This window comes from Quercus robur, chromosome 8 (genome assembly GCF_932294415.1).
Source record: "Quercus robur chromosome 8, dhQueRobu3.1, whole genome shotgun sequence".
NCBI lineage: Eukaryota > Viridiplantae > Streptophyta > Magnoliopsida > Fagales > Fagaceae > Quercus > Quercus robur.
In genome coordinates this window covers 60,089,847-60,207,634 of record NC_065541.1, presented here as the reverse complement: position 1 = coordinate 60,207,634, position 117,788 = coordinate 60,089,847, and the positions used below count along the sequence as shown (strand labels likewise).

At 35.4% G+C, this 117,788-nt stretch overlaps 6 protein-coding genes and 1 non-coding gene across 8 annotated transcripts; 6 read left to right on the top strand and 1 right to left on the bottom strand.

The window, feature by feature from the left end:
- Positions 1-15,232: 15,232 nt before the first annotated feature.
- Positions 15,233-18,468, bottom strand: LOC126696559 (uncharacterized). Its single transcript, XM_050393277.1, has 5 exons — positions 18,434-18,468; positions 17,573-18,043; positions 17,332-17,440; positions 16,304-17,223; positions 15,233-16,207 (listed from the first exon to the last, which is right to left on the bottom strand). The coding sequence occupies exons 2-5, from the start codon at positions 18,041-18,043 to the stop codon at positions 15,233-15,235; spliced, it is 2,475 nt and encodes an 824-aa protein (XP_050249234.1). The 5' UTR covers positions 18,434-18,468.
- A 15,847-nt stretch (positions 18,469-34,315) lies between these two features.
- Positions 34,316-38,227, top strand: LOC126697394 (metal tolerance protein 11). The gene is made up of 6 exons (XM_050394377.1): positions 34,316-34,649; positions 35,661-35,770; positions 35,870-36,115; positions 36,646-36,726; positions 36,871-37,104; positions 37,626-38,227. The coding sequence occupies exons 1-6, from the start codon at positions 34,478-34,480 to the stop codon at positions 37,971-37,973; spliced, it is 1,191 nt and encodes a 396-aa protein (XP_050250334.1). The 5' UTR covers positions 34,316-34,477; the 3' UTR covers positions 37,974-38,227.
- A 3,699-nt stretch (positions 38,228-41,926) lies between these two features.
- On the top strand, positions 41,927-57,743 carry LOC126697393 (sulfate transporter 4.1, chloroplastic-like). 2 transcript variants are annotated; one of them, XM_050394374.1, is made up of 17 exons: positions 41,927-42,449; positions 43,487-43,535; positions 44,342-44,543; positions 45,060-45,228; positions 47,005-47,070; positions 47,155-47,262; positions 52,143-52,250; positions 52,349-52,414; positions 53,727-53,787; positions 53,955-54,082; positions 54,709-54,750; positions 54,959-55,075; positions 55,264-55,315; positions 55,831-55,969; positions 56,132-56,220; positions 56,936-57,012; positions 57,105-57,743. In XM_050394374.1, exons 1-17 carry the CDS (start codon positions 42,108-42,110, stop codon positions 57,420-57,422), a joined length of 2,133 nt encoding a protein of 710 aa, XP_050250331.1. In that variant the 5' UTR covers positions 41,927-42,107; the 3' UTR covers positions 57,423-57,743. The 2 variants fall into 2 exon arrangements, with proteins under 2 accessions (XP_050250331.1, XP_050250333.1); XM_050394376.1 differs by having other exon boundaries at positions 42,307-42,449; positions 44,338-44,543; positions 57,105-57,676.
- Positions 57,744-69,575: 11,832 nt separating this feature from the next.
- LOC126697392 (uncharacterized) lies at positions 69,576-76,468 on the top strand. The gene is made up of 3 exons (XM_050394373.1): positions 69,576-69,608; positions 69,801-69,906; positions 76,260-76,468. The coding sequence occupies exons 1-3, from the start codon at positions 69,576-69,578 to the stop codon at positions 76,409-76,411; spliced, it is 291 nt and encodes a 96-aa protein (XP_050250330.1). The 3' UTR covers positions 76,412-76,468.
- A 184-nt stretch (positions 76,469-76,652) lies between these two features.
- On the top strand, positions 76,653-80,297 carry LOC126696558 (uncharacterized). The gene is made up of 2 exons (XM_050393276.1): positions 76,653-77,000; positions 77,844-80,297. The coding sequence occupies exon 2, from the start codon at positions 77,847-77,849 to the stop codon at positions 80,295-80,297; it is 2,451 nt and encodes an 816-aa protein (XP_050249233.1). The 5' UTR covers positions 76,653-77,000; positions 77,844-77,846.
- A 15,512-nt stretch (positions 80,298-95,809) lies between these two features.
- On the top strand, positions 95,810-95,961 carry LOC126697995 (U12 minor spliceosomal RNA). The gene has a single exon (XR_007646360.1). It is a non-coding gene; the product is annotated as a U12 minor spliceosomal RNA (small nuclear RNA).
- Positions 95,962-105,418: 9,457 nt separating this feature from the next.
- LOC126697391 (uncharacterized) lies at positions 105,419-107,263 on the top strand. Its single transcript, XM_050394372.1, has 3 exons — positions 105,419-105,568; positions 105,712-105,817; positions 106,747-107,263. Exons 1-3 carry the CDS (start codon positions 105,533-105,535, stop codon positions 106,890-106,892), a joined length of 288 nt encoding a protein of 95 aa, XP_050250329.1. The 5' UTR covers positions 105,419-105,532; the 3' UTR covers positions 106,893-107,263.
- The last annotated feature ends 10,525 nt before the right edge of the window (positions 107,264-117,788 follow it).

Below are 117,788 nucleotides of genomic sequence, written 5' to 3'. Positions count from 1 at the left end.
GTGCTAGACAAAACCAAGGTCTTACATGGTCCTTGGATTCAAACCTATGGGGAAACTAGTTACTTCAAAGAGGAATTTAAGTGCTAGACAGAACCAAGGTCTTGCATGGTCCTCAGACTCAAACCTATGGGGAAACTAGTTACTCCAAAGAAGAATCTAAGTGCTAGACAGAACTAAGGTCTTGCATGGTTCTCGGACTTAAACTTATGGGGAAACTAGTTACTCCAAAGAAGAATCTAAGTGCTAGACAGAATCAAGGTCTTGCATGGTCCTCGGACTCAAACCTATGGGGAAACTAGTTACTTCAAAGAATAATCTAAGTGCTAGACAGAACCAAGGTCTTACATGGTTCTCGGACTCAAACCTATGGGGAAACTAGTTACTTCAAAGACGAATTTGAGTCCTAGACAGAACCAAGGTCTTGCATGGTCCTCAGACCTCTTGCTTTGTGGAAACCAACACGCACTAGCAACTTTCTAAGTGTTTAAGTTAAATTCAATCATGCCTTGGTCCTCGGACCAGACGCCTAAAGTAAGTTAAAGCTATAAACATCATTGTAAACGTTGAAAAGAGCCTTAGTACCCGGTGATCCCCTCGAACTGTTTACTTTAAATTACACGTCCTTAGACGGTTGCACTATTCGCAATGTAGAGCATGCGGTTGTTTTCCTGATTAGTCCTATATAATTAACTTATTTAAAGTTAACGGTCGCGTCCCCGTCAGTTTTGACAAATTCGAGGTGACAACTCTTTACCATCAGCAGCATCAATTCTAAATGCTATTCGAAAGAAAAGATACCAACACACCCATTCATGAAACAATTATTGTAGAAAAGGAAAGGTTTGCAAAGTAAAATAAAGTCATATTTTTATTAGATAAAGAAGAAGTACATTATACATAAAAGGGCTTAGATAAGCCTATTTCAAAAGCTAACTATAAAAAGCAGTCCACGGGAACGATAAATCATCAATCTTGTTCTAGCAACAATCGAGCAAGTATGGATGGTACCAGCGATGGGAGAGAAGAAGAAGCAGAGATGCCAGATCCACAATCTTGCTACAGCAGCAATCGAGCAAGTATGGATGGTACCAGTGATGGGAGAGAAGAAGAAGCAGAAATGCCAAATCCACATACTTGCTCTAGCAGTAATCAAGCAAGTATGGATGGTACCGGCGATGAGAGATCCAAATCTGCACACGCATGACACACGGCACCGGATGAAATCCAAATTTTGTCGCACCAAAAATCTGATGCGACCTACACCTGCTTCGGATTTTGGCTGAAGGAAGAGAGACTTCTTTCTTGTCCAGTCGAAGGGGATAAATATCTTCGACCTCTGCCCCCCTTGCCTTAACTGTGTCATTTTGAATCTCGGTGACGCCCGTGGCTTCTAAAGAGGGCTTGGTTCCTTCACCCTCACCCTTATCCTTGACCATTTCACTCCCTAAATCTTAATCACTATCTTGGTGGGGCCCTTAGGAACATTTGAAGAGTTAAGAGCCTGAAACTCCCACAAAGCTCAAGGATCTGCGAATAAAGAAGAACGACCCCCCCCCCATGTGTCTTATATAGGAGGCAAACCTGGTGGCAATCAATTCGCTCAAATTTCCAAGAAAGAGTTACAAGCGAGATAAATTTTGCTCAATTTCCAAAACAGTTTTCAGCCGTTGGATTTGCGTCACCTAGTAAAAAGACCTTAATGAAAGCGCGTCTCGTGTACCGAAACGGCAGGAACGCAACTTGGATAAACTAAAAGAATGTCTCACAACCAGAAATAGTGCAAAATGGGCGCGAAAGGGCGATCATCACATCGAGATCCTCCTTTCCTCCCATGGGGAAGAAAAGAAGAATCTCGAGGGGCTATTGTGGGGGGTAAAAAACCGGGAAGCCCATGTCAGTATCTACATTGGGCCAAGGGCCCAGTCCAAGGAAGAACCCCTCCTTGGCCATGGGAAGAACCCTCCTTGGCCATGGATGTAGCCGAGGATAAAGGGAGCAGCCTATTACTGGTAGTGACACTTCAGGTCATTCCACGGAATAGGGAAAGTACTAAGACAGAAAAGGACAACGGGAAGAATGGAAATATCTAAGGGAAAGCTGCCATTATTACGGTGCTCCGTACCTGACATAGCCATGCCTCTCTGCCTTTACAACCACTCCCAACAACTTTGGGTATGAGCGGATGGGACAAGTAGCAGCGCTATGAATTTAGAAAGGTAGAGGAGGGAAAGTGGGTATAAAAAGGATAGAATGGGAGGCAAATGGGGGGAAACCCTCCGAAAATCTCTACCACCGAACGCGAACTAAAAAGGGCTCCTCGGATTGTGCCGAGGACCAATCTTCCTTGATAAACTCAATTCATCTCAGCTTGATCGTGATGAACACCATATTAACTATTATACATGCACTAAAGCCTGGCTTTTCGACCCACTCTCTACAAATTTATTGTACTGGGTTCACTGGTCCAAGATCCCATACATCTTGGGCTTGGGCTGAAAAACGTGACCCTACAGCTATTATTCATTTTTCCTAACCCTACTTCACAATACTATTTAAACAAGTAAAAACTATGTCTTAATTTGACCTACTATAGTATTTTTTCTGTAATCATTAATTAGTGTTCCTCAATAAAATTATACATGTTATAAGTTTATGACCAAAACCTTGTATCGAACGGAATTTCAACTAGTTCATTTTAGAATAATGTGGCCTAACATGATATTTTATTATCAATAATTGATTATTCAAAATTTCTTGTGAAATTTTGCAATATTTTTAACATGTAAAATATTGGAATATTGAAACATGTCTACTTGATATTGTAGACTAAGATTATGAATCATTTCATTATAGTCATTGACTTGACCATATCCATCACAATGTAACGTATTCTGATAGATACATTGTTGGACCATGGTGGAAAAAATGTACAAGTTAAAATTGCTCAGACTATGGAAGACAATAAGGGCTAGTCTTTCGATGGTTAATGCATAATAATCTCGTAAGTCCTTCCATAATAAGATTCATGCACGTTGAGTGTTGGCCTTAATAAATCTATCACGTCATTGCCAGTAACTTGGCCTCCTATAAGAGGTGCTGTCATTATAATGATTTTGGATATGAACAATAGATGAATCCATGTGTTAGTGTGGAGTTACAAAAGTAATAACACATTGATGAACTTATTCATTAATGAATCTAATTAATGAAGTTGTTTATTAATGAATGTAACATATTTGTTTCATGAATTGTTATTACAATAAAAAAGATTTTATAGCTAGTCATATCCTTTTTGAATATTATATATATTGTCAAGGCCACACTTGCAAGGGGTGTGAGAAGAGGAAAGAAAACTCTTATTAATCCTGACCAACTAGTGAAAGCATCCTAATTGCTTATGAGGTCCATGAATAATATAATTTAGTATGTAAATTTCTCACATCTTGTTGTTGATTTTTATTACATATGCACATGATATAATTGTTAATTGATAGATATATTATATTTGTTTCTCTTGAATTATAAATTATTACTGTAGGGTCACGGTTCGGGGTCCAGGCCCAACAGTTACGAGGTTCTGGCCTAAGGAGCCCTAGACAATGAATTTGTAGAGAGTAGGTTACAGAACTAGGCCCTAACGAAGTACGTGCTAGTTAACTTTGGGCCATATAACAATCGAAAATAAGAAAATCTCCTTCATGTTCATTAGATATACGGTCCGAGGAGACGTATGGGGTGTATCTCTGTCTCTGATCAAAGGCTATGGTTCTTCTCTTCTTCTTCTGTTCTAAGTTCCTCCTTTTTCCGGTCCCCTTCTTCATGGGGACTCCCCTCTCTTATATAGCCCCCTGGAAGTCATCAGAACCTTACACTTGTTGATCATCTAGACCTTCACTTGAGAGCCCGTCCCATCGGACATCTCCCCCATCTTTCTGTGAGTTGCAGTAGTCAAGGTAACACTGTTTGCAAGTCCTCTCCACATTAATGCGGCCAGAAAAATAGCTGTCATGCATTTAATGTGGCAGCTGTAGTCTCTCCATCAACATCCTACACTTTCTTCCCTCTTACGGGCTTGTGGGACTCATTCTTGCTACTAATACTCGTTGGAGTGAATCTTTATTGCTGGCAGAGTGCATGTTTGAGCCATATTTGGTACGTCCGAGGAGACATTCCTCCTCGGACCCCCCTTTCAACAATTTTGGGCCCATAAGAATTGGGCCGGGAGCCCTTTTGGTGCCCACACCTTCTCCTCGGACGTGGTCGAATTCTATATAGGGCCCAAGGCCCATTGTATGATCTGGGGACTTTACCCCTACAATTACTTTTTAAGTATAATTCCTACCGTTCAATAGTATAATACAAAGCACAAACTAATAACTTTAAAAGAGGTGTTAAACTAATCCAATGCAGAGGAATTGTTTCCTTTCAAACCTCTTACAACTTCCCAAGCAAACAAATCCACCTGCAACTTGTAATGTTTTTATGAAAAGGTGACTCATTCCTTGTTTATACACTCGTATAGTTGTCCAACAATCTTAAAAATAATAATAGCAATAATAATAATATTGAAAAAATAAAAAATAGAAGCCCTCGTATTATTGATTTACATAATTTCTATATTACTTTTCTTTTAACATATTTATTTCCTTAGTTTTTTTTTTTTTTGTGTGTGTGTGTGTGTTTTCTTATTGAGCCCTTTTAATCGCTTCTAGTCTCAAGGCTATCCTTGTTATGAACTAATATGGGCATAGGGCACCCATCTACTAAGCAAACAAAGATTAATGCTCCATTTGTTTCAATATAAAATATTTTCAAGAAAAATATTTTCCAATTTTATAGTGTTTATTATGCAGTAAAATATTTGGTTAAAAATAAAATATTTTCAGTCAACCAAATCAACTTACGCAAATTTATGTAAAATATTTTACACTTAAAATTTTGGTAAAACATTTTACATTTGCTCTCTCCCTCACACCTCGATACTTATCACTCCCTCACTCCCAGAGTCACTTTCACGCTTAAACTCTCCCTCTCAGATTTCTTTCCAAAAAACCCATCCACCTCCAATCCCTCTCTCCCACCCATCACCGGCTCCAAGGTCAGAGACACCACCAACAAACTCCACTCTCTGCCGGCACCTCCCATCATCGGCGAAACCTAGGTACTTTTCTATCTTTTTAGATTAGATTTCTCATTTTCTTTTCCTTTTTCTTCATCTCTAACCCTTCTCTAGTTTTTCTTAGGTTCGATTTCTACTCCTTGTTGGAAAAACAGCTCAAAATTTCATGTTTTTATTTTTGATGAATCATAATTTTTATACATGTTTGATTTCTTATCATTTTTCATATGGGTTTTTTGATGTTGATTTGGTTGTGTGAGATTTATTTATTTCTTTGATGATTTTGACATTAATTGTTTGATATGAGTTAGGGTTTATGATTTTCAGACCTGTTTTTTTTTTTTTTTTTTAGGGGGGTGGGGGGGGGGGGGGGTTTATTTATGTGTGGCATTATGATGTTTGTGTGATGAAATTATTATATACTAGTTTAGATATATGTTTCAGATCCAAGATTCCTTGTTAGAATTTGAAGTAGTAGCTCTGATATGGAATTATAAATAAGTTTTATTTTATGTGATTTTATGTCTCTAATCTCTATTCAATATTCAATAGCATATTGATTAAAAAAATTCAATAGTATAATACAATGCCCAAACTAATCACTTTAAAATAGTTGTTAAGCTAAGCCAATGCAGAACAATTGTTTCCTTTCAAACCTCTTACAACATCCCAAGTAAATAAATTCACCCGAAAGTAAAATACATTGAGGCACACAATGTGCATGGGGATTTAAATCTACTACTATTAGTATTTAAATTCCTCTTAAAAAATTGTCATTCATACACCCATTAATAGTAACATATACAATTTTATATGCATTTCTCAATATTTGTCATAATTTTTAATTTTTTTTAGAGAATTTCAACCTATGACGTCCAGTCCTAATGATAACTCTTTATCAGCAGACCAAGACAGCAATCAATTTTTGGTATAGGCGAGGATTGAACCCCAGATCTCTTGTTCAACTATCAGAAACTTTACTAGTTGAGCTAATTGGAACCCACGAATATTTGTCATAATTAATCATGCACACAAAGAAAGTCTTTTATGTTAGTCATTTGATGCAAATACTATTTGACTAAGAATAATACTTTTTTTATTTTCAGTAATATTTGCTCCTGAATTTACTAAAACATCTTTATACGTCCACAATATGTATATCTATTTGTTTGCAACCAATACATTTTTATACATATTAATTAATACATGTTTGTACATATATATTAGAATATGTTTATAAATAATTTGTTTATTTAGTCGTAGAATTCTACACTTTAAAAAAAAAAAAAGTTTTACATCTTCATTATTTGCTACAAATATAGACTTGCAGATACAAGTGAACGAAAGACAGAAGAATTTCATGTGTATTACCCTGGCCACATTGGCATGTAATTAATATATAGTTTTCAAAATTTGATATTATCATATCAAATAATAAATTATTTTACAAGCCATTCATATCGGTAAAAAATCTTCTAATTTTTGCGAAATGGAAAGCATCATTCATATTGATAACAGATCCTCTAAATTATAGAAGGGTCAAAAAACCATTCATATTTATAAGATATCTCCTAAAATTTGGGAAGTTGCATAGGTGAAATAAAGTAACCAAATAAATTATTGCATATTAATCGACATCTTATTACAATAGGAAAGTCATTACATCTGTGCTAATGTGGTAATCAATCCGATTTATGCTAATTAGCGACCCTCATATATATATATATATATATATATATATTCGTGGAAAGTAGCTAATTAGACATCTAATCTATTTTCAAATGATTCTACAAATGAATATGAATTGTTTGAAACTTGAAACATATGGATATATATTAGAGTAGTTGAGTTTTTTCTCTAAGTTTTCTCTCTGGGGAACCTCACGATGTGAAAATAGGATCCCGCCAAGCCAGTTTTATTTTGAAAATTCCAAGGGGTGAAGGTGAAAGATGGTAGTAGTTCTTAACGGACCGTGTTTTTCCTTTGGTGGAAGTTTTTATTTTTCCGGTTTGTTTTTTGGTTTTCTTTTTTGCGGTTCTTTTTTTTTTTTTTTTTTTTTTTGTGTGGTTCTTTCTCTTGCCTTCTTCATCCATAAAAAAATTAGACCGACCATGGTAGGAGGCGAACTAATTAAATGCAACCAAAATGCCTTCTATATAGAATGCACTTTAATTAACATACATATGCTTTAATATTAGGACCAAAATATTGAAATTTTCCTTCCAAGCAATCATTCATTCATCCATCCACTAATAGCCTGTTTGGATGTTTAAAACAGGAGGGAGAGTAGAGTAGAGGGAGGGAAAGTAATTCAATTACCTTGTTTGGAAGTTTTTTAAGGGAGAGGGGTTTGGAGGGGTTTCAACTACCTAGCTCTAACCCCTCATTTTTAATTCCCCCAAATTGGAAAGATTTGGAGTGAGAGTAGAGTAGATAAATTATTGACCAAATGAATTTCCTAATTTATCATTTCTAAATTAACAAAATTACAAACCGATTATATAAATAATTTTTGTTTGTTTCCTGAGAAAATTTAAGATGAATGAAAAAAAAAATTGAATCTCACACTGAAGCTAAACAACCTCCCTTTTTTATTGTACTTTTTTTTTGTGGTGTCCTTTGACTCGGTCAGAACAACTCTGAAGCTCATCTCATTGTTCTTGTTGCTCACAAAAGCTGGGATAGACCGATTAGCGAGTTGTACGGAGCTGGTGGAAAAAGTTGTGAGAGTGAACGGGTCGTAGAAAAACACGATGTGGGAGTTGGGATTTTTGGAAGTAAGCGTGAGGTTGAATAACGAGTTCAGGTGGGAGGCTAAGGGGGAAGAGTCCGACATGGCAAAGATGAGGTTGTGCTTGGCAATGCAAAGAGAGGTGATGGAGAAGTGCGGCTTTTGTGGGTGGTAGAGGACATAGAGAGCAGAGCTAGCTATGGCTAAGAGTAGAGCTAATGCGAGCAAAACAAGAAGTGACCAAAAGCAGCAACAACAGCAGTTGATTCTGCGGTGGCGGCTGGGGCGGCGGTGGTGATTGTCGTACTGGGGTTGTGGGCAGTAAGGGTAGCAGGGCTGCTGCTGTTGGTGTTTAGTGGTGGCAGCGGTGGCCATTGTGGTGGTTGTGGGAATTGGGGTGGTGGTGTTGTTGTTGTTGTTGTTGGTGGTGATGGGCTTGGAAGAAGGGTAAACTCTGTCAGTCATTTTGTCAAACAACAAATGAGCAAACAGATAGAAGTAAGAATATATCTTTCTGTGTCTGTGGGCTTATCACAGTCACACGTTGCAGTAGTTCTTCTTCTCTTCTCTTACACACTTGCGTGTGTCTGACTTGTATGTGAAGCAGTGAAGGAAGGTTGTTTTTTCCTTTTTATTTTTGTTATAATTTTTTTGAGGTAACAAAATTATTTTATAATAGTTAATAGTAGTTTTATATTTTTATTAGTGGTATTTGATGGAATGAGAATGTTGATTAAATAATTATTTAATCTGACAAATTAATCATAGGTTAATGTTGCAAGTTCATTTTCAAATAGGAGTAAATTTGTCTATTTAAATCATTTCCTCTCCTCTCCCTCTTAATTTTTAAAACATCCAAACAAAAGGAAGGGCTAATTACTCCTTTCCCTTTTACTAATTTTAAAAACATCCAAACAAGGTGGAGAATAACCATTATTCTCTACTCTCCTCCCCACTACTCTTCTCCTCTCTACTCCCCTCTACTCTCCTCCCTCTCTAAACTTCCAAACAGGCCATAATAGACATTCCAATGATTACTCATGTACATCTAAACATCATATTAATTACTATTTGTCATCATTAATTAATCACACATTTAATAACTTTGGAAACAAATTGCACGATTTTTTAATCAATTTTTTTGCAATACAATTTGTCCATCAATTATAAATAAAATATTTTGTCATTACATAATTTCGTTTAATATTATATGCTTAGGAATTTATTAAATACAAATTAATACACTCTCAATGTGTTTCAATTTTTTTTTTTTTTTGAGTAAACGTTTTAATTTGTTTTCAAATTAATATATTTGTGTACATATATTTTTAGACATATATTATGTTTTTAGCTGTGGAATCTTATAATTAAATATTATAAAATCACAATTTTAAATTTTTATTTATTATACTGTTGGCTGCGCATGTAATACACAAGCTTTTTTTTTTTTTTTTTTTTTTTGAGAAACAATACACATGCTTGGTTAATGATAAAAGTTGTTATATTAGAATAAAAATACACTAATTTATAGTATGACATTTAATAAAGATTAATTGTAATCAATAACAATGATAAAAAAAAGTTAATCACACGGTCACTTAATTGGTATTCCAAGACAAATTTTATGCTCTCATAGTCTCATAGGTAAGAACCAAGCCCGAAAGGATGTGCACTTTCTTAACCTATGAAGCTCCATAAACCACTCCAAAAACTAATAAAGTCATGAGAAAATAAGAGAATTAAGAATTACAAGGCAACGATAAGTATACAAATTCGAAATAAAAAGGGATTTCTTAAAAATTAACTTAAAAATATGCAATTTAAAATCGTATAGCCAATTTAATAAAATTGTTGTAGATATCTCACGTTATTATGATACTTGTCAAGTGGGTTGATGCTTATGAATGAGAAAATTGGACTTCACACAAGGCAGCTTGAGTTTCAATCTCAATTCCCTGATTTTTATATAATTAGTAAAAGGGTGATGAAGGAATACTCCCTATGCTATAGTGCCAATGGTCTCATTAGAGACTCTCACGGATCTTGGATTAGAATCTTCACCATAAATATTGGGTTTACACATTCTATATATAGCAGCAAAATTAATTATGGAGTCTTTAAGGATGGCCTTGCCCTTGCAAAAGTCTTAAACATCTAGAGATCAATGCATGTGATGTTTTTAATATTATCATATCTCATATCTCTCTTCTTGATGCATCTCACCCAGCAGTGCTTTGATTATTTCCTATATATAGTTATAAGTCCTTCCTCTAGCATTTTGAGAAAGCTTATATTAGTCACACCCACCACAAAAGAGAATCATCGTGCATATCTTCTGGCCAAGGAAAATTTCTCCTTCTATTTCTTTTATTTTGCATTCTCATTCTCCTTCCTTTGTTTTGAACAAGCTTCTAGCCGACACTTGCAGTGTTGTATATCCTAGGCTATTAGTTTTTTTTTTTTTTTTTTAAAGGTAACTTATTTCTAAGAAATATCTATGATATACACGCAGGATTTCTGATATCACATGCAAATCTGGTTTATTAAAATTTAGGATTTGAATATAGAATACATAAAATGAAAAGTTGATACACAACTTTTTGAAACCAAACAGGCCCTTAAGTATTTTAATGAGTCTAGTTTTGGGATTTTTTTTTTTTTTTTTTAAGAACATTTTAAGAGTTTAAATGAGTGTTTTTAAAATCTGAAACTCTACCTCATAGTTTTTTATAAACCTTATTTTAAGCTCAAAACATAGTTTTCCAACCATTTATACAAACGCACCTTTAGTGGTTTCAGTTAATTTAACTAATAAAATCTCTTATAGTCGATTAAGAGGAAAAATAAATTTTGGGGTTTGGTCTCCGCTTACATTAAAAAAAATTAATTGATATCTTACTCTGATAATAAAGAACAATCATCCGAAGTGGATTTCATAAGTTAAATTTACCTCTTCAAAAATTTGTAAGTTATTTAGTACACACCCTTATCAAGGATTGCAAAAATGCTAAAACTTAACTTTTAGCATCTGAAACCCAAAAAACTCACTCCATCAAAATTTGCATATGCTAAAAGATTTGCCATCTTGCTAGAGTGCACTCTCATTTTTGAGAGCGCATTGTAGCAAGATGTTATAATTTTTTAATACTTTTAGGTTTTGTTTGGGAGGAGGGAATGGAATGGAATGGAAATGAATGAAAAAAATCATTTTAGAATATTCTTCTTTTCCCTTGTTTGGGAGTTTTAATGAAGGGAATGAAAATTTCATTCTCTTGTTTAGAAGTTTAAGTAGGAGGGAATGGAATGGGTAGGAGGGAACACTCATTCCTCTCTATTTCCTTAAAACCTCATATTTTCATTCCCCCCGAAATTAGGAGGAATGGGAGGGAATGAAATTAAATTTAGCGATTTTTTTACTAAAACTCCCAAAATACTCCTGTATATTCAATTCTTTATTTTAAAATAGGGGTCTAATAGTAATATTATCATAAAATGATTTCATTCCATTCCCTCCATGTTGCTCCCAAACAATATTACTTACATTCCATTCATTTATTTTAAAACATCCAATCAAGGTTACTTAATTCCATTTTATTCCATTATTTTCCATTCATTTCCCTTACTTAAATACATTCCATTCCATTTCATTCCATTCCCTTCCCTTATGAACTCCTAAACGAAGTCTTAATTATCTCTCTCCTCAGACTCGGACTCAGACTCCTTTCTCACTCTCACTCTCTCTATCTTTTCTCTCTTTCTCTTTGCTTCTCAATGAGCTAGAATCTGAGACTCCAGTGAGAAATTTATTCAAATATGGGTTTGTGATTTGATTTGATTTTGGGTGAAAATTTTCTTCAAATATGCTCTTTTTGATTTTGTGTTTGTGATTTCTAACATGGGTTTGTGATTTCTAAACATTCTCCTCTTCCTCCTCCTTTCTCAAAATCTTAAACTAGTCCAAGAAGTTGAAGCCACGGCAAAGCGAAGCATCCACATAACAGACGATCTTGACAATGTCATTGACGAGAAGGAGGACAAGGCCTAGAAGGAGTAGGGCAAGAAATCCACACCCTCTGGTGACTCCGATCTCCGGCCTTCCGATTTGTTGAAGATGTCGGAGGCGGTCCAGGCCGAGATAATGAAGCGACATTCCGAGCTATCAATGGGTTTTGTTAAGCTCTGGCTCGGTGTTCACCAAACTCCGATAATCAATCTGGATTTTGTTTCTTTTTGTTATTTCTTTGTTGGATTATTATGGAGATGGTGAGACTTTGTTGGATTACTATGGAGAAGGTAATGAATTTGGGTTTGGTGGCATTGATGTTCAGACGTATCTAGGTTTTGTTTCTTTTTGTTATTTCTTTGTTGGATTACTATGGAGATGGTGTGACTTTGTTGGATTATTGTGGAAAGGGTAATCAATTTGGGTTTGGTGGCGTTGATGTTCGAACGGAGCTTGGTGGTTAGCCATGGAGCACGAGTTTGAGAGCAGAAGATCAGAAAGATGGAAAAGGTTCTAGATCTATTAGGTTGAGAAAGAGAGAGACAGAGGGAGAGAGAGAAAGAATAAAAATTAACTAAATAATAATAAAGAAATTATATTTAAATGAAATGGTAAAAAAATAGAAGTTTTGATGTAGGTTGTATTGCAAAGTGATGTGTTAAATGTTATAAAATTGATTTTTTAAATACTAATAGCATGTTTGGATCCAACTTATTCACGGCTGCGTTTTCTACTCTGCGTTTTTGTTCTTTTTTTTTTTTTTTTTTTTTGGTTTTCACGCGTTTTTGGAGTATTGCAGTTACTGTTCATTGAACAGTAACCGCAAGTGTTGACTTCCTGCAGTGAACAGTGCACATGTGCACTGTTCACGGACCCACAAATTTCATTTTTTATCAATTTTTTCATTAAAAATGGGTCCCACAGCACTATTCACACATTTAAAAATTATTTTGCTACAGTGTTTTCAGTTTTCAGTTTCAGCAAAATAAGTTCTATCCAAACACACACTAAATGCTAAAATTTTTACAACCTTTGATGAGAATGCTCTAAAATAGAGCAATGGATTTGCAAAGAAGTATATGGTGTTTTTGTCATATGCATAATAAGTGGGAGGAACCACACAATGTTAGATGTGATGTTGCATCATGCATGCAACAAATGCATAATAGTATAATGGGATAATTACACATAACCCACCTGTGGTTTGGGCGAAAATCACTTTGCCTACCCGTGGTTTGAAAAGTATCACTTAACCCACCTGAGGTATGTTTCCGTCACTCTCCGTAACCCACCTCGGTCTCTGCCGTTACAAAAACACCTTGTAACCCCAAAACAGAACATAACGCGAATCAAAACCCCCAAAACTCAAACACGTTTCGAGAGAGACACCCAAGGTGCAATCAGGCTTGTTCTTCGCGGTTTGGAGCGTGTGGAGAGGGAGAAAGCACTTCTTTTGCATCATCGAACTTGGGCAAGGTATGTGTGATGTTTTTTCATCTGCATTTGGGTCTGTTCCTGATTTAGGGTTTCAGATTTTGTTCAAGTGTGAACTTACTGTGTGAAAGTCTAAATCCAGGAATCGTGGTATGTTGAGATGTCTTCATCAAGTGGTAATTTCTCGGGTTCATGTGGACATATGTGCAATGAGCAGACTTGTGTTTTGAGAACAAGTTTGAGTTTGCACAATTTTGGGAGGAGGTTCTTGGGTTGTAGCCGTTATAAGGTTGGTCCTAAGTGTCCTTTCTTTGTTTGGATTGATAACCCAACCTGTCCTCGTGGGAATGAAGCTGCACCTTTGGCTCTAGAGAAGATGTCTAGGCTTCAGACTGCTCTCCAACTTGCAAATGAGAGGGAAAGGACAGCTCTGGAAACGGCAGAAGAAGCTAGGCAAATGGCAGAAAAGGCTCTTGAAGAGGAAGCCAAAGCCAAGGAGAGGGAGAGAAAGGCTCGAGCTGTCTGTGCAAAAGCTAAGGAAAAAGCCATTCTTGCTGAAGAGAAGCAAAGAATGTGGAAGTCTGCATGCATTTTGTCATGGATCTTTTTTGTTATTGTTATGTTGTTGTGTTTTGGCTCAATTGAGTTCTCTGGAGTGAAGAGACCTAGATTGTTGCCCCTGAAGTAGTTACTTGGTTAGTAGAGATAGTTATGGCAATGGTGTTAATGAATTTGTATTGTAATAGCACTAGCCTACTGATGTAATGTTTTGATGTGTCAATGAATGAAGAATTGGTCAATTCTGAGTATTTTGTGCATATCCTAACAACCATTCAATGGAAGAAGTAATGGTCAATTATCAATTTGGCTGTGCATACCATAACAACCATTCCACAATAAAAACTTTCATACACTATATTAGAAAAGTATACTTGGACATAATTTGTAGTAGCAATAAATAAACTTCCATATAATTTGGCTGTGCATACCATAACAACCATTCCACAATAAAAACTTCTCATACACTCTATTAGAAAAATATACTTGGACACAATTTGTAGTAGCAATAAATAAACTTTCATATAATTTGGTTGTGCATACCATTCCACAATAAAAATAATATACTTGGACACAATTTGTAGTAGCAAGAAATAAACTTCCATATAATCTAGTTTGGACAAATATTGTTCCATACAAACTGTAATATCACAACTTCCATATTGTACCTTAATTACAAAAAAGCACATTCCAAGGCCAGCAGTGATTGTTTTTTACACTAATTAGTAATTACAAAAAGGCACATTCCAAGGCCAGCAGTGACTGTTTTTTACACTAATTGATAATTACAAAAGGCCAACAGTGGTCTTCACAAAAAAAAAAAAACCAAAAAGGCCCACATGTTCCCACTAGGTTTACTTCCAATGCTGGCATGCGTACCCACTAGCTTCATTCATTTCTTGCCTTTACTCTTTCCTCTTTCCACCCACTGGATTCATTTTTGGTGGCCTTTGTGCAGCAAGCTGTCCTCTAGTCCTCACACCACCAGTGCTCCCACTTGCATGTGAAGGCTACAAAATAAAAAATAGATCCACTTGTTAAAAAATATCCCAAGCTACACAACCATCCAGGACTAAGTTACCTGTGAAGAACTTGGTAAGGTATCCCAGGTCTCCCTAGGTGTGTGAAACTCTGGTTGCGAGGAAGAGAACCATCCTGCTCTCTTGTGAGATGGCCTAGGTTGATTTCCTTGCTGTGAGGATGAAGGCTGAGTGGCAGACATCATGTTGTAGGTCTGTGTAGGCTGCTGGGATGGTGGCTGAGGTGCAGGCTGAGGTGCAGGCACCCCTTCCCTTGCCTGCAACAAAACCCAGTTTCAATACAGTGTCTATTGTAAGTTTAAAAACAAGTTTTTTTTTTTTTTTGTTTTTTGCCATTTAAATCCTAATTACTTACAGCTTTTTTCTCTTTGAAGTCTCTGTCTCCTCTGCCATGGTGTCTCCCCAGTGATGCCAGCCTTGCACCCTCTTGAGTTATGCCCTTCCTTTTTGCATTTCCCACATCTTACAGGTCTATTCTGTCTACTTGCTTTGTAAGGGTTCCTAGGCTCATCAGAAGCCCTCTTTCTTTGCTTGGGTGGTCTGCCTGGTGGTTTGTATATGTGAGGTGCCAGGGGAGCAGGCTGTCCAGTCTCAGCCCATTCTGACTGGCCAGGCATGGGAGGAAGTACCTCCTTGTATATCTCCATGTAAGTTTCTTTGAAGTAGCATGGGTGGGTATAGTCTTCTGGTGTCTCAATGTTTGTATAAATGACTGTTATGGCATGTTTGCAGGGAATGCCATTTAAATCCCAAGACCTACAGCTACATGTCTTCTTCACCAAATCAACTACATGCCTCTCATACTGACTGCCTACCTCATAAAGGAAACTACCAGCTGGGGTAACACTAAATGCCTTACTTTCAACCTTCAATTTCTCCAACCTATCTTGTATGCTTGGACACAACTTTCCAGCATACTTCTGTATCCCTTCCCTTTTTGTGTAAAGCCTAGTCATAAGTCTAACCCTAATCCACTCCAACATTGCCAAGATAGGCTTGTCCCTAGACTTCAATATCATTGCATTAAAAGACTCACTCAAATTATTTACCAAACAATCTGTTAAGGCCCTATGAGTGAAGTGTGACCTTGTCCACTGTGCAGGTGCAATGTTTGCAAGATACTCATATGCCTTTTCATCCAAATCCCTTATGTACTGCATGCATCTCTCAAACTCCCTTACTGTTGTGGCAGCAACACACCTCCACAATGCATCCTTCAGCTCCAATCCCTTGTGATCAACTTTGAAATTGTTGTAGATGTGTTTCACACAGTATCTATGCTCCACGGTAGGGAATAGTGTCTCTATTGCAGGTATAAGCCCCTGTAAATAAGCAAGCAAACAAACAAACAAAACAAGTTAGTTCAGCAAAAAAAGTCAACTATTCAAGTGTAACTGAACAAAACAAAACTTGCATACCTTTTGCCTATCAGAAATGAAGACCAACTGAAGCTCCTCTGGCCTCCCTATATCATCAGCAAAAATTTCCAAAAACCATATCCAAGACTCCCTGGTTTCTTGTTCCACAACAGCCATGGCTACTGGAAAAATGTTGTCATTTGCATCCTTGGCAGTGGCAGATAAGATTTTCCCACCAAATCTGTGCTTTATGTGACAACCATCTAAACCTATAAATGGCCTGCATCCACCTAAAAATCCTACCTTCTGAGCATTGAACCTAACATACATCCTTTTAAATTTTGGCTGGGAAGTCTCCTTAGCCATTTCTGTCTGCAATATAACCCTACTCCCCTTGTCTACAGTGGTTATCATTTGTGCATAGTCCCTAAGGACACCATATTGCAGTTGCTCATCTCCATTTATCAAATCCTTTGCCTTTCTCTTTGACCTATACACTTGGTTTACACTTAGGTCAACAGATAAATTTTGCATCACATGGTTGTGTACACCACTCACCTCCCAATTTGGATTTTTGCTAAAATCCTCAATGAACCTCTTAGCAACATAAGCTGATGTTGCTTGGCTGTTTTTGAAAGACTTGGGACAAGTACAGTCATCAGTCAAGGTCTTAATTTGAAATGTTAGCTCTCCACTTATTTGAGATGCATAACATCTCCACCCACACCCATTCTTGCAGTGAACTGATATCTTGGTCTTCTCATTAAGCTTGAATTTGATGTCAACAGGTTTTTTGATTGCATACTCCCTCAAAGCAGCTCTGAACACCTTTGCATTAGGGAACTTCATCTCCTTCTTCAGTACAACATTTCTCATGTCACTCTTAGCATTAAACTCCACTTGCTCAGGTTCCTGCTCATCATCAGACCCATCCATGCTTACCAGGTCATCCTCAAGGGCTGGCTCAGCCCACTCAGGGTCTGTGTGGGGTGCATTGCTTGATTCTGGGGCTGTGTGGGGTGCATTGCTTGATTCTGGGGCTGTGTGGGGTGCATTGCTTGATTCTGGGTTTGTATTGGGAGCAGAACCCTGTGGAGCTGATTTTTGAGCAGCAAATACATCATCACCAAAGCCATCCCCCTCTAGGCCTTCATTTAGCCAATCATCATCATCATCATCATCATCTCCTTCAACATTCTGTTCTTCATCTCTTGCATCAATGTCAACATCCTCAACATCTTCTTCATCATCACTCTCATCATCATTCTCATCATCTTCATCATCATCACTATCCAATTCTATTTCAACCCTTGCTGCATCACCACTTACATCACCACCTGCATGACCACCTACACCATCTGCCACTCCCCCTGCATCACCACCTACACCACCTGCCACTCCCCCTGCCACTCCCCCTGCATCACCACCTACGCCACCATCTGCCACTCCCCCTGCATCAGGATACTCAACTGCCAATGGCTCCACATCTATGTCAGTATAGATTATGATTTTTTCAGCATACCATGCCTTATGAAGGTTAGTCATGTTTACAACATCTGTATCTGTTTCTATGTCTCTTAAATCATGCTGTAGATCACCATCAGGAATTAAATACTTATATCTACTGTGTTCCTTAGGAGCACCAACTAGATGGCATAAATCCCTAATTTCAAAGTAACTCAACTTGTCAGGGTCAATCTCTGTCAGTAAACGTACAGACCCACCCACATATTGTATGGTTGGCTCCTCCACAAAACATCCCCCAACATGAATTTCAAGGTCAAATGTGACATCATCCATCTGCAATTAAAATAAGTCTCAATGTTTACACACACTGACATGCAGAAAGTGAGAATAAGCCAAAAGAGACAACAAGGCAACAAATTGACAACAACACACGGACAAAGGACCACATAAAGCACATGCAAAACCAGACTCCCAACAAATTCATAGGGACCACACTACCCACACTTCACAAACAAGTGCAATCATTGACAAAATGCATTATAGAAACAACAATAGCAAAATGCATATCCTAAGCGATTCTACACATAAATAGCAAAATGCTAATTTAACATACAAAAAAAATTTTACTGTGCAGATGAACAGCAAAACCTAACTACGTGGGTGGGTCACCATAAAAAAATGACATCAAGAAGCCAAATGCAGATGAAAAAACATCACACATACCTTGCCCAGGTTCGATGATGCAAAAGAAGTGTTTTCTCCCTCTCCACACGCTCCAAACCGCGAAGAACAAGCCTGATTGCACCTTGGGTGTCTCTCTCGAAAAGTGTTTGAGTTTTGGGGGTTTTGATTCGCGTTATGTTCTGTTTTGGGGTTACAAGGTGTTTTTGTAACGGCAGAGACCGAGGTGGGTTACGGAGAGTGACGGAAACATACCTCAGGTGGGTTAAGTGATACTTTTCAAACCACGGGTAGGCAAAGTGATTTTCGCCCAAACCACATGTGGGTTATGTGTAATTATCCCTAGTATAATTTAAAGTAGGTGGGAGGGTCCGTGAGTTTTACATAAACATACATGCCATTTTAGATAAATTTTTTTTTTCAATTTTCTATGAATCATGTTAACATATGTTTTGGGACAATTTTTAAATCATTTTATGAAAGTTTTAACACCACATTTATGAAAAATATTAATGTAGGGACACGATCCTCGAACAGCCCAACGATGAGGTTGGGCTCGTGCGTGATGGATCCCGCACAATAAAAATTTGTAGAGAGTGGGCTTGAAAGGCTAACGTTGGGTCACGGGGCGTTAGTACAGGCCGGACTTTAGGTGAACCAGGACAAGGAAAAGGCTTTAGTCTGGATATTCAGGCCTTACACCTTTGTGACTTGAGGGATTTGGCTCCTCGGATCATGTCCGAGGAGCACTAATGTTTTCTCCGGTTACCCGACGGTGGGTTTTTCGGGGCCACGCGCATATATTATCCGGGAATTCTCCTTCCTGAGGTTTTTCTCCGGGCGTGAGATAGGAGAGAGACCCCTTACTTTGTTACCTTACGTTTTCTTTTATACTAGCCTACGCTCGTTGTCCCTCGTCCACGTGTAGGGTCGATCTTTCCGGGACAGATATTTGTCCCATCAATCTAATCCCGAAACTGTTGGAGATGGTCAATAAAGCCTAGGAATCCGGCTTTGTTAGGTGCATTGTCATATCAGTGAAGGGTATTAAGGACAACTTCCCCCAAGATATTTTCTGATCTTTCAAGTTAACTTGTATTCCACTCTAATCCATGAGACTTTGGGTCTGCCGAGGACTAAGCTGTCCTTGGCGGTATCTTCGGGCCACTTTGGGCTTCCTATTTTTGGACTTGGGCCCTGGCCTCCTTTAGTTTGGGGCCTGTGGACTCCCCATAAGCGAGCGAGCCGGGCTCCTAAACTATTGGGCCCCACATTAGCCCCTCAAAACCCTGCTGTCCAACGTCATGGTTGGAAAGGTGGGTTTTGATAATATCAAGCCTTCATTGCAGTTCATTTAGTTCAGCCCTTGATCAACGTTAGCGACTCTTCACCTCCCCGAGGAATGTGCCGGTCTATGAGCCGTTTTCCTGAATTTGCGTACGTTGCCATTATGACGTTTGGTTATCTACAGCGTGTCTTTAATATCTTCCCATTTACGAGACCTCCCAGATCTAACGGTTACTGATGGCGTGGAGGAACGAAACGGCGCATTCTTCTCTGCAGATTTCCCTGGGGATCTGAACGCGTTATATACCCTTTTCTTCGCCCCCTATATAAAGAAGGAAGACAGAAGGTGATTTTCTCATATCTGAATCCCTTAGGCTCTTCTCAGAGTTCATTTCTTCAATCGGATTATTCCCTATCCGATAATACATCCCCCATAGTAATCAGCCATGACCAAAACCTTCCTTTCCCAGAAACACCATGTCCTAACAAAACTTGAAATGGCTCGGTCGGGGCAAGGATGGCGGAGACTCAAGATTTGCCTCCCCATTCTTTTAGCCAAAATCCGAAGCAGGGACTCGTCACACCCCACTTCCGGTGTGACTGAGTTGAAAACTTCCCTTGTCATCTCCATCTGCTCTCTCATGAGCATATCTAATATGGCTCCAGTGTGCTAAGAGTTAGGATTGAGGCAGGGACTAAATGCCCTTGCTTCTTCCTCTCTTTGTTCATTGGCGCCATCCTTTGATTCCCCTTCTCCCTCTTTTGCTCCTTTCTATTTTCTTCATCTCTTCCCTCTTCTTCTCCTCCTTCCTGCTCATGTCCTCCATCTTCTTTTTCCTTTGCACTCCTCAGCGACAAGAGCTTGCTAAAGTGCTTCCATGTGTTCCAATTCTTCTTCCTTCTCCTTCATCTTTTCTATATAAGGTTCTTTTCCTGATATGAGCAATACTAAGGCAGAGATTTTAGAGAGACTTTGAAGACGAGTTTAAAGGACACCAGGCGGTTTACCTATCTGTATTACGGATGTTATTACTGCTTCGGCAGTTCATTTTTTGTATAGGCTTGCTTAAGCCCTTCTTTGTACATTGTAATAATTTTTTATATTAATAAAAGTTACTGTTATTCTATTTCGCATGTTCTGTTTATATGTTTTAATAAATTTGCAAGTTCTGCTCGGCACAGTAGTATAGCATTTGAACCAATGACAACTAAGGCCAAGATACTTGCTAATAAAAAGACGCCATAATAACTTTAACAAAATTATTATTCGACATAACAATCCGACCAGTGAGGAACGAGATTTACCTTAAAATTAGTCGAGATGGGGACTAAGTGTTCGATAAGGTGTAAGAAGTAGTTATCCGAGGACATGTCACCTTCCCAATGAACAATTTCCTTAGGCTAACGATCATCAGTTCGTTTCGCCATCTTCTTAACACACTGGCCTTAACTTTTTCCGTATTTGAGCCGAGAAACTTCTCCATCCGAGCAGTTGATTTCCCAAAAGGCCTGAGTCCGAGGACTTTGCAAAGCCTGGGTTTTATTTTAGACTTATGCTTTTTCTTTTATGTACTTGGTTTTTCCCATAGACTTGAGTCCGAGGACCGTGCAAGTCCTAGGTTCTGTCCAAGACTTATGCTTTTTCTTTTATGTACTTGGCTTCCCCATAGACTTGAGTCCGAGGACCATGCAAGCCCTAGGTTCTGTCCAAGACTTTTATGTCTTTGGTTTCCCCATAGGCTTGAGTCCGAGGATCATGCAAGCCCTAGGTTCTGTCCAAGACTTTTATGTCTTTGGTTTCCCCATAGACTTGAGTCCGAGGACCATGCAAGTCCCAGGTTCTGTCCAAGACTTTTTTGTCTTTGGTTTCCCCATAGGCTTGAGTCCGAGGACCATGCAGGTCCTAGGTTCTGTCCAAAACTCTTCGAGTTCAGATTCTCCCTTTCATCAGGCATTTCATAAGGCGCCGAGCATGGGTTGTCCTCGGCAACGGCTATTGCTCGGCGTGGGCCACAGTACCTGGGCCCTCACGCAAAGCGGGCCTGGGCCGCGAATCCACCCAGCCCATGAATTAAGAGATATTTCTGCAACCTCTGGCCACGCGGTACTCTCTGATGTCACAATGACCGAGGTGCGCCTTTACGAGGCTCTTTAATCTTGTGGTTGCAGTTGATGTTGGAAGTTGAGCCAGAACTATTTTGTCTGTAGCGTACCTTGGGATGCTGCGTGAGTTGACTGCCACCCCCTTATCTTTTCAAATAAGCAGGAGGGGGAGAAAGTTGATTTATATACGCACAACTCCTTCAGTTTTCTCCCATATCACAACTCCCACTTCCGGAGCTATCCTCCCTTAACATAACATGTCTAAGGCAGGGGTTGGGAAGAAAGAACTCTCTCCGCTGCAGAAGCACCGTGTCCTCATGAGACTCAAAGTAGTAAGGTACGGGCACAAGAAGCATAAGTTCAGGAGAACACTCCATTTCGATCGAGGGGGAAGGGGATCTTTCCCTCTTTTAGTCAAAATCCGAAGCAGGTTCTGTCCATGCCAGAATTTTGGTGTGGCAGAAGAAAGATTTTCCGCCATCAGCGCCTCTGCTTTGCGGCAGGGATATATTTAGAGAAAGCCCCTCAACCTCCAACTCCCTGCACCTTTCCTTCAACGGTGTCAGGCTCAAGTTGGGTATCTTTTGCTGTTTGAGTTGCGGGCATGTGAAAGCCTTGAGGAAGAACAAGGTCTTGGGGCTGTAGCCAACCTCTCCTCTGACCTACTTTCTCAGCTTCATTTTTTTTTTCTCTTGTACCTTCCTTTCTTTTCGGTTATGTAATGAGCTTTGACGCAAACTGATTCCAGCTTTTCATTGTACGCTGTACTATTGCTTTGTTTTAGTGATAATGGAAATTTCTTTACTTGTTTTGGATACTGTTCCTTTGACTATACTACTTTGTGAGTGAGTGTGCCCCATGCGTATGTTTCTTTCAGAATATTTAGAGCAAAATAGCTTGAGACATAATCTAACTAACTCCAATTTATCAATACTACCAGGCATTATATCGATAATTCATAGTAAATCAAACTTCGGAAACTAACCGAGATAACAGTTGAATATTCTGTGATAAGCGCGTGAACACCGTCCAAGTCTGATAATCTCTAAATAATCCATCCGAGCAATCGACTGGGAAGTGGGGAACTCCGATGGTGCTTTCGTGTACTTGGTTTCCCCATAGGCTTGAGTCCGAGGACCATACAAGGCCTAGGTTCCGTCCAAAACTTACGGTTTTTATTTTGTGTACTTGGTTTCCCATAGGCTTGGATCCGAGGACCATGCAATGCCTTGGTTCTGTCCAAAACTTGTAAGATCTCGTGTTTGTACTTGGTTTCCCCAGAGGCTTGGGTCCGAGGACCATGCAAGGCCTTGGTTCTGTCCAAAACTTGTAAGATTTCTTGTTTGTACTTGGTTTCCCCAGAGGCTTGGGTCCGAGGACCATGCAAGGCCTTGGTTCTGTCCAAAACTTGTAAGATCTCCTGTTTGTACTTGGTTTCCCCATAGGCTTGGGTCCGAGGACCATGCAAGGCCTTGGTTCTGTCCAAAACTTGTAAGATTTCTTGTTTGTACTTGGTTTCCCCAGAGGCTTGGGTCCGAGGACCATGCAAGGCCTTGGTTCTGTCCAAAACTTGTAAGATTTCTTGTTTGTACTTGGTTTCCCCAGAGGCTTGGGTCCGAGGACCATGCAAGGCCTTGGTTCTGTCCAAAACTTGTAAGATTTCTTGTTTGTACTTGGTTTCCCCAGAGGCTTGGGTCCGAGGACCATGCAAGGCCTTGGTTCTGTCCAAAACTTGTAAGATCTCCTGTTTGTACTTGGTTTCCCCATAGGCTTGGGTCCGAGGACCATGCAAGGCCTTGGTTCTGTCCAAAACTTGTAAGATTTCTTGTTTGTACTTGGTTTCCCCAGAGGCTTGGGTCCGAGGACCATGCAAGGCCTTGGTTCTGTCCAAAACTTGTAAGATTTCTTGTTTGTACTTGGTTTCCCCAGAGGCTTGAGTCCGAGGACCATGCAAGGCCTTGGTTCTGTCCAAAACTTGTAAGATTTCTTGTTTGTACTTGGTTTCCCCATAGGCTTGGGTCCGAGGACCATGCAAGGCCTTGGTTCTGTCCAAAACTTGTAAGATTTCTTGTTTGTACTTGGTTTCCCCAGAGGCTTGGGTCCGAGGACCATGCAAGGTCTTGGTTCTGTCCAAAACTTGTAAGATTTCTTGTTTGTACTTGGTTTCCCCATAGGCTTGGGTCCGAGGACCATGCAAGGCCTTGGTTCTGTCCAAAACTTGTAAGATTTCTTGTTTGTACTTGGTTTCCCCAGAGGCTTGGGTCCGAGGACCATGCAAGGCCTTGGTTCTGTCCAAAACTTGTAAGATTTCTTGTTTGTACTTGGTTTCCCCAGAGGCTTGGGTCCGAGGACCATGCAAGGCCTTGGTTCTGTCCAAAACTTGTAAGATTTCTTGTTTGTACTTGGTTTCCCCAGAGGCTTGGGTCCGAGGACCATGCAAGGCCTTGGTTCTGTCCAAAACTTGTAAGATTTCTTGTTTGTACTTGGTTTCCCCAGAGGCTTGGGTCCGAGGACCATGCAAAGCCTTGGTTCTGTCCAAAACTTGTAAGATTTCTTGTTTGTACTTGGTTTCCCCAGAGGCTTGGGTCCGAGGACCATGCAAGGCCTTGGTTCTGTCCAAAACTTGTAAGATTTCTTGTTTGTACTTGGTTTCCCCAGAGGCTTGGGTCCGAGGACCATGCAAGGCCTTGGTTCTGTCCAAAACTTGTAAGATTTCTTGTTTGTACTTGGTTTCCCCAGAGGCTTGGGTCCGAGGACCATGCAAGGCCTTCGTTCTGTCCAAAACTTGTAAGATTTCTTGTTTGTACTTGGTTTCCCCAGAGGCTTGGGTCCGAGGACCATGCAAGGCCTTGGTTCTGTCCAAAACTTGTAAGATTTCTTGTTTGTACTTGGTTTCCCCGTAGGCTTGGGTCCGGGGACCATGCAAGGCCTAGGTTCCGTCCAAAAACTTACGGTTTTTATTTTGTGTACTTGGTTTCCCCATAGGCTTGGGTCCGAGGACCATGCAATGCCTTGGTTCTGTCCAAAACTTGTAAGATCTCGTGTTTGTACTTGGTTTCCCCAGAGGCTTGGGTCCGAGGACCATGCAAGGCCTTGGTTCTGTCCAAAACTTGCAAGATTTCTTGTTTGTACTTGGTTTCCCCAGAGGCTTGGGTCCGAGGACCATGCAAGGCCTTGGTTCTGTCCAAAACTTGCAAGATTTCTTGTTTGTACTTGGTTTCCCCAGAGGCTTGGGTCCGAGGACCATGCAAGGCCTTGGTTCTGTCCAAAACTTGCAAGATTTCTTGATTGTACTTGGTTTCCCCAGAGGCTTGGGTCCGAGGACCATGCAAGGCCTTGGTTCTGTCCAAAACTTGCAAGATTTCTTGTTTGTACTTGGTTTCCCCAGAGGCTTGGGTCCGAGGACCATGCAAGGCCTTGGTTCTGTCCAAAACTTGTAAGATCTCGTGTTTGTACTTGGTTTCCCCATAGGCTTGGGTCCGAGGACCATGCAATGCCTTGGTTCTGTCCAAAACTTGCAAGATTTCTTGATTGTACTTGGTTTCCCCAGAGGCTTGGGTCCGAGGACCATGCAAGGACTTGGTTCTGTCCAAAACTTGCAAGATTTCTTGTTTGTACTTGGTTTCCCCAGAGGCTTGGGTCCGAGGACCATGCAAGGCCTTGGTTCTGTCCAAAACTTGTAAGATTTCTTGTTTGTACTTGGTTTCCCCAGAGGCTTGGGTCCGGGGACCATGCAAGGCCTTGGTTCTGTCCAAAACTTGCAAGATTTCTTGTTTGTACTTGGTTTCCCCAGAGGCTTGGGTCCGAGGACCATGCAAGACCTTGGTTCTGTCCAAAACTTGTAAGATCTCCTTTTTGAGTAGTCTTTTCTCTATACTTATTTATTTTTCGAAGGTTAGCCCCTAGGCCAGGGAGGGGAGAGTTGGCCTGAGGCCGGAAGCCCCTAGAGCTGCCCGCGCCGTTAGCGGTGCAAGGCGTAGCCCCTAGCGGAAACTTATGGCGGAGCAACAACTGCACGTCGCCGGAGATGGGAAAAACTCGTGAATCTCTGCTTGCTAGAGAGCTGACTCATGCGCCACCCGTGCCAACACGCAAGCTTTCCCACAGACGGCGCCAATTGTAGGGACACGATCCTCGAACAGCCCAACGATGAGGTTGGGCTCGTGCGTGATGGATCCCGCACAATAAAAATTTGTAGAGAGTGGGCTTGAAAGGCTAACGTTGGGTCACGGGGCGTTAGTACAGGCCGGACTTTAGGTGAACCAGGACAAGGAAAAGGCTTTAGTCTGGATATTCAGGCCTTACACCTTTGTGACTTGAGGGATTTGGCTCCTCGGATCATGTCCGAGGAGCACTAATGTTTTCTCCGGTTACCCGACGGTGGATTTTTCGGGGCCACGCGCATATATTATCCGGGAATTCTCCTTCCTGAGGTTTTTCTCCGGGCGTGAGATAGGAGAGAGACCCCTTACTTTGTTACCTTACGTTTTCTTTTATACTAGCCTACGCTCGTTGTCCCTCGTCCACGTGTAGGGTCGATCTTTCCGGGACAGATATTTGTCCCATCAATCTAATCCCGAAACTGTTGGAGATGGTCAATAAAGCCTAGGAATTCGGCTTTGTTAGGTGCATTGTCATATCAGTGAAGGGTATTAAGTACAACTTCCCCCAAGATATTTTATGATCTTTCAAGTTAGCTTGTATTCCACTCTAATCCATGAGACTTTGGGTCTGCCGAGGACTAAGCTGTCCTCGGCGGTATCTTCGGGCCACTTTGGGCTTCCTATTTTTGGACTTGGGCCCTGGCCTCCTTTAGTTTGGGGCCTGTGGACTCCCCATAAGCGAGCGAGCCGGGCCCCTAAACTATTGGGCCCCACAATTAAAAAGTTGTAAAAAAAATTGATTATTTTTCTCTTTTTCTATAAAAAATTCCTAAAATTATTTCTTAAACCAATGTTCTTAAGATATCCGTTAACTTTTTCATTTTTTCTATAGGGTACTTAGTTTCGACTTTCGAACAATTCTTGATATTGTTCCACTATATCTTCTATGTTTTTGTGTTGAGGATTTTCCGTATATGTACTCCTCTAAAAGAGTGAATACTAAGGTTATATTTGGTAACAGTTTTTGTTTTCTACATTCAAAAACTTTTTTTGGGAATATAAAGAAGAAAAAAACAATTTTCTTGTATTTTTGAAATCAAAAACATGTTTAGTTAGTTTAAATTAAAAAGATAGTTTTTTGAAGAAAAAATAGAAAATATTAAAATATGTTGTTACTAAGATTTGAACTCTAATGCTAACTCATTAAATGAGATAGGTTCATTAAATTAAATGCATTTTTTCATTAACTTTTTAAAAATTAGAAACTAAAAAGAGCCTATAGCATGTTTATAGTTTCCTTCACAAATTGAGTTTTGAGAATAGTTTTTGTTTTTTGTCTATTTTGAGTTGCCAAACAAGTTTTTTAGTCTCAAAAATAGAAAATTATTTTTAAAAACAGAATACAAGGAAAAAAAATAAACAGTTACTAAATGTACCCTAAGTTTTTAATTTTTAATTTTTTTTATTGACTACGAGTGAATACTAAGTTTGTCCCTTATCTTTCAGACATGCTCATTCGTTTTCATGAGTAAGCATCCTTTAGCAGCTAGCACCAGTCTACTTTTACACTCCACTTGGGGTTAAAGTAAAAATATTAGTGTAATTTTAATCATAATTTGTACAATAGTAGGGTGTGATAGATGTTGATATTAATTTGATGCTTATACATTAATTAATATAAACATCAGTCTACTTTTACACTCCACTTGGGGTTAAAGTAAAAATATTAGTGCAATTTTAATCATAATTTGTACAATAGTAGGGTGTGATAGATGTTGATATTAATTTGATGCTTATACATTAATTAATATAAACATCTTAACATTTTTTTTTTTGACGAAAAAAATAAGAATATCTTAGTATGTTAAGTGTTGATATTAATTTGACACTTTGAAATACAAGCACTTCATTATAGTTAAATAAAAATGACATTATGCTAGTATGTTATAGTTATTATTCATTGTTCCTGACCCTACTTCACTTTAATTGTTATTTACAAATATAAAAGTCTTAATATGGGGTATAGCAATTCTTTATAATTATTAATTAGTGTTTCACAATAAAATTATACCTAGTTTATGATCAAAACTGTAAGGCACGTCATTTCAAACTGTTTAAACCTCCTGTTTTTCTTCAGTTGGCGAGTGGCACCAATGCAACCTTTATTTAGCTTTTATTTTTCAAAGAACATTCATTACTAATAAATTTTTTTATCACTTTTTATTTTCCTAATTATCCTTGTCATTGTATTCTTTTGATGTTTCCCTTTTCTTACCAGAGAACTAAAATGATGTAATATTAACAGTCAATTCGCCTAATTCATTGCATGCTCTAATTGGTGGCATAGCCTATGACTGCTATGCAATGAAGGTTGGCCACACTTGTATATTCGCAGTGAATCCATTTTTTAAGTTCTGTTTCAGTTCATTCTCAAAAAAAAAAAAAAAAAAAAAAAAAAAAAAAGTTCTGTTTCAGTTGAAATAAAATAAAATATTATTTTTTTTGGGTATATTACAAATAAGACCAAGTTTAGCTATATAAAATTAGTTATAGGCTAAGGTTACAATCTTACTCAACATCTTTTTATTGAAGGTGAATTTTGACAAATCTACCATTAGATTACATTTTCTTCTTATATCCTCCAATCTTGCAAAATTTTTAGAAAATTAAAGATCAATAGTTATACCATCAACAAATTGTTTAAATTGCAAGTTTTTGTAGTTTAAAATTATGCATAAAATATAAGTTTATAGATAATATAGTAAATAATATCTTATTGACAGAAAATTTGACATGTGTATTAAGAAAATAAAAAACATGCAATTTAACGGTTAGATTTTTAAAATATATAGTAATGTTTATTTTATTGAGTAAGTTTGTAGCGTTAGGCTACAACCAATTTTGTAACTAAACTTTGTTCTCACAAATAAATGAATTTTCTTGTATATTCTATTTTGCCTACATAGTAAGCTTTGTGTGGCAGTGCAAAACTTAATTAAATTGTTATAAAAAATAAATAAAAAATATGTATCTATTTGTTTTCAAGTTAATATATATATATTGTAGGGACACGATTATTCAGCGACCCAAGAATGACATTGGGCTCGTATGTAAATGGCCCGAATAATATAATTTATAGAGAGTGGGCTAGAAAGGCTGGACATTGGTCGTTGGATGGCGGTTTAGTCGTGGTTTACATGGAAGCTTATACGAAGGTAGGATTGGCCTGAATAGCTGACTCACATCGGTGTAGCTCGGGGGGTTTGAGTCCTCGGACTTAGTCCGAGGAGCATCATATCCTTCTCATTTCTCTTTTTGTTGGATCTTCTTTCTCCCCCCTTCTTTCCCTTGGCTCTCTTCCCCTTTTATACCGGTGTTTTCTTCCTGTTTTCCGTCTACGTGTCAGTTTTGCCTTTTTGGGGTATTGACTCGTCCTATCAATCCATACGTCAGAGTGGTTGGGGGTGGTTGGGAAAAGTTAAATAGCATGGTCTAGAGTATGGGTTTGTCAGACGCAGGGCTCCACACTACGGTGTTGGCAGCTTTCTGCCTTGTACTGCTCTTGTACTGAGTTTGTCCTTTTCTTCAGGCGTTTTGCGAGGTGTTGAGCGTGAGATCGTCCTCGGCCACATTCTTGGGCCTTTGAGGGGCTTTCATCATACGTCTTCAGCAGTAGGGCTCCTTGGCCTGGGTTTTGGGCCCTGAATACAAAGTGGGTTGGGATCTCAGATTTCGGGCCCCACATATATATATATATATATATACATTACAAATAATATATGTTTATACATATAAAATACAACATGTTTAGACATATATATACAATGTTTTCAGCCGTAGAATCTTATAATTAAATATTATATTCCCAAATTTACATTTTTATTTTTTATGATGTTGGTGGCACATGCAACACATCGTGCTTGGTTAATGATAAAAGTTGCTTTATATATATATATATATATATATTGATAAGAAAAGTTGTTATATTAGAATAACTTTATAAGAGTTCGATACCATGGCTTGGGGAAACTGAGAAAGTGAACGATGTTGATCGGAATGATTCATAAACTAAGATTAAACTAAGATAACTATCAATCAAAATTTGAGAGATATTATGTGGACCCCAATTCATTTGTTTTGCTTGATGAGTTCCAGTGGCGGCGCCACATTGAGCCTAGGTGTTGCCAAGAACACCCTAAACTGAAAAAAAAAATATATATATATATAATAATTAAATTTTTTTTATTTGTTTACCTTTAAAAAAAAATTAGGAACACCCTCAAATAAAAAATAAAAAAATTATTTTTTCTACTTTTAAGAAAAAAAAAAAATTTTGAACTCAAATCTGGAAAAAAAAAAAAAGTTGTAACTGAGCAAGCCCACCAGGAAAAAAAGCCCAACATCAATCAGTAAAGCAAACCCAATCTAAAGAAAAAAAACAAGGTAAAGCAAACCCAACAAATTACAGTAGCAAACCCATGGATTCTCAAAAAAAAAAAAAAAAAAAAAAAAAAAAAAAAAACCAAACAAACCAAAACCCAATATATTGAATTCAGAAACCAAACCTAAAGTCTAAAGAAAAAAACCTAACCCATAAACCCAACATACTAAGCTCCAAAACACTAGAACCAACGGATCGCCAAATCGGAGAAGGAGATCACCAGATTGAGCCTCAAACTCGAGCTCCATAACGGCAGAACACATCGGATCGGAGATCGGATGGTCTTCCTTGCCTCGATGTGCTGCCCGAGTCTCGTCGTCACCGCCCCTTAGCCTCAGGCCTCCCTGCTCCCTCAACCTCAAGGTATTTTATCTTTGTCTCATTCTCTTTTTATCTGAAGAATGAAACTATGAAAGTGAAAACTGAAATGAAATTATGAAATGAGAGAGTATGATTGTATGAGACTCTCCTCTCTCCACTTAATCTGATTCTCTATCAGATAATCACTCTCTCACTTTATCTGTTGCTTTTGGCCTTTTGCTTAGCTTTATTTATAACTTTATTAATATTTGCCTTGTTTTTGGCTTTATTCAGTGTTGGTGAGATTATTAATTGTCTTTTAGTGTTGGTGTTGGTATCTTTTGGTGAGATATAATGAATTGGCTTTATCTGATTGAATCTAGTCTTGTGATTGGGGGCCATGGGGCATTGGGGCTTGTTTGTTGAATTGGGGGGTGGATGGGGGCATGGGGCTGGGGTAGTGCAAGTGTGTTGTGTGCTAGTGCAAGTGCAAGTGTGCAACTAATAATTAATAAATATGGTTGTGTGCTGTGTGCTAGTTGATTAGTTCAACTAATGGTCATAAAATATGTAATAAATCACTCTTTTTTAGATGTGGACTTAACCTATATGGCCTATATATTTTTGTGTTGCACAATTTATTGACTTTTCTTTTTTTTATAAAGTAATAGTGTGATATTCCAAGTATCAAATAACCATAGTAATTAGTTTAACTAATTAATTTGTTTGTTTGGGATATTAATTAACCAATAATTAATTGGAGAAAGCAACTAATAAACAATAATTAATAATTTAATTAACCAATACATTATAAAAGACAAACAAATTAAATTATTTTAGGCTAAACAACAATTAATAATTTTATAATTAATGAAACAACAATATAACAAATTATAGTTTATAAAAGACAAACAAATTAATGAAACAATTAAATAACAATAATTAATAATTTTATTAATATTTCAAATGAACTTTTTAGGAACACCATGAGAAAAATTCCTGGAGCCACCATTGCTTGCCCTTGCAAAAGTCATAAACATTTATAGCCTGTTTGGATAAATGGGGGAAAGAGGGGAGTAGAGTAGTGTTGGCTAAAAATAAGTTAATTTTGTGCTAAATCTACGCTACTTCTCCTCCATCCCTTTATCCAAACGTACTATTAGAAATTAATGCATATGATGTTGTTAATATTATCATATAGCATATCTCTCTTCTTGATGCATCTCACCCATCACAAAAGAGAATCATTATGCATATCTTCTGGCCAAGGAAAATTTCTTCTTCTGCTTCTTTTATTTTGCATTTTCAGCATGCGTCTGGATTGGGCATTTTGCCCAATTCGTGTATTCTGCATTTTTTAGTGGATCTTATGGATACTATTCACGAATCCATTAAAGTCAACAAAACACAGATTTCTAAGTAAATTTAGGTCCCATATCATTATTCTCACATTTAAAAATTATTTTACTATAATACTTTTAACAATAAATTTTCAATTTTTAGCAAATAAGTGGTATCTAAACACGCCCCCTCTTTCTCCTTAATTTATTTTGTACAAGCTTTTAGCTAACACTTAGGGTGTTGTATATTCTAGACTACTCATTTTTTTAATTATAAAAAAACCAAAAATATGTAAGTTATTTCTAAGAAATATATATGATAGACACGCAGGATTAATTGATATCACATGCAAAATCTGGCTATGTTATTGGTCAAAAAATTTGGTAAACATCGTGATTCGTGCTCACATGCGATGCATGATGGATCCCACGTTAATTTTCTCTCACGTATCCCAATCCAAAAACCGGTCCCCACATGAGCTTTTATCCCAATCCTGTGGCTCAGATTATTCCCTCCACGATTCTTTGGTTTCTTAACTCAGTTCACCGTGGACCCCCCTACTTTGTTTCTTCCTCCATCCACGTCATTTATTTTCACGCAATCTCCATCGTCGACGTGTCCCAATTATTTTCAGTCTCAGTCTCACGTCTCACACTGTCCCATCAGTATCGCCGCCATCAAGACCCACAAATGAATTGTGAAGTCTGAATTCTCCCAAAACTCGAAAACAACAACAACCATCCCTCCACGCGCCACACTAGCTAGTGAGAGCCTGCGCACTAGCTTACTTAAAATAACATATGCCCCCAAATAAAGTCGATAAAATTCAAAAATCAAACGTATTATAAATGAGTTTTACTACCGTTTGTACTTAGACTATACATTAATATATTATTTTAAATTTTTTTTATGGAAAAATAAAAAAATTAAATGTTTTAACAGTTTTTACAATTTCTTGACTTTATTATGAAATAGGATTTTGTTACACCTCTCTCTCTCTCTCTCTAAATATATATTATGAAGAGTAAAAAAGAGAATATATGATAATTGTTGTGTAAAAAGTGAGAAACGATTAAAAAAAATTATATTTTAGTAAAATAGATATGACAAAATTTAGCTATAAAATTACAATTTTAGTCTTTTTTTTTATTGGATGTGAAATTTGAGAAATTCACAATTGGATTATATTTTCTTCTTATATCCTTTATATTTGCAAAATTTTTTAGAAAGTTAAAGATCAATAGCTATATCATCAATAAATTGTTTAAATCACAAGTTTTTGTAGTTTAAAATTATGCATAAAATATAAACTGATATATCATATAATAAATAATATCTGATTAGTACAAAATTTAATATGTATATTAAGAGCGTGAAGAATATACAATTCAATGATTAAATTTTCAAAATATATAGTATTGTTAATTTTTTTAAAGTAAGTTTTAGCCCTAACCTATAACCAATTTTGTAGTTAAATTTTGTCAAAATATATATTACTATATTAGATAAATCAAACATGGATGTTTCAAAAAACTGTTATATAAAATTGAAAAAATAGATTTTTATTTTAAAAGAGACAAAAAAATTTTGCATGTATATTGCTTGTGGGTCCCACACTACATTTTATTTCAGTTTTATTTCAAATAATTTGTGTTCATATGAGAATGCTTATTCTAAGTAGTTTATTTGCATAATGTTAAGCAAAAAACTAAAAATTAGCTTAGTTTTAAAAAAGCTGACAATGAAATTGTTTGAAATAATTTTGAGACAAAAAAGTAGCATAGGATCCACAAATTATACATTAAATAAACAAAAAGTCAAATTATAATTATTTTTCAAATTCACACAAATTTCAATATTTAGAAAAAAGCTAATTTTTATCTTTTTGTGTCAAATCATGTTAAATAAACTACAAAAAAAGAAGAAGTAATTTCTATAGAAAATTCTCAGATATTTTCGGAATATAGTGAAATTATGCTCCATTTTCTTATATTTATGATAGATGTCATTATAAATTTAATAAGTGGACCTTACTATAAATGTGAGAGCAATTATCATTCTTCGTGCTCTGAGAGTGTTTAAAAATTATCCAGTTTCTATAAATAAATAAAGGAAAATGTTAACCAATAGTCTAAATATATTAGTTTAAAAACTATTTTAGAAACATTTTAAAAGAAAAATGATAAAAAAATTAATTTTATTGACAATTTTCTATATTCTCCATACATACAGTATCAAAATTTGCATAAAATGAAATGAATGCCACCAAACTTTCCAATTTAAACAAGCGCGTGTATGTCAACCCCCTCTCCGTTCTCTACGTTTTCAAAAAAACCAAATCCATTTTCTGATTTTTCTCTCTGTGGTTGGTATCGAAAATATAGCAGCCAGCCACCACAATAGTATCTCTTATCACACAGTCTTACATTACACACTTTCTCAGAAAACTCCTCCTATTCTCATTGAATTTACGACCTCTACCCTCCTCTTCACAGCTCGAGTGACCTGAAAATGACTGAGCCGGTGGCGTTCGACAACGACGAGGAGCGCTCGCTGTTGTCGGAGCCCAACATTACTGTTGACCGGCCGTGGCGGTTGAACTTCGATGGGTTTCAGGTATCCACTGACCACCAGGACAAAAAGCCTCCTCGTGGACTCCATGACTGCTGTCTTGGGGTTTTAGGTAATTCCCCAAAACAATCTCATTTTTCTGTTCCTCGTAATTATCAAATTTATTTTGGTTGGTGAACTGAACTCCTTTGATGGTGTTCTTTATTGTAGCTCTGTACATTTATTTATTTGGTCTGAAATGACTAATGTTCTATTCTGAATTGTTAGTCTTTGGGAATTTTACTTGTTTTGGTATTATTTGTTTCTTAATTATTATTTTATCTTGCTTTGCTTTTGCTTTTAATTTGTTTTTATTTTTAAGTTTAGTGGGAATTTTTGTTGATTCCTTAGATGTATGTGGGATTGGATTAGTGGTTGTTCTGTACCCAACTCTTGGCTTTTTATATATACAGTGTTGGTGTTAAGATGATGGGTTAGTATTAATTGAAAATTTGTGGGGTTTGCTCTGGAAAATGACCACAATAACAGGTATAATTGAAAGTAGCTCTTATTTGATTGAAGAAGATTTTAGGTAAGTGGCTCTCCTTTGATTGAAGAAGATTTGGGATTTTTTTTTTTTTTTTTTTTTTTAATTATAAATTTGGGTCTTCTTTAGCTATTCAGTTGGTTGCTTGGTGGTCTCACTTTCTTTCAAGATGGTTTAGATTGTAAGTTCTTGTTGCATCACTTATGTTTGTGTTTATGTGTGTTTAGACATGTTTGATGATTTGTTGTTGTTCTTGTTGCATCACTCATGTTTGTGTTTATGGTGGTTTAACAGTTAAACATGATAGAATTTGAACGATAGTTTCTCTTAAATCCTTTTACATTGAGAACTCACTAATTTTCTGGTAAGTCACTAATTTTAAAGTAAAAAGTTTGAAATCACAAATTTGCATAGCCTATATGTGTCACTGGTTAGTGGTTACTTTTATAATATTAGTATAAGAGTTAGACACTATGACTTGGGGAAACTGCGAAAGTGATGTTGATCGGAATGATTCATCAACTAAGATAACTATGAATCAAATTTTGAGAGATATTATGTGGACCCCAATTCATTTGTTTTGCTTGATGGGTTCAGGTCCTGAAGATAATGTGGCTGAGTACTATCAGCAGCAGGCAGAAATGCTCGAGAGCTTTAATGAAATGGATAAGTTAACAGAACATGGTTCTCTTCCTAGGATGTCAAAGGTTCATAAGATCATTTTCATTGCCAAATGCTTATAATTTTCTCTTTTTATTATTGTCTGCAGACTCAAAACTGAAATGGTGCTATTTTTATGGTATTAGGAAGAGAAGGACAAGTTGGCTAGAAGTGAAACGTTTGCTATTAGGATATCAAATATTGCAAACATGTTTCTCTTTGCGGCTAAAGTCTATGCATCTGTCCGAAGTGGTTCCTTAGCCATCATTGCATCCACATTGGACTCACTTCTTGATCTTCTGTCTGGCTTCATCCTGTGGTTTACAGCATTCTCCATGAAAACACCAAATCCATATCAATATCCTATTGGGAAGAGACGTATGCAGCCATTGGTGAGCCATCCTCCAATTATTCTTTGTGAAGTCAAATATTTATGGTCAAGTTTACAGGTGACAATCTTTTCAAAAAATAAAGAAAAAGTTTACAGACGACGAGTTTGGTGATAATGCAACTTGAATCTATGCAATAAATGATTATTATGGTTCTGGACGCATGTCTAATGTTGCCTGCTCAATACATGTTGTCACCTTTGGTTTTACATCACTGTTCTTTACTTTCTGATTCTGCATGACCAGGAATCAATTATTTTGTACTTGCCCTCTTACAAGCGTTGGTTAATCCTAGCATGTGGGCCTATTTCTACTAGCAAGAGCTTTTCAACCTTGTCCTAAACTTATTTTCCAATTCCATAGCCAATTTTGTATAAGAATGTGGACTGGACTCAGACCAGCACTTTATCCTAGTTTGATATTATTAATCCATTCTCTCCAATTGTATAATCCCTTATAACCAATGATATTAAAAGACTTGAATAATATTACTACGTACGTAGAATTTGATACATCTTGGCAACAACTTGCAGGGGATCCTTGTATTTGCCTCTGTCATGGCAACCCTTGGACTGCAGATAATCTTGGAGTCAATACGCACACTGTTATCTGATGTAAGGGGCTGCTAGTTAAATTCTTAATGTGTTAAACTTCCATTTTCTATCAATTTGTTTTACCATGGTTTTTAGGAATTACTGGATACACTTGTGAGCATAAACTGACTTTAATGTTTTTTCTCAATATTTATGTGCTTTCAGGAGAGTGATTTCTCATTGACCAAAGAGCAAGAGGAATGGGTTGTTGGTATTATGCTCTCTGTGACTTTGGTAAAACTCGGTCTGGTTCTTTATTGCCGTTCTTTCACTAATGAGATTGTCAAAGCTTATGCCCAGGACCACTTTTTTGATGTTATCACCAACGTTATTGGACTCATTGCTGCTCTCCTTGCTAATTATATTGATGATTGGATGGACCCTGTTGGAGCTATCATTGTAAGTTTCTCTTTGTCAAAATTATTTTCTTTCTTATACTCTATGCATGGAGTTAAAAGCTGAAGGAAATGTTTATCTAATTTCTTTTTTCATGGGACCGCAATTAGAGCTTGCCATATGTTAGTTCTATTTTGGAGTTTGAATCATATTCAACTTAAATAAATCATGGGACTTAAGAGAATAGATAAAAGGCTGTCATACCTGTAGTCTTTGGAAATTAAGATCTTCCAAGTATATCTACCTTGGCAATTCCACATCCTTTTGTGCCTATAACAGTTTTCTTTTTCTCTGATCAAACTGTCTATTCCTTTTAAACAATCATGTTTATTGATATGCTGATAATCTTTTGATTATACGTCAAATTGTTAATTGACACCATGAAGATTATCAAATGCTGATATAGTTTGTCGTGATGTGGATCTGGCATTTCATTCCTCTTTCTCTAACTTAAGAGTTATGGACTCTCATGGGATATTTCTTTTATTCCCTTGCACTTACATGTTACCTTGGGCTTACTGCAGCTGGCTGTGTATACCATCCGTACATGGTCAATGACAGTGTTGGAAAATGTGAACTCCCTCGTGGGAAGATCAGCTGCTCCAGAGTATCTACAGAAACTGACATACCTCTGTTGGAACCACGACAAGGCCATAAAACATATCGATACAGTCCGGGCATACACCTTTGGCTCTCACTACTTTGTGGAGGTTGACATAGTCTTGCCAGCAGACATGCCCTTGCAAAAGGCTCACGACATTGGGGAATCCTTGCAGGAGAAGCTTGAGCACCTGCCTGAGATCGAGCGTGCCTTTGTACATCTCGATTATGAGTACTCGCACAAACCTGAGCATGCTCAGTCACACCACTAGGAATAAGAAGTAAATCTAATATTAAATCTGTTAAAAGTTTTGTTTCTTGCTCTTTTTTACACTCAGCTACAGGTTCTTGACTTCAATCTGAAGCTGTAAGAATCATGTAGAAAATTGATTACAAGTGTACATTCAGTGAAATTGTCTAATACTTTGGTGGAACATTTGTTAGCTGGGGAGCTAACTTGCCCTGGGCATCTGCTTAGGGCTATTGGCCTTTTGCAACTTTAAAGGTAACCCATTACCCAAGCCAACCATTTCTTATTGTTATGTTAACATGCAGATTGAAATATGGGCCTAACCTCAACTAGCACAAGAAAGTTCTTAAATGTCAATTTAACGTTCTTAAATCTGTGGACCAAGCTTGCTTTTTGGAGGCCTTAGTTGGGGGAGTTTGTTTGGAACAATTGGAGCTTGGAAAATGCTTGTCCGTGTTTGGGCCTTTTCTTTCTGTATTTGGGTCGAGAATTTTGGTCTTGTCTTGGTTCGTCTTAAATAAATACATTGCTCGGATTGGGTGCCACAAAATTGATACTGACATTTTGAGATTAGATTCCCATTATTAAATAAGAATTAAAAATGACATATGTCTGGTGAAATAAATATAAAATGAAGTAAGAGGAACCCAAGCGATCGAGGGTTTCCTTTTACAAATAAATAAAAAATCATCATGATTCATGATGACTTTAACATATATTATAAAATCTAGGTAAATCACAAATATTATAAGTTTATCTTATTGGACTCATATGGTCCTAACATGCCAAAACATCTGTAACCCATAGTCTAATAAATTTAACACTAGTATTGATGTGGCAATTGATGGTATGCTTCACTTGGATAACGGACCACCTACAAAAGATTAAATTAAAAAACGAAATCGGTGTGGTGCCAACTATAGTGTCTTTAATGCTCAAACTAGTGTATTTTATATTTGGGAAAGAAATGTAAAGAGATTTTAGCATTCAATGTGCTATCTTGGGTCTTTCTCAAAAAAAGAAAAAGAAAAAAAAAGTGCCATCTTGATTGTGACATGAAATTTGGTTTATATTAGATATTGGTGCACACAATTAAAGACAATTACTTGACTTTGCTGTCGTAGTAATTGTAGAGATAAAGGTATTGTAGATGAGGATTGCAAAGGGCCAAAGGCAAATCGTTGCTTCTCATGTTTGTTCGAACTTAATACAAAAAAGAAGAAGAAAGAAACATAAATATTTTTACAATCCATTTTATTATTCAATTTTAATAATCTTTTTAATATATATATTTTTAATTTACCTACATTTCTTCTTATTTTATCAATTTTAATTATATTATTTAAATTTAAAATTTAAAAAATAATTATCAAAATTTTGTTTTGAGAGATAAATATAATTATCAATTAAATTGTACATTGTATGACAAAGATATAACACTTTTTTATTTTTTATGGGGACAAAGATATAATACTAATTTATACTTTCGTCGGTAGGAGAAATGATTGGCCTGCACAGCCCACTAGCAAATTGGATCCAAATCCTTAACTAATGTTAGGTTTCCCTTTCCTGGTATCTGATCCAACCAAAAACAAAGCACGTGGCTTTAATTTATTCGGTAAGCACTGTTCAAGAGTGACTTGATCCTCTGTCCTATGAAACATTCATAATTGATTTTCGTTGCTGTTTTGTACGTGTCTTGCTGGCAACAGTAGGTGGATTTGAATAGTTTAGTCAAACAAAAGATTATTACGTGCACGTATATATATAGTAGCATTTTAATTTTTATCAATAATTTTCTCTCCTTGTTATAAAAAAAAAAAAACTTCTCTCCTTTGAATCTGGCCAAATTACATCCACATACGTTAATGAACTTTTAACCATGCATTTTAAACCTAACCTCTCTTCAAATTTATCTCTACTTATTTAGGAGGATAAGGTAAATGATTCTCAAAAAAAAAGAAAAGGAGGATAAAGTAAACAGATACCCTTTAGATAATTATTATTAATAAATCATTCTAAGAAAATTTTGATATCACTTCTATCATCTATCTATTTATTCTATTCTATTTATCTTCTATAGAATCTATACTATTCTTACTATACTATTTATAACCAGATTCCATTCTTTAGACGGGAGTTAGAATTTGAATTCCTTCTGATCATCCCACGTTTATAATTTTCTCCTTTTTTTTTTTTTTTTTTTTTTTTTTTGAATTGGCCACAAGTTTTTCTTTTTATAATAGTTATCCATTTCATTTAAAGAAAAAAAAAAAAAACCACCCACATTTCATTGCCTTTCCATCCACTTTTTACTACTTATCAATTTTTTTATGAGATAATTTTTCTTTTCGTGATAACAGGTTTAAAAAAAAAAATTAATATACATTATCTCTTAATTAGATATATCTCACCAATTTCTATAAAAAAAAAAGGATATATCCTATTCACTTACTACAATAAATACAATAAATGTGTAAAATTGTGTTCCATTTTAAAATCCCACTAACTCACATTTCTTATCCACTTATTTTTTTAGCGTTAAAAAAAAAAAACAAATTACTTATTAGTTATCATGTACGAGGTTGGAAAAAATAGAAGTGTCTTCAAGCATTCAACATGCGCATGAGTACGTGCCTAGAGACTAGTGAAAAATATAAAAAGCTGTCAAAAAAATTAATTATTTTTTCTTTTTTCATAAAATATTTTTAAAATTTATATTCTAAACCAATGCCTTTAAGCCTTTGAATATAGTTAACTTTTTCCTATTAACAAATACCTACCCCTTTACTACTTTAGGTAATATTTTTGTTAGATTACTACTACCATAAACGAAAATCATATTGATCATTTGTGGTGGTAGCTTGATTCTAAAAAAAAAAAAAAATCACAAGTAGCTTTTTTTTTTTTTTTTGGGAATCAGTTCACATGTAGCTTTGTTGTCAGTTGTCACGATTTGGGATGTAATTTTGGGAAAGTGGTACTACTAAGGTTTATGGGGTTTTCTCAAAAAAAAAAAAAAAAAAAAGGTTTATGGGGTGGAGTTTCTTGTCACATTCACTGTCCCCATCATCACCACATAAATGATAGAAGCCGATATTATTAGAAAATTATTGCCTTGGAAACTTCCCACGAGACAAAAGATAAATTGACAAATCGAAACTTTGAAATAAGGGAATTACAAGATATATATATATATATATATATATATATAAAAGTAATGTTATCACAAGTGGTTTACTAAATACAAAAATATAATATTACATTGATTAGAAAGTGACGAGATTAAGATGATATAATATATATTTTATAATTTTAAATTACGGTAATGTGAGAAAAAATAAAATAAACAAAAAATATTAATGTCATATCATTGTAACGTACATCATATTAAGGACATATCACAGTAAACCAAATATCCCTTAAGACATTACAGTCTTTACTTTAATAACAAATACATATAATTGTAATAAAAAATTTAAGATTTTCACAATATGTTTATAACATATTTATAACAAATTATAGGTGGTAGATTGTTATTGGTTCTAATTTGAACTCACTACTTGAATTACTTTTTTGCCCATCAATAATAACCAGTAATTACATGTCACTTAAGATTTGTTGTAAAAAATATTATAAATATAGTATTAAAAACAAAATACGGTTAATATACTATTTTTAAAAAATTTTGACCCTATTTTTGTTGGAAATAAAAGAAATATCCGTTAAAACAATTAATTATTTTATTTTCAATAAAATATTTTTCTGAGGTCTAGATTAAATTGGCAAAGAGCCACTGTACAATATATATATTAGCCATTGCAAAGAGAAGCAAACATGTCTAAATGCCAATTGATTTGCCGGTAAAACTAAAACTAAAACTAAAGTAACCTTTAGCAAAAAAAAAAAAAAAAAAAAAACTAAAGTAACCAAAAGTCTGGTTGTTGTAATAAACTTGTCGTGTACATCATAAACGCAAAAAGACCGGGTCCATTCTCGCTCACCCAAAAATCCCAGACTCTCAAAAAGACGCAGCGAAGCGAGCCAACCACAGAGATATTTTTCGCATTAATAGATACAACACAAACTCAACACGGTCACACACACACTCTATCATATACAGTTACTAACTTACTATTATGCGCCGGTGGTGCGCATGGAGATAACGTACGCATCGCCCAGCGCTCCGAACCTCGCGGATTCCGGCGACTCGAATTCCAACAGTTCGATGGCGACGACGTTGACCCGACCCGTCAAGATCATTCCCTTGCTGCACCCGAACACGGCGAGTTCGAGTTCGGGTTCGGGCTCGGGTTCGGGTTCTTTTCTTAGCGCGCTTTTCTCGAAGTGGAAGACGAAGGTTCGGCGAATGAGTTGGCACAATTGGATCGAGCTCTTCCTCCCTTGTTACCGTTGGATTCGGACTTACAAATGGAGAGAGTACTTGCAAGTCGATCTCATGTCCGGTACCACCGTCGGCGTCATGCTCGTCCCGCAGGTGATCCTTCTCTCTCTCTCTCTCTCTCTCTTGTTCTTCTGAAATACTTTTTAGTTTCTGTTTGGATGATGAGAAAATCGAGGAAAAAGACAGGAGAGAGAGTTTCGTATTCAATTTCAACTAAGCTGGACTCTTGCTTTATGATCATTTTTTTTTTCTTTCCTGTGATTTCTCGGGAACCAAACGGAGTGTTTTATGATTTTCATCGTTCTGAACATGTTTGTTGTTGATTTGGTTGGTAGAGTTAAGCACTAAGATTTGTGTATTTTTTTTTTCCTGTTTGGTTGATGAGAAAATTGAAGGAAAAAGACAGAGGAGAGAATTTCGTATTGAATTTATTTTGTTCGGTCTCAGCTTAATTAAAGCTGGATTGTTCTTTATAATCCTTTTTTATTTATTGAGAATAATGAAATTACTGGAAATTATATTGCTGTTTTTTTTTTTCTCGGAATCCAAACGGAGTAGTATATGATTTTCATCGTTTTTGAGCACTTTAACTGTTGATGATTAGACAGATTTCTTCGATTCAAGTCGGCGATTTTGTCCAAAGTCATATTCCACTTGTCATAATTGACGTTGAAATAAGTGAAAAGTTCATATGTTGGAAAATCAGAATTATTTATTTATTTATTTTTATTTTTTGGGTTTGATATGATATATGATATGGTTTAGGCTAATTTTCATAGGTATGGATGATTTTTCATAATTTATTTTTGCTTTTTTAAAATTAAGTTTTGATTACTGTTTATTCACTATTACAGACCCGTGTCAAAAGATTATGATGATGACTGTAATTTCTTTGTTTTTTTGAACGAAATGATGACTGTAATTTTTAAACTAATTACGGTTTAGAAAAGTTGGCACTGCTTTGACTTGAGATTTGGTTGTGATGTGTTAAGCACTTGGATTATTGTTGATTGGTTAGGCAAACCCGTGAAGCATCTTTATTTTTTTATTTTAAACTAATTTACTCACATATTTTAATTACATGTATTGGGTGCAAGTTCAATTTTTTGACTGTTTCTTGTGAATGACAGGCAATGTCTTATGCAAAATTAGCTGGGCTTGATCCAATATATGGACTTTGTAAGTGCATAACCAAATCTCATGTAACTAAAATTTATGAGTTTCTTTTTTATTGAGAGTATTGAGAAATATTGTCTTGAATTTTCTTTTCGTAAGTTACACACGTAAGCAATGGGTTTTGAATTTGGGACCTTACCCTCCACTTATTCTTATAAGAGGGAGAAATGCCATTTTAGCTATTACTCATTTGCAAGAAATATTGTCTTTATCCATTTTGGCAATTATATTCAGATGGTTTCAAGTTGGGGAGGTGAAAGAGTTAAAAGCATGAGTAGAAAGATTATAATTTTTAAAGATGCAGCCAAGAGCTTTATAGCTCAGTGGCATTATTTGGTCTCTTTATGAGAAGAACCAAGGTTCAAATTCCCTCTCCCCCATTTGTTGTAACAGTTGAATTATCAATTTTTTTAAGATGTAAGAGGTGAGAGACATTAAAATTGAAAGGGTGAATGGTAAAAATAAGATCCATGTATCTGGCCTTGTTCAGTTTGAGTTGAGTTTATTAGAATGGAAAATACTTTCTGGTAAAATTGTTAAGTTTTGAACTTTGATATTTGATTTGGCTCTACTGTACTTCTACTTGATGATGCACTGACAGTTTTGCATATTTGGCATACATTAATTATGATTAAATTTTCATACAGAAAATTGTTATTTTATTATCTTTATTTTTTATTATACCTCATTACTTTACATCTATAAAAAAAATACCTTAGTACTTCACATAAATATCTGAATTGTGTCCTTATATCTATATCATATCTGCTTATTTAATTTTGGGATTGTGACTTGATTTTGTAAGGCAGACTCTGGTTTTGTGCCTTTATTTGTGTACGCCATCTTTGGGTCATCTCGTCAGCTTGCAGTTGGTCCTGTGGCCCTGGTTTCTCTCCTGGTCTCCAATGTCTTAGGTGGAATTGTTGATTCATCTGATGAGTTATACACAGAACTTGCAATATTATTGGCGCTTATGGTTGGGATACTGGAATGCATAATGGGGCTCTTAAGGTTCTGCTTATCATTCTCTTCATGGAATAAGTTACAGCATTAAATTTGTGCTGAATTTGTTGACTATTTTGTTCATATATAACAATATATCTTATACACCAATTTTGATTCTTTGCTTGTGTGGGTCATGATATTACTAAACATAATTCTTAAGCTGTATAATGACCTTTTTTATCTCATGAGGAGGAACATTTGGAGTTTAGAGAATCTTTGTTAGATAGATGGCATTTTCTAAATTTGTTTGTATTATATTATTACATAAACTGACCACTAAGCATCCAGCTTGTCTTTTCTTTTTTTAACAGTGAGGCAGGGGTTGAGGATTTGCATGGTTCCTAACCTTTGTTATTTGAGATTTAGTTTTTATTTTTTTGATAAACACATTTAGTTTTTCTTAAGAACAAATAGTTGTTATAATAACAGATATTCTCCAATTTTCTGATTTATTTTAATAAATATACACTCTGATATTTTGATGCCTTCTATAACTAATGCATCTATTCTTTGAACTTTCAGGCTGGGGTGGCTTATTCGTTTCATCAGCCACTCTGTAATTTCTGGCTTTACAAGTGCTTCAGCTGTTGTAATTGCCCTATCTCAAGCAAAATACTTTCTGGGCTATGATATAGTACGGAGTAGCAAGATTGTGCCATTGATTGAGAGTATCATAGCTGGAGCAGATGGGGTATGCTTTGGATGCGGTGGTATACCCTTTGCATATTAGTTTATTCATATCTCTGCATCTTCAGTAGAAATGTTGATTTTGCCCTTTTCTTTGATTAAATACTTTATGAGTTGGTTTATACTAACTACTAACAAGTTGATACCAGACTTCAAATAGAAAGGTTAAAGTTGCATGTTCTATTGAGTGAAATCGTATATTTCTATTTGTAAGATTTATTTAACACAAACAATTTAAAAATTTCAGTACCTTTTCTGTACATATTTGCTCTTTTGTAGAAGAATGTACTAGATTAGAGACAATGTATGATTGAAGAAAACCATCGCAGTCAGTGGTTTGTAAACCAATAGAAGGCCGTCAAAAATTTGAGATTATATATATAGATAGGTTCAAATTACACCTGGTGTAAGATCTAGCGGTAAAAAAAAAAAAAAAAAAAAACTCATTAGTGCTGATTACCACCTCATTTATTATCTCCCTATTTACATTTCCATACCTGTCTCTACTCTCAAAATGTGCTTACATTGTCTCTCTAGCCTCATCTGCTCTCTCCTCTTATGCACCCTTTCATGGCCCAAATTTGAATCTTTCTCCTTCACCGCTCCCGACGCAAATTCCACCTCCACGGCCATAGGATGGGTCACCGATAGTGAAAAAAGCTGCTGCTGCCCAACATTAATAATAGACATTGTTAAATTTTTTATGGGACTCAAAAGCTTTCAATTTTTATTATTGTTACCACACATACACTTCTTAAAAAGATCTAAAGCTCTTTTTTGGTTGTGACAAGTGACAATTTAACAATGTCTAAGATGGAAACAACAAAGGCAGAAAGTCCATAGAGAGCTACAAAATGTGGAAGGCTAGAACCTCAAACCTTTTACAAATTAAATTGCTACGTGGAACACCAAAACAAGAATGCACAACCAGAAAAGAGCTTTAGATCTTTTTAAGAAGTGTATGTGTGGTAACAATAATGAAAATTGAAAGCTTTTATGTCCCATAAAAAATTTAACAATGTCTATTAGCCTTTTCAGTATCAAGAAAGGAAAACCCACAAACCTCATAGAAGGTAATATTGGTGTCTGGTGGTTGCGGCTTTTTTTGCCATCGGTAATGCACCCTATGGCCATGGAGGTGGAATTTGTGTTGGGGGCAGTGGAGGAGAAAGATTCAGATTTGGGCCATGAGAGGGTACATAGGAGGAGAGAGCAGATGATGCTAGAGAGAGAATGTGAGAATGTTTTGGGAGTAGAGCCAGGTATGGAAATTCATAAATAAGGGATAATAAATGAGGCGGTAACCAGCATTAATGAGTTACGTTTTTTGACCATTAGATCTACTTAAATCTAATGGTGTAGAAAAGGTGCAACTCTAACCCATCTCATTTATATATATATATATATATATATATATATTTTGCCTAAGATGAGATGTGGAGGCTTTCAGGAAAAGCTTGGATGTAAGGCAAATCAGGTCAAACCTAGTTTTTGACTTTAAAAGTTGCAGTAGAAGTTGGTTTGAAATATGAAATTACAAAATAGGAAGCTAAACTGAGTTGAAAAAAGGGAAAATGGGTGTAATTTACTTTATGGTTAGTTTCCATCAGTACCTTGGCAACTTCACTCTGCAATATTATCTAACTAACCATGGTAGCCATTCAATATGCATAACTGAATATTTCCCATGCTAAGGTATTCATTTGACAGTCATCTATGTTGCCTGTTATATTCACTTATCAATTCCTTTTTTAACTACAACAGGTTTTTCCTTTTGTAGTTTTCATGGCCCCCTTTTGTAATGGGATCCATCATTCTTGCGATACTTGTGATCATGAAGCACCTGGTATGAGTTTATTATTGTCTTTGTTTTGAAGGAAGATTAGTCTTCAACAGGAATTTACTTATGATTTTGGTATTTCATGTGTAGGGAAAATCAAGGAAGTACTTGCGATTCCTTAGAGCTGCAGGTCCCCTCACAGCAGTCGTTTTGGGCACAACTTTTGTGAAAATATTTCATCCAGCTTCCATATCTTTGGTGAGAATGGCATATATTAGACTCACTTTTAATCTTTAGGTATTGAATCTAATATGGTCATGGATCTAGAATAATGAACTAAAGACTACATATTATGTTTGCTCACGTAATGTCAACCAGAAATTAGCATTCACGAATCCACCATCAAAAAATAATCTGCTAAACATCTATGAAATTTTCATCTACATAATTTGGATCAAATCTTAATTGACTAGATAATTAGAAGTTCAGATTCCTTTTTTCCTACAGAAACATATCTTTCACTTCTTTTCCAACATGATGAAATTGTATTTTCTAGAGCTTAATTTTAGGGATAATGTCTAACACGCTACAACATTTCACTTGTAATTATTGGTTATCAAAAAATGAAAATAAATAAAATAAATTTTTCCTGGGAACCAAGCACAGATTAATATCGAAGACCGATTTTTAAGGAGCTCTAGCTCAAATGTTACTTTCTCCTTCCATAAAGAAGAGATTACAGTGAGGTCATGGTTCAAAACCTATTGAGTGATTTGTAATTAGCAATTACCAATGAAATATTGAAGAGTCAATTGTAGAAATTATCTTTTCATTGATTAGCTTTTGGAATTGAAAAATTGGAAATTACGACTATTTGATGGGTTTATTAAATTGATTCTTGAAACTATAATTTTAGTCCACTAGACCCGTAAAAGTGGGAGCTTTGTGTACTGAGTACCTCCTTGTTTTTAGTGATGTTAAATAACTTTGTATGGTGATTAAACCACATCTAATAGCAAATGTGTTTTATGAAGAATATGATGAATGGTTGTATTTTTTATTTAGAAACTTACATTGTTGCATCTATTACATTGTTTTTGTGAATTTATCAAACTATCACTTGATTCCAAAAGCTTAAATTGTTAGTAAATGGTAAATTAATTATTTAACTATTATTTGAACACACCCTTTGACTAGCCCTTATAAGTGTGGCTCAAGACATGAGATTTTTAACTTTTTATATGGGAAATAGAGTGGAGATAGTTCCAACTTAGGACTACTTCTGATACTATGATAAATTATCACTTATCCTAAAAGTTTAAGCTGGTAGGAAAGAGTTAAGTTAATCATTTAACCGTTATTCTAACAATATCATTATACAGGGAATTGAAAAGGCTTGGAAAAGAAGAACAATTTTGGGTCTCTAGTTTCATCACAGTGTGTTGATTAGATAAACTAGATGTCAAAAGTTATAATTAAACGAATTTTATTACATCGGCACTAGAACTTTAATGAGCTATATAAAGATGTGTCTCAAAGGGTACTCCCTCGTGTTGTTTCTGACCATTGCCCTCTTTTGGTGGTGGCCGGTAGTGTTAATAAAGGTCGTAGTGCCTTTAAGTTTGAGAATATGTGGTTGAAAGAAGAAGGTTTTGTAGAGAGGGTTCGGCAATGGTGGAATGGGTATTGCTTTGTGGGTTCTCCAAGCTTTATTTTGGCTTGTAAATTAAAAGCTCTAAAAGAAGATTTGAAAAAGTGGAATAAGGAGGAATTTGGGGATCTGTCCTTTAGGAAGAAATGTCTTTTATCTGAATTATTGGGTTTGGATGCTAGGGAGGACTTGTTAGGCCTTTCTCAGGAGGATCAAACTAGGCGATGTCAGATTAAAAGTGAGGTTGCCCATCTTGCCTCTCTGGAGGAGATCTCTTGGAGACAAAAATCCCAGATATTATTTGTGAAGGAGGGGGACAATAATACTCGTTTTTTTCATCGGGTTGCTAACTCCCATAGAAGAACTAACCATATTCGAGGTATAGAGGTGGATGGTGTTCTCTATGAGGATGAGGAAGTGGTGCGGTCTAAGGTGGTTCAGTTTTATCAGAGTTTGTATACTGAGTCAGACACTTGGCGCCCTTCAATGGATGGTTTAGAGTTTGCTTGTATTGAGGAGGATGAGCGACTTGTTCTAGAGAGGGATTTTCCTAAGGAGGAAGTAGTTAAGGTTCTTCAAGAGATGGAGGGTGATAAAGCCCCAGGTCCTGATGGTTTTACTATGGCATTTTTTCAAAAATGCTAGAATGTAGTGGAATCAGATGTTATGGCATTTTTTGATCATTTCCATAGGAGCTCAAAGTTTGAACGGTCTCTGAATGCTTCTTTTCTTTCTTTGATTCCCAAGAAGAATAATGCTTTGAATATCAAAGATTTTCGGTCGATCAGTTTAGTGGGTAGTGTGTATAAGCTATTGTCTAAAGTTTTGGCTAACAGATTGAGGTTGGTGTTAGATAAACTCATTTTGGAGTCACAGAATTCTTTTGTTGGTGGCAGGCAGATTTTGGACTCAGTGCTTATTGCTAATGAATGTTTAGACAGTAGACTGAAGTGTCGTGCTCCAGGGGTGGTGTGTAAGTTAGACATCGAGAAAGCTTATGATCATGTTAATTGGGACTCTTTGTTTTATCTGTTGGAGATGATGAGTTTTGGGGGTAGATGGAGGAGTTCGCTGAAGACTTGCGTCACTATCGTTCGTTTCTCAGTTTTGGTTAATGGATCTCCTACTGGTTTTTTTGGTAGCTCTAGAGGTCTAAGACAAGGTGACCCATTGTCTCCCCTCCTATTCCTTTTGATCATGGAGGTTTTAAGTCGTATCCTGAAGAAAACTGAGGAAGGTGGTCTCATTCAAGGTTTTCATGTGGGTCCTAATAATCATACTGGTATTCCTATTTCTCACCTATTATTTGTTGATGATACTATTCTTTTTTGCAATGCTTCTAGAGAGCAGTTCTTTTCCATTAGGTTGGTTTTGACCTGTTTTCAAGCTTTTACTGGTTTAAAGGTGAATGTGGGGAAAAGTGAGATTGTCCCTATTGGGGAGGTGAGCAATAACCACTCTTTGGCTAATATTCTTTAGTGCAGGGTGGGCAGTTTGCCTATGATATACTTGGGTATGCCACTGGGTTCTTTGTATAAAACAACCACTATTTGGAATCCGATTCTTGAGAGGTTGGAAAAGAAGCTTTCAGGTTGGAAGCGGCTTTATTTGTCAAAGGGTGGTAGACTCACTTTGTTGAAAAGTACCCTTTCAAGCCTTCCAACTTATTATCTTTCCCTTTTTACCATCCCTAAAGCTGTGGCGACTAGATTGGAATGTATTTAGAGGAATTTTTTGTGGGGTTCTTCAGTTGAGTGTTTTAAATATCCATTGGTGGCTTAGGAAAAGGTTTGTTTATCGCGCGAGTTGGGTGGTTTGGGAATTCGGAATTTGGCCTTTTTTAATTTGGCCCTATTAGGGAAATGGCTTTGGAGGTTTGGCCATGAAATCACTCATCTATGGCGGAGGGTCATAGCCATAAAATATGGGGAGGGGAAAGGGGGTTGGTGCTCTAGAGTTTGCAGAAGGGCTTATGGTTGTGGTTTTTGGCAGAGTATTAGTGAAGGGTGGGAAAGTTTTACTAAGCATTTATCTTTTGTTGTGGGGGATGACTCTCGTATTCTTTTTTGGCATGACAAATGGACTGGGGATGTCCCTCTTAAAATTCTTTATCCCTAGTTATTTTTGTGTTTTGCCAATAAAGAAGCCTACGTTTCTGAAGTGTTAAGTCCTGCAATGGGTGATAACGACAGAGTGTGGAGTTTAAGCTGTTTTAGGGATTTCAATGATTGGGAGTTAGCGGCTTCTTATTCCCTTCTTCATTTCATCCAAACCCGGATTCGTAGGGGTTATGGGGGTGACAGGCTTCGTTGGGGTCTTAATGGAAGTGGGAAGTTTGACATTCGGTCTTTTTATCATAAGATTCGAAATGCAGCTCCTCCCACTTTCTCTTGGAAGGGCATTTGGAAAGTCAAGGTTCCTAAAAGGGTGGCTTTTTTCATGTGGACAGCAGCTCATGGTCAGATTCTAACCTTGGATAACCTTATGCTTCGTGGTCGCCCTTTGGCGAATCGTTGTTGTATGTGCTGTTGTAATGAAGAATCTGTGGATCACCTGTTACTTTTTTGTCCGATAGCTCATTCTTTGTGGACTTATATGCTTCGGTTGTTTGGGATCGATTGGGTCATGCCAGGTTCAGTAGCGGACTTATTATTTTGTTGGTACCATTGGCTTGGGAAGCATAGTTCTGATATTTGGAATTTGGTTCTAGGCTGTTTAATGTGGACTATTTGGACTGAACGAGATCGGCGTTTTTTTGAGGATAAGGGGAAACTGTGGTTCAGTTATTAGATTTGTGCCAACGGACCCTCTTTGATTGGTCTCGGTGTTGGGGTTTTTCGGATTGTTTTACCCTTATGGAATTCCTTTAGTCTATTAGTTTTTCTTAGTGGCTGCTTGTGTCTTTTTGTTCACTACCGTGAATCTTTTGTATTCTCATGTCTTTTCCCTTATTAATAATATTTTCTTCTTATCAAAAAAAAAATGTCATTATGATACTTTCCGAGATAATAGTATGCATGTACAAGTGTGCTGGAGATAGGGAGATAACAGAACCCCAAACTTCTGCTTATAAACATGCATTTGCTTTCACTTTAGTATTAAAACAAGTAATAATTTTTTCCTCTGATCATTCAAAGCTTCTATTGTATCCTCTACAAGTTGTGGAGAAAAATTAACTAAAATATAATTTTGGCAAAGAATGCATTGAGTATGAGAAGCACCTACGTCGATATGCAATCTGTTCACAGAGGTTTGAGATGGAAAATGGATGTTTTTGGAGAGAAGAAGTGGAGGGATTGGAATCCAAACCAATAACGTAAACTTGTGGAAAACAGAAATCTTAAGTTAAAATTGCTTGTCAATTATTCATATATGTTTTGTATGTTCCATTTAGTTGTCTTTATGTTCTTTCATGAAAGATGTATCCTATATAACTTAGGCTTATATTTTTAACATGACTGATAAAAGATTCTTGGTGCTGTTTTAGGTAGGAGATATACCTCAGGGCCTTCCAAAATTTTCTATACCTAAAAGTTTTGGGTATGCATTGTCTTTGATTCCTACTGCAGCTCTCATCACTGGTGTAGCTATACTGGTAAGACAAGTTATGTTAATTATTACTCCTGTAATATTTTAGTTTTATTACTACTGTATTTACAAATATATATATACATATATTTTTTTGAAATCTAGGAATCTGTGGGGATTGCAAAAGCATTAGCAGCAAAGAATGGGTATGAGTTGGATTCAAATCAAGAGGTAATGCTTCTAAAAAAAAAATGAAAATGGAAATGTTGTGTGCCTGTGTCTTTGGTGCATGACCTTTTTTTCAAAATATTTGCTGGCTTAAGCATGAAGGTCTGCACACTGTGTGGGTGTGCATGTGTGTGTCTTTGGTGCATGACTTTTTTTTTTCCCTAAATATTTGCCAGCTTAAGCATGAAGGTCTGCACATTATGTGGGTGTGCATTTGTATGTGTTTGTGCGTGCACCCAACTTGGATAATGTTAAATATTGCATGACATTCTTTTCAAAATAATTTGTTGGCTTAATCATGAAGTCATTACTGTGAAGCATATACAAACAAACTTATTCCTTCCAAAGAAAAAAAGAAAAAAACAGAAACATGCTCGTGTTCTGCTTTTTATAGCAGTATAATATCTAATTTTTCCATGGGGTTTTCAAACATTTGTTGCATGAACCATTTGGAACAATTGGGGCTCAAATCTTAACTTTTGAAAGCATGCTTTTATTTAATCTTCATGTTAAATTTTTGTTTTTGAAGCATGTCCTTGCTATGTTTCATGTGGTTGAATAATTTTATTGGTTAATAGGAATGAAGTTTTAACTACAAATATGTAAGTAGATGCTCATATTACAAGAATGATGTCAACATTGTGTTCTATTTTTCTACTACTTGGGTAATGAGCTAAAAAGGGGTGACAACATTGAATTGGGGACTGAAGTTTCAGCATTAGATAAATTTTTCATCAGTGGGATTAACGGACTGAATACCTGGTCTCTTTGTTATGACAATGAACTTCTCTTTCTCATAAAAAGTACTATTTTTTTTTTCTCTGCATCTTTTACTACAGATCTCCCATTTTGTTTGTTTGTTTGTTTTGTTTTTTTTTCCCCACTTTTGCCCCAATAAATTAAAATGGGAAGTTTCAAATAAGAATAGTTGTGGATGCACTGAAATTGGTATCATGAACTTGTTTATCATATGGTGCTTTGGATATCAATGTGCTACATATTAACCATTTTTAATTCATAGGAATGCATTACTCAACATAATAAAAGATGATAAAGATATGAACTTTGTATTTGCATTGGTTATGGAAGTTTGCATACTAAACATTATTATTTATTTTAAAAATGAATGCTGTATTGTGTGCGCATGGGCACATGCCCAGGGGAGAAAAAGGGGGGAGGGGGTGGCCGTGGAGGGAAGAACTGGGTTGTGAAAGGTCTTTTATGATAGTAATTAGTATTTTTAGTAATAGGACATTATGTAATCATTATTTTGAGCAAAGAAATTTCTAATAAATCTTCTATCTGTTTGAAACAGTTGTTTGGTCTTGGAGTAGCCAACGTTATTGGTTCATTCTTTTCATCATACCCCACCACAGGTGATACTTCTGTGAGGTTCTAAGAGCTGCAAACATGAGTCCGAGATTAAAAATTAACTGAGTGTTGACAGAAATTATCCATTTCATTTTTTTTGTAATTCTTTTATAACAGATTTTTTGATATAATGTCCTGTTTATAAAAGTATGTTCATGTATTTTGAATGCAGGTTCCTTTTCCAGGTCTGCTGTGAATCATGAAAGTGGAGCAAAAACTGGCTTAGCTGGAATTGTTACAGCAATCATAATGGGCTGTGCCCTTTTATTTTTGACTCCATTGTTTGAATATATACCCCAGGTTTGTTTCTACTATAATACATTTCTTTTCTCAGTTAGGATTGTAAGTTGTAAATTCCACTTGATAGCATATTCCACCATATCTTCTCCTATAATGGAACAGAATAGTTTGCTTATTAAATTATCAGTGGATTGTTATAGGATCCAAAAAGATGAGGGAGAGTCGCTTGAGATGGTTTGGTAATGTTCAAAGGAGTGCGAGTAATGAACCGGTAAGAGAGTGAGTTGATCCAAGTTGAGGGAACGAAAAAAGGTAGAGGAAGGCCAAAAATAACATTAGTAGAAGTAACTAAAATGACATGTCAACTAGGGGAGTAACAAAAAGCATGACTTTAAATAGGATAGAATGGAGAAAAAGAATTCATATGGCCTACCAAATCTACTTTGTCAAGGATCCATAGCCGACCCCAAATTTTGGTACTAAGGCTTATTGTTGTTATTCTATTGTTATAGAATCTGTGGCCTAGTGAAGTATTTTATAAAACATGAGATCATACCTTCACTGCTGGTTTCTGGGTTTTTATGTATTTATCTATTTATTTTATAAATCTACTCTTACTTTCAAACTTTTAAGGAGTGCTTTATTTGGAATGTTAACTGTGGGATCTGTGTTCTCTGTGATCTCAGTGTGTTCTCGCTGCCATTGTGATCTCTGCTGTAATGGGTCTGGTGAGTATTCTATAATTCCATGCTAAGGATGTTTATTGATGAGGGTGTTTACATCATCAGTTTCCTTTTTTTTTTTTTTTTTTTGTTAGACATTGAATGTAGTGTTTTGCAGTATGTGTTGACATTCTTCAAGACTAGAACTGGTTACCACCAGTTACCATGTTCAGATCACAACTCTTTACTTTTTTGTTTGGATGTATTATTCCAGGTGGATTATAATGAGGCTATTTTTTTATGGCGAGTAGATAAGAAAGATTTTCTTCTTTGGACCATTACTTGCATTACAACATTGTTCCTTGGTATTGAGATTGGTGTCCTTGTTGGGGTGAGTACTTGAAGCAGTTTGCTATGTTAGTTTGTAACAATCTGGCGATATTTGAATTAGTGTAACCTAGAGAAGGCTGGTAAATATACCTTATATAAAAGCGGGTTTGTATTGCACGATTGTCTCTATGAACCTGGAAGAAATACATCTTTAGTCTTAACGATTTTAAAATGTTTTTGAAACTGTAGGTTGGTGCTTCGCTTGCTTTTGTTATCCATGAATCAGCAAATCCACATATTGGTAAGTGGCTTTATTTTATCATGGGTCTATGCGTATTTTACACGAGCCATGGTGCTCCTTTTATTAGAGCATATTATGCATATGCTTGCTTTGTGTTTTTAATATGTGGTATAGTCAGTATTCATTATTGTTGTTGTCTTTTTATTTCTATAAATTTAATTTTTGATATTTTTGTTGATCAAGCCTTCTACTCTTTGGTATCAACTGCAGCAATCTTATTTCTCATTTCTTGTTAGCAGCTTCTTAAATTTTCATCCTCACGTTTTTAATAAACATTGTTAAGTCAGATTTCTTAAACCACTTCCTTCTCTGTCCAAAAGACATAATTCCTTAGGGGCCTCTGGTTCTGGAAAGTTTGTTTCCCTAGTTTGTGTGTTTGGTATATAAATAAAGCTGGAGCTCAATGCTGGCATAGTTTCTGTTTGCAATTGTATTTAGCTTCAATTTTGAATACTCTGAACTCAGGTATACTGATACCTGAAATCTTCTAAGTTTTATTTTGGGGTGCATTGCAGCTGTCTTGGGCCGTCTTCCTGGCACCACTGTTTATAGAAACAGTAAACAGTATCCTGAAGCATATACATACAATGGAATTGTGATTGTTCGGATTGATGCTCCTATATATTTTGCAAATATTAGTTACATAAAAGACAGGTAAAGAATCATGCTTTCTTATATTGATCAAATTCGATAACACTGGCTTTCCCATTGTACTTGTGTTAATTCATATTTGCTTATATCACAGTTGAGTAGTGGTTGCCAATTTCTCTAGGTTAAAAAAATTAGTATTTAAGCCAATCATATGTTCTCTGTCAGGCTACGGGAATATGAAGTTGATGTTGATAGATCTACCAGTCGTGGGCCAGAAGTTGAAAGAATTTATTTTGTCATTATAGAGTTGGCACGTAAGTCTTTACTCATCGGCTTTACGTTCTATTAGATTTTAGTCATATCCACTGTAAAGATGTTAGATGTATTCTGTATTTTCCCTTTTTTTTTTGGTAAGAATATTTCATATTATGCTAAAAAAATAAGTGTTTATATTTTTCAACTCTTTATTGAAGCCAAAAAAGAAGAAGAAACTCTTTATTGAAGCAAGAAATATTCGCTGTTGAAGTAAAGAGTTGAAAATGGTTTATATAAACTATACAATTTTTTGATTTAATTGCTTCCATCTGAAGTTCTGTTTTACATGTGATCCTCTAAATCTTTTAATTGCTTCCTCTAAAGCTTTTATTTGTTGGGTGGTTTCCTATACTGCAAAATTCACAAGATCTTTTTACGTCATGAAGTTAATTAGTTCCTCAATAAAAACCGCATGCTAGTAATGTGGTTCATATGAAGTTTACAGTACCAGCATAGTCTCAGATGCTTAATGCTTGGAAATTTTTAATGATGTGACTAGATATTAATTATTATGAGTTGTTAACATAAATAATTTTCTATTACGAATACCTTGGATTGTCCTCCCTCATTGATTGCCAGTTCAAAGTGAGTTATGGACAGTATAAACTCTTTTATCTTCCTTAGTCTCCACTATGCCTACCAAATTTGCTCACATAATTCATCAAAATTAGGTTCCTATATTTACATTCCAAATTTTTCTTATTGTTATTGCAGCTGTGACATATATAGACTCCAGTGCTGTTCAGGCTTTGAAGGACTTGTATCAGGAGTACAAATTACGGGACATCCAGGTTCAGTGCCCCTCTTGTTGAACTTTATAAATGTTTTCTTTTGGAATCTCTTGATACCATAATGTCATTGGCTGCATCTTGGATCTTTGCAGATTGCCATTTCCAATCCAAACCGCGAAGTTCTGCTCACCTTATCTAGATCTGGTGTTGTAGACCTGATTGGTAAAGAGTGGTACTTCGTGAGAGTGCATGATGCTGTTCAAGTATGCCTTCAGCATGTTCAGAGCTTAAAAGAAACGTCTAAGACACCAGGTCCTTTACTTGATGATAAGCCGACCTTGTTTCAGAGGTTATTGAGACAGAGAGGGGAGGATGTGTCAGTTTCTGTTTTGGAGTCGGGCAGCCAAAATCCTTTAACTTCGAAGGACAGTGACCCTCAATTGGAGCCATTGTTATCTCGGAAGTCATGAGAATTGCTTGATTAATCAAATATAAATAATGCCAATATTTTTGCAAGGCAGTGCTTGTAATTGGTATGATCAGATTTTTAAATTGTTTCTTGTAATTAGGCTCTTTTGTTGTAAAGTATAATACAAACAACTGTGTATGAACTTCAACTCTTAGATATAGAGAGGGATTGGGGAAGGTGAGGCTACCATAGTGTGTAGCTCTTTAGAATTCTTGTATGTAATTCACATTTATCTAGGTTGCATTGCTCCTCTCCCATCTGTATGTGCTTTTATGACTGCAAGGTTTGTATTTCACATTCAAAATAAGCCTCATTTACGAAATCTTTGAGCACAACTATGTTCAAAAATTTCAAATCTACAGTCTTTTTTTTTTTTTGCCCCAACATTCTCTTGTTTCATTTTATCTTTGTTTCAGGCCAATTGAGATCTTATTGCTTGGTGGATTACAGGCAATCGAGGAACTACGGCATTGCTTTCCCCGGATTCATGCCATACCAAGATTTTATACTAGCATTTTAGAGTGGATAATGATTGACAACTTAAAAAGAAACGGTTGTCAAGGTTATTGGAAGTATGCTCAAATCAAAGAGGTTAATTTGGATGTGGAAGCGTATTTGTGTTTCAGTTTCTAAACATTTGATTTGACTTTGGAGAAAATGAAAAATGAACTGTTTTGATGATTTGGCCTTACACTAGACCGAAAATTTTTATAATTAAAAAAAAAAAATAGCACATATTTTTTATTTTGTTGCAATTGAGACATATTTGCTCTTAGGTATCTCGGATGATTTGATTGTAACCTGATGATTTGATTGCTTTTCTGCTGTTTTATTGTTACCAGCAAAGTAGAGTGGACATCCACAAGCCCAATCTATTTTGAACTTCTATATAGACATCAAAATTCAAATCATTGGGTGCATTTAATATTAATCACGGCTGAGATTGACGACAATAAGCACACCCTTCATCAAACCTTTCTCACGCTGCGCATGACTATAAGCTGAAAATCTAAAGACAGAATGTCAAGTATTGGCCCTACGTAAAGTATAAACATCAATCTTAACGTAATGTCTTGATATAGTCCTATAAGCTAGAACGTATATATATGGAGAGACTCTATTTGCATGTTTTCATAGATTATATAAGTAAAAATACATAAAAAGATAAGATTCGAAAGGAAAAAATCTACTTAAAAATAGGGGATAATCCTATTGATGAAAAAATGAGAAAGAGTTGTTTGAAGTAGTTTGGTCATGCTCGAAGTTGAGGGAACAAAAAAAGGTAGAGGAAGACAAAAATAACATAAGTAAATTAATAAAAAAAGACATCAATTAAAGAAGTGATAAAGAGTATAACTTTAAGTAGAAAAGAATAAGTCCCTCAAAAAAAAAGAAAAAAAAATGTAGAATAGAATGCCTTTCTCAAAAAAGAAAAAAAAAAAAGTAGAAAAGAATGAAGAGAAAAATTATACATGGCCGATCCTAACCAATTAGTTGAGGATCCATAGTTCACCCTAAAGTGTTTAATCCTTGACGTTGTATAGATTTAATTGAGCAAATGGGTGTTCTGTTATAGCTGTTGAGTGCTAATAGAGCCATAGCATTACTTTACAGATCTCGCTTGTGTAGGCCTTCCAATTTTCCAATTGCCCATCCCTATACACAAGCTCGAAGTGTTTATTCTTCTATTGTAGAAGAAATTCTATAAATCCTAATAAAAATTAATAATGAAAAAGAGAAAGAATCAAAGAAATGCTATAAGTGGTCCTTGATATATTTTTTATTTTTTATTTTTGAGAAAAAAAACATACACACATACATGCAAGGAAGAGAAAATGAGATTCTAGCTAGCACACCACAATGATAGCTTTTAAAGGAGGGTGTGCTAGTGTGGTAGGTTATACTATACACAACATACTTTTTTAAGCAATGTGTAGGGGTGTGTAGCCAACCCTCTAACCTGCCAAAGTTGAGCCTATCCAACCCAACCCGCCAGGTTGGGTCGGTTTTTAGGAGTTGGTGGATTGGGTCGGGTTGTGAATTTTTTATTTTATTTATTTATTGTGGGTTAGGTTGGTTTTGGGTCATAAGATTCACAAATCCACCTAAACCACTTATATTTGGTATATATTTAAAAATATATTATACAATTTTGTTATTTGCTTTTTCCCCCCTCTTTGTAAATAAAACTTAAACTCTAAGTTTTCCTCATTTCAAACTCCTTCTTATCTCATGTTACTCTCTTTGTCTCCACTCCTACTCCTATTCTGAGCCCTAAATAAAATTCAAACCCTAAGTTCTCCTTATATAATTTGTGTTGGTTTGGTATTATGCTTAAGATTATTTGGTTATAAATTTTCTCTTATTTGTGGTGGTGTTTTTCTAATGCTAAATTTAATAATAATAATAATAATCAGCCATCCAATCCATGGGTCCAACTCAATCAATGTAGGTCAGGTTGGATTTATTTATTTTTTTAACTCACCATGGTGAGTTGGGTTGAAAAGACTCATCAACCTGGCCCAACCTCATCTATGCACACTCCTAGCAATGTGAGACAACTACTCTTTAAAAAAAAAAAAAATTATATAAATAAATACCCGAACACAAAAAGGATAGAGAATGAAATTATAACACAAATCACACCACAAACTCCACTAAAAAATTATGGTAGCTAAAACTGAAACTGAAAGTATAATTGGTCCTTGATAATTGAAATTGAACATATCATATTCAAAGTACAATAATTGTAGCTAATTGGTCCTTGATAATTGAAATTGAACGTATCATATTCAAAGTACAATAATTGTAGCTGAAATTATTCTAAAAAAAAAAAGTTGCTAAACTGATAGTAATAATCATAGTATTTTAGGATAATAGTTGTAAGTGATGTCTGTGAGTACCGTGGTAGTTTTGCCCCGCCCTGCTTGACTTGCCCCTTCCCACTTCGCCTTGTGCTGGTTTTCCCCGCCTCGTAGAGGTGATGGGGCAAGGATGAGGTGAGATTTTAGCCCCGTACCACGGGGCAGGGCAGTGATGGGTTTAAACTTTTTAGACCCACCTTGCCCCGCTCCGCTCCCCCACCCCATGTTGATAAATGTTATAATTGTAAAATTTTCATACTTTAAAACCCTACTATTCGAACAAACATATAAATTTAGCTTATTTTATTCTACCCAACGTGCCTCTCTATCTATATTTTGTTATGTGTTATACTATGAGATTTTCTATTGTTGTGATATTATCTTTTTAAATACTTGCATAATATTATTCAGTTTTTGCTAAAAATTAGTTTGATTTGATGAGATACATTTAGTTGTAATTTCAAGTATATTTTTATTAATGAAACATGTTTTATATATATTTTTTAAAAATGTAATAATTGTGAGGCAAATTAACAAGAAATAGAATTTTATGAGGTGGGGCAAGGCTTCGTGGGGCCCCAAGGGTCGGGGATGTGGAAAGAAAATTTTTCTCGTTATGCTAGGCAGGGTGGGGATGGGGCAAGAAAAAACTATATGGGGTAAGGGTGAAGACCCCATCCTTTGGCCTTGCCCCGCCTCATTGCCATCCCTTTGATCTAAACTTGATCAAAACAAAAAATGGTAAGTGCGAATATAGAACCAAAAAAAAAAAGAAAAAAAAAAAGATACATCCATACGTGCCATAATTTTGTCATAATTCTAATATGATATATTGTGAATTGTGGAAAAAAAGGGTGAGTACACGTTAAAGTGACAAACAACTTTAATTATTCATTTTTGGAAACATATTATGGAAAATTGAAAAAACTATCAAAAAAGTTGATAATTTTTTCATTTTTCAATAAAAAATTTCTTAAAATAGTTTATTAAGAGCATGCATTAGTAAAATCCTAAAATAATTATGAAAAAAAAGTGTGGCTGTAGAATTACTTTGGCAACTAGTCCTTGAAGGTTGACAACATCATTGAACAACAAATGTTGGTGGTCCTTGATAGTAGATTATGAGTTCCTAGTAAGGACACAAATTTTGAGGTCATAGTAAGTCTTAAATGTTCGAAGGTGACTTGTGAAGTTGAAAAGGTCGTATGATTTTGAGGTCCTAGTTGGTTATTGTGGAATTTTTAGCGTTTCTTTATTTTGGGATAAAATTTTCTCTCATTTTATTTTTCTTTTTTGATACATCGATAGTTGAGAGTGAGAAAATTTGAATCCTGGAATGTGCCAACCAATTAAATTACATGACTCTAATTTTTAGTTAAAAGTAAAATACGTGGGACATAAAGCATATATGAGATAAGATCAATTTACACGTAGGGTAACTTTTAAGTAGTATTACACCACTTACTCACTCTATATTGAATTAATATTTTGAAAATCCTATTGTTGGATTACATGTTCTCTATGTTCTTATCATGCATTCCAAATTTCATGCCAATTGAATATTATTTACTAAAATTTCCTTTTATGTATACTTTTGAAATACATAACCCTATTTAAAAAAAATATTTGATAGGTGACATAGTTATTGATCTTTGATCATTTTGAAATTTTGCAAACACGTAATATATAAGAAAAAAATGAAATCCAATAATAGATTAATTTGTCAATATATTGGTTACTCTCTCTCTCTCTCTGATTATATGCTTGTTTACTGAAGGGCTTAGGATTTTCACAATTTTATGAATATCAGATGTCAAATCCAACTTTAATAATTTTCGTCATCATTGGACATGGACAAACCTAAACTACTTTGTTGACGGTTAACCATTTTGCATGTAACTATGCTACATGCAATTTTTTTTTGCAATTTGTTGAGGTGATGGATTGTAGTTGGTTCAATACTTTTACATAGGATTACTATTGAAATCTTTTTTATTGTGCATCACTCATAATCTGTCATTTCAACAATTGTGAAAATAGTTGTGAAATTTGTTATGTTCTTAGACTTATTGTTTATCATGAACTTCAATGAAAGATATCCTAGTATTTGGTGTATTTCATATTAGCCAAAAATGTGATTAAGGACAATAAGCAAACCCCGCATCAAAGTTGTGACTCACTAGTGTGAATGAGATATGCTTGTATAGATCCATCCAATAATATATAAACTAAGATTCTAAAGACAAAATGTGAATTTTCGATCCACATAACAAACCCATCAAGTGGTTCAGGTCTGGTTTGGGTTGAGTTCATTGGGATACAAATCATATCGGGTTCAAGTCAGAAATGGGTTGTCCTAAAAGAGTTGCGAGCGAATTGGGTTGATCGGGTCACATGTTAACCCATATTTTTTCACATGCAGACAAATATAAAGCAATAACAACAGCTAATATGATTATATAATTTATATTATTTTTTTCTTCTTTTCAAAACAAAGATAAGTAAACATATAACAAATTAGTAAAAATAAAAAATAAAATGTTAAATAATACATAAGTTCTTTTTTTTTTTTAGGGGAAAAACGACAAGCTTTATTAAGAAAACCCAGCAATTTAAGAAAACATTAATTCTTATGTTTACACAATCCAATAAATCTATTAGTTCACCATTACCATAAAAGAATAAGGAAAAAAAACTAAATGTTGTGGACCATTTTTTTTATATGCTATATTATCACCATAAATACTAAATATGCATGTTAAAATGTTAAGAATGAATATATTGTAATGTCTCGTTTGAATTTGTTATGCGGAGGGGGATCAGTTTAAAAACGATTTGGATCGGATTGGGTCACATGTTGACCCAATCCAAAGTTAAGTAGGTTGGTTGCGGATTGACTCGTTTTTTACTCTGAGTCCCAAGTTAAATCGGGTATTTTTCTTTGAGTTCGGATCGAGTCATCGGTTTCAAATCCAATTTTTCTTAGCCTACCTTTTTTGTCCAAATAAAGCCACGATTGGTTAACATCAGACACACTGCCATAAAATCATGAGTAAGGAAAACAAAGCTGTCGATTGGAAACCCCTCCATTACAAGATTTTATGGAGGGTCAGTAGCCTATTTTGCAAAACTAGCTAGCTTATTGTGTTGTTGCCCAATGATTGGAGAATAAGCTTGTGCTGTCGCCCTATCATTGGTGAATAAATGGTCCTTCAAATCATCTATGATGAATAACTTGTGTTGTCGCCCTGTCATTGGAGAATAAAAGGTCCCTCAAATCCTCTTGATAGAAGACAAGGATCTCAATTACTAAGGGGGTGTTTGGATCATCAATTTCCATAACTCATAACTCATAACTCAAAAATGATGGGATCCTTAGCGAGAAGTCCGTTTGAGAGCACCATAACTCTGTTTCCAATTTTTTGTTTTCATCACTCAATTTTCTGATTTTTGAGTTATGAGTTATGGAAACTAAAAACATATTTTAGGTGTTTTCAATTTCCATAACTCATAACTCAATGACATTTTTGTAATTAAACACACATGGGGACCCACTAGTCATAACTCAGCCGTACCTTTTGACCAATCTACCTTTTTTTTTTTTTTTCTAGGTTCGGTCTCGAGCGTTCTTCCTTTTTTTTTTTTTTTTTTCATTGGGTTCGGGTTTCTGGGTTTTTTTTTTCTTCTTCTTCTTCTTTCACTGGGTTCGATGATCTGGGTTTCTCTTTTTTTTTTTTTTTTCATTGGGTTCGGGTTTTTGGGTTTTTTTTCATCTTCTTCTTCTTCTTCTTCTTTCACTGGGTTTCTCTTTCTCTTTTTTTTTTTTTTTTTTTTTTTTTTTCACTGGGTTCGGGTTTCTGGGTACTGGGGGAAAAAAAAAACTGTATCGAGTGACAGGTATGGGGCCCACAAATAGTGTGAAAAATATTAAGTGATGGCAAGTAAGTGATGGTGCCAAACGGGTGTGGTATTTTAAAGTGATGAGTGATGAGTAATAAGTGATGAGTGATGAGTGATGAGTGACGGAAATTGAGTGACGGAAATTGAGTGATGAAAAAAAACCATCCAAACAGCCCCTAATTCATTCTAACTTTTGTAGAAAGTTTTGAATGTGGACATTGGAGAGAACGAAGGGTGAGGGGACCTCCCTTAGAGATCATATATATATATATATATCAGCCAATTTTCTTTTTCAAAAAGGATTTGAAGTGAAATGTTTGATTGCATTTTCAAACGATGTTACATGTGTTTTGGATGGATACTACCATAAATATTTACTAATACCTTCTTTATTTACTAATATTAACAAGACTTTTGGCATTCCTCCTAAAATTTTATTAGGTTTATATTAACTTACACATATACTATTTGTCAAACTTTTAGGAATTTTGCCTCTTGAAAAAACATGAAAAAAAAAAGTCTTTTAAGGAACTTACAAAATAAGCTTTTAAAAAATAGTAGTAACCGTTTATGAGAGTAAGATTACAAATATATTATACAAATTTTATAAAAGGTCTACTCAAATTGATTATTTTTATAAAATTTAATAACATATGACAATTCTTTTGGGTACTTACACACTTTTATATAGGACATTTAAGACGGAGAAGTTTTGGTGTCACATATTAGTACACAATTTTGTCCACAATTTGCCCATGTGGCGAGTTGTAATTTGTGAAGGGATGTCCCCACATAGACTCACCAACACCCCTCCACCAACCATAATTCGTCGTATGGGTGAATTGTGGGCAAAATTATGCATTAGGGTGTAGTACCAGAAATTTTCTTTTAAGACGTGGCTAAAGAAAAATCAACCAGAATCTGATCTCTACATCAATAATAACTATCAAACTAATACACGCAACTTAAACCATCACCAACCATTCTGGGTGGGCCCATATGATACAAAATCATTAAGATTTAAGATGCCCTACATTATTGAAGCCTTGTCGCACACTGGTGCATGCATCCTCTCCATCAACTTGGGTCTTCATCCAAGAATTGTGGAAATTGCTTACCTTCAAAACATTGGGCAACACAATTAATTACCTAATTAATTAAAGAGATCATCCAGTTCAAATTATACAGACGTAGGTTCCTTCTTCAAAGTCAGGCTTTTCTTGGTGTGAAACTGATCCGTGTTGGAATAATAGTAATGACATTCAAGGCGGCTTAACAAAATTGGAGGTTTAAGACGATATAATTAAATAGGGGCATTTTTGTTATCACTTAAATAATATTTAACTAGTATTTAATATCATAATTTTTTTTTATAATAAAAATCTATTCTTTTCATTTTGTAATATGCTTTTTTTTGGGGGGAAAAATGCTAAAACTATAACAAATTTACTAAAAAAACTCTCTCAAACAAAAAAAAAATACTAAAAAAACTTTCAAACAATGTAGAAATGAATGCGATTAATGACATCTCAAGAAGATAATAAATAAGCATTTGAATGAATGATGTTAGGGATATTATAAATTTTATAACATGAAGCTTACAAAGATGTATCACTAATCACAAAAATAATTTAAAAATGCATTTAATAGGTTATTGATGCCCACATATCATATTAATTGTCACATCAATTTGTAAAGTTTTCAAGTAAAATTAATAATATTTCTAACATGCCAAAGATCTTGTAGCTGAATTGGCACTTCCCCATGCACAAAGTGCTTGAGAGTCCAAGGGGGAAAGGGTTCGAGCTGCGAGGTTAGTAGCATATTGTAATTATCTCTCAAAAAAATAATGTATCTAACATTTTCCTATCTGAATTATTTCTTGTGATTAGTGAAACGTATATTTGTAAGGGAAAATGTTAGAGATACAAATTCTTTTACAAAACCTTTTACAAACCGATGATGTGTTAAATGATTATAGATAAATAAAAAAGTGATGTTATCGGTGGGTCTAGATGAGAACCAGTAAAAAGTTGGCTATAACAACAATTTGTAAAAATGTTGTAAAATAGTTTGTAATTGTAGCATTACTCTATTTGTAAGACCCATGTATTTAAAGTTGTATTATTTATAGTATTACTCAATCTTTTGGGACTTCTTAAAAGTAGAGGAAAAATATAAAACTACATTTTTTTTTTCTATATCTCCATTTTTTTTAAATATATCAATTGTTCCCCCAAAATTTGGGGCCTTCCTCTAGTAGGGAGCCCTAGGCGGTGGCCTAAGTGGCCTAGGCCTAGGGCCAGCATGACAAAAACCATCCATTAGGCAATGAAAGAAATTGTAAACGAAAGTTTGCTTTGTCCCAAATATAAAATTGTGTGGCTTAAACGTTCAAATCAAGAGTGCAAGGGAGATATTTGAAAAAATTCCTAATTTGGCATCGCCCAAATGTCTCAATGAGAAGAATATAGGTTCAAATTCTCCTTTTCTCACTTTTTGTAAAAATAAAAAATAAAAAAATTTGCTCAGGACCCCCCATAATTTGAATGCAAGATGAGCCTGTAGGAGAGCCAATAAACCGAGCCATCAGGTTTGAGAATAAGGTGGGATCCCTTGATGTAGAGGCCGGTGAATCACTGATCATAAAAACAATCATCAAACTCAAACTTTTTAGCATGTGCACCATCTAATGAATCACTTTCTTGTAGAATTTAATAGCAGTTTCTTGTTGAACTAAGGCCGAAGCACCATTTGTTGTTGGCATCGATACTTCTATTAAAAATTTTGGTGAGTCCATAGTATTGGCTTGAATTTGTAAAGTACTGCCTTCAAAGTCGTTGGTTGTTCTTTTGACAGATAGCAAGGATTCAATTTGGATGCCCAGTCGATCTACTACTGCAAATGGATACCCAAACATGATGCGGCAATTTTTTTTTGGAGGGGGGGTGGGGGTTATGAGGAAGGCGATAGTCTTTTGGTACCATTTAGAGGGTGGATTTTCTGTGGTTTGCTGGAATGAGAAAGGTAGCAAAGTTTTTTATTTTATTTTATAACTAGTTGGATTTGTTGGCTTTGATATCAAATGTTGTAAACTCAGAAATAAATTGATAGTGTAGTCAATTTGAGATGACCAATCTTCTGAACTTTTTTTTTTTGAGAAACACCAATCTCTTGAACTTGAGAGAGGAAATAAACACTTTTTGTTAATTTTTTGCTTAATTCTCATTTATGCATTTTATGTACATAAATAACCAATGATGAGATAAACTCATCAATAAATCCTAAAACATAGGAAGTAATCCTATTCTAAAACATAGGAATTAAATTAAATACAAATAAATAACAATACTAACCTATCTAGGAAGATTTATTCTATCACTAAACTAAAGTTAAATAATTTATCCAACACTTGAGTGATAACAATAAGTTGGAGAGATTCTTTATTGATCTAGTGGCTAGTGAATCACCAATTAAAGAGCAACAACCACTAGGTTTAATGATTTGGTGGGACTCCTAGATGTATTGGCTGGTGAACCGCTAGCTACTTCTTCTTCCAAGAAAATTCAAACAAAATCAAGCGTGGATGGAATTGAACAAGATTTTGCAAATCAATACAAAGGCAAAAGGCTTTGTTAATGAGAAAGATTCTAACGACAACACACAACTCTCAAAATTCAGTAAAGCCCAAATTTCTCTATCTATATGAGAGTTACACCTTGTTCTTAAACCTATATATTAATCTTTGTGCCATCTTATGTCAAAATCATTGGTAAAGGCTCAAATTTCACAAAATTAATTTTTGTAATGCTTTCTTTGAAAATTTGAAATTTCAGAGTAACTAATTTCAAAAAAGAAAACTTCGTTGAATATTTTTTTAGAATTATAAAGACGTGGAGAAAAGATCTTTGCACATTGAAGGGAGAACGCTCTTTATAAGTACATCCTCATGTACTTCTTCAATCGATATGGGACTTTAGGATTGCTTCTCCCACTAATCCTTTACAGTTGGAGTACTGGAGCTGTTACATTAATTAACCCAAATGTTTTAAGTGTACCTTTGGATTGAGGGAGAATGGAGGGGAGTAAAGTATAATTAGTAGGAAATTAGCCAAAATTTTGGCAAATTCTACTCCACTCCCCCACAATCAAAATGGACCATAAATCTTTCACGAGATGTCACTTACATGTGTATGCTCCACTATTTTATATTCTACAAATTGCAATATATCATTCATATGATTTTTTTTTTTCAATTTATTCTTTTTTATCACTCTATATGAAAATAATAAGAGATATGGTCAAGCTGTGATTGATGAAGAGTAAATAAAAACATTTAACATGTGACAAATAATTTTTATTTAATTAACACATGAATTTTTTTTAATTAATAGTTAAATGATAAAGTTTAATTATAAAATTTGTTGTAGTCTAAGGGTATAACCTTATTTAATAAAATAAATATTATTACATATTTTGAAAATGTAATTGTTGAATTACATGTTCTTTACGCTCTTAATACACATGTCAAATTTTGTGTAAATTGGATATTATTTACTATATCATCTATAAACTTATATTTTATGCATAATTTTAAACCATAAAAACTTTCAATTTAAATAATTTATTGATGACATAGTTATTGATCTTTAATTTTCTAAAAATTTTGCAAGTATAGAGGATATAAAAAGAAGATATAATCCAATGGTGGTTTTGTCAAAATTTATCTCTAATAAAAAGATATTAAGTAATGTTATAACCTAAAACTACAACCAATTGTAGCTAAACTTTGTCCATAATTAAGTTACTTCAATGAGAACTTTTTTTTTTAATTATTATTTAATATTAGATAGGTAAATAGTGGGAGCGAGGCGAGAGTGAGAGGGAGTTAATTAAACTATGGGTTTTACTAACATATATCCTAAGGGCATACAATAGTAAAAAGTGATTAACTATTTTAATGACTTTTTTAATTTTCTATAAAAACTTTCTTAAAATAAATAATTAATGTATAACTTCAAAACATATATTAACCGGATCATTAAAATATATAGACATGAGACATTATTACCATAGAGATGTCGTTGCCATTGGGTCGTCACTTTGAACCGACCAAACGTGGGGTTTGGGTTTGTTTGATTGGAGAATTTCTGGACGGGTAACATGTGTCAAGGAACGCTGCCAAATAACATCGTACGAAACAAAAAAAAAATCATCTCTCTAAGCTCATTACAACCAGTTATTATCTATCCTAGCTCCCACATGTGATACCTAGCTCCACTCTACTGATTCCTGTGAACCCTTCCACCTTGTCATAGTACCAGATATACAGTTCTGCACATCAGCAGAAATACTCATCTTCTTGCACGAATAATTCTCTCACTCGCTACATGGGAGACTCTTCTGCCTCATACATACACCTGGTACGTACTGAGATCGATAGAGCTTGTTTTTTCTTTTCTTACTAAGATACATATATATACACATGGAACTACGTACGTACGTACATCTTATAGGATATCATTGGGGGACTCTTCTCTGCCTCTCTCATACGTATGCTAGTTTAGTTTTGTTTTTGCATTTGGTTAATGATCGGAGCTACTTTTTATATATAGGTACATCACCTGATAGAGACTTGTCTGACTTTCCACATGACTAAAGAAGAGTGCATGGAAGCCCTTTCAAAACATGCAAATATCGACCCTGTCATCACCTCCACTGGTTTGTTTCCCTTAACTCTCTCTTAATGATTTCTTGCTCGTATAGAAGACGTATGGTCATCGCAAGCTCGCAAATAACACATGCAAACTTACACATAGACACATACACACACAAAAGAGAGAGATCTGCAAAAGGAAAAACCTTATTAGTTGAGTAATAAATGCTTGAGGATGGCTTGTGTTAATGTATATTATGTTATGGGCTTTAGGCTCAATTAGGTTACTTGTATAGCACACTTGTACTTGTACTACATTCTACTTGTACTGCACACATATGCCTCCTATATAAAGGCAGTAATGTATATTCTTTTATTTATGAAATACAATACAATTATTCTGTATTTCTAACATGGTATCAGAGCCATTGCTCTGATCCTTTGGTGTGCCGCTCTTAAGCAGTCTTGTCTTCTTGGGTGTCCTCTGTAGCCGTTTTTGTGAACAGCACCGCTGCCTTCACCGCGACTCCAGTACATCAAAGACCACTGCCTTGCCGCCACCACTGCTTCCGCTTCTCCGATCAGACCACAGACAGCATCATTCGAAAGTAGTCTCTCCGATCTGCCGTTCTGTGAAATTTTGTCTTCATCGGACGTCCCACGCGCCCCCACGCGCCGCCAGAATTCTCGGCGTCACAGCCATGCGCCTCCACACGCAGCCACGCGCCTCCACGCGCGGCCTGTCTCTGTCACGCGCTTCCACGCGCCGGATCTGTCCGCTGACGTCATCACCTGTGCCATGTCAGCCCTAGCTGCGTCAGCATCCACTGATCTGCTGACGTCATCGCCACGTCATCCTGTGACGTCATCTGCTGACCGTTGACCGTTGACTTTCGCCAGGTTGACCGTTGACTTTGACCGTTGACTTTTGACCAGAGTTGACTTTTTGCAGTCCGGGTCCTCCTTACCCAGTTTTTCGCGTAGATTTCATTTTTGCGCTCCATTTTTGCATATTTTGCTTCAAAATGAAGAATAAGGACAAGTCTTCTACCTCTTGCAACAATCGTCGCCGACAATCCAACAAACGTTTTTGCAATTTTTGCAAACGTTTTGGCCATAATATTGAGACTTGCTATCAACGCAACAAATCAGCTGTTTCCATTTCTGCTGCTACTGTTGTTAACACTGAGAGTGTCCAACCTATGGCTCCCGTCTCTGCAAAGTCTCAGTCTTTTGGATCCACTTTCACCATTTCCAGAGATGACCTTATAAATATCATCGCCAATGTCATTCGTACGGTTGGTAATGCATCTTATTCCTCTTCTCTCTCAGCTTTATCTGGTATGTCTCCTACCTCTTGGCTTATGGATTCTGCTTGTTGCAATTACATGACACCTCACTTGTCCTTATTTTCTGACCTTAAACCTGCACCGCACCCTCTTAATATTCGCACAGCAAATGGTTCCACAATGTCTGGTCATAATATAGGTTCCGTTATGACCTCCAATCTCTCGGTTCCTGGAGTCTTTAATATTCCTGACCTTTCTTATAATTTATTTTCTGTTGGACAATTAGCTGAGTTGGGTTATCGCATTATCTTTGATTATTCTGGGTGTATTGTGCAGGATCCGAGGACGGGACAGGAGCTTGGGACTGGTCCCAGAGTTGGGCGTATGTTTCCCGTGGACAACCTTCGTCTTCCACTTGTTGCTCCTGTTTCTGTTGCTGCAGCTGCTACAGCTTCTTCAATTCCTTCCCTTGCACTTTGGCATGCTCGACTTGGTCATGCATCCTCCTCTCGGGTACAACAATTAGCTTCTAGAGGTTTGTTAGGTTCAGTGTCTACAAAAAATTTTGATTGTGTTTCGTGCCAATTAGGAAAACAACCAGCTTTGCCCTTCAATACTAGTGAATCAATATTCACTGATATCTTTGACCTTATTCATTCTGATGTTTGGGGCCCTTCTTCTGTCTCTAGTATTGGTGGGTCTCGATATTTTGTTGTCTTTGTTGATGATTACTCTCGCTATAGCTGGATTTTTAATATGAAACATCGTTCTGAATTATTGCAAGTATATTCTAATTTTGCAAAAATGGTTGAAACTCAATTTTCCAAACGCATCAAAATTTTTCGATCTGATAATGCTCTTGAATATACTCAATATGCTTTCCAAGCTGTTTTGCATTCCTATGGCACTGTTCATCAACTAACTTGTCCAGGTACCTCTCAGCAAAATGGTAGAGCCGAACGGAAACTTCGTCATATTCTTGACACTGTTCGTGCTCTTCTTCTCTCTGCCAAAGTTCCTGCTCCTTTTTGGGGCGAAGCTGCTCTTCATGCTGTTCATACTATTAATCGCATTCCGAGTCCGGTTATCCAAAATCAAACTCCATATGAGCGCCTTTTTGGGTCATCTCCAGACTATCACCACCTTCGCTCCTTTGGTTCTGCTTGTTTCGTTCTTCTTCAGCCACATGAGCATAACAAACTTGAGCCTCGGTCAAGGTTTTGTTGTTTTCTTGGCTATGGCGAAACTCAAAAGGGGTATCGGTGTTATGACCCTGTCTCTCATCGTCTTCGTGTTTCCCGCAATGTTGTCTTTTGGGAACATCGCCTCTTTGTCGAGCTCTCTCACTTTCGTGCCTCCCTATCTTCCTCCTCTGTTTTAGATCTTTTTCCAGATGAGGCACATATTCCTTCTGTAGCTGCTCCTGATCCTCCTGTAGTTGCTCCTGATTCTCTTGTAGACTTCTCTGTCCAACCACCAGATATCACTGATCCCTTTCCTAGTTCACCCTTTAATGAACAGGTGGAAGATGAACAGGTTGAAGACGAGCTACCCAACCCCAACCCTGAGCTTGGGTCCCCTGCTCCTGCTCCGCCTGAAGATCTTGCACAAGACATTCCACCTCGTCACTCAACTCGAGTAAGATCTATTCCTACACATTTACTTGACTATCATTGTTACACTGCTCTTGCTACATTACATGAGCCTCACACCTATTGTGAGGCTTCCACTGACCCTTTATGGCAGATTGCAATGAAAGAGGAACTTGATGCATTATCTAAAAACCATACTTGGGATTTGGTGACACTCCCTCCCGGGAAATTTGTGGTTGGTTGTAAGTGGATCTACAAGATTAAGACTCGCTCTGATGGGTCCATTGAGCGGTACAAAGCTCGTCTTGTTGCAAAAGGTTTTACACAGGAGTATGGGATTGATTATGAAGAGACCTTTGCTCCGGTTGCTCGTATCTCATCTGTCCGTGCCCTCTTAGCTGTTGCTGCTGCCCGTAAATGAGATCTTTTTCAGATGGATGTCAAAAATGCATTCCTTAATGGGGATTTACATGAAGAAGTTTATATGCAACCTCCTCCTGGTCTCTCTGTTGACTCAAATAAGGTTTGTTACCTTCGACTTGCACTTTATGGCCTTAAACAAGCTCCACGAGCTTGGTTTGCCAAATTCAGCTCCACCATCTCTCATTTGGGTTACATGGCCAGTCATTATGATTCTGCCTTATTTCTTCGTCGCACTGACAAAGGCACTATTTTACTTCTCCTGTATGTGGATGATATGATCATAACTGGTGATGACCTCAGTGACATTCAAGAACTCAAGAATTTTCTCAGTCAGCAATTTGAGATGAAAGATCTTGGACATCTCAGCTACTTCTTGGGTCTTGAAATCACTCATTCTACTGATGGACTTTATCTTACTCAAGCTAAATATGCTTCTGAACTCTTGTCTCGAGCTGGACTCACTGATAGCAAGACTGTTGACACTCCAGTTGAGCTTAATGCGCATCTGACTCCCTCAGGGGGGAAACCATTGTCTAATCCCTCTCTTTACAGACGATTGGTTGGCAGCCTAGTTTATCTCACAGTTACTCGTCCAGACATCTCCTATGCTGTTCATCAGGTGAGCCAGTATCTGTCTGCTCCACGATCAACTCACTATGCTGCTGTTCTGCGCATTCTTCGATACTTGAAGGGCACCCTCTTTCATGGCCTTTTCTACTCAGCTCAGTCTCCTCTTGTACTCCGTGCATTCTCTGATGCTGATTGGGCAGGAGATCCTACTGATCGCAGGTCTACTACAGGTTACTGTTTTCTCCTTGGTTCTTCTTTGATTTCTTGGCGAAGTAAGAAACAAATTTTTGTGGCCCGCTCCAGTACTGAAGCAGAGTATCGTGCTCTTGCTGATACCACATCTAAGCTCCTTTGGTTACGATGGCTCCTTAAGGATTTGGGTGTGTCCACCTCCTCTGCTACTCCCCTCTATTGTGACAACCAGAGTGCCATTCATATTGCTCATAATGATGTCTTTCATGAACGGACTAAACACATCGAGATTGATTGTCATTTTATCCCTTATCATCTTGTCCATGGTGCTCTTAAGCTTTTCTCCGTCTCCTCCAAAGATCAACTTGCAGATATCTTCACCAAGTCACTTCCTAAGGGACGCACTTGTGATTTGGTTGACAACCTCAAGTTGGTCTCACATCCACCTTGAGTTTGAGGGGGGCTGTTAATGTATATTATGTTATGGGCTTTAGGCCCAATTAGGTTACTTGTATAAAACACAATAACACACGAGGGTTATGTGGTTCAGCCTAACGGCCTACATCCACGGAGGAAACCCTAAAGGGCTACATCAATAATATATTATAGTGTAATACAAATCCCGTGTTACAATGAATTATAACATGTGTATATATAGTAGACTAAACCCTAGACTAATAGACTTCTAGTACAAGTAGGAGACTTGACTTGCACACAAAGTAGAATTAGGCTTGGGCCTATACTAATGGGCTAATATATCTCTAACACCCCCTCTCAAACTCAAGATGGAAGCTTGATGAAATCTTGAGATTTGATAATGTTGAGAAGATCCCTTGAATGAAGTTTGGCTCTGATACCATGTTTAAATATTAGCATTGATACACCATGTTGAATATGCTAGTATAGATGCGGAAGTGAAAGCATAAAGTATAAAACACAATAACACACGAGGGTTATGTGGTTCAGCCTAACGGCCTACATCCACGGAGGAAACCCTAAAGGGCTACATCAATAATATATTATAGTGTAATACAAATCCCGTGTTACAATGAATTATAACATGTGTATATATAGTAGACTAAACCCTAGACTAATAGACTTCTAGTACAAGTAGGAGACTTGACTTGCACACAAAGTAGAATTAGGCTTGGGCCTATACTAATAGGCTAATATATCTCTAACAGCTTGAAACTTTGACAAGATTCTCAAACAGGATGCACTATACCCGTAGATATATAGCATTTTCCTCTGGTTTGGTTATATAAAGAATAATGCTATATATATATATATATATATATATATAAATAAGCATAAACTATTTTACAAACTATTGATGTAACAAATTTTTATTAATTTTCATTTGAGTTTAATCTACCACTAATATTACATTTTTACTTACCAATAATTATCTAATATATCAGTAATTTGTAAAATAGCATTTGGCTTCAGCTTTATCTTTTGTAAAATAGCCTGTGGCTTTGGCTTGATTAAGCTTATTATCTCATAAATAGACCAGGATAGCTTAGTTTGTTTGTTACAGACTAATTATGTACTAATAGATAGTGGTGGAGCTTGAAAAGTTTTTAGGAGGCCAAGCTAAATATTAAAAAAAATAAATAAATTAAATCTAAAGAATAACACACATGTGTGTATGCGCGCACACACATATATATTTATTTATAGCTTATATATAAAATGTTTGTAATTTTGATTTAACATATGATATTTTTTTATGTAAACAAAAATATTTACATCAAATAAGTGTTTATGTCTTTGCAACCAAAAAAATATTAAGTCTTGATATGTCTAAAAAATACAATTCAATATAATAAAAATAAAATATAATTATATTACATGTGATGTACATTAATATACTTTAATTTAATGAGCTATATATGACAAGAGAGTAATTTTAAAGAATCAAAAATTCACTAATCAAGTATATAAATGCATTACGTGTCTTTAGGTTACGTTTGAGATAAGTTTATATTAGACAACTTCTTTTACAATTTTGCTTATTTTTGGTATTATTTATAGGTTTCATTGCACTTTTTGATACTATTTATAGGTCATATTATTATTTCAGCTAACTTTTAGCTTTATTTACAGTACTTTCAGCAAAAAATTTTCAGATTCAGCTAAATAAGTTATTCTCAAACGGATCTTTAGTAAAAATTTAGGGGGCCATTATAGAAATTTATGTCCAATTTAAAAAAAAAAAAAAAAAAAATACAAGAGGGAAGAGATTTTCGAAACACACTTTAAGAAAAAAAAATAGTTTCACACACAGAAAGGGAGGATTATTGTACGAGAACAATGATAACGTTAAGCCATGCATAAATTTAATTGCAGTGTGGAATGAACTGGAGAAAGAAAACAAGGAATTCTTTGAGACCTATGCTCAATCTCAGAGGCAGAGCAAAGCTGACCTTATGTCCGAGGAAGAGACTAGCCGATTGATCCAGAAGATAATATCTGATTCGTCAAAAGATTCCGATGACTAACATGACATCCCAAAACGATGGTATCTGGTTGGGAGATGATCACCTCAAAATTCTTTACATCCAACCAAAAACAAAATTATATATATGTGATAGAGTGGCATCCTATTAATAAAGTGCCTCAGCCACACCCAGGGACGGACCTACAGTAGGGCAGGGGGGGGCCATTGCCCCCCCCCCCCCCCAAAAAAAAAAAAAAGCTATTACCCCCCCCCCCCCAAAAAAAAAAAAAGAAGCTAATATACTAAATTTTCGTCCTAATAGCCCCCCCCAATTAAAAAAAAAAAAAAACTGGCATGAATAAATCTGAAAAAATCACCGACAAATTCTCATAAAAATAAAAAATAAATAACCGACAAAATAAAAAATAAATATGGAATGAAATCTGAAAACCTAAATTACAATTCTCAAATTTTTACCCTAACCTCACTCTTCCTCCACTCAACCTCATCAAGTATCAACGCCTCCTCCACCTCCAGGCTCCATCACTGCTGCTAAGTGCTCCTGCTGTTCTTTTCCTCAGATCAGATCCGGATTGTTGGTCTATTACTGCTGCTGCTCCTCCTTAGATGCTTGATCACAGTCACACACGGTAAATCTAAGAAATTTCTCTCCTCTCTCAAGTTTAGATTTTTGTTTTTTTGTCTTGCCGGGTTAGCCCTCTGCCCTCTGCGTTTTTTGATGAACTGTGTTGACTGTATTTCAGTATTTGTGAATTGTGGCTTACTGGCTTTTATTGGACTGGTGTGTTTACTGTGTTGTGTCTTGTCTGTGTGGACCGTAGACTTAGTTGGTGACTTGGTGTTTGTGGCTTTGGATTGAGACTTGGGTATTGACTAATGTGTAAAGTGTAATTGTTTATTTGATTGTTGCTTTTTACTTTTTTGATTGTGTGGACGTAGGACCAATTTCAAACTTTGTTTGTAACTTTTTTTTTTTTGGTTTTAACTATAAAGAAATAAAGTGGGACCAAGATACAGTGGAATGTGAGTATGTGATAGTGAATATTTTATTTGTGAGAGTAGTATTTGGTAGTATTTTTTTTGTCACTTGTGAGTCTGTGAAGATTAGTTTTTGGTAAGTCATAAGTGACTTTTTTGTGAGACCAATCACCAATTGATCAAGTCTTTGGTCAATTGTTTTGGTTTTATCAAAAATTATCTTTGTCACTTTGTGTGATGTGGCTAATATAGTAATATTATATGTATATATATGATAATATGAACTTATGAACTTTGTTTTTATCACTCTATGTGACGTGGCTAATATTAGTAATATATATAAACTTGTACTTATCTGTTTGTGATTATTTTGGTTTTAGATTTTTTTTTTTTTGGTTGAGAAGTTCCTTTTTTTTAGTTGGTGTATAGAAGTAATAGAACTACGAATTATGGAAATAATGAGAAACTTTTTTTTTTTTTTTTTTAATTTGTAGATCATGAGTAAGTCCACTACAATATTAAATTTTTTCAAAAGAAAAAATCTAAATAATTCCGAAGTCATAGCTGATGATGCAAGATTGCCAACCCCTAGCGTTGAATCCGTTGATGTCCCAGTTTCTGAAAATCTCCAAACTGAAGTTCCAAATGTCACCATTGACGAAAGTACAGGTTTTGTGCGTGATCCTGGAATGCGTAAGCAAATATGGGAATATGATGCTAATGAACGAGATGAAATTCGAAGAGCTTACATTAATCTTGGTCCATACCAACCTAAACTAGAAGAGTACAAGAAAACTAAATTCGGAAGGCATTCTCGTAAATTTAAACATTCATGGTTTGCAATTGAGGAATTTAGTCCATGGCTTGAATATTCACCTAGTAAAGATGCTGCTTTTTGTCTACCGTGCTTTCTCTTTGACAAGCCAACTGGGAATTCTGGGAGTCATGTATTCACTAAAGATGGATTTCGGAATTGGAAGAAAGTTAATGATGGAAATAATTGTTCCTTTTTGAATCATATGGGGAAAGAACCTAACTCTTTTCATAGAGCTTCCGAGCAAGCGATGACAGATTTGATGAACCAGTCTCAACACATACAAAAGGTACTTGAAAATTTCAATTCTGATCAAATTGCAAGCAATCGATTGCGGTTAAAGGCCTCAATTGATGTTGTCAAAGTGCTTGCATTTCAAGGACTTGCTTTTAGAGGACGAGATGAAAGTTCTGATTCAATTAATCGTGGGAATTTTCTTGAAATATTGGATTTGGTGGTATCATATAATGAATATGTTGCAGAAGCGATAGAGAAAGCTCCTAAAAATGCCTCTTACAAATCACCAAAAATCCAAAAGGAAATTTTACATGTATTTTCAAACAAGGTGAAGAAGGCAATTCGTGAAGAAATTGGTGATGCAAAGTTTTGCCTAATTGTTGATGAAGCTCGTGATGAGTCAATGAAGGAGCAAATGGCTATTGTTATAAGATTTGTAGACAAAGATGGTTTTGTTCGAGAACGTTTTTTTGGGGTGGTTCATATCCCCGATACTACGGCATTAACCCTAAAAGATGAAATATATTCTATCTTGTCACATCATAGTCTAGATATTCAAGATATTCGAGGGCAAGGATATGATGGTGCAAGCAATATGCGAGGTGAGTGGAATGGATTAAAAGCTTTGGTTTCAAATGATTGTCCATATGCTTACTACATTCATTGTTTTGCACATCGTTTGCAATTAGCATTAGTAGCAGCATCAAAAGAAGTTATTCTTGTTCAAAGTTTTTTTAATAGATTATCATCTATTGTCAATGTTGTTGGTGCTTCATGCAAGCGTACTGAGCAACTAAAAAAAGCTTATGCTGATCAAATTGCATATTTTGTTGAAATTGGTGAGCTTGAAACTGGAAGAGGACTTAATCAAATTAGCACATTACAACGGGCTGGAGATACTCGTTGGGGTTCTCACTTGAGATCGATTTCTAGCTTGGTAAATATATTTAGTCCAACATGTGAAATTTTACTTAAGATCATCAAGGAAGGAAATACTACTTCCCAACGAGAAGCAGCATACTCATGTTATCATGCTATGATTTCTTTTGAATTTGTGTTCATTTTGCATCTCATGAAAGAAATTATGAAGATCACTGATGCACTTTGTCAAGCTTTGCAGTGTCAGTCTCAAGACATTTTAAATGCGATGAATTTTGTTTCATCCACTAAAGCACTTATTCAAAAATTCAGAGATGAAGAGTGGGATAATTTACTTACCACTGTGAAATCATTTTGTGAGGCACGTGACATAGATGTCCCAGATATGAATGCTCGTTATGTTGAGAGAGGAGGTCTAGCTCGTTATCAACAAGATGACTTCACAATTGAGCATCATTATCGGGTAGATATTTTTTATGCTGCAATAGATTCTATACTACAAGAATTAAATCATCGGTTTAGTAAGCATGCGGTGGAATTGCTTAATCTTAGTTCAGCTCTTGATCCTAAAGAGGCACGTGAGTCCTTTAGAAGTATAGACATTTTGTTGTTAGTAAGCAAGTTTTATCCGAAAGACTTCACAAATCAAGAAATGACACTTTTAAAGGCAGAAGTTGATCATTATGAGCACAATGTAGTTCGACATCCAGACTTCAAGAAGCTATCAAGTATTTCTAAGTTGTGCCAATGGTTGGTAAAAACCCGAAAATCATTATTTTACCCATATATTTATAGATTGATTACACTTGTGCTTACTCTTCCAGTTTCTACTGCAACTACAGAGCGAGCATTTTCAGCCATGAATATTATCAAGAATAGGCTTCGCAACAAGATGGAAGATGATTTTCTAATGGACTCTATGATTTTGTACATTGAGAAGGAGATTGCTGCAAAATTTGGTACAGAATCAATTATAGACGACTTTCGAGACTTAAAAGAGCGTCGAGTTCCATTTTGATAAATGTGTTGAAATGTTTAAAAAACACTTATTTTGTATGTTATACTTTGTCGACATTTTTATAATATCAAATGTTTAAGAAACAATTATTTTATATGTAGTATTTTGTTGAATATGAAATAAGTGTTAGTTTTTTTATTTTCATTAAAAAAAAAATTGTTTTAAGCTTTGGCCCCCCCCAGATTCAAATCCTGGTTCCGTCCCTGGCCACACCATTTTTATGTACAATAATAAAAACTATGATGGAGTGATGCTCTAATAGAGTTCCTTCTTTCTTTTCTTCTTTTTATTTTTAATTTTCTGGAGTAAACTCTAAAATTGATGGATGCACACCTATTGTAACTATGGATTTTTTTTTTATTTTTTATAAGTATATATTAAGAAAGAAAAATATGCAAAGTTTGTGTGTTTTTCATTTTCACTAAAATGAATACACCTTCTTGTCCTTTTCTTTTTAAGTGAAAATGAATATAGTAGCACTTTTGTAATATTAAAAAAAAACTCAAAGTTTGTGTTGATTTTTTACTTGAAAAGTGGAAAAAAGAAAAAAAAGAAAAAAAAAAGAAGACAAGAAAATTTGTGCCAAACATAAAATGAGTTAGAAACAGAAAATAAGTACAAAATTTGAGAAGTAGAAAATAAGTACAAAAAAATAAAAAGTTGAAAATGAATATACATTCAATATGAACCAAACAGCACCTTAAATTCCCACGTCCTTCTCACTCTTGGAAGATTGCATTTATCACAGAGTCTTTCAGATACTTTTTGAGGAAGTGCAATATTGAAGATGAGATTGTCACAAAGAGTCATTCAGATCCTTTATGAGAAAGTGCAACTGAAGAAGAGATGGTCACAAAGAGTTTTCCACTCCTTTATGAGAAAGTGTAACTATGGAATTTATCGACATCAACAAAAATCATATATATATATACTGATTTATATATTATGATAGAGTGTCAACCTATTAAAGTTGATGGAGCCACACTTAAAAAAAAAAATATATATATATATATATATATATATATTGTAGGGACACGATTTTTAACGACCCAAGGATGACGTTGGGCTCGTGTGTAAAGGGTCCGAACAATATGATTTGTAGAGAGTGGGTTTGGAAAGGCCTGCCTTTGGGGCGCTGGGTTTCGGTCTGATCCTGGTTTCATGAGCGATCATACAAAGATGAGTTTGGACTGTATAGCTGAGCCTTGCATCAATGTAGTTTGAAAGGTTTGACTCCTCGGAATTAGTCCGAGGAGCATTACATTCTCACCATTCCTCCTTTTCTTCCTTCTTTCTCCGGGGGCCTCCTCCCTCCCCTCTCTTTCTCCTCCTTTTTTCCCCTTTATACTAGTATTCGATTTCCCTTCTTCATCTACGTGTCAGTTTCTCATTGTTTGGGGCAATTACTCGTCCTATCAATCTTCACGTCAGAGTGGTTGGGAAAAGCTGGATAGCATGGTATGGGGTATGGGCTTGTCAGATGCTGGGCTCCACGTTATGGTGTTGGCAGCTTTCTAGCTTGTACTGCTCTAGTACTGAGTTTGTCCTTTTCTTCAGGCGTTTTGTGAGGCGTTGAGCGTGAGGTTGTCCTTGGCTATATTATTGGGCCATCAAGGGGTTCTTTTCATACCTCCTCGGCAGTAGGGCCCCTCGGCTTGGTCTTTGGGCCCTTAATGTGAAGTGGGCTGGGATTCCAAATTTCAGGCCCCACAATAGCCCCTCGAAATCCTGCTTCCCGACTTTTTAGTTGGGAAGGAGGGTTTTGGTGATGCTGAGCCCACCTCGTGACTTGTTCAAGTTCCGTACCTTACTGCTACTTGTATTCTTCCATTTGCATGGGAGATGTGCCGAATTAAGAGGCATTACTTTATTCTTCATCCGTGCATTGCCCTTTGTCATTTCAGTATTCGAGGCGCGCCTTCACGAGGACCTTTAAATCTTGTGGTGGCGGATAGCGTTGGAAATTGTGCCAGATCTGCCTTGTCTGCAGCGTTTCTTGGGAATCTGCTCAAATTAAATTAAATGACACTTCCTTACCCTTTATATAAGTAGGACAGGTGGTTGTTCTCCTGACATATAAACCCTTCTGCTCTTTTCAGAATCATAACCCTTTGTCCATAACCAGTTTCCACCTCCAGTGTCGTCTTCCCTTAGTGCCATATGTTTGAGGCTGGGGTGAAGGAGAAAGAACCTTACCCGCCACAAAGGCACCGGATCCTTCCAAGGCTTAAGGTGGTATGGTCTGGGCAGGGGAGGCACAGATTTAAGGTGTCCTCCCGCTTGTATATGGTGGGAACGGTACCCTCCCCTCTTTCAGTCAAAATCCGAAGCAGGTTCTGGTTACACCAGATTTTTGGTGTGTCAGAAGAAAGGTTTTCCGCCATCAGCGCCGTCTGCGATACCACAGGCGTGGTTCCGTGGAGGCCCATCAACTTCCGGCTGCCTGCACCGTTTCTTCCACGGTGCTGGCCTCAAGTTGGGTTCTTTAGCTGCCTGAGTTATAGGCATGTAAAAGTGTTGAGGAATGACTTTCCTTGAACGTCTTGAAACAGCAGCCAACCTCTCCTCTGTACTACTTCCTCGGCTTTCTCTTTATTCTCTTGTATCTTTCTTTTCGATTATGTAGTTAGCTTTAATATAAGCTTATTCCAGCTTTTCATTGTACGCTGTACTATTTCTTTGTCTTAATAAAAGAGGAATTTATTTACTTGTTTTGAATATTTTTCTTTTTTGCAACAACTACTTTGTGAATGGGTGTGCTCCATGTGTGTTTTTCTTCAATGATACTTAGAGCAGGAAACCTTGAAACATAATCCGACTAATTCTAATTTACCGACATTACCAGGCATAATAACGATAATTCACAGTAAATTAAACTCAGGAAACTAACCGAGATAACAGCTGAATATTCCGTAATACGTGCGAGGAGACCATCCGAGAACGATAAACTCTAAATAATTCATCCGAGGGGGTAACTGAGCAGTAAGGGACTCTAACTGCGTTCTGACAACGTATGGCACTATATTGCAGTCGCACCAATTCCTCTGGTACCGAGGATCCGAGGGTAGGCTGGGGAATCCATGCAGCCTTGGGATTAGCCCACTTATCAATGGGGAACTCTTTCGCGGGGTAGATTCTAAGGGTCATATAACGTCCAGGTTGTGTCCAATCCCCGTATTGTCGCTTCTAAGTACTTGGTTTCCCCATTGGCTTGAGTCAGAGGACTATGCAAGGCCTTGGTTCTGTCCAAAACTTGTAGTTTTTTCTTTGTACTTGGTTTCCCCATAGGCTTGAGTCCGAGGACCATGCAAGGCCTTGGTTCTGTCCAAAACTTGTAGTTTTTTCTTTGTACTTGGTTTCCCCATAGGCTTGAGTCCGAGGACCATGCAAGGCCGTGATTCTGTCCAAAACTTGTAGTTTTTTCTTTGTACTTGGTTTCCCCATAGGCTTGAGTCCGAGGACCATGCAAGGCCTTGGTTCTATCCAAAACTTGTAGTTTTTTCTTTGTACTTGGTTTCCCCATAGGCTTGAGTCCGAGGACCATGCAAGACCTTGGTTCTATCCAAAACTTGTAATTTTTCTTTTGAGTACTTGGTTTCCCCATAGGCTTGAGTCCGAGGACCATGCAAGGCCTTGCATGGTTCTGTCCAAAACTTGTAGTTTTTCTTTTGAGTACTTGGTTTCCCCATAGGCTTGAGTCCGAGGACCATGCAAGGCCTTGGTTCTATCCAAAACTTGTAGTTTTTCTTTTGAGTACTTGGTTTCCCCATAGGCTTGAGTCCGAGGACCATGCAAGGCCTTGGTTCTGTCCAAAACTTGTAGTTTTTCTTTTGAGTACTTGGTTTCCCCATAGGCTTGAGTCCGAGGACCATGCAAGGCCTTGGTTCTGTCCAAAACTTGTAGTTTTTCTTTTGAGTACTTGGTTTCCCCATAGGCTTGAGTCCGAGGACCATGCAAGGCATTGGTTCTGTCCAAACTTGTAAGTTTTCTTTTGAGTACTTGGTTTCCCCATAGGCTTGAGTCCGAGGACCATGCAAGGCCTTGGTTCTGTTCAAAACTTGTAATTTTTCTTTTGAGTACTTGGTTTCCCCATAGGCTTGAGTCCGAGGACCATGCAAGGCCTTGGTTCTGTCCAAAACTTGTAGTTTTCCTTTTGAGTACTTGGTTTCCCTATAGGCTTGAGTCCGAGGACCATGCAAGGCCTTAGTTCTGTCCAAAACTTGTAGTTTTTCTTTTGAGTACTTGGTTTCCCCATAGGCTTGAGTCCGAGGACCATGCAAGGCCTTGGTTCTGTCCAAAACTTGTAATTTTTCTTTTGAGTAGTTTTTTTCTCTGTATTTATTTGTTTTTCGAAGGTCAGCCCCTAGACCATGGCGGGGAGAGTTGGCTTGAGGCCGGAAGCCCCTAGAGCTACCCGCGCCGTTGGCACTGCAGGGCATAGCCCCTGGCAGAAGTTTATGTCGGAGCAACAACTGCATGTCGCCGGAGATGGAGGAAACCTCGCGAACCTCTACTTGCTAGAGAGTTGACTCCACCGCCACCTGGGTCAATGCGCAAGCCTTCCCACAGACGGCGCCAATTGTAGGGACACGATTTTTAACGACCCAAGGATGACGTTGGGCTCGTGTGTAAAGGGCCCGAACAATATGATTTGTAGAGAGTGGGTTTGGAAAGGCCTGCCTTTGGGGCGCTGGGTTTCGGCCTGGTCCTGGTTTCATGAGCGATCATACAAAAATGGGTTTGGATTGTATAGCTGAGCCTTGCATCAATGTAATTTGAAAGGTTTGACTCCTCGAAATTAGTCCAAGGAGCATTACATTCTCACCATTCCTTCTTTTTCTTCCTTCTTTCTCCGGGGGCCTCCTCCCTCCCCTCTCTTTCTCCTCATTTTTTCCCTTTTATACTAGTATTCGATTTCCCTTCTTTATCTACGTGTCAGTTTCTCCTTGTTTGGGGCAATTACTCGTCCTATCAATCTTCACGTCAGAGTGGTTGGGAAAAGTTGGATAGCATGGTATGGGGTATGGGCTTGTCAGGTGTTGGGCTCCACGTTATGGTGTTGGCAGCTTTCTAGCTTGTACTGCTCTAGTACTGAGTTTGTCCTTTTCTTCAGGCGTTTTGTGAGGCGTTGAGCGTGAGGTTGTCCTCGGCTATATTATTGGGCCATCAAGGGGTTCTCCTCATACCTCCTCGGCAGTAGGGCCCCTCGGCTTGATCTTTGGGCCCTTAATGTGAAGTGGGCCGGGATTCCAAATTTCAGGCCCCACAATAGCCCCATATATATATATATATATAATAGTTTTTTTATTATTCTTAGATTTAAACTGTTGAAACAAATCTATATAAAGCATGCATGGTAGATAAATTTCAATTTTTCCCTGATTTATATCTTTATTTAGATTGTAGATAAATTTCAATTTTTACGTACGTGATTTATATCTTTATTTAGATTAAATGACATAATGAATATTAAAAATTTTACTACGTAAGTCTTAAAAATGAATGTGTCAACTTTTGAATACAAAACAAAAATAATTAAGAAATTTATATTATGTTATTGATATAACACCAATCTTGGTTGTCACAATATACTTTATAAGTTTTTTTTTAAAAAAAAAAAAAAAAAAACTATTTTATAAGTTTTTTGTTGTAAAATTAGTAGTAACTTCATTATTTTCATATATATGAAAATTTATATTGCATATATTAACAAAAGGTTTAATTAGTTATATGACTCTTGTAAGGATCAAATTTGAAATCCTAGCCCAAGGTATGAATGGACTTAGGCCTAAAAAACCCAAAACAATGAATTTGTAGAGAATGAGCTAGAAAACTAGGTTTTAGTTAACCAAACAACAAGTCAGGTAGGTTGGATGACAAAAGAATAAAAATATACAAGTGTAAACTGAAGAAAAAACGTTATCGACGAAGTCCAAGGATACTGGTTCTTATTTAATACTCTTAGGCAAGGTTACAAGCCTGGCTTTAGATTGCTATAGTGTTTCTTTCTTGATTTTTTCAATCCCCTCTTCTCACTCACCCCTTCTTCTTTTATATTGTCTTTCCTTTTCATCTCCATCTTCCACGTGCATGCCAGACGGTCGGTGTGGATATTTGTCCCATCAGCACTCCACATAAGTCCTTATGTAGTAGCTGTAAAGCTAAAATCCACTATTTAGGCATCACTTCCACATTAATGCAGCCAGAGAGTTAGCTGCAGTGCATTTAATGCGGAGGCAACAGCTTTCTCAGAAGATATTTTAAGACTTCTCCCTATCTGATGTCTCTGCATTGCTTATCCGCTCCAATTGAATTTCCGGGATCGTCACCCTTATTGGTAGGCCATCTCTTAAGGCCTCGACTTTGTCTAGCTGAGGACGTATTCATCCTCGGCCCACTGTATTGAGTCATTATGACCAAAACTCACCTTTTTATTCATCAACACATTATCTTCTGACAAAGACTTCTCCTCTTCAGACAGATCCTTGTCCTCGGCTTGGGCCACAGGCCCAATATACAGGTAGATAATGAACTCCTGAGCCCAAGAGCCCTACAACTCTGATGTATAAAAAATGGTTAATATATTAAATGGTTTGAATTGCAACATAACCTTAGTATTATGCATGTTAGTTTTTAGACTCTTAAACACACCGTGTTAATTTAACCTAATTATTACCAAGTTGATACTTAAGTCAATTATGTAGGTATTAGGTTAAACATTCATCATTTATATAATGCAGTGAAAAAGTAAATAAGACACAAATATGATGACTTAGGAAAACCAATGAAATAAACCAATTTCAAGGTAAAAAAAAACTTGGAGGGAAATATTCCAAGAAGAACAATCTACTATATCAAATAGAAGTTTACAATAAAAAATATTGAATTTGTAATAAACTTAACTATGATTATCAAACCTAATTTTGAAACCCTCAAACTTCTTTGAGGTGGACCTACATAAACCTCTAGATCACACTTTACTTTTCAATACACTTGATACTAATGCTTTGAATCACATAGACCTCCAGTCTATGACTCCAACACCACCCTTGAAGGTTTAGATTTCTAGCACCCTTGTTGACTAGAATGTGACAGCAACTTTTACAACATCAGATCTTGAGTTTCTTTTAAGAATATTGCTAGTACAAGATTTGAGAGAGTTTTGAGTACAGAAACCTTAGATCTACAATAGGAGGCATAAGAAGCACTCTTCTCTCTCTCTAAAAACCCTACCTAGGGTTAGCTTATAATGTCCTATAAATATTGTAACAAATAGATCATGATCTGGGCTTGAAACGGACAAGTTATGAGCTTTTTTATATTTACTGATTTTTGTTGATTTGCGACTCTTGATCAACCGTGAGGAATCGAACATCAATCAAACATGGCATATTTCATCTTTCTTTATTCTAAACTTAAGTCTTTGTCTTGGACTTGAAAGTGCACATTCTAACTCAACGAGACTTACTTTTTGTTATGGTTTGCCAACACTACAAACTCAAATCCTAACAATGCAAAAAAAAAAAAAAAAAAAAAAAGAAGAAGAAGTTTTCTATCCTACCTCCTATCACATATATAGAAAGAAGGATTATGTGAGAGTATATGTACAGCATAAGGGCCCTCAGGCCCACTTGGGCCACAAACTTCAATCCTACAGTGTGGCCCATGGTTCCAATCCCTTTGTCCGAAGATGGCCCCTTAGCCTACTAAGGCCATGGGCCCGGGATCCATGCCACTGTGCTTGACCCAAGGCCCGCTGGGCATGCGATCTTGAACTGTACACTTCACGGTTCACAACCAGAGACTTGTCCAGCTAGCACATCCTAGCCGGGAATGTGATTGCTCGGGGATACTATGTCTCAGCTGCCTGGTATTGCCCTGGGGAATATCGTTGCCGAACGTCCCTCTTGAGGTGGGAACCAGTTCCAAAGCCATTACTCCCACTCCCACTCCCAACTAAACATTCACTTAAAGGCAATGGAATTGGACCTCCATACCCACTAATAACCAAGAATAATCATAACCCCTCCACTAATCTTGAACTATAAATAGGAGATGAGAATGAGGAAGGAGGAGGTTGGCAATTTTGGAGAGAACATTGAGAGAAAAGAGCAGTTACTCTGAGAGAAAAAGTGACTCTGTGAGGTAGAGAGAAGGGTCTGAGTAATAGGAGTGTACTTAGGCTGCCGAGTATAGGACCACCCACAGTAGTGTTAGGACATATGTGATTCACTTGTTAGGAACATATATCACTATTTTATGTAATTGGCTAATCCTTTGACAAAACACATTTTACTTGTATTTGAGTAGATCTAAGATGTGTTTAATACTTCAAGAAACCTTGTTTCAAGTTCAAGTGTTAAACCCATGCAAGTCTGTTCAAGAATCAAGTGAGAAAGTACTGAATGTTAAAGCTCGATAGCTCTCGACACCTGACTTATCTGTCAAGCTCTTTAGTTGCTTCTTATCGCAATCTCGACACCTCTCAATAGCTAGGTCGATCGATCGAGCAAATTTCTGTCCCTTCAACACCTGCTCGACACCTCCTCGATCGATTGAGAATTACGAAATTCAGATTTCCAGATCTGATTTTTGGCCTATGCTGACATGTATGTGTAGGGTTTCTTTTCTCACAACCCTAGACATATATAAGGCTTATTTCAGAGGCCGTCACATAAGAGAATACAAGGAGAACATATGCAAAAGGTGACCAATGCCTTATTCTCTCTAAAAGAAGCTACTGTATTTTTGCGCCTTAGGGTTTTGTAACCAAGTTCTTCTTGATCTTCATTGTTGATGAAGTGAAGAACTTTGCAGCCAACATCTTATTCTAGTTGGTGTGTTAGCCACGTACTGGGAGCCGTGCATCATTGGTTTGTCACATACTGGGATCCGTGCAAAAAGGGTGACGTTCATATATTGAAGAGTTTAGAGGTTCTGAAGCGGTAGAAGGTTTCTGCTTTGAGTTCATCTACAGGGATTGTAGAGTCTAGAGACAAAGATTTTGTACTAGATCTGAAACTTCTCTTTACTATAGTGAATTGCTTTTCGGGAAGGTTTCCCCCCAGGTTTTTTACTATGAAACTAGTTTGTTTCATTGGTTTTCTTGGGTCATCATATCTTGTCTTATTTATTTTTCCGCTGCATGATTTTGACATGATATTGATGTTTGTTTGTTTTAACAAGTTTTATTCATAATAAATCTAATTACCAACTTGGGTATAAAACTTGTTAATTCTATCAACCGGTGTCTAAATTTCCCAATAAGTAGGAAACCCAAAAGTCCACAAAACAAATAGGTTGTGGTGGAGCTTGCTAAATTAGCCTGAAGTACATGAAAAACTTGCTAAATCAGCCTTAAGTACATGATAAACTTGTGGTGGAGCTTCCTCCATCCCTACTAAAAAGTCTTGAATGTTAAGTGCATGTTTGGCCAAACTATGAGAGACATTATTACAATCTCGTTACATGAGAGTACAGTAATTTTTCAAACGTACTAGAGTAGTACTTAGCATCATTGATCAACGGTCCTATGTGAGACATGAAGCTCTTGGATTCTGTCAAAGCTTTCATCACCAACAATGAATACAAGATTATTGGTAGAATTATGACTATTATAGAATGTCCACATATACAAATTGGTAACAATATGATTTTGTGAACAAAAATATTATCTTTTTTTTTTGGTCAAGGTAATTAATTTGTTTTAGGTTTTCTAAAAAAAAAAAATTGTTTTAGGTAAACGATAGAATACTTTATTGACGGAGAACCAAAAACAAAAACCCATTTACATGTCTTTTCATATGTCATCCATTAAGCTTAAAGTTAATTAAAGATATTGCTTAAGAGAGTGTGTTGTGTGTAGTATAACTTATCTCACCCTCCCTTAAAAGTTATCATGATTTTTAAGTGGACTTGTGGTGTGCCTTTGTGTTAAAATCCATTTCCCTTTCTCTTGTGTGTATGTTTGTTTCTAAAAAAAAAAAAAGTTAATTAAAGATTAATTAATATATTTTTTTGATGGAAACATTAATTAATATTGTAATGCGTTACAATAATTGAATGCATACTGTTTACATGAGGTCGTGTAGATTCTCTTTGCCTTCTCTTTTATTGTGTTGCATGAGTTGTTATTAAGCATCAGGGTTTTTATTTTTTTAAAATTTTATTTTTATTTAAAAAATAATTTGGCAAAAGAGGGTTCAATCATCATGAATGAAGCAGACAATATTGTGGGGACGAGTCTACTTGGTTTTTTTTTTTTATGATAATGGGTCCCATCTACTTAAAAGTCTTTGTGTCCCATCTCACGGCACTCTTCCACTTGACGAGAGAGCAATGTTAGCGGTTTTGTGTGAGAGGGACATAAAGTCTATCACCACCTTCTTTCCAACAATTTGTTGATAGAGAACGCAGGAGAAAAATTGATCAACTTGTGTGAAATAATCGTGTATAAAATTTAAGGGAATTTCGTGGCCTTTGTGATTGGTTATTGTTATGAAATAACGAGGAAATTTAAATGTGAAGTGAGGTGGTGACAATAACATCATGACATGAGCTTGTATTTGGGACATTTTGCTTTGATATCATATTAAGTTATTGATTCTCCAAAAAAATTAAGTTGTTAAGAGATGATGAATTTATTCATTTAATCTAACATTCTCCATTCCAGGGACTCCACCCCCTAGCATTCCAGAAGAAGTAAGATGTGTTTGTCCATGCGGTCTTTCTAGTCTAGAAGTGAAGTGAGCATCTTCTTGCTTCAGTTTTAGAATCCTAGAAATAATTATCTTATACAGTTTCAACCTATGATATCTGCTCCTGATGATTACTCTTTATTATTAAACCAAAACACTTTGGTGTAGGCGAAAATCGAACCTTAGATCTCTTATTCGATGACAAGAGACTTTACCCGAGTTCTAGAGAAAGCAACAGAGTAAGGCCCCATGATTGTCTGCGTATAGTCGGTCATGTTTGGGCAACACCAATTTTCCTTGTCATGGGTTGTAGCCAAGCACCTTGTTGCCTCACTCGTCAAATGCTCTAAAAGATTTCCCCCATCTTGTTTGTATTTAATCATATGCAGGTGATGGCCTTGTTGTTTTAAATAATATTTTTTTTTTTTATTTGTGTTCAAATGCTTGTGTACTTATTATGTAGTTTTTTTATGATGTTTAGCATGCTAGAATAAAATGTTGTTCATTACGCTCTTCATTCGTTCATATGCTGTTCATGAATTAATTTTATGTTTGATTTGAAATTGTTGCCTATCACATGCAATAACATGTTTGCCTCTCAATTCCTTTGCCATGCTAGATTCACATGCAATAACATGTTTGCCTTTCAAGTACTTTGCCATGCTAGATTCAATGCAATGACATGTTTGTTTTTAATTTCTTAATCATGATGAGTTCAATGTGATAACATTTTTGTTTCAATATGTTTGTTCTCTTTCAATTTCTTCCTCACGTTCATCAATTCCACAAATTCACATTTTCCCGTGCTCTTTCTCTCTCCTTTATGGCAAATTTGAAATTTCACATTTATGTTTTGATCCATGCTTTGTGTTGAATGATATTGCTTTATTGCTTGTGACATATTAAATGCTTGTATATGATGAAATATGTCTATTGAGTATTGACCATCATAATTTAGAAGACTGATTTTACAAGACAAAGTGATACTTAATACATTTTCACCTTGTAACTTAGGGGCCGTTTGGATTGAGTTTTTTGATAACTCAATTCTCTGTTTCCATAACTCATAACTCAAAAATGGTGGGACCCATAGTAAAAAGGTTGTTTGGCCAAACGATAACTCTGTTTCCATAACTCTGTTTCCATCACTCAATTCTCTGATTTTTGAGTTATGAGTTATGGAAACTGAAAACAACAAAAGACTGTTTTCAGTTTCCATAACTCATAACTCAATGGCATTTCCGTAAATAAACACACATGAGGGACCCACAGCCGCAACTTTTGACCACCTTTTGACTTTTTTTTTTTTTTTTTTTTCTGGGTTGGCGTTGGCTGTTTTTTTTTTTTTCTTTTTCTTTTCCTGGGTTGGCCGTTCAGTTTTTTTTTTTTTTTTTTTTTTTTTTTTTTTTTTTTTTTTTCTGGGTTGGCGTTGTTCTTTTTTTTTTTTTTTTTTTCTTTTCTGGGTTGGCGTTGTCCTTTTTTTTATTTTTTTTTATTTTTCTTTTTCTTTTCCTGGGTTGGCTGTTCGGTTTTTTTTTTTTTTTTTTTTTTTTTTAAGCTTCGGTGAGTTGGGTATTAATAAATAAATAAAAAAAAAAAAAAAAAAACTACTGTACTGGCTGACAGGTGTGGGACCCATGAATAGTGTGAAAAAATTGAGTGATGAAAATAAAAGTGATGTTGCCAAATGAGTGTGAAAAAATGAGTGATGAGTGATGAGTGATGAGTTATGAGTTATGAGTGATGAGTGATGAGTGATGGAAATTGAGTGACGAAAATTCCTTACCCAAACAGGCCCTTAGCCTCCAAACTTAGATCAATGATTCTAAATAGTGTTTTATCCATCTACTTTTATATTTTGTAGAATATAACTAAGACCAACACCATGTACTTTTCTCTTACATTGATTTTTCTACTTATGTAAATTCAATTACTCAATGAAATACATTTTGTTATTTGCTGTTCTTATGTTTTCCAATAAAATAAGTGGTGACTAAATGTAAAAACTCTTTATTTAAGTATGATTTTGAAACTCAAACCATATTGTACGGTCCCACCGATTTAATCGAAAACCGTTCACCAACAAGTTTTTTAAACCCCAAGAATCAGCCTATGCAAGAAAGTCAGTAAACCATAAACGGTTCTCACATGTCTGACCATTAGAGGTTTTATTTATTTATTTTTAATTTTTACGAGGTTGTTTCTGCATTTTTGCCTTTGGAGTCTTCTTCTTTGCTGCTTGCTCTGTCAACCACTAATACTTACTTTACCGTCAACCAACAATGCTTGCTGTCAAGCACTTCTTCTTGGGTCTTGTTCTTTATTTAATTTTAACCCATTTTTAAATGGGCAGATATCTTCTAGCTTTTTATTTTTTTATTTTTTTTTTAAAAAGAATCATAAATGTTGGACAGTGGACCATTCAAATGGGCTTGGGCATAAAAATAATGATTGGATTGTCAAATGGGCAGACAAACCAATTTCTCTCTTAAAAATTTTATTGGGTCTCATAAAATAAAAATTATTGGGTACTCAAATGTGATTTGTCATGACTTAAGTTAATTTAGACATAGACTTGCATTAAAAAATTGAATATTGAGCTCTCTCTCTCTCTCCATATATATATATATATATATATAGATACACACACGGTAATCCCAAAACGGTACATAGATATTGACAAGTTTAAAACTACTTTCGAAATAGTATTGACTCTATTGATTGAGAAACTCAATATCTATTTATGTTTGCTTAGAATTTAAGTAATAATTTTTATTTGTATTATGAAAGTTGTGATATAAAAAATACATTTGAAAGATAGATATCTATATTTATTTTGGACTATTTTAGTCAAATTATCAATTTTTACTAATTTAATATATTTATATTTTAAATAATTATTAAATTAATTATGATATCATCACGGTTTGATCTCGGTTTGACCCCGGTCCAACCTCAAAAACCTTAAACATCTCGTTTTAATGATTCATTGAACAATTTGGGTTTTCAAACCATGGATTTGAGAATGAAAATAATTTCAGTCGAATCACCACCTTGAGGGACACTAACACGAAATCACCAATTCATGTGGGTTTGGCTTGATAAGTTAGAAACATGGCCAACTAAGGTCTTGGTCTCTCACAAAAATAAGTTTGTAAGTTCTATGTAGTTAAATTTGTAGTATCCCTAACATAACTCATTCAATATCTCATACTTATATCATATGATTTTATACTAGCATTCAGAATTGATAATGATTAACAACTTAAAAAGAAATAGTTACAAAGATTATCGGGAGTGTATTCAAATCAGAGAGGTTAAATTTGTATGTGTTTATGATCACTGGACATCCACAAGTCTAATCTACTTAGTTGACATTTATTATGAGCTGCTATATATTCATCACATTATTGGGTGAGTTGTGGCTAATCTTTATGCCTAAAGGATCCCAATTGGTTTCCATTGAAGGAGGAATTGGTAATTTGTATTCAATAACAATTTCACAGAGGTCAAGGTGGTAGATCTGATAGATCAGAGCACTTGGACTTGGAAGACGGAATGCAGATTTGGTTACTCATTTCTTCAAGGATGATGAAAGACAAATCCTTTACACAGTTATGCCGAAAGAGCCTATTCTAGATTAAATTAGTTTTTGGCCTTCTTCAAAACCTGGAGAGTTTTTAGTTAAGAAATGCTCTCACTTACTACAGATTTAAAGATGGTAATTTAGGAAACATCTCAAATGCTGGGTTCAATTGTTGGAAATGGTCTAAACTTTGGCTTCCACCTCTCGCATTCCAAGTTCTTTTGTTTCTTTGGAAACTTAAAGTGGTTGCACCTCCTAACGAAGTAAATGAAAATAATTAACATTGCTAATTGTATGTTTTTCAAGAGTCATTGGCAAGAGCAGTCTGGATTGGTTTAAAATTTGGGATTGAAATCAGATATGCTAAGGCCAGTTTCAATTCATTTTTAGTTGAAGCATTCGTTAAAAGAATTTAAATCTAATCCAAAATTTCAAAATTTCATGTTAATTCACTCTTCAGCACTTACAAAATTTCATGAAGCATTTTGAAGGGTGCACAGTTAAGACAGAAATTACTGAAGGCAAGTAATTTTAGAGAGTGTATGGGATGCCAGGTGTTGATTCTGATAGGAGGGAAGGTGAAGAAGAAGGGCAAATGGAGTTGATCAGCTTTATTTGTAAAAATTAGGAAAGGAAGATGGCAGTTTTTCGAAGTGCAGAATGAAGGCTATTTGTTTGGCAACTCGAGACTCAAGAGGCTCTAGTGGCTGGAGTAAATTTATCTTGCTGGTGGCAAATACAGGAGTAGTTTGAATGATGCCAGAAATGAAAACTGCATATTGGAGATTATGGTCTATTTCATAAGATATTCTGCATTTTTTTTTTTTTTTGATAATTTAATTGTTATAATAAGTAGGGGAGGGAGAATTCGAACGTTATTTCTCTTCATCAAGGTGACCAAGTAATGCCACTATGTTACAAAGCTATTGGCGACATTCCACATTTGAAGGAAGATTTTTAAAAATGGTAGTGGTAGAAGATTAAACTAATCTGGACCTTGGAATGTAAGTAATATGAAACATCTATTAACATCTATTATGTTGTAGTTAGTTACCTGATGGATACATAATAAACAGGGAGAAAAACTGTTTGCAGTTCTGCGCATACCACAATCTTTATGGTGTGTAAATTTAATTGAGCATGAGTTTGATATAGTCCCACATCGATTAGAGCTTACGACTTGAGCCGACTGAAGCCTTATAAATTGAGCTTCGCTAGCTCCTAACAAACTGCCTTAAACTAATGAGTAAGGAAAACAAAGCGAGTGGTGGGAGCCGCTCGCCGCGCCGACCAAAACGTGCGCAAGAATTTATGGAGGGGTGATAGGCTGGCCAAGTGTTGACGCTGCTTACTTTGCAGAACTCACTTGCGCGGGCCTCCCATTTGCCCATCCCCAAACATAAAGCCTAATTTGCCGAATTTGCTCAACTCGTCGGGTCTGATCTTTTGTCAGCTCATTAACATAAATACTCAACTCTTAATTTGGGCCTTATGTTAAGCCCATATTATTTATATTTGTCAAGAATTTACTCTTTACCATTTTTAGATTTAACTTTCATTCTCCGTTTTGTTTGTTTGTTTTCTATTTCAAAATATGATATTAATTTACTAATGTTCTTATAATACTTCTACTATATTTCAAAATTATTTGAAAAAAAAATTAACAAATATTTTAAAAAATCAATCTAATTGGAACACTTTTTTAGTTGTCTCATTAAGAATAATTTTTTTAAAAAAAGAGCTCATAAATTTATTCAGGGGTAGTTTTGTAGGGTAGTTTTGTAAACTTATACATTTTTATAAGGTAGACAAGACAATAAATGATGTTTCTTTAAAAAATTTGACTTTTATATACTTTTCAAAGAAAACATTTAGATTAACTTCTTTATAAAAAAAAAAATTATCTATTTTATATTACATTTTATAAAAATACCATTTTTTTAATTTTTTAAAGGAAAATTACAATTTATTGGCCGAATTTAAGTGTGGTTAGTTCTGTTAGATTTTCTTAACCCATATATAAAAACATGGCTAAATATATGATTTGCTTCACTTTTATGTTTTTCTCCTCCAAAAACATAAAAATACAAGATCAAATAAGATAAAAAAGAATCCAACGGAACCCTTGCATCATAGGATTTCAAACCACATGAAGACAACTTAAATTTCGGTTAAACCTCAGGTGGGTAAAGTGTTAAAGACGCTCTCCAAATTCATCTCTCTTCCTCAACCAAAAACTACATCTCTCTCAAATCACTATTTGTTCTTCCTTTCCAAACCCAAGACACTCTCTCTCCTCCAAAACCAAATCCACCCATCCTATCTTGCAATCGCAGATCAAACACGACCAAATCCACACAAACCTAAAACTTGATCCACCAACATGTCCAATCGACGACCTTAGTCAACAATTCTAGGTTCCCCCAATACATCAACGAGCCCGTGTCATCACTGTTTTTAGTCATGGTGGCCTAATTAGCGTCCTATCCCACCATCATAAATCACCCCAAACCTTTTTACAATAGGCCTAACCAGTGACCATAGTTGACGATTCTAGGTTCCTACACAAGCCCACATCATCATCGTTCTCACTTGGTGGTCAAGAAGTGTATTGGTGGGACAAGGAAGAGAGAGAGAGAGAAGAATAAAATAATAAAATGCAAAGCTACTTGTGTAATTACACACAGTTACTATAGCAAAATTGTAAATATGCACTTTTATACACCCACTAATATGGGTAGTTTTTGGGCAAAAATGTATAAATTTGACACTTTTTTCTATTATATATACCCATTAATGTGAGTGCTCTAAGGCCAACAATAATGCTATTCATATTCACAGTGATCTTGAATGGTGGACACAAAACTTAACAATAGTGAAATTTGTTGTGAAAGCAAAATTTAATTGTAAATAATTCTAGTACCACACACTGTTGTCACAATTGTCCTATGTAGCTGATTGTGAGTAAAAGAAAAAAAAAAAGGGCAAATTACAATTTACTCACCTATGGTTTGGCTGAAATTTAAATTGCCTACCTGTGGTTGGAAATTTGACACTTTACCCACCTGAGGTTAGCTAAGTTAGATTTCTATAACTCACACCTATTAAAAATAGAGCTAAATATGTAATTTTGCTTTACTTTTATGTCTCTCTCTTCCAAAAACATAAAAATACAAGATCAAAAACTATTCATTGGATTACTTGCATAATGAAATATCAAATCACAGGTAGACAACTTAAATTTCAACTAAACCACAAGTAAGTTGTAATTTACCAAAAAAAAGATGATAAGTTTATTTAAAAGTAATAAACAACCAATCAAAGCCAGTTATATAATACAAAATTGGAAAGAGATGTATTGTTTGTTACTAGAATTATTCAATAATATATAGTCCTTTTTTTTTTTTTTTTTTGTTGAATCAATAATATATGGTCCTTGGTGGGCACAAACTTAAAAGTTGAAATGTACTGTGAAAACAGTTATGTTCCTAATGCCAAAGCTTCTTCATAGCCATGAACTTTAGTGTACGATATAGCACAGAACCTCAATAATTGTCCTTGACCACTTGATGTTTTGTAATCTTGCCTGCATACTCACTACAAAAAAAAAGGTTCTATGGTCGCGTTTTTAAAACGTGACTATATGTCAAAAAAACGTGGCTATAGCCTATAGCCGCGTTTTTTTAGGCCACGCTTTCTAGTGTGGCCTAAAACCTGTGACTATAGGACTCACGGTCCTATGGCCACACTTTTTAACCGCAGTCCAAGACCAGGTCCTATAGCCGCGTTTAAAACGCGGCCTAAGGTTGTGGTCTTGGGCCGCATTTTAAATGCGGCCTAAGGTTGTGGTCTTGGGCTGCGTTTTTAAAATGCGGCCACAGTTAAGGAAAAGAAAAAAAAAATTTGCCAAAAAATAAAACACGGAGGTCCTTAGGCCGCGTTTTTAGCTCAAATAAACGCGGCCTAAGAACCCGTCTATGGCCACACTTAAAAAACGCGGCCTAAGATCCCGTCTATGGCCCCGTTTTTAAAATGCGGCCACAGTTAAGGAAAAGAAAAAAAAAATTGCCAAAAAATGAAATACGGAGGTCCTTAGGCCGCGTTTTTAACTCAAAAAAACGCAGCCTAAGAACCCGTCTATGGCCACGCTTAAAAAACGCGGCCTAAGAACCCGTCTATGGCCCCGTTTTTAAAATGCGGCCACAGTTAAGGAAAAGAAAAAAAAAAATTTGCCAAAAAATAAAACACGGAGGTCCTTAGGCCGCGTTTTTAGCTCAAATAAACGCGGCCTAAGAACCCATCTATGGCCCCGCTTAAAAAACGTGGCCTAAGAGCCTGTCTATGGCCCCGTTTTTATGAAACGCGGCTTCAGTCTATCGTGGGCCGCGTTTTTTATAGCCGTGGCTATACAAAACGCGGCCCAAGGCCCCCGCGTTTTGTAGTGGGTGATCTATCATAAAGATTAATAGACCTTATGATCATTCAAGATAAATAACTCCACTAAATTAAAACCAAAATAAGAAGTCTAAAATACTCACAGAACATATTTTTTAACATGCCAATTGTATTGTGAATCAACTTTTTTTTTTATACTTTTTATGTCATATATCATACCATATCATGTATTATATGATACATGAACACTATATAAAATTTATAAACATATATAAGGTGTATTTGTTACAAACTTGAAAAATATTCAGTGAATAATTTATTTATGAAATATTATTTAATAAATCTAACTAAATATGTTAATTAGAGAACATAATTATAATATTTGAAATTGATATATTAAAAAGTAATGGTTCGATTGTGCTACTATAGTCTCATTACTCCCATCAATAAAAATCAGGAAAAAGAAGAAGGAAAAAAAATTTGAAAAGGAGATAGTAAAAAAAATATATATATATATATTTTTTTAGGGAGAGAGAGAGAGAGAGCAAACAAAAAGAAAAAAAAAAGTTGGAAACATGTAAGCATATTCTCCTAAAAACCCAACAAGAAAAAAAGAATAATAGATATAATTAACTTTTTAAGTTGTTGAGCTTAACAAGATTTGACTCAGTTTTATTGTATGATGCATGAGCATCCTTGATACACCATACATTAATACTCATTTCTTCCGGTTTGACATTCCATACTAACAATTATGTGCAAATCAGTTTTTAATCATCAGTTGCTTTCATAAGATTAATACAACTTATAATAATTAGGATATTTGATGCTTTATCAATTATTATGCTATTAATTAATCAATTAATCTATTTAATTGTTTAGGGAAAAGGAAAAAGGAAAAGGAAGGACCCGTACAAAGTAAAATATAGAGGGTAGATATATTAAGTCAAATAAAAACACTTGCATAAACTAACAACCACTCTAAATTGTGTATATTGATTCTCAAAAAAAAAAAATTCGTGTATATAGGATATATATACGCACAATGAATGACCAATAGGGGCATTGATTATGCTTGGATCAAGTATAAATGACATGCCTTAATTCATGGCATAATAAGAAGCTATGACTAATATATGTATAATATAATATTATAAAATAATAATAATAATAAAAAGATAAAGAAACACATAAAAACAAGTAGTACAAAGTCATAAAGAATATGTGCAAATATTAACCATTTAAATTCTAAAATTACACATTCTCAAAAAATAAAAATTTCTAAAATTACATTATGATATCAAAACAAACAGAGGACAAAGAGTAACATCCAAATTTTGTCAGTGTACTATATAAGATAAAGAGTGTCAAGTATTCATAATGTCGTAAATATGGCCAATATTTAAAGATGAATGCTCATCAGAGTATCACCAATTAGATACCCTGCTTGAAGGACAGGACAAGTGCCTTGATGATGTTGGATTGACTTGTATTAGTAAGGATCATTAGTACTTAGTAGTAGTAGTCGTTTGAAATTATTAGGTAAAAGTTTATTAGTGAGAGATAGAGAAGGCAAATATTGATGGTCATTTGATTAGACAAATCATGTAGGAATTTGTTGAATGTGGGAAAGTACCACCGTAAAGCACTTTACTTTTCCTTACAACCATTCTTTGGAGAAATAAAGAAAATGGTTTCCAAAGCTGTAGCGTGTTCTCTTTCCTGGAACATAATTAGGACATTTAAGAAGTATGAAAAGGTTCATCCAAAAAAAAAAAAGATGTTTGGGAAGGTCAGAAGGATGTGATTCATGGTGCATAATTTTCGCAGTATGCAAATAGATTGGTACCAAATCATAAGCATTCCCAATGAAATCTGTTTAATTAGAAATATATATATATATATATTTATATTTGTGGGATTTAAGTGGTTCTTTTAGCTAAAAACCTGTACGTTGATTGGTTATCAAAGCTAAATTGTAAGTTGCAAATGACTCTTGGGTTGCAACAATTTTTAGCGAGACAAACGTGGTCATGAATTTGTTAAAATTTAATGCATGCTATAGTTTCCAATGTATTTATAACTTACATACTTTTTATCAGTTTCTTGCATATTACTACCATGTAGTTGGATGTGTGTTTTCCTCAAAAAAATTAAGTTTGGTGTGTGTTAAACAAGTGAGGCTGTGATTTATGCTTGAGAAGATATCTTTATGTATTTGGAGAAGTCTATAATCACATAAAAAGGACGAAAGAGAAAGATCATTGCTCCTTTCTCTCAGTTTTGTCCTGAAAAAATAGTTACTATACCCCCTTTAGAAAAAGTTCATCATTAACAGAAAAATCTGAGGAAAAATCTTCAGAGTTATTGTGCCCCACAACATACTTTGATAGAGCTATTTCGATATTGAATAATTGTTGTGCATGTTTACATGCATGCAATGTGTTAGCTATTTCCTTAAAGCCACACATGCACAGTGCACGAAATGTCAGAATCTGCTCTTATTAAATTATTTAGGGGTACAATTATTTAGGGGTACAATTTAATACTAGTGTTTTCAAAGTTATTTAACTTTCAGAATTAATGTTTTTCTGTTTTTTCATTTGATTTGAGCTATACCGCATATGATAGCTACCACATCAAGTTATCCAACCGTACTGGTAATTCTATGATGTTGATTGAGCCCACATACAGCTGTCTGATAAAAAGCGTGCTTCACAAATAGAGCTCATTTCTTGTCCACAGCCATAGGAGCAGTTCATATGTGCATTATATATCTTCCTGCACTATATAGTAGTTTGTCTGACAAAAAAAAAAAAAAAAAAAAAACAATGTTTTTCCCTTTGATTGGTAAGCATTTAGTGGATGTTTTAAATCAATAATCTTACCCTCCATTCCATTCTTATGGGGGCGAAGCAATTAAGTTTCATTATTCACTCTTATGGAAGTTGAAGGAAGTTTCAACTTCTTAGCTAGCAGCGAGAGATGGAGAAAACTGATAAGAGAGTACAGAACATTATCTTTCTGACTTTGTGATGGTAGACCAATCCACATCTGACACGTCACCTAGCTCAATCTAAAATGATATCTAACCATGCCTAACGGTGTATTGACATGGCAAAATAAGATGAACTTGCGGCACCATTCATTATATACAGTATATGATATATGCACTGTGCACACTGTCAATTCACATTTTGGAACTATCTGCAAATTAAGTGCAAACCAACTTGACAGAATATATGACGTTCCGCAGAAGAACTATCTGCATTTGCTTGCGTATTCAAGAATTCATTGCTTGTGTATTTTTTTTTTCCCTTTTTGGAGAAGAAAAAAAAAATTTGGGAAGAAAACCTCGGAACTTTATTGAAAAAAAGAACTCAGCTATAATCCGCTAGAAGTACATAACAAATATGTAGAGGAATATTTTCCATTCACACCACTAAACCACTAGCATGTCTTTTGGAAAAGAAATTTGGTTTGATTAAGTGTTAGTCATTATTATTAATAAATGTGAGGGCAGGGGTTAGCATGTGTATGTGAGCTCAGTTCATTTTTTTTTATTATTATTATTTTTTTTATTAATTGATATAGTGTATAGATTCTAACTCATTGTACACAACATTAATTGCATTATCTAATTTTGTTATTATATTGAATTATTTGTAAGGGCATGAGTGCGGAAAAAATGGGTATCATTGTACTTCTTTATTATCTTGATTACTTTTGTTTTAATTTTAGATATGTTTTTACCATTTTATTGTTGTTAGTTGTTACATACTTATTTTTAAAATCTAATATAAACATAAATTATATCTAAAATATATAAATATATTTAAAAATAAATATTAATTAATTAATTGACATATTCTTTACGTTTTGTGTCCTAATTTTTCAAGAAATGTAGTGTATCATGTCTCGTGTTATGTCGGTGTCAATTCTTATGTTCATGTATTTAATATTTCTTTTTGTTTAAAAATATCTACGGGGAAGCAAACAATTCATTTTCTGGATGCATAGTCCAGTATTGGCTGGCCTATTGTGCCGCCATGGCCACTAGAGCCTAATTGTTCTTTGTTCTCTCTGATCTTCTTCTTCCTCTTTTTTTTAAATATTTTTGAAGTGGGAAATTTTGATGTTGCAGCTTAATGAACTAAAAGAAAAAGAAAAAAAAGACAAAACTGTCATTGATTCTACTTTCAGTTTTAAAGTGACTTTTCTAAAGAAAACAAATATAATATATTACTCCTTGTGGGTCTCAAACCTGTGACCTTCATTTTATTAGCGTGACAACTGGAAGTCTAATCAAGTAATTGGGCCTATTGTTTTCAATCTTAGTCGAACTTAATTACTCATTCTATTTTCAATCTTCATGCATCCCTAAGTGATAAATATACCAAAGAATATTGGTATAAATCGAACTATTACTAGCTAGCTAGCTGAAATTATCAAAGGGAAAGGTTATCAAATCACATAGAAGATAGCTATCGAAATTAGCAGAGTTAAGATCCTAAACTAATAAATGGTCGGTGATCCCCATTTATAAAGTTTTGTGACTTATGTTCTGTTCCCCCTTGTAAAACTAGACAAGACAGTGAAGTAATTACAAGTTCAATGTGTGCGTTGAGGACCTGAGGTAAATGAAATAAATCTTATAGTCTGCTCTTTTATTCTTTCCCCTCCTAATCGGTAGCCTCTATTATCTTAGATAATAGAACTTTATTACATTCTGTTTCCTTTTCATTTGTAAACCACGTTGTGAGAGAAGCAAACTTTAATTTTGGCACATGATATTGCTTGATGGGAATCTGTCTCTTTGTGCTTGAGAAGGATTTCCCATCTTCTTATGGTTGTCCTTGTTTTTGGATGGTAAGGTAGATTGTTCTCTTTGTGTTTGCTTTTTGTTAAAAAAAAAAAAAAAATCAGTAAACACATAAAATAAAAAAAGAAGAAGTTGATGAGTTTGAAATGGCATAAGGGCATTAATATTTCAAGTTTGATGATGTGGCTAAGTGTGCCTTGATGAGGTGGTCAAATGAAGGCATTCCACAAGGGCAAGCCATCCAAGTAAAACTATCTTTTAGAACGTGTGCTCAAATATTTTAGGCATGTACGTAATTCATTTAGAAGTTAGTTAAACATATGCTTAATGAGAAATGCTATGCTTTTTTTTTTTTTTGACTGAGAGAAATGCTATGCTTAATTGACTTAGACATGCGGGAATTAGCTTAAGTGGTAATTATTTTAGCATGTGACAAATTTGGTGACATATGTATATGTCACACGCTAAAATAATTAGTTAGTTAGTTATGAATTATAATGTCATCATTATTTGAACTTTTTACATTTCTGTTGGAAGTAGCAAAGGGTGCAGTCGGGTTCAAAAAATCTTGACATAGAAAGTACAGTCATGTTATAGCTTTATAAAAAAAACATTTTTAATAATTGAATGAGAAATTAGTCATTGTGACTTGCGTTTGAGGTGAGAAAATAAACGTGGAACCCACATATCCTTTGAAGCAGATTCAAGTTGGGACGTGTTCTCCTCTCTATGAAGATTAATGTCATGTCGTAATTTGCCCAAAATTATTAAGGAGTAAATAAGAAATTAACTTCTAGGGGATTTACTTAAACATGGTTTAAAGTGGAAGGAGAATGACCTATCCAATAGACTTTCTACCTCAAACGTATAAGTCAGGTTAAGTTGGCTAAGTCTTATATCACGCGTCCCTCCTAGAGTGAAGATTGTTACTGTTAATAAAATCAGGAGAGTAAATTATTTGTGTAATACTTCCAATATCCTTTCCACCCACCGAATCAATGTCTCACTCTATCATTGAATAATTGAATTAAGCTTTGATGTTACTGCACTATGGTTGGTATATATCAAGTGTAACAAAGTTGACCAATCCCTGCATGCCATCACATGCTATATATGGGCCAAATTCCTATTCTTACAAACTAAGAAAATAGGCATAGGAATTGATTTATCATGGTGATGAAAACTGAGAAATTAAGCTTGGAAGTGATTTATCATGGTGATGAAAACTGAGAAATTAAGCTTGGAATTGATTTATCATGGTGATGGAAAGAAGAAAAACATTCTCGTGTATATGAAACAAAAGTGTGGTGCTTTATGTGGCTAACCAAAGGAGAGGGTCATTACGGCTACTATATGAGAGGATGCCATGTGGGTACTGTGGGTTTTGTCTGTTTGGAGGATTTCTTTGTTGAATTGGCCCACTTATCACGTGGAACGATTCCGCCTTATAGGCTTATAGTAATCTAAAAGACAAAGAAATGGTCATTTACAATCTCCTCTAATCTCTTCCCAACCAATTATCATCCATCTCCCACGTGGGATCTTGGTCCCACACCACCCCCACCCCCACCCCTTTCTTTCTTTTTCTTTTTTTTAGTACTATATATCTGATAGTTTTGCAACATGGTATACTACATCATATTGCACCATTTTTCTTTCACTAGTTAATTAAATAACCATTTCCTTTTTGATCTTCTTTGAGTTTACATATACAGAGATCAGAGATCATAGGATCATGGGGGACTCTTCTTCTGCCTCATACATACACTTGGTACTGATCATATATCAGTTAGAACTTTTTTTGTTTGATCTTTCTGTTTGATTTCATTACTCATATTTTCAAAGGATATTAATTTATATTTTTTTTGTTGATGGTGGTGTTGATTATGATCGGAATCTACTTATTATGTGTAGGTGCAGCACCTGATAGAGAAGTGCCTGATTTTCCGCATGACTAAAGAAGAGTGCATGGAAGCCCTTTCAAAACATGCAAACATCAAGCCTGTCATCACCTCCACTGGTTTGTTTACTGCCTGTGTATATATTGTTAATCATCACATGCAAACTCACACACAGATGCATATTTGTACATCGATACACAAACACACATATGAGAGAGAGAGAGAGAGAGAGAGAGAGAGCTGCAAAAGAACAAAGCTGAGTTGAGTAAAACATGCTTCAGCCTGGCTTGGAAATTTGACAACATCTCAAGTAGGATTAGCCTTGGCATATTAAACTCTCTAGTCTATAGAATGATCTTGACCTAATACATATATATAATTGACATGATCGCAAACTGTGCTCAAGTATTTTGGTGAACTAGAATTCTAACGAGCCTGATCAAGCCTGCAGACGGCGTTTTGATTTAGTTAGGTTTGTAAAATATATATTGGGAAAATTTGAACACTAAACATTTTTATTAGAAACATCATAAGATGCTATATGAGCTAAAAAGCTCTTAGTGGAGCCCATTACTATTGGAAACACCACTTTCAGTGATGGTGAGAAATCCTCATTTTAATCATGTTCGAGTTCATGAGTTATTTTACATGAAATTAAAAAAAAAAAAAAAACAAAAAAAAAAACAAAAACAAAAAAAAGGAAAGGAGTAAAAAACAAACCAACCGAATACGGTTCAGTTTGGTTTATACTAAATATTATTATAAATTTAAATGTGTATTCAATATTTAATTGACATGATGATAGTCTGTTTATATAATTAGATTCAATAAATTATATCTTAAGATTCTTAACCCTTCCGGTGAAATGGCCAGGATGTTATTCAATTTGTTACCATCTTAATCACAAGTGCACACTTTTTTACTTATATTTAAGTTATGCATACACAGCCAAGAGTTTAGTAGTTAAATTAACATATTTTGGTGTATCTTGAGGATTATTTTATTATGATAACTTTACAGCAAAGCCATGCATCAAATTTTTTTGCAGTGTGGAATGAACTGGAGAAAGAAAACAAGGAATTCTTTGAGGCTTATGCTGAATCAAAGAGCAAAGAAGACCGAATGTCCGAGGAAGAGACAAGCCAAATGATCCAGAAGATGATATCGGATTCGTCCAAAGACTCCGACGATTAACATGCCATCTGAAAACGATATTACTTTTGGGTTCTGGTTGGTAGTTGATCAGTACCTCAAAAATTCTTAACATCCAGCCAAACACAAAAGTATTTAAGACAATTCTAGTGTCACAGTGGTCCCAAAATCCCCCATGGCCTATATATATAATATATGCATATATGTAATTTAAATGTTATGGAATTATGTGGGAGATCAGTACGGACATTTTGCAAGAATCTTCAAGCAGTAACCATCACAACCATGCCACATTACCTTATTACTGCCAATATTGTCTAGCTAGCTAGCTAGGTACGTATATACAAATGTATTTTTTGCTTTACATTAAGCTGAATATATATTTGTACGATGTGTGTTGGGGGATTTGTAAATTCATGTGGCATCAGAATTATATATATATATATATATATATATATATGTGTGTGTGTGTAAAACTAAAATTTGTTTGTGGTGAGCTTCATGAATGAAGCAAATAATGTGGGGGCTACAATAGTAGCATCGTCGCAGTCAAGAACTTTTTCTTGTTGAGTGAGGGCGATGTTAGACTGTTAGCGGTTTTGTATGAGCCTTGGAAATATATAATGTGAAACTTTTAACTATTACGGTGAAATATGTTGCTTTTGAAATGATGGGAAGGTTCCAAATGGGTACAAAACTCAATACATGGTAGCTTCTGACCTATATGAACTTGGGTTGGCCGGGTTGATGGCTAGCCTAATAAACTGAGGCACGATTAGTTTTTTTTTTAAACTTTCATCGTTCAAGAGTGAAAGCCGAAACCCCAACAAAAAAAAAAAGTTGATGTAACGCATCACCCATATGAAAGAAATGATAGGTGGAAGTATATATGGAACTTTCTATGATTGAATAAAAAGTAAAATCGTAGAAATTATTGTTCAAGGATTGAGTGGACACGAGAGTTTCAATGGAAGTAATTACTAGCAAGGTACTTTACGGAATACATGATCGACATGATATATATATTTTTTTGAAAGGTGATTGACATGATATTTCAAACCAGAAAAAGACAGCTTACGTGATACAATAAAGTATGATATATATAAACTTAAAATGATTTTATCATGTAAAAAAAAAGGTTAGATTTTTGTCAATTATGCTCAAGGATTGATCAGTATATTGGCGATACATTGAATAGAGAATTATTTTTTTTGGTTTGAGAGAGTTTCAATTTATGGCGTTATTATCAGACCAAGATATTAATCAGTTTTTGGTGTAAGGATTGATCAGTATATTGGCGTCAGACTAAGACATCAATCAGATTTTGGTGTAGGCGGGGATTAAACCCCAGATTTTTTATACAACCATCAGAAACTTTACCAGTTGAGCTAATTGGAACCCACATTGAATAGAGAAATCGAAATTACTGTTTCTATGATTTGGGACCGTAATTTTATTTTTAGGGGGACTCTACTGATTTGTTTATCTATAGCTTTTTAAAGCATCATTTTTTTCTTATACAGTACAACTACATTTTTGTTCTTTTTATTTATTTAAGAATAAACCATTGAAAGTAGGCTGCACCAAACGGTCCAAACCAATCCATCAATATTTTTCTATATGTATGACAGCCTTTAACCTCATATAACTTAAAATATAGAGCTTTAATGTTCAAAAATAGATTAAAGTATACATTTGACTTTTATAATTCGGAGTTGTTTTCATTTTCACCTTTTACATTTAATAATTTTTGTTTTAACTCTTTATGTTTGATTGAGTTTTCTAATTGGCCTTTTATGAAAATGAAAATTTTGAAATGTAAGAAGTTAATATGAAAAGGGAATAAAACATAAAGTATTAAAACAAAATTTTTGAAATGTTAAGACCTAAAAAGAAAATAACCCCATATGTACTTTAAAGGCCAAAACTTAAAAGTGTACCTTAGTAAAAAAATGTAAGAGAGTAACTATAAAGATAATATAGCTCTTTACGCAATTTGTGCCATGGATGTACTGCATGTGTGTTCTTGACTTTTCTTCCTCTCTTCAATTTACTATGTCTTTTTGATTTTTTCTCTAAATCTAACTATACTTTGTTGGTCCAAGCCTACACATAAATGCATCTAAAAATAAACATAAATTTGATATACCCCTCTAAATATTTTCACACCAGTTTTCTTAAGAAGCCTTTTATCTATAAAAAAAAGAAAAAGAAAAAAAAGAAGAAGAAGGAATTGATTTGAGGGCCTTTTATCTCTCAATAAAAAATTTTAAATTTAAGTAGTGGAATTTTTTTTTTTGGGTGGGGGTGGGGGTGGGGGTGGGGAGGGGCAGTACAATTGAATTTGAAATACAAGAAAATTAGAAGTGTGTGATAGATTCGATACAATAATTGAGCCATCTGTCTCCTCTCTTCTTGGCTTTTTTTCCCCGTTTTGGACCTTTGGTTGGATTTTTATTCTTAAATAGTAATGTCAATCATATACTAACTATTTAGTAACAAAACATGAGTGGTAACAGTGTTTTGTGCGAAACTTAGAGCTTGTTTGGATAGTCTAAAAACTGAGTGATATCACTCAGTTTTCATAATCCATCTTCTAAAACTTATGGGTCTCATGAATGATGTAGTGTTTGGCTTGATTTTGGATGTTTGTTTCCATCACTCAAAATCTCAAAATTTTGAGTTTGGATGATGGAAACTGAAACCACAATTTTGGTATTTTCAGATTATGGATAATGAGTGATAGTGGCAAAATGGTAACAAAATCAAATTTGTGGGACCCATTCTCCTGACTTGTCACTATCAAGTAACAGTGTCATATCACTTTTTTATCTTTTCCTTTTTCTTTCTTCTTCTCCTAAGTTCCACTGGCTTCCTCTTTGTCTTTTTTTTTTTTTTTTTTTTTTTTTTTTTTTCTCTACTCCCTTCTTTCTTCTTCATACCCACTCCACCACCAACAACTTTTTTTTCTTCTTCTTCTTCATTCTTTCTTTCTTCTTCTACTGCGTTCCACCAGCTTCCTCTTCTTCTTCTTCCTTTTCTTCTTCTTCTTCTTCTTTTTTTTTTTTTTTTTCTTTTTTGCTTCTTCCTTCTTTCTTCTTCATACCCACTCAACATTTTTTTTCTTCTTCTTCTTCATCAGACCCCCTCCACCACCAACGGTTTTTTTTTTTTCTTTTCTCTTTTCTCCTCTTATTCCTGGTTTTGTCTTTCTTTCTTTCTTCTTCAGAACCACTCACCATGTTCATCCACACATAAATATATACCCAGAAACAGAAACCCACTCCTCATTTTCATGATTTTGGTCTTCGATCTAAGGATTCCTAGGTTTGGATTTGGGTTTTCTGTGTTTGTGGGTTTGGGTTGGCAATTTTGGATCATCGATTTGAAGATTTTTTATTGGTGTGTTTAGGTTTTCTGTGTTTGTAGTTGTGGTTTGAAACTTGGGCTGTGATGGAGGTGGGTTTGTGTGGTTGGTGGTGGTATTGATGATTGGAAAAATTTTCTTTTTTTGGGTGTAGTTGATGGTTGGATTTTCTTTTGGTTGAGATTTTTTTCCCCGTTTTGTGGCCGTTGGGTGTTGATAGTGGTGGGTTTTGAGTTTGCCATTGATGGTGGTGATGGACTTAGGAGAATATGAAAGTGGGGAAAAGAAAATTGACACGGGTAGCAACCATAACTCTTGTGTAGTGTCAGTGGGGTGGGTTCCACCATCTTGTCAAAAAGTGGACTTAAAAGTTGAGATATGTGACTGAATTTTGTAACCAAACAACAATTTTGGAGTTTTTGAGTGATAGTGGGGTTTGGGTTATGAGTGATGAGATTTGAGTTAGAGTTATGAGTTATGAGTATTGAGTTATGAAAACTGAGTCATGTCAAAACCAAACGGGCCCTTATTGACTTGTAGATTATGATTAATCCTTGTGACTTTATATGTTTGTGGCTTGTAGGAATGTGAAGAAGATTGATTGCAACCAATGCTGGCTCTATAGTAGATGCAGTTGATGCGGTCGCCTAAGACCCCAAGTAGAAAAAAGGCCCCCAAATTTTAACCAATAGGGTTATTTTTTTTTAATTAATTAAGCCCAAATATCAACTAACAAAAAAAATAATTTTTTTTTTATCAAATGAAAGACAGGAAAAAAAGAGAGAGAAATACTACGTCCACAACATTTTTACAGAAAATCCTAAATAGCAAGTTGTTACAGGTCATTATTAATGGTAAAAATATAATTCTAGTAAAGGTTTAAATTAGAATTTGTAAAAATTTAACACTTAGGATTTATTGGGAAAAATATTGTAAATGTAGCATTTCTCAAAAAATAAAAAGTTCACAACATTTTTCACAATAATTGAGTTGACAAACTTTTACTAGTTCTCACTTAGGTCAACCGCTAACATTATTATTTTACTTACCACTATTATTTTACGTAGTTCATGTTAATTAGTAATAATTTTGCATATAAAACAAGATAATAGAGTTTAAGTAATATTCAATTTTTCAAAGTCATATTATATATATATATATATATATATATATATATATAAGGCCTCAATGTTAGTTTTCACCTTAGGCCTCCAAATGCATTGAGCCATCCCTAATTGCAACTGTCTATTCAAGTTAGAGAAAATGAAAGAAATTCAATTGCAACTGAGTGAATTTCTTGCAAAAATATGAGTTATGAGTAGGACTACAAATGAATCATGTTATTTATGAAATTTTTCATAAAAATAAATAAATAAATAAATAAAATATATTTATTTATTTATCAAATGAATGAAACCCAAGCTTAGATTTAAGCTTAACCATTAAACAAGCCAAACTTAATATGAAAATATCTTTGTGAAAAAATTTGTAAGTATAAGGTTCAATTTAAGTATATTTAATATAATGAATATGTTTATATGTATACATGAATATAAATATATTTACATGAACTTGAGACTAGAATATTATGTAACTTTATAATTCTCCAACCCAAAGAATCTCATGAGACAAGTCATTACAATCATAAATAAAATAAGTTCATAAAATATTGAATTGTTATTTGTAATTTATTGATATTACCTCATTTTTACAAGTTCATAAACAAACTAAAATCGTTCATTCTAATTTACTCAAATGATATAACTTTAAGTACAATTTAGTTATTAATTATTAAAAATAGATTATAAAGGGTAAAAAAAAAATTTAGCCATAGTGTTTAGTACTACTATATATAGAAAAAAAAAATGTTTTTCAAGCAGCATTTGAAACAAGTTTTCAAACTTGTTCAACAAGAAAAAAATTAACCAATATTGAACATATAATCTAGCTAAGTGATGAAATTAAGTTTGGTTTGTGTTCGAAATATAATTAAATGAATTAATCTTAATCTTTTAATATATATGTGGCTCATTTTAAAGCCCTAATGCCAATTGAAATATCTCTTCTTATGAGTTGTGAATGGTGGAAGGATAAAGTTGATGAAGACAAAAGCTTGAAGATGTTACGGGAATAAGGTGAAAAAGCATGTAGCTTGTAGGCCAACCTCTCAAGCATCCACTACAATCATTGTAGATTTCTCTACTTAGCTTCAGCTTCTTTCCTAGCTAGCTTATGATTCAACCTTTGATTATCTAAGGCCTATAGCTAGAGTCATACAAGTCCAAGTCTTGGCTTATAAACATATTTGTGTAACCTATTCTGTTAAGGACATATTTTATATAATTGGCTAATCCTTTGATAAAATGCACTTTACTTGTAATTGGGTAGATTTATGATGAATTTAGTACTTCAAGAAATAAGAGTTCAAGTCAAGTATTAAAGTCATGAAGATTTGACCAATAAATAAGTGAAGAAAATTTGTTCATTAAATCTCGACAGATACCTCGATAGAAACTGTATCCATCGAGATTTAAGAACGAAGCTTGACAGAAGCTGAATCTGTCGAGATCTACGAAATCAGAATTTTCAAATCTGATTTTTGGCCCTAGCTGACATGTATGTGTAGGGTTTCTTTTCTCATAGCCTCAGACATATATAAGACTTATTTTAAAAAGAAGTTATACATGGAGAACACACGTAAAAAGTGACCTAGGGTCTGTTTGGATAGAACTTATTTTGCTGAAACTGAAAACTGAAAACACTGTAGCAAAATAATTTTTAAATGTGTGAATAGTACCGTGAGACCCATTTTTAATGAAAAAGTTGCTGAAAAGTGTAATTTGTGGGTCCATAAATAGTGCACGTATACACTGTTCACTGTGGAAAGTCAACATTTGCTGTTACTGTTCAATGAACAGTGACCACACTACTCCAAAACGCGTGAAAACAAAAAAAAAAAAAAAAAAAATGAAAACGCAGCTTCAAATCGCAGACGCAGCTTCAGTGGAATCCAAACAGTCACCTAGTGCCTTATTCTCTCTATAAGAAGTTACTGCGTCTTTTGCGCCTTAAGGTTTTGTAACCAAGTACTTCTTGATCTTTATTGTTAATGAAGTGAAAAACTTTGTAACCAACAACATCTTCAAGTTACTGGAGTTAGTCACGTACTAGGATCCGTGCAAAAGGGTGGCATTCATATATTGAAGAGTTCAGAGATTCTGAAGTGGTAGAAGGTTTCTGCTGTAAATTCATCTGCGGGGATTATAGAGTCTAGGGACAAATGTTTTGTACTAAATCTGAAACTTCTCTTTACTATAGTGAATTGTTTTTCAGGAAATTTTCTCCCCAGGTTTTTTTACTGTGAAACTAGTTTGTTTCATTAGTTTTCATGGGTTATCATATCTTCTCTTATTTACTATTCCGTTGTGCATGATATTAACATAATATTGATGTTTGTTTGTTTTAACAAGGTTTATTTATAATAAATCTAATTAATAACTTTGGTTTAAAACTTGTTAATTCTATCAACTTTGGTCTAAATTTCCCAACAAGTGGTATCAGAGTGGATTCACTCTGAGTAGATTAATTTCCTGAGTGTGATCCTTGACCCCTGTTGTCATGGACTGTGGACAATTTCTTTTGATTTCTCCTTTGTTTAACGATACTAACTATGTGTACTGGAAAGTTCGTATGAAACCTTTTTTGCAAGCTCTTGATGAAAAAGTATGGCAAGCTGTTGAAATCGGATGGGTTAAGCTAAAGGAGGCACCGGTGGATTGGGATGAAGCAAAGATCAAAGCGGCAAATTTCAACAGTAGAGCCTTAAATGCTTTGTTTAGTGGGGTGACCAATGAGGAATTCAAGAAAATATCATCCACGGAAGTTGCCAAGAAAGCATGGACCATTTTTGAGACCACCTATGAAGGTACCGAGGCAATAAAGACTATGAAGCTTTAAAGACTCACTAGTAGTTTTGAAGAAATAAGGATGGAGGAGGATGATACTTTTGATAAGTTCTATGCTAAACTCAAGGATATTGTGAATTCTACCTTCAACCTTGGTGAATCTATAACAGAATCCAAAATTTTTAGGAAATTCCTTAGGTCCTTACCTAAAAGATTTCGTGCCAAGATCACTGCCATTAAAGAAACGAAGGACATTGATCAAATTCCTTCGATTGTGCTTGTAGGGAGCCTTCAAACCTATGAGATGAGATTAGGTAAAATGGGAAAAGGTGGAAAGAGTAGGAACATGGCTATTAAAGGTATAGAAGAAGAGAATGATGACTCTGAAGATGAAGACGAAGATGAGGATAAGGATGAGAACTTAACCTTCATAGCTAATGAGATTATCAAACTTCTCCAATATAGGAAAAATGATAAGAACAAAGCCCCTAGGAAATCTGAATCCTCTAGGAAGGGCAAGAATGAGAAACCCCTGATCCAGTGCCATGAGTGCAAAAGTTTTGGTCATATGAGGATAGAGTGTCCAAACTATCTTATGAAGGAAAAGACTAAGAATTAAAAAGGTAAGGTGTTGGTTGCTACCTTGAGTGATTCTGAGAGTGATCTTTCTGATGAGTATGAGGATGAATGTGGTCATTATATGGCTTTTACTTCCACAACCAATAAGGTGATTGTGGAGAGTGCTAGTGACAGTGAGGATTCTTCTGATGATGAAGTGCCCAAGAAGACCATTCAGGAAGCCTATGATAAGCTATGCACTGAATTTATAAAATCTGAAAAGACTTCTCATCTTTGTAGAAAAGAGTTTAATGAGGTAAAAACTAAAAAAGTTGAACTATTAGTCAAACTAGATAAGACTACAAGGTTAGTTGAGACTCTTGTTGAGGAGAACACCTCATTAGAAGAGAATATCAAAAATCTCGAGATTGAGCTTAGTCAAGCTAGAACTCAAATAGAGAGCTTATCTAGTGCAAAGTTTGATGAAGTATTTAGTGCTCTAAAGCCTAGTTCTGATAAGACTGGCTTAAGATATGCTATTTCCTCTGGCCCCTCCTCTTTCACAGCTTCTGGATCAAAGACAATCTTTATGCCCTAATCTGAAAAAGGTGATAAAGGTATGAAATCCAAAAATGATTTGGCTAATTCTAAATCCTTTGTTAGACCCCACTCTAGGAAGTCTAGTAGTTCAAAAACTACTCATGTTTGTCACCATTGTGGTGTTTCTGAACACATTCGACCTAATTGTTTCAAGTTGTATTCTCATAAGCAAGTGTCCAAATGGTTACAAGTTCCCTCTCAAGGTTTAACACCTTTGTTTGGAGAGTTATTAAAAGCTTTGAGCTTTTTAACTCAATTTCAGGAGAATTCTAATTCTTCTATGTCCTTTAGTAGATATAGTAGGACACATGTCTTTTCATCTTCATGGCCAAAGACTTGTGTTGTGTGAGTGAGAAAGGAGCCTAAGACTTAATTATCTTTTCTATCTATCCTCTACTTTATTTCTTTCTATCTAAATTAGGACTCTCTTGCTTGATTTCTTATCTATTTTAGGAATCATGCTTTTATGCATCTGCATCTATCTTTATGCTTTCTTGTTGTTTGTCTGTTTTTGTTTGGTTGTTTAGGCGTTTTTTTTTTCTCAAAAAAATAAAAAGGAAAAAAAAATGAAAATAGTGTGTTTGTATTTGTTGGTACTTGTGTACCTTAGATGGCCATTGAAATAAAGTTTTCTTAACTTTGCATCTCTTATAGCTTAGATGGGCATCTCTATGCACAACTAAGCAAGTGAGCTTCGTGGCTCGTGTTTGTGATGAATACGATTAAGATTGTTTCTTATATCTACTCATATCACTCTTTTTTATGGGAATGACTAGAAAATCCTAAGAGAAATGCATAAATAACCATCTCACCACTAAAGCCCACTAATCATGTATAACATCTGTGTGCTTCAACATAGCAAAATTATGATGTTTTGGTTTACATAATTAGGTATTTCTTTTCTCTCATATATGCCCATGCATGATATGTTTAAAAAGAAAATATGCAAAGAATATAAAAGCGAAAAGAATCAAAATGTTTTTAAAATGATTGTAAGCGTGTTTCAGGTTATGTAAGAGTTATATGATGTACCTCAAAGGTGATAATCCCCATCAAATAGTTATGATTGTGTGTGAGTGTATTTGATTTTCTCATGTCTCAAATCTTCATAATATGAGACACGTGTGCACTCTTGCTTTGTTTCACACACAACATGCAAATTCTTTGCTACTTTTGATACATGTGCAGGTACAATGTGATTTAGCAATCACAAGGAATACATGTATTGATAAATGCTCACTAAACTATCTTAACTTGTTTTTGAAATATAAATTGTTTAGTATGTGTGTGTGTGTGTGTTTTTTTGTTCTAGGAACGCTTTACATCTAGAGTTTGAGGTGGGTTTGAGTGTGTGTGAGTTCTTTTTTTTTTTTTGGAAAGTACCCAAGTCCATTGATGACAAGGGATCTTGGGCCTCCAAGGATAGATGGTTGGACTGGGTCTGGTTCTTCGTGGCCTATTGGGGTCGTTATATGAACCGGTTTATGCGCAAGTCACATAAAACTCCTCAAGGTAAAAATGCGATTCCTCCTAAGTAATAAAATACACCATTATAAGTGTTTTAGTGTCATAAAATGATCTTTTATTCTTACGAAATAAGTAAAATAATCATTCATAATATTCACAATGAGAAGGAGATTGAAATAGAAGGTTTAGGGCTTATATTTTATTGTGTGAACATTTAAAAGAGTTCCTTCACTTGGTTCCCTGAGCGTAATATCGTGGTACCCCGGACGTGACGTCGTGGTATCTCGAACATTATGTTGTGGCTCCTAGGTGTACTAGGTCAGTAATCCGTGGAACCTAGAATCTCTAGTTCCTTGAATTTTAGGACCTTTCTCCATGCTTATTATGCAATGGAGTTTCGTCCTTTCCCTTTACCCCTATAGGTTATGCATAAGAACACACTATACAATACACATATCTTCAAATAATTGTTAGTTTCCTAGATGAGAATATACATTTTAATACATATACATATATGTAAATAAATTTTATGAGAATGAGTCAGCCACAGGGATCCTGTCCCCAATTCTCACAGACTTAGTGCTTTTGCACAAGATTTGTAGGATTTAGAACTCAAGTCCAAGTAGCTTTACTTGGGCATTGCCTCTCAAGATAGTTAAGTGAGGAGGATTTTATGGCAGAGAGTGATATCTGATGTGTGTATGTTTTGACACATGTTTCTTTGGAGGCTAAGAGATACTTTGAATGATCTCAAGGATATGGGACGAATTCCTCCACCTTGGCTCTCTCATTTTGTTCATTTTTCTCTCCCTTGTTGGGCTATTTAAGCTCTAAGAGTTATCCTTTTGAACCTTTGAACTCTCCTTTTTTCCCTCCATCTGAATCCCTTCTTTTCTCCCCCTTTCTGCTATGCTTTAGTGTTCCTTTTATAGTGGACATAGTCTGGTACCCCGGGTGAGGATGTCCTTGGTCTACTGGGTAAAACCGTGTCCTCTGGAACTTGAAAAAGTGCATTGGGCAAAGGTTAAGTTTAATTAGACA

What these genes read in the sequence shown, in the direction of transcription:
- LOC126696559 (XM_050393277.1), bottom strand. Translation starts at nt 18,043, where the DNA reads ATGGATGATGTCACATTTGACCTTGAAATTCATGTTGGGGGATGTTTT. An exon ending in GTGGTCATGCAGGTGGTGAT is followed by an intron (nt 17,441 to 17,572) that starts GTAAGTGGTGAT and finishes GATGAAGAACAG; the next exon opens with AATGTTGAAGGAGATGATGA. An exon ending in TCAAAAATCAGCTCCACAGG is followed by an intron (nt 17,224 to 17,331) that starts GTTCTGCTCCCA and finishes CACCCCACACAG; the next exon opens with ACCCTGAGTGGGCTGAGCCA.
- LOC126697394 (XM_050394377.1), top strand. Translation starts at nt 34,478, where the DNA reads ATGACTGAGCCGGTGGCGTTCGACAACGACGAGGAGCGCTCGCTGTTG. An exon ending in AGAGACGTATGCAGCCATTG is followed by an intron (nt 36,116 to 36,645) that starts GTGAGCCATCCT and finishes AACAACTTGCAG; the next exon opens with GGGATCCTTGTATTTGCCTC. An exon ending in ACCCTGTTGGAGCTATCATT is followed by an intron (nt 37,105 to 37,625) that starts GTAAGTTTCTCT and finishes GGCTTACTGCAG; the next exon opens with CTGGCTGTGTATACCATCCG.
- LOC126697393 (XM_050394374.1), top strand. Translation starts at nt 42,108, where the DNA reads ATGGAGATAACGTACGCATCGCCCAGCGCTCCGAACCTCGCGGATTCC. An exon ending in ATCAGCAAATCCACATATTG is followed by an intron (nt 55,316 to 55,830) that starts GTAAGTGGCTTT and finishes GGTGCATTGCAG; the next exon opens with CTGTCTTGGGCCGTCTTCCT. An exon ending in ATTAGTTACATAAAAGACAG is followed by an intron (nt 55,970 to 56,131) that starts GTAAAGAATCAT and finishes GTTCTCTGTCAG; the next exon opens with GCTACGGGAATATGAAGTTG.
- LOC126697392 (XM_050394373.1), top strand. Translation starts at nt 69,576, where the DNA reads ATGGGAGACTCTTCTGCCTCATACATACACCTG. An exon ending in CTGCCTCATACATACACCTG is followed by an intron (nt 69,609 to 69,800) that starts GTACGTACTGAG and finishes TTTTATATATAG; the next exon opens with GTACATCACCTGATAGAGAC. An exon ending in CCCTGTCATCACCTCCACTG is followed by an intron (nt 69,907 to 76,259) that starts GTTTGTTTCCCT and finishes ATTTAATTGCAG; the next exon opens with TGTGGAATGAACTGGAGAAA.
- LOC126696558 (XM_050393276.1), top strand. Translation starts at nt 77,847, where the DNA reads ATGAGTAAGTCCACTACAATATTAAATTTTTTCAAAAGAAAAAATCTA.
- LOC126697391 (XM_050394372.1), top strand. Translation starts at nt 105,533, where the DNA reads ATGGGGGACTCTTCTTCTGCCTCATACATACACTTG. An exon ending in CTGCCTCATACATACACTTG is followed by an intron (nt 105,569 to 105,711) that starts GTACTGATCATA and finishes TATTATGTGTAG; the next exon opens with GTGCAGCACCTGATAGAGAA. An exon ending in GCCTGTCATCACCTCCACTG is followed by an intron (nt 105,818 to 106,746) that starts GTTTGTTTACTG and finishes ATTTTTTTGCAG; the next exon opens with TGTGGAATGAACTGGAGAAA.